A 140,450-nucleotide genomic window follows, 5' to 3' on the forward strand; every position below is an offset into this window, starting at 1 on the left:
AAAAACAGCCTCTACTGTGTGACGTCATGGCCCAGCCTGGGTCAGAGGGGGAGAAGGGAGGAGGTTTGTACATGTTCGAGGATCTTATTTCTGGAGGAGTCCTTCTGGTTCTAGAAGAAATTATCCTTCTCTCTTCCTCTCAAGACCCAGTAATGGAGTTTGAGAGGATAGCTCAGTGCCCAGCATGCCAAAGGCACTGGGTTTAATCCCCAGCACCACCCCTTCAAAAAGACCCAAAAAGGTCTATAATTCCGGTATTTGGGAGGCTAAAAGAGGAGGATTGTAGGTTCTAGGACAGCCTTGGCAATTTAGTAAGACTCGCAGCAACCTAAGACACTGTTTCAAAACAAAAATTTTATAAAAAATAAAAAAAGGACTGAGGGTGTAGTACAAAGGTAGAATGTCCCTGGGTTTAATCCCCAGTACAAACAAACAAACAAACAGACCCAGAAAGCCAGCATACTGATGCAGACCTGTAATCCCAGTACTTGGGAGGCTGAAACAGGAGGATCTGGGTTCCGCAGTCCGCCTCAGCTACTTAGTGAGGCCCTCCACAACTTAGGGAGACCCTGTTCCAAAATAAAGACTGAAAAATAGGACTGAGGGTGTAGCTTGGAGGTAGAATGCCCCTGGGTTCAACCTCCAATACCACACAAAAAGGGGAGCTGAGGGTGTATCCCAGAGGTAGAATGCTCTTGGGTTCAATCTCCAATGCCACTCTAAATAAAAGACCCAGTGAGCCTGCACAGCGGTGTACACCTGTAACCCCAGTACTTGGGAGGTTGAGACAAGAGACTACAGGTTTGAGGCCAGCCTTAGTGAGACCCCTGATAACTTAGTAAGACCCTGTTTCAAAATTTAAAAAATAAAATAGTGCTGGAGTATAGCTCAAAGGTAGAAAAGGGTTCAATCTTCAGCACACACACACACACACACACACACACACACACACACACACCACACATACAAACACACTGGTAAGGAATCAATATTCTAATCTGGAGTGAGAGGGAGGTGATAACTCACATTGGTTAAGACATAGACCTTAGTGGCAAGCCATCCTGAGTTCAGTTACTAGCCCTGACATTACACTCTGCTTGTTTCCCCATTTTATCTATGGAGAAAAATCATTCTGATGTTAAGGTGGTAAAACTTTAAGAATGTCTGACTTGAGCACGGTGATGCATGCCTATAATTCCAGTACTGGGGAGGCTGAGACAGGAGGATTGCAGGTTCAAGACCAGCCTCAGCAACTTAGTGAGACCCTGTTTCCAAATAAAAAATAAAATAGGACTGGGGGCATAGGCCGGGGGTAGAAGGTCCCTGGGAAGCCAGATGTGGCAGCGGACAGTTATAATCTCAGTACTTAGGAGGCTGAGACTGGAGGCTCACAGGTTCGTGGCCAGGCTTAGCTACTTAGTGAGGCCCTTTGCAACTGAGTGAGACCCTGTTTCAAAATAGAGAATAAGCTGGGCATGGTGGCACATGCTTGTAATCCCCGCATTCGGGAGGCTGAGACAGGAGGATCGATCGTGGTCCGCAGACAACCTCAGCTACTTAGTGAGGCCTTCTGCAGCTCAGTGAGACCCTGTTTCTAAGTAAAGAATAAAAAATCGGGCTGGGGGTATAGCTCAGAGGTAGAATGCCCCTGGGTTCCATCCCCAGTACTGCAAAAAAAAAAAAAATAGGGCTGGGGGGCTGGGGGTGTTACTAGGAGGTAGAACCCCCTGGCTCCACACCCAGTACTGCAGAGAGAGAGAGAGAGAGAGAGAGAGAGAGAGAGAGAGAGAGAGAGAGAGAGAGAGAGAGAAGTAGGGCTGGCGCTGCGCATGGTGGCACACGCTTGTAATCCTAGCATTTGGCTGAGAAAGGAGAATCACACTTCATGGCCAGCCTCAGCTACTGTTTGGCCCTCTGCAACTTAGTGAGACCCTGTTTCAAAATAAAGAATAAAAAATAGGGCTGGGGGTGTAACTTGAAGGTAGAATGCCCCTGGGTTCCACCCCATTACCGCAATAAAGTAAGGCTGGGATGTGGCTCAGAGGTAACTCCCCCTCCCCCCCAAAAAATGTTGCAAAGGGACTGGGAGGGGACAGTGGGAGTATTACGTTTTCTGTATTCAGTGGTTCATGGAGCACACTGCTGAGTGCTCTTAGCACATGTGAGTCCCTGAGTTTGTCAACAACACACACACACACACACACACATACCACAGCACACAAAGCACTAGACACATGTGTCAAGGAACACAAAATGCAACACATAGTATTTGGTAAGAGGTAGCTACTATTAAGTCCCCCATAGTTGATGATAAAAATAGCGTAAATTTTTTTCTTTTTACCAACTCAGGAGCCATATTTTTCCCCACCATCATTCTCCCCTGTGAGAGGCAGTGTGGCTCCTTGTGTTGGGTGTACCCCATGCTGGAGGAGGGGAGTGTGTGGGACCCAGGTCCTTGGGCTCTTCCTCCGGCTCTCCCTGCTGCCTGCCTTCCCTCTGAAGAAGCCCGTCACCTCTCCTCTGGTTTGGAAGGACTTCTGGCTTCCCTGACCCTGACCCTCCCCCTCACATCATCTCTTGCTCTATTTTCTATTTTGCAGACAGCTTTGGAGGAGGCCAGCATGTGTGAACCGAGGGCAGGATGCTCCCTTAGCCCTTCCTGGTGGAGGAGGCCCCAGTGTATTTTGCCCCCTCCTCTGTTGTCCGGGATTTGTGTGTGTGTCTTGTGTTGGGGGAGGCTGAAGAGTAGAGATGGCACTCCTTCAAAGGGTTGGCTCCCTTCCTCCCTGCTCCAGTAGGATCCCTGCTCAAGAGGAATCAATCTACACTGAGGCAAGACATCTCAGGACAATATCCAGCTGGACCAGACCCAGATCCTTTTCTTTGAAAGCCCTGGGGGGTAGGGTGGGATGGTGAGCACAGGACTATGGGAACCAGTAAGAGCCTTAAAGACGGTGCATTGGTTGCAAGCCTGTAATTGGTGCGGCATTGCAGGCCTGAAATCCCAGTACCTAAGAGGCTGAGACAGGAGGATTACATTTGCAAGACCAGCCTCATCAACCTAGCAAAATCTGGTTTCAAAATTAAAAATAAAGCCGGGTGTGGTGGCGCACACTTGTAATACCAGCATTAAGGAGACTGAGACTAGAGGATCGTGGTTTGTGGACAGCCTTAGCTACTTAGTGGGGCTCTTTGCAACACAGTGAGACCCTGTTGCAAAATAAAAAATAGGGCAGGGGGTGTAGCTCGGAGGTCAAATGCCCCTGGGTTCCTCCCCAGACCAGAAAAAAAAATGTTTTTTAATAGGGCGGAGGGTGTAGCTCAGAGGAAGAATGAGTTCAATCCTCAGTACCTATTTTCACATAAGAAATAAAATATGGTGTGTGTGTGTGTGTGTGTGTGTGTGTGTGTGTGTGTGTGTGTGTGTCTGGGGACTGACTTCAGGGACATTCTACCTCTGAGCTACACCCTCAGCCCAATTTTATTTCTTATGTGAAAATAGGGTCTCTCTAAGTTGCAGAAGGCATGCTAATTTGCCAAGGCTGGCTTTAAACCTGTGATCCTCATGTCTCAGCCTCCCATGTACTGGGATTACAAGAATGGGCCACCACACCTGGACAAAAAAGTATGTTTTTAATCCCTAGCACCACATATAAAAAAGTGTGTGTGTGTGTGTGTGTGTGTGTGTGTGTGTGTGTGTGTGTATGTGTGTAGAGAGGGGGGGAGGAGGTGAATTGTTTTTGTACTGGGGATTGAACCAGGGGCATTCTACCTCTGAGCTATATCCGCAGCCTTATTTTATTTTTTATTTGGAAACAGGGTCTCACTAGGTTGTTAAGGATCTTATTGAATTGCTGAGGCTGAGCGGAGCATGGTGACTCATGCTTGTAATCCCCACACTTGGGAGGCTGAGACAGGAGGATCACACAGGTTCGAAGCCAGCCTCAGCTACTCAGTGAGGCTCTCAGCAACTTAGTGAGACCCTGTTTCCAAATAAAGTATAAAATAGGTCTGGGAGTATAGCCCGGAGGTAGAAAAGCCCCTGGGTTCCATCCCCAGTACCACACACACACAAAAAAAAAATTTGCTGAGGCTGGCTGTGAACCTATGATCTTCCTGTCTCAGCTTCCAAGCACTGGTATTATAGGTGTGCACCACCACACATGACAAAAAAAGTTTATTAATTTATTTATTTTATTTGTTCATTTATTTATTTATTTTGTGGCACTAGAGATTGAACCCAGAGACATTCTACCTCCAAGCTACACCCTTAGTCTGATTTTTATTTCTTATTTGGAAACAAGGTCTCCCTAGGTTTCTGAGAACCTCGCTAAGTTGCCAAGGCTGATTTGAACCTCTGATCCTCCTGTCTCTTCCTTCCAAATACTGGGATTACAAGTATGCACCACTATGCCCAACTCAAAAATTTTGTTTTTTTTTTTTTGTGGTACTGGGGGTGGAACCCAGGGGCATTTCTACTTCCGGGGTATACTCTCAGATCTATTTTATATTTTATTTGGAAACAGAGTCTCACTAAGTTGCTGAGAGCCTCACTGAATAGCTGAGGCTGGCTTCGAACCTGTGTGATCCTCCTGTCTCAGCCTCTCAAGCGCTGGGATTCCAAGCCTGAGCCACCATGCCTGGCTTTCAAAAGTTTATTTATTTTATTTATATATATATATTTTGGTGGTACTGGGGTTCCTGGAAGCCCTTCTACCTCCGGGCTACACTCCCAGACCTCTTTTTACATTTTACATTTGGAAACAGGGTCTCCTAAGCCAGCGCGCGCGGCTGGCTTCGAACCTGCACGATCCTCCTGTCTCTGCCTCCCAAGCGCGGGAATTACAAGCGTGCGCCACCACGCCCGTCCAAAAGTTTATTTTTAATAGCAGAAATATAAGTGGCCTCAGAAATGGAGGGAAGTGGGTGGGAAACAAAGGCTTTCCACTAAGGGAATCAGCCTCAGTCCCTAATGAAACTCTATGCTTCCTGTTGCTGCAGATCCTGGAACTATATCTCCTATGGCTACTTGCAAAAAGGTGAGGTCTTCAGTCCCGATTCAGCCCCCAAAAGCCCCAAAGAAGACTCAGTTACCAGGATGCCCTCGGGGTATCAATAAAAACATCCAAGCACCAACTGGTTTCGAAAAGTCATACTTGGAGGGCTGAGATGGAGGGTCTTGGGATTGAGGACAGCTTCAGCAAGTAGTGAGGTACTATTCAACCTAGCAAGACCTTGTTTCCAAATAAAATAGGGTTGAGGATATAGCTCAGAGGTGGAATGCCCCTGGGTTCAATCTCCAGTACCACAAAAACAAAAAGAAAGAAAGAGAGCAAGAAGAAAGGAGAGAAAGCTTTCCTTTAGAGGTTTCTATACCACTATGCAAACTTAACTCTAACCCAGGCTTAAAATAATACTTCCTACCATATTATCTATATTTTCCTTCTTCATTCTAAGTCCATTTTACCTATGAGAATATTGAACTTCAGAGATGGAAAATTACCCGCTCAAAGTCTGACATCAAGACAGAGGTAGAACCTGCTTTCAGAATCCTAACTGAAGCCGGGCGTGGTGGCGCACGCTTGTAATCCCAGTACTTGGGAGGCTGAGACAGGAGGATCACAGGTTCGTAGCTAACTTCAGCTACTTAGTGAGGCCCTCCTCAACTTAGTGAGACCCTGTTTCATGCCGGGCATGGTGGCGCACGCTTGTAATCCCCGCGCTTGGGAGGCAGAGACAGGAGGATCGCGCAGGTTCAAAGCCAGCCGCGCGTGCGCTGGCTTAGGAGACCCTGTTTCCAAATAAAAATGTAAAAATAGGTCTGGGAGTGTAGTCCGGAGATAGAAGGGCTTCCAGGAACCCCAGTACCACCAAAAAAATAAAAATAAAAATAAATAAATAAGCTGGGCGTGGTGGAGCACGCTTGTAATCTCGGTGATTGGGAGGCTGAGACAGGAGGATCGCACAGGTTCGAAGCCAGTCTTAGCTACATAGTGAGGCTCTCAGCAACTTAGTGAGACCCTGTTTCCAAATAAAGTATAAAAAATAGATATGGGAGTATAGCTCAGAGGTAGAAAAGCCCCTGTGTTCCACCCTCAGTACCACACACAAAAAAAAGAATAAAAATAGGGTTGGGTGTATAGCTCAGAGGTAGAATGCCCCTGGATTCAATCCCTAGTACTGAAAAAAAAAAAAAAATCTTGACTCTGGCGGGGACCCCAGTCCTAACCCACAAAGGGCTCAAGTGCTTCTGGCCCCTTTCAGAGGAAATGGCTTGTTTTGCCTTCTGCTCCTCCTTGCTCCCTCCTCCCATTTTATGATGCAGAAACCTGCTGTTGATCAAGCTCCCTTTTTGAAAAGGGCAATCCTGGGAAGAAGGGAAGGGACAGATTTGGTCCCCAGCCTGAGTGGCTCTGAGGCTGCTGGCTTTGTCCCCACCATTGCAGAAGTCATGTCACCAGGAGGGCTTTGGGGCCCTGATCGTCACCGTCACCGAGGAGGACAACAGGCTCTGCAGTCATGTTGCAAAAGCCTGAGATCCTGAGATGAAGACTTTAAGAGAGATCATAAAAGAGAATCTTTGGCGGGCAGGAATCAGTAAACTGGGCCGACAGCAGCAGCTGAGTCCAAGGGTCAGAGTCTGGGAGCAATTAGGGAAGTTTGGTGCTGACAGCTGCATGTCTGAGAGTTGAACGTCAGGGCCAAGCCAGCTCCTGGGATCCTGGGCTGCTTCAGACTAGGATGCGGAGGCAGCTGTGCTGTGGCAGAAGGCAGGGTCGCTGGGGTTTCCCAGCAGTGTGACCTTAGACAAGTCACTAAGGGCAGCAGGAAAGGAGAGCAGCCTCCACAGGCATCCTAACCCTCTGCAGTTTAGGGAGGAGGGCAATGTTCAGATTTCACACAGGTAACCTGACAACAAATCTGTCCTTCAAGGCATATAGCTGGGAAGAAAGAAAGCAGAATTAGGAGCCCAGTAGCCACACTTGTAATCCCAGTACTTGGGATGGGAGGCTGAGACAGGGAGACAGGAAGATCACAAGTTTGTGGACAGCCTCAACAAAAAGTGCGACTCTCAGTACCTAGGAAGACCTTGTTTCGAAATAAAAAATAAAATAGGGCTGTCTCTAGGTAGAATGCCCCTGGGTTCAACCCCCAGTAAACACACACACACACACACACACACACACACACACACACACACATACACACACACACTACATTCCCAGGAAGAAGGTGGCTATACTTTTTAGGGCCAAGATTGCAGAGGTGTGTGTGTGTGTGTGTGTGTGTGTGTGTGTGTGTGTGTGTGTGTGTGTTATTGCTAGGCTGATGAATTTCACTGCTGAGGCGATCCTCCTGTCCCAGGTTTGAGGGTCTAGGACCCGGGGTACTTGGACTTCACTTCCCCCCAGTTCACCCCCAAGGCCTTCTCCCCTGTTCCCACTGGGCAGAGCCAACTCCCTTTTCTCCTCCCCGGTTTTGGGTTTTGGCATTCATCAGTGGGTGTTCCCTGGGAAAAGGAACTCTGAGCAGCCAGGCGCGGCTCCAGGCGCCCCTTCCCCCACGGCCCCCGCCTGCCCCAACCCCAGGCCCGGAGCTCCCAGCCCCCTCCTTCTGCAGGCGGGGAGGGCAGCTCGCCCCATCCTTCCAGCGCCCAAAGGAGGGGCGACTAGAACCCGGGAGCGGATGCCGGGACCGCCGAGCGAGTCCCGGGTGCCCCACGGCCAGGCGGGGGACCTGGACCGGCCCCGGGGTTTGGAGGGGAGCTGTCCAGCCGCGCAGGGCGGGGAGCGGCGGCCTCCCCCTGCAGCCGCCGGCCGGGCGGCGCCCCCGCCCCCCACGTGTCCCAGCCCCTCGAGGAAGCGGCGCGGCTTCCTGCGGCCGGGGCCGGGGATATAGGCGCCCCCGCCCGGGTCCGGCGCAGCTCCGCCGGCCTCCTCGCCTCCTCGCCGCGCCATGGCCTCGCTCCGGGCGGACGGCGCTGCGGGCGGCTCGCGGCCCCCCGAGACCCGCGCCCCGCGGCCGGCGGCGCTCCGCCTGCTCCTCCTGCTGCTGGGCGGTGAGCGCGGCGCCCGGGCGGGCGGGAAGCCCGAGGGGAGGGGGCTGCGCGGCCCAGGCCCGGCGGGTCTGTGCGGCTGCGACCGACCTGACCTGCGGAGCAGCCCGGCCCTGCAGACGGCTGCACCTCGGGGGTGGGGGGCGCGGGCCGGCGCTGTCCGCTGGGGAAGCCGGGTGCCGCCGGGCCCCAGCCGAGGGGCGTTGGGGGGGGGGGTCCGGGAGGTCTGGGTAGCCAGGAGGGAGGGGCTTAGGGCCTGGATGCGAGTAGGAAGCAGCTGGTACCAGCCTGCCCCTTCCCGGCACTGCCCTGAGGCATCCCGTGGGAGGACGCCTCTTGCATACTCTTCCAAGGTAGCCTTTGCTCCCGGTTCTCAGCCCCCACCGCCCAAAGCACCAGTGTCCAGCCCCGCCGGCCCATCCTGCTCTCGTCTCTCCCCACAGCTGCCCTGAAGCCCCAGGAGTCCTTGGCCCAACCTTTCCCCACCCAGGACAGCTTGCAGGCAGAAGGTGGGTAGCCAAGGAGGGGAGAGGGTGCCCGAGCCCAGTCGCATTCCCCTGGAGCTCCGCTCAGGGCCCCCCTCTCATCCCACAAAGCCCCCGTCCAGCTTTAAGGTGGCCACCTCACAGGTGGGTGGGCAGACCCCGGAAAAGGTGCATGTGTAAGATGCAAGCGCCTGGATGAAGGCTGGGATGTGAAGAGCCCGTGCACAGAGTTAGGGGCTCTGTTCTCGGCCAGAAGTGGCTAGCGAGGGAGACTCGGGGGGGTTCCCATGTTTGAAGGACAGGAGTACGGCTTCACCTTGGAAGTAGCGGAACCAGAAGATCTGGGGGGAGGGCAGGGATGTAGTCATTGTGCAGCGTCTTTACCCACAGGGAATCTGGTGGACGACTATGCGAGAAATGTCCTACCTTGCTGGATCCATTATAAGAGTTATATGGACTCCATTGAAAAGGACTGGTGTGACTGGACCATGATTAGCAGGTAGGGGCGGTGCGGGACAGTGGCTCAGGCCAGGGACTGGGCCTGCTCCTGGCAGGTGCGCCTTGAGGGGGTGGGGAACATTCTCCTGGGCCCAACCCCTTCCTCACTGGAGTTCTCTGCTGCCCCCAGGCCCTACAGTGCCCTGCAAGACTGCTTGGAACAGAAGGCGGAGGATTTTGGCCTGGGCTTCCCCAACCCCTGGGCAGAGCAGATCTTCTTTGAGACTCACCAGATCCACTTTGCCAACTGCTCCCTGGTGCAGCCCAGCTTCTCGGATCCCCCGGAGGATGTGCTCTTGGCCATGATCATAGCCCCCATCTGCCTCATCCCCTTCCTCGTCACCCTCGTGGTGTGGAGGAGTAAGGACAGCGAGGCCCAGGCCTAGGGTGGCATGAGCGCTCAGCCGCCATCTAACCCTCTCCCCTGCCCCCACCAGGTCTCTCTCCTCCCCACCCTCCCTTCTCCTCTCACCTTGCCCCGCCCCCACCGCATGCAGGTCCGTGGTGAGAGAGAAAGCCAAGTGGACCATGACATAAGTTCTGTAATCTTCAAAATAAAACTTATGTTTTGTACAATGTTCCTTACCCCATCCTAGTGGGGACTGTGTCCTTCCCAAAATCAGTGCCAGACTTGCAGCCGTCATCTCTGGGTAGCAGAGCTGGAAGAATCTAGCTGGCCTCACTATTCTATTCCTCCACCTGCTCCCCACCCCCACAGGAGCCATGCCCCTGTACTTCCCCTCAGGGAGGGGCCTTTCCTGCCCCTATCCAAACCCAGCTCCAGGAAATGTGCAGGAAGAGACTCCCTTCCGGTCTGGACAGCAGCTGGGGGCCTTTGACTGGGGAGGCGAGGGGGGAGGGATAGGAGAAAGCTCTGCTGTGTCTCCTGCAAGAAGAGAGGGAGGCCATCCTGGAACCCTGCTTTCCCCATCCTCCATGCCTCAGTTTACTTCTAGGGCCTGGGAAGAAGAAACCTGACTAGCAACAAGAATCTATCCCTAAGGACCTCAGGATTGAGGCCAAAGGCAGTGGGGGCTCCCCACTCCCCCTCAGGGTCCCTGTTCTTCCTACATTGTCCTGGACCAGGGTGTGGCCTACAGCATGACCGAACACTGCCCCCTGGTGTCCACCAAAGTCAACAACCGGACAATATCTGTGAGCTAGAAGAAGCCCACAGCCGAGGAGGTCCTGGCCTCTGAGAATTGTTGTCTCCATAGGAACCATTAGTTTTTAGCTGGGCCCTTCTATTGGCTTCCTAAAACATCGACACAATACAATACTCCCTAAGGTACCTTTCTACACTGGGCATGGTGGCACATGCCTGTTACCCCACAACTTGGGAGGCTGAGACAGGAGGATCTCAGGTTCGAAGCTACCTTCAGAAATTTAATGAGATGCTCAGCAACCTAAGGAGACTGTTTCCAAGTAAGAAATAAAAGCAGTCTGAGTCGGGCGTGGTGGCACATGCTTGTAATCCCAGCATTCAGGAGGCTGAGACCCAGAGGATCGCGGACAGCCTCAGCTACTTAGTGAGGCCCTCTGCAACTCAGTGAGACCCAGTTTCAAAATAAAGAATAAAAAATAGGGCAGGGAGTGTAGCTCGGAGGTCGAATGCCCCTGGGTTCCATCCCCAGACCTGCAAAATAAATAAATAAATACCAGTCTGAAGGCATAGCTCAAAGGTAGAATGCCTCTGGGTTCAATCCCAAGTACCAATAAATTAAAAGATACCTTTCTACTGTGTATGTGTGTATTTGTGCATGTGTGTGGTTCTTGGGATGGAATCCAGGGACATTCAACCTTCGAGCTACATCCCTAGCCCTATTTATTTATTTATTTATTTATTTATTTATTTATATTTGGAAACAAGGTCTGACAAAGTTGCTGAGAATCTTGCTACATTGCCAGGCTGGCTTTAAACCTATGATATGCCTATCTTGGCCTTCCAAGTACTGGGATTACAGGTATATTCCACCACACTTAACTTTCTAATTATTTTTGTTGTTGTTGTTGTTGTTGTTGTTGTTGTTGTTGTTGTACCGGAGATTGGACCAGGAGCTTTCTACCTCTGAGCTACATGCCCAACCCTATTTTATTTTATTCTTTTGTTTTGAGACAGAGTCTCACTAAGTTGTGGAGGGCCTCAGGAAATTGATGAGGCTGACCACCAACCTGCCATTCATCCTTCTGTCTCAGCCTCCAGAGAACTGGCTACCTTTCTGCTTTCTAGAGACTTACCTTGCCCTTCTCTGCAACTATTTCTGTATATGAATAATGTTCCCTGAACAATAAAGCCCAGTTCTCATCAGGGAACCGTCATCTACCCCCCTCCCTGGGATGTACCTGCAAGGTCACCAAATACACCTACAAAACAACTTTGTTCCTTTTTTTTTTTTTTTTTTTTTTTTTTTTTGCAATACTGGGGTGGAACCCAGGAGCATTCAATCTCCAAGCTATACCCCCAGCCCTATTGTTTTATTCTTTATTTTGAAACAGGGTCTCACTAAGTTGCAGAGGGTCTCACTTAGTAGCTGAGGCTGTCCTCAAACTGTGATCCTCCGGTTTCAGCCTCCCAAATGCCGGGATTACGAGCTTGCGCCACCACACTCGGCTCACAACTTTGTTCTTCATGGAACAAAGTTTGTCTATTCCTTGTGTCAACCTCAGCCCCCACCCCTTTGGGGTACTGGAGATTGAACTCAGAGGCATTCTTCCTCTGAGCTACATGCCCAACTTTATTTTATTTATTTATTTACTTATTTATTTTTGGTGGCACTGAGATTACTGGAAGCCCTTCTACCTCCAGGCTACACTCCCAGACCTATTTTATTTTATTTTTTTAAATTTGGAAACAGGGTCTCTTAAGCCAGCGAGGCTGGCTCCGAACCAGTGCGATCCTCCTGTCTCCGCCTCCCAAGCGCGGGTATTACAAGCATGCACCACCACGCCCAGCTCCCAACTTTATTTTTATTTTATTTATTTATTTTTGTGAAGCTGGGGATTGAACTCAGGAGCATTCTCTGAGCTACACTTCCAGCCTATGTGTTTATTCATTGGTAGTAAGGGAATGAACCTAGGGACATTCTACCTCCAAGCTACACCCCCAGCCCAATTTTATTTATTTGGAAACAGGGTCTCACTAGGTTTCTTTGAGCTGATTTCTGATCCTCCTGTCTCAGCCTCCTATGTACTGGGATTACAAGCCTGTGCCACCATGCCCAGCTTTAGCCTCCGCCTCTCCAGAGACTTTCCTCCTCGTTGAACTATCTGCTTCCCCGAGTACACGTGTACCCATCCCCTGTGACACGCCTGTCTATTCCATAGATACATGCCTGCACTTCCTGGAATGTACCTGTTCATTCTCAGAGACATTTCTCTCAGGGAACATCTGTTTCTCTAGAGACACACCTGTTCCCTAAGGATATTTTGAGCTTTCAGCTGAGACAAATATTTGCTCAGTTTCCATGAATACATCTGTCTTCCCCAAGGATCTATCTATTCCTTTTGCCACGTATTTGCCTTCATTGCATTTTACTGATGTGCATCAGGGGCCTGCTAGCATAAGACACTGTGTGTTGTGTTGAAAAGGTAGGTTAGAGTTTGGTTTCTGGCCTCAGTGGTTCTCATCTAGCAGGGAAGTTGACATTTGGACAAGTAAACAAAGAGAACAGAATGTATGAAAGTCGGGCAAGTGATACAACCCAAAAGTTATCCAAATGCAAAGGAAGGAGGGATGGCATCTGGCTGAAGGTCACAGGCGCGATCACAGGGGGATGGCGGAGAGTGGGCAAATGGCAAGGTGGTAGATGGGGAGCCTTCCCTAGCTGAGAGAGCAGAAAGGGAGAGAGATTTGAAAATATTTGCAATAATCAAGGCTTAAAGAATGATGACAGCCGGGCGTGGTGGCGCACGCTTGTAATCCCCGCACTTGGGAGGCTGAGACAGGAGGATAGCACAGGTTGGAAGCTAGCCTCAGCTACTTAGTGAGGCTCTCAGCAACTTAGTGAGACCCTGTTTCCAAATAAAATATAAAAACACAGGGCTGGGAGTATAGCCCGGAGGTAGAAAGCCTCTGGCTCCACCCCTAGTACCACACACACAAAAAAAAAAGAATGATGACACAGACCAAAGGAGTGTTGAATGGGGAAATAGAAAAAAAAAAAACTGGAGTCAAGAATACTACAAATGGAAGAATATTAGCAGGACTTGGATATGAGGGGGCGAAAGAGGAGAAGTAAGGGTGCCTCAGAGTTTAAACTGTGTTACTGGGGCAATGAGGGCAGTAATGGTTAAAAAAAAAAAAGGGCTATTAGGAGACATTGTTTGAAGAAAAGGTCGTACACTACGAGGTAACAGTAGAACAAACTGTGACATTCCACAAAGAATTACACACCAGTAAAGCTAGGCTTGGTGGTGCACACTTGTCATCTCAGTGGTTGGGAGGCTGAGACAGGAAGATCACAAGTTCAAGGCCAGTCTTCTCAGCTACTTAGTGAGGCCTCCGCAACTTAGTGAGACCCTATTTGAAAATAAAGAATAAAAATAGGGCTGAGGAGTAGCTTGGAGATAGAATGTTCCTCGGTTCAATCCTCAGTACTGCACGCACACAAAAAAGAATTAGATAAGAGTGGTGGTATTGGAAAGAGGTTAGATTTGGAAATATAGATTCTGGAGTCTTCTGCATGGAAATGCAATATGAATCCACAGGAAGGATGCGAGCTCTAATAGAGAAGGTATACTGAAGAGAAGATTGAGGTTTGACTCAGGAAACACTCACCTTTAAAGACCCTTAAAGAATGAGGAGAGCTGCATACAGTGGCACATGCTTGTAATAACGGTACGAGGGAAGCTTGAGAGAGGAGGATTGCAGGTTTGAGGCCAGAGTCACAACTTAGTGAGATCCTGTTTAAAAATAAAAAATAAAATAAATAGGGCTCAGAGGTAGAACAGCCTTGGGTTCAATCCCCAGTTCTCATGGAGGCAAAGAATCCATAGTGATGTTTGAGAAAGCATTATCAATGGAATAGTTCACTCACTTATTCAAAAAATATTTGCTGGTCACTGTGTGGACCACGAGCTGTGCATAATGATAGATGAACTTGAGTGAGGAGAAGATTAGCGATCAGGCAGAAGACTGAAGTGGCGGGGTCAAGGGCGGTACTTTTTTTTTTTTTTTTTTTTGGCACGAGGGATGGAACCCAGGGCCTTTCTACCTCTGAGCTACATTCCCAGCCCCTCTTTATTTTTTATTTTGAAACAGGGCCTCACCAAGTTGCTCAAGCTGATATTAAGCCTGTGATTCTCTTGTCTCAGCCTCCTAGGTACCGGGATTATAGGCCTGTGCGACTATGCCTGGCAGCCAATAATTTTTTTTTTTTTTTTTTTTGTGTGTGTGTGTGTGTGTGTGTGTGTGTGTGTGTGTGTGTGTGTGTGGTATTGGGGATGGAACCCAGGGGGATTCTACCTCTGAGGAGCATTTTTCGGAGGGGCATTCTACATCCAAGCTTTATCCCCAGCCCTATTTTTTTTTTTTTTTTTTTTTTGGTGGTACTGGGGGTGGAACCCAGAGGCTTTCTACCTCCGGGCTATACTCCCAGACCTATTTTATACTTTATTTGGAAACAGGGTCTCGCTAAGTTGCTAAGAGCCTCACTAAGTAGCTGAGGCTGGCTTCAAACCTGCGCGATCCTCCTGTCTCAGCCTCCCAAGCGCGGGGATTACAAGCATGCACCACCATGCCCGGCGCCAGCCCTATTTTTTATGGCACTGGGGATTAAACCCAGGGGCATTCTACTGAGTACATGAGGCTGTCTGCGAACTGTGATCCTCCTGTCTCAGCCTCCAGAATGTTGGGATTACAAGTGTGTGCCACCACTTTCCTGGCTGTTCTTTATTTATTTTTATTTTTTTTGTGGGTCTGGGGATGGAACCCAGGGGCATTCGACCTCCGAGCTACACCCCCTGCCCTAGTTTTTATTCTTTATTTTGAAACTGGGTCTCACTGAGTTGCAGAGGGCCTCACTGAGTAGCTGAGGCTGTCTGCGAACTGCGATCCTCCAGGTTTCAGCCTCCCGAATGCTGAGATTACAAGCGTGCGCCACCACGCCCGGCTGTTCTTTATTTTGAAACAGGATCTCACTGACTTGTATAGGGCCTCACTAAATAGTAGCTGAGACTGTCTGCAAACTGCAATCCTCCTGTCTGAACCTCCCAAATGCTGGGATTACAAGAATGTGCCACCATGCCCGGCTGGCAATACATATTTTTAAATGGGGATGACCTGAACATGTTTTTGTTGTTGTTGCTGTTTTGTTTGTTTGTTTGTTTGTTTGTTTGTTTGTTTGTGGTACTGAGGGTGGAACTCAGGGGCTTTTTCTACCTCCCAGACCTATTTTTTATACTTTATTTGGAATCAAGGTCTCACTAAGTTGCTGAGAGCCTCACTATAAGTAGCCGAGTTTGGCTTCGAACCTGTGCAATCCTCCTGTCTCAGCTTCCCAAGCACTGGTGAGGAGGTAGAAGGGAAGTAGGCAGATAGGGAAGAGGCCTCCGTAGAAAAACTTAATTTCCTGAGGGGCAACGAATACTAATTAACTTCCAAGGCTCCTAAAAGAGACCAGCTCTTCCAAGGTTCAGAGATAAGAATGACCAAAGCTTCACAAAACCATCTGTTTACTAATCAAGAAACCCAGGAGACATCACTGGAGCAAGTCTGACACCCCTACTGAAAGGAGACCCTCAAAGGACATGCAAATACACTATGCAAACTTTAAGAACTGCCTCCCAAACTCCAAGCAATAGAGGACATGCAGAGATATATAAACCCCTAGAGCAGTCACCAGAACGGTTACCTACTCTGGGAACCCCTCCCCGTTGGGGAGCTTTTTCTCTCTCTCGCAGGTCGTGTTAGCTTTGAGAGAAGGTGGGGTGCAATTGAAGGCACTTGGCCTGGGCTACACTTGGGTAGTGACCTGAAGGCCTCCACTGGACATCAAGGCCGACCAGGGCTCCTAGGGGTGACCTGCACCTCTTTTCTGGCAGATCGCGTGGATTCTGGGAGAAAGCAGCTTGCAACTGAAGGCATTTGGCTTGGGATACCCTCAAGTATTGTCCTGAAGGCAGCTGCTGGGCACCAGAGCCCCGACAGCCCTTAGAGGTGTTCTGCCACTTTACCTATTCCTTTCTGGCAGATCGCGTGAACTTTGAGAAAAGCAGCTTGCAACTGAAAGCACTTGGCCCGGCGGGTAGTGACCTGAAGGCAGCTGCTGGACTTCAGAGTTTTGACAGCCCTTAGGGATGTTCGGCCACTTTTCCCTATTCCCTGCTGCTTCCAATAAATCTTTTACTCCCCTTCCTGCAGTCTGCGGGTGTCATTCTACGCTCACCACAGACAAGAATCCGGTAAGGAGCCAGTCGTGGTGGCACACACTTGTAATCCTCGCACTTGGGAGGCAGAGACAGGAGGATCGCTCAGGTTCAAAGCCAGCCGCGCTGGCTTAGGAGACCCTGTTTCCAAATTAAAATATAAAAAAAAAAGGTCTGGGAGTGTAGCCCGGAGGTAGAAGGGTTTCCAGGAACCCCAGTACCACAAAAAAAAAAAAAAAAAAAAAAAAAGAATCTGGTAAGGAAACGCCGAGTTTCTTCTCAAGAAACTCCGTTTCACTGGGATTCCAAGCGTGCACCACCACGGCCAGCTGACCTGAACATGTTTATTGCCTAATGGAGAAGAGCCAGGGGAAAGGGAGACAGAGAGAGATAAGATGGTAGAGAAGTCCTGGAGGAAGTTGGAAAGGAGAGGCATGAAGATATGCTAAAAGGTTGGTTTTGTAAAGGAAAAAGCAAAAGTGGAGAGGAGTGTGTGTGTGTGTGTGCGTGTGTGTGTGCGTGTGCGTGTGCGTGTGTGTGTGTTACTAGGGATGAACCAAGAGACATTCTAACTCTGAGCTATACCCCTTGCACTATTTTATTCTGAAAAAGAGTCTCACTAAAGTTGCAGAGGGCTATGTGTGGTGGCACACTCTTGTACACTTGCACAAGTACTGGGAGATTGAGACCAGAGGATCACAGATTTATGGCCAACCTCAATCACTTAGTGAAGCCCTCCGCAACTTAGTGAGACCCTGTTTAGAAACAAAGAATAAAAGCCGGGCGTGGTGGCCCACACTTGTAATACCAGCATTTGGGAGGCTGAGACAGGAGAATTGGAGTTCATGGACAGCCTCAGGTACTTAGTGAGGCCCTTTGCAACTCAGTGAGACATGTTTCAAAATAAAGAATAAAAAATCAGGCTGGGGGTTTAGGTCAGAAGTAGAATGCTCCTGGGTTCCATCCTCAGTACTGCAAAAATAAATAAATAAAATATCAATAAAGAATTTTTAAAAAGGGCCGGGGGTATAGCTTGGAGGTAGAATGCCCTGGGTTCCAATCCCAGTACTCCAAATAAAATAATAATAATAATAATAATAATATAGGTTTCGGAGGGCCTCACAGGTTTGTTGAGGCTGTCCTGGAACTTGATCCTCTTGTCTCAGCCTCCCAAGTCCTCAGATTACAGGCCTATGCCACCATGCCTGACAGAGAGGAATTTTTGTCTGTATGTGTGGTACTGGGGTTGAACTCGGGACATTCTACCTCTATTTTCTTCTTTATTTTGAAACAGGGTCTCACTAAGTTGTTGAGGCTGGCCGCAAACATGCAATCTTCCTGTCTCAACCTGGTATTATAAGCACGTGCTACCACGCCCAGCTAGAGAGGAATTTTTGAGAGATGAACCCAACATGGTGACAGAGTGAAGGAAAGAGGAGTTCACATGCCTGGCCTCAATCTCATAAAGCATGAGCAAGTGCAAAAGCAATCTGTAGAGAGCAGAGAAACAGGGACAGGTGGAACTTGATGAATGTGAGGAAGATTGAACAGATGCCTTGAGGGTGACAGGAAGTCAATAAAAAAGCAAATAAAGGGTCACTGGGTGGGTAGGGGTTAGCACACATCTGTAATCCCAGTACTCAGGAGTTTGAGACAGTAGGATCACAGGTTCAAGGCCAGACTCAACAACTAAGGGAGATCCGGTTTCAAAATAAAAAGAGCTGGGTGTATAGCTCAGAGGTAGAATGCCCCCGAGTTCAACCCCAGAACCAAAATAAATAAATAGATACATAAACAAACAAACAAACATGTAAATGGTCACTGGGTGCCTTGAGAGCCCAGTGTTGAGATTAGTTATGGAATCCAGGGCTTGGAAATCGTACTACCAAGGGGATTGCAGGAATCCAAGGAATTGTAGAGTCCATGGGCATAGGAATCGAGGAGATTGTGGAATCATGGGGAGTTTAAAGTGTAATTGATGGGAGTGTTGTTTTTGGAGGTACTGGGGATTGAACTAAGGGGCGTTTTACCTCCGAGCTACACCCCCAGCCCTATTTTTATTCTTTATTTTGAAACAGGGTCTAAGTTGCGGAGGGCTTCACTAAGTAGCTGAGGCTGTCCGCGAATCGCCCAAGGACTGGGATTACAAGCGTGCGCCACCACCCCCGGCTGGGAGTGTTAAACGATGCCTAGCACTAAACAAACAAGCATGTCTGGAAATCTGGGTTATATTTGTGTCCTACTAACAAAATGCGCCACAATGGGGAACTCATTACTCTCTTTTGACGTTGAATCAGAAGACTTTCCAGGGAATTTTAGGTCCAGAAAGATAAACCTTTTTGAGGATCGTGGTAGGGGCTTGGCTGGTGACAAGGATCCCTGCCGTCGGGCTGCTAGAGACGTCCGGAACCTTTCTGCTGTGCTTTCTGCCCGGACGTGCAAAAGAGGAGACCGGAAGTCCCTTGTCGGGAGGTTCCGGGTTTCCTGGGCTACTACGATGGCGATGAGTTTCGAGTGGCCGTGGCAGTATCGCTTCCCGCCCTTCTTTACGTGAGGCTTAGACCCTGAGAAGTCCCGCTGTGCCTTCCTTACCCTCCCCGGGGTCCTGGGCTCAGCCCTGATGCTTCATTTGGGAATGGGGAGATAGGATCCGGCCACCACCATCCTCCCTCACTTTCTCATCCAAACGCGACCCCGGGCAAGTGCTGCCTCTCGCGCTCTAATTCTGCGCCCCACTCCCTTCACCCGGCAGGTTACAGCCGAACGTGGACACTCGGCAGAAGCAGCTGGCCGCCTGGTGCTCGCTGGTCCTGTCCTTCTGCCGCCTGCACAAACAGTCCTGCATGACGGTGATGGAAGCGCAGGAGAGCCCGCTCTTCAACAACGTCAAGCTACAGCGTATCCTCCCTCAGGCTCTCCCACAGCCCACACACATGCGCTTCCACACTTGTACACATGCCTAGACTTCACCTCCCCCCTGCCCTTTACCCACTATAGGCAGGTCCCTACCCAAACTGGACTTGGGAAAGAGCAAGACACCATTTTACCCTCTTATCCTAGGCAATCATGAATGCTCAGGTCTTAGGATCTTGCCCAGAGGCCAAGTCTCAAGCTTTTCTTTTTCTTCTCTTTCTTTCTTTCTTTCTTTTTTTCTTTCTTTCTTTTTTTGTACTGGGAATTGAACTAGAGGCATTCTACCTCTGAGCTACACCCCAAGCCTGATGTTCTTATTTGGAAACAGGGTCTCACTAGGTTGCTGAGAACTTCACTAAGTTGCCAAGACCGGCTTATAACCTGCGATCCTCCTGTCTCAGCTTCCCAAGTACCGGGATTACAAGCATGTGCCTGACTCCCAAGCTTTTCATCCTGAGCCCTTTTTATGTATTTGGTATGGGGATTGAGCCCAAGGGTATTCTACCTCTGAGCTATACCCCTAGCCTTATTTATTTATTTATTTATTATTTATTTATTTTTGTGGATCTGGGGATGGAACCTAGGGGCATTTGACCTCTTAGCCACACCCCCTGCCCTGTTTTTTATTCTTTATTTTGAAACAGGGTCTCACTAAGTTGCGGAGGGCCTCACTAAGTAGCTGGGCTGTCTGCAAACCGCAATCCTCCAGTCTCAGCCTCCCGAATGCTGGGATTTACAAGCATGTGCACCACCAGCCTCCCAAGTACTGGGATTATAGGCATGCTGCACCACCACAGTCTTGGTCCTGGTACTACCTTTAATAATTTTCTCCACCCACTCTACTTCACCCAGGAAATGAAGGTCATTTGTTTTTGCTGCCTGATTCATCACTAAAATATCAAGCCTGAAAGAAGGCAAGAGGACAAAGGATGGGGAATGGCAATACCGTTCATTTCTAAAGCTTTTTTTTTTTTTTTTTTTTTTTTTTTGTGGTACTGGGGATGGAACCCAGGGGCATTCTACCTCTGAGCGACACCCGCAGCCCTATTTTTTAGTCTTTTTAGTTTTTGAAACAGGGTCTCACTGATGATGGTTACGAAGGGCCTCGCTAAATAGCTGAGGTTGTCCATCAGCGGTAGTCCTCTGGTCTCAGCCTCCCAAATGCTAGGATTACAAGCCTGCGCTACCACACCTGGCTCTACAGCTCTTTCTTCTAAGAGTTTCTGTTTACCTTCTTCCCCAGAGTATCTAATGCATGAGGCACTGGGTTTGATCCCCAGCACTGGAGGGAAAAAAAAAAAAAAAGCACCAGAATACCCAGGAAATGCCAATTTATATCTTGTTCAGAAATTGCACATAAGCCAGGCGTGGTGGCGCATGTTTGTAATCCCAGCATTCGGGAGGCTGAGACCTGAAGGATCGTGGTTTGTGGACAGCCTCAGCTACTTAGTGAGGCCCTCTGCAACTCAGTGAGACTCGGTTTCAAAATAAAGAATAAAAAATAGGGCAGGGGGTGTAGCTCGGAGGTCAAATGCCCCTGGGTTCCATCCCCAGACCCGCAAAAAAAAAAAAAAAAAAAAAAGGAAAGAAATTGCACCTGTTTTGGGGGAAGAGGAAGAAGGGGTCTAGGTGATTCTCATCCTGGAACTGGCTCAGGATTTTTACCCAACTGAATTAACATATATGCTTTTCCCTTAACCTTAAACCAGGGAAGCTTCCTGTGGAATCAATCCAGATTGTATTAGAGGAACTGAGGAAGAAAGGTGGGTTCAGTTCCCCAGATTTCTTATTTTTCTTTCTACTCAGGTTTTCCTGAGGGCAGATTAGGATAGGTTGTTTTTGTTTTGTTTTGTTTTGTTTTTCCCCCTGTCGAATCACTTTTTTCTGTCTCTTGGCTTGAAGGCCAAAGTGTGCAATACACAGCCCAGTTTCCAGGTCCCCTGCCCCAGTTTGTACACAAAATTGAAATTTTTCTCTCTGTGCCCTTAACCTGAGGAGAAAGGATGCCTTGTAGATAGTCATAATAAAATACTCTTCTGAAAGCAGTCTTTCCACTCTGTCCCAACTCTGGTATTTGCCTCTTTGTCTCTTCTTTAGAGCATGATGGTTTCATAAATATCTGTTTTACAGGGAACCTTGAATGGTTGGATAAGAACAAGTCTAGCTTCCTGATCATGTGGCGGAGGCCAGAAGAATGGGGGAAACTCATTTATCAGTGGGTGAGACCATCCTGCTGCCAAGTCCTAAGCAGTGTCCCCAAAGCAAAGGAGAACTTTATCTGTGCCCAGCTGATAGCTGGTATTCCCAGATCCAGGCTTGGCAAAGTGGGGAGTGGGCAGAAAAAGGAAGTGCAGGTCTTCCAGGCAAATACCCCCAGTGACTTAATTCCTCTGGCCACACAGAACCTCCCTTTCTTTGCCTGTAGGAGGCCAGAGGCTACGCGAGGCTATGTTTGGAGAATGCAGTACTGGGAACCATGAATGCTATTGTTGGCCGGAGCCTCTGGCCACAGGAGATAAATGGGGAAAGGAAGGGAACAAAAAAAAAAAAAAAAAAAAAAAAAAACCTGGGGCCCTTCTCCTACTGTGCCACGTGAATGAGACAATTCTGGGCCAGTGTGGGTGTGGGGACAGAATACTCTTACCCCAGATTCTTAGCTACCACCAGCACCAAATATTCCCAAGGGAGAGAGAAGGAGAGGAAGCATCAACAACCTAAATATAACAAACACACACCGCCCATTCCTGAACAGGAAAACAACCCAACCAAGAGGCCACTCTTCAGACACGTGAAAGCCTGTGGTTGAGTGGTTTAAAATGTGTGTGTACACATATAAATATAGCACCTGTAGGGTTTGTGGTTCTGGGGTCACTCTGCAGGAGTGACAGCCCTGGTTTGGGAATAAGTGCCATTCATTTGGATCTGGCAGCTTGACCATCTCCCAGGAGTCTCTACCTCCCTCCTTCACTGGGGATTGACCTCAGGGGCGCCTGCATGCTAGGCAAGAGCTCTGTCCCTGAGCTGCAGCTTCATCCTTCTTGGTTCTTATTCAGCCTCATTTTCTGCATCCACAGGTTTCCAGGAGTGGCCAGAATAACTCTGTGTTCACCTTGTACGAACTGACCAATGGGGAAGACACAGAAGACGAGGGTAATGCCTTTTCCTTCCTCCAGTTTTGTCATCAAAAACCTCTCTCAAAGCCGGGCGTGGTGGCGCACGCTTGGAATCCCAGCTTTTGGGAGGCTGAGACAGGAAGATTGCGTAGGTTCGAAGCCAGCCTCAGCTACTTAGTGAAGCCCTTTGCAACTCAGTGAAACCCTGTTTCAAAATAAAAAATAAAAAATAGGGCTTGGAGGTATTGCTCAGAGGCAGAATGCCCCTGGGTTCCATCCCCAGTACCACACACACAAAAAAAAAAAAAAAAAAAAGAAAGAAAGAAAGAAAGAAAGAAAGAAAGAAAGAAAAGAAACCTTTGTCATCTGAGCGTAATGGCACACACTTGTAATCCCAGTACTTGGGAGGCTGAGACAGGAGGATGGTAGGTTTGAAGACAGCCTCAGTAATGTAGTGAGACTCTGCAACCTAGTGAGACCTTGTTTCAAAACAAAAAGTAAAAAGGGCTGAGATATAACTCAGAGGTAGAATGCTCCTGAGTTCAATCCATGGTACAAAAAATTTAAAAATAAATAAATAATTAAATAGAGAAAAGGAAAGAGAAATAGCTTTTCTCCAATTCGAGTTTGATATTCAGACTTAATATTTCTCTGCCTCTTAAGTTCCATAATACAGAAGTTCTTAACCGATATCCAGAGATTTCATAAACCTCCTGAATTTACACACAGAAAAACCCTAATTTTGTTTGTGTGGGTTTATATGCATTTTTCTAGGGCTAGAGCTCACATCATAAGATTTTTAAGGGCATGTGTGACCCATGAAAAGTTAAGAATTCCTGCTGGAGATGCCAACTGAGGAGCCAGCGCGGGGGATTAGCCTGAAATCTCATTCCTTGCTGACTCAGGCTCTCTTTCACCCTTTATTCTTATAGAGGGCTCAAGACTTGTGGGCGTCAGCTGAAGAGATTGGGCCAACACCCCCAGCCCCACCCCCAGCCCATTTAAATACTTTGGGTTTTGACCAGGCGAGGATTTGTATACTCTTTGATTTTTACATAGTGTAAACACGTTCTTAGCTCTTTCTCTCTGGCTCCTTATTCTGATCCCCAGGATCACCAACAGTCCCTGCTGGGGTAGCGGGAGTGCCTCCCTTTCTGCCAGGCCCTGGCTGCCCCAGCAGAGTTTACAGCTCTTGGCCGTGCCCCCTCGCCCTGCAGGCCTCTGCTTGCTACCCCCGCCATCACCTTATGACTTCAGTGTTGTAGCCTGGCTCAGTCCACCACTCAGGCTGGGCAAAGCTGGAGGCTTCCTCAGATTGCCAGCTCCCTGACTCCAGCAGGGGCCCTCGCGGGGGGTGCGGTGAGCAAGCCTGTCCCGGCTTGCCTGCTGCTTCTCGCATCTCCCTGCAGTCTCCTGCCATATCTCCAGATACTCACCCCTGGTCCTAGCTCCATCCCTTTCTACTTGAAAGAACAGGTATCAGTGCTGGACTTTTAGGTCTCCTGGATAGGGCTGCTGGCTGTACTTTGTTAGGATAGGTCCTCCGACACTGTGCAAATGTGCGTTCAGGGTCAGTGTCCGTGACAGGAACCCTGACCTCCCTAGGGCCGGTTGTCGGGTCCTTTTTTGTGGCCTAAAAGCAAGTGTTGTCACTTATGTGCATCAGACAGTGTGGGAGCAAGGGGAGGGAGGGCTGTGGGGGCTGAGGCTACAGGAGACCTAGGGGGGGAAATAAGCCTGAACTCATTGCATGCTGACGCAGGCTTGCTTACTTGCTTGCTTTTATTATTATTATGGTGTGTGTGTGTGTGTGTGTGTGTGTGTGTGTGTGTGTGTGTGTGTGTTACTGGGGATGGAACCCAGGGGCATTCTACCTCCGAACTACATCCTCAGCACTATTTTTTATTCTTTATTTTGAAGCAGGGTCTCACTGAGTTGAAAAGGCCTCACTAGCTGGGCATGGTGGCGCACGCTTATAATCCCAGCATTTGGGAGGCTGAGACCGGAGGATCGCGGTTCGCGGACAGCCTCAGCTACTGAGTGAGGCCTGCCACAACTTAGTGAGACCCTGTTTCAAAATAAAGAATAAAAAAAATTGGGCAGGGGGTGTAGGTCAGAGGTCAAATGCTTCTGGGTTCCATCCCCAGACCTGCAAAAAAAAAAAGGTGGCCTTACTGAGTAGCTGAGGCTGTCCGTGAACCGCAATCTTCCTGTGTCAGCCTCCCAAATGCTGGGATTACAAGTGTGTGCCACCATGCCTGGTTATTTATTTATTTATTTATTTATTTATTTATTTATTTATTTGGTGGTACTGGGGTTCCTGGAAGCCCTTCTACCTCTGGGCTACACTCCCAGACCTATTTTTTTATACTTTTTTATTTGGAAACAGGGTCTCTTAAGCCAGTGCGGCTGGCTTCGAACTTGCACGATCCTCCTGTCTTCGCCTCCCAAGTGCGGGGATTACAAGCGTGCGCCACCACATGTGGCAGGTTGTTTTTTTTTTTTTTCCTTTGGTGGCATTGGGGTTCCTGGAAGCCCTTCTACCTCCAGGCTACACTCCCAGACATTTTTTTTTTTTTTTTAATTTGGAAACAGGGTCTCTTAAGCCAGCGAGGCTGGCTTTGAACCAGCGCGATCCTCCTGTCTCCGCCTCCCAAGCGCGGGGATTACAAGCGTTCGCCACCACACCCAGCTCTGGTTATTTTTTATTTTTAAAAAGGGTCTTACTAAGTTGCAGAGTGTCTCACTAAGTAGCTGAGGCTGGCCATGTCCCAAGCGCGGGGATTACAAGCGTTCGCCACCACACCCAGCTCTGGTTATTTTTTATTTTTAAACAGGGTCTTACTAAGTTGCAGAGTGTCTCACTAAGTAGCTGAGGCTGGCCATGAACCTTCGATCTTCCTGTCTCAGTCTCCCAAATCCTGGGATTACAAGCGTGAACCACCACACCTGGCTTGACTCGGGCTTTCTTGCACTCTTACTCCTAAGGAGTGCCGAGGAAGTGTGGGTGGGCAGCTGCAGCAGTATAGATGGCATATGAGTGCCCTGGCTCTGGAGGTCTCAGCTTCCTGCTCAGCTGTGCTCCCCAGTCCACTAAGGAGTGGAGTGTCCCTAATTGCCCATCTCTTCCTGTCCAGAATTTCATGGGCTGGATGAGGCAACCCTACTCCGGGCCCTGCAGGCCCTACAACAGGAGCACAAGGCTGAGATCATCACCGTCAGCGATGGCCGAGGTGTCAAGTTCTTCTAGCAGAGACCTGTCTTTCTTCTCTTACCTCCCACCCCTCCGGGGCTTTCAAAAGGAGACAGCCCTAGTGTCACCACAGACTGGATCTGTGATTCCACCAGACACAAAAGGGCTCCAGTTCTGAAAGCTGGGACCCAGGGATGGGTAGCTTACTTACTCCATATGTCTGTCCCTGGGCTAGACGGAGTCCAAGGTGTCAGGGAGAAAAGATGTGCTTCTTCTTGCCCTACCTCCTTTCCCATCCTAGACTGTCCCTGAGCCAGGGTCTGTAAACCTGACACTTGTGTTCATACATGTACACACACACACACAAACACACTCACACACACACCTTCTCTCTCCTCCCCCCTTAGCTGCTCTTGCCCCCCTTCTCAGGCTGGTGCTGGTCCTTCCTAGGGGATGGGGACGCCCTGGCTGCAGGCAGCCTTCCAGGCACTATGAAGACAGGCCCAGGAATGGGCCCGGCAGTGAGAGGTGGGGCCAACACTGATTTATGATATTAAAATCTCAATTCCCACTGCCTGCATGTTGTTGCTTCTGGGATGGGGTTGGGAGGGCTGTGATGTGTTCCACCTGAGTGAGTTCCAGTCAGCCAAGGGAAAAGGAGAGAAGGCGGTGGCCTTTGTAAAGGAAAAGGGCCTCTGGATCCAGCAGGCAGCGCGGCCTGTGGTTTTACATCTGCCGGGTGGGCTGTGTGGAGGAGTGCTGATGGAACACAGCTTGGGGACAGACTGAGCCCTGCATTGGAGGCGCATAAAGGCTCCCCCTTCCCTCGTCCCTGAAAGTTCTGGACTACACTGAAGCCCCTCCCTCCACTCATCTGGTCTGGGTGGGGTAGTTGTGGCCAAGGGAGCTGGGGGGGGGGTAAACCGGATGTGGACTTTGGTTTATTAGAGACTTTGTCAAACAGAAGGGGGAGGAAGCAAAAACAGCCATTCTGGGTAGCACCAAAGTTACTACAGGGGTTGGGTGATGGAGCCCCTCTATCCAACCTTGGCCGTCGCCTGGTGACTGAACTCCTGATTTAAGGAAGAGCCCTGCCCTGGAGTGCACAAGCCCATCCTTTTGCAGGCCAGACGGATCCCTGAGTTGGAGAAAACCTTACCTTTCCACTGACCTCTCCTTCTGCCTGGGGCTATACTCCAGCTGATTAGGACGGACAGAGCTGCCTTATCTGGGGTGTGCAGGCGGCCAGTGGCCTCCCCTAACCATCCCACACACACTGGGGCCCGGGAACCGCGGTCAAGTTTCCTTTCCCGGTCCCGGAGTCGTCGTCCTGCCTCCCCCGCCCCCTTACCGCGCGCTCCAAACAGGTTTGCGCACTTAGTGCGGGCGGACACACGGCCGCCCCACACTCAGCTCCGGGAGGGAACCCGGCCGAAGGCGGGGGGCGGGCGCGCGGCTCTGCAGGCGGAGGCAGGGGCCACACACCCGCTCCGCGCCGCCTGGCCGGGCGCGCCTGGGAGGGGGCGGCCCTGGGGGGTAAGGCCGGGGGCGGGGCCGGGGCGGGGCGGGGCGGCGAGCGGGGACTGGGGCCCCAGCCTTCTGCCCCGGCGCCGCGCACCCCGCGGGTCCGCTGTCCGACCTCCTCTCCCGCCGCCCGGCCCTCCGCCCCGCCGCGCCGGCCTTCCCCCATGCTGGCACCCCAGGCCGCGGAGACCGCCGTCCCCATGTCCCAGACCGAGGCCGACCTGGCTCTGCGGCCCCTGCAGCCCCCCGCCCCCGCGGGGCCGCCGCGCCCCGGGCCGCCGCCGCGCCGAGTGCGCCGCTTCTCGGGCAAGGCTGAGCCCCGGCCGCGCTCCTCGCGGTGCAGCCGCCGCAGCTCAGTCGACCTGGGGCTGCTGAGCTCCTGGTCCCAGCCGGCCTCGCCCGTCCTGGAACCTCCCGATCCTCCCGACTCGGCAGGTCCCGGCCCCGCCGGGAGCCCGCCGCCCAGCGCCGGAGAGCCCCCCGAGGGCACGTGGGCCGGGGCGGCCCCCGTGAGCGCCGCGGAGTCGGCGCGCTCCGAGCCCGCGGGACCCGCGGGGGGCTCGGGGCCCCGGGAGCCGCCGAGGGTCCCTGACGCCGCGGCCCGGGAGCGGCAGCGGGAGCAGGAAGAAAAGGAGGACACGGAGACCCAGGCTGTGGCGACGTCCCCGGACGGACGATACCTCAAGTTTGACATTGAGATCGGACGGGGCTCCTTCAAGACGGTGTATCGAGGGCTAGACACCGACACCACCGTGGAGGTGGCCTGGTGTGAGCTGCAGGTGCGGCTGGGCGCCCCCTCCGCGGCACCTCGGGATGGGACCTTTCGGAGGTCTGGGATGGGGGACCAGGGGACAGCATCCAGGGAAGGATGTATTTTGCCTATCACACCCTGACACCTCCTTCTCTTGCCAGGACTCTGGCTGGGCTCAGAAGGAGAAACTGAGGCAGGTGGCAATTAGTGGCTCCCCTACCGGCACTGGACATTCTCACTTTAAAATCTGCATACCAATCCCTGAGAGTTAGAAAATAGAATGAGAAACTGGGTTCAGATCCGGAGGGTGGAGGGCTGACCCTACCGCTCTCCTGTCCTGAGTCCTCCTATTTCTTACCCCTAAGTCCTGAGACTTTCATTTGTGACCCCAGTCTTCTCCCTTCCTCGCCCTCTGCAAACCCAGAGACTAGGTGCTGGCCGCCAGGAGCTGGGCCAGGGTCCTCTCCACCTCCAGAAGGACTTAGAGTGGTTGTGGCAGAATAGGGCCCTCCCAGGCTGCTTCTGGAACAGTCAAACTTCTGGACTTCTCCGCAGCTGCGGGGAGAGGGGGCAGCGGGGCGGACAGGAAGCGCTGGCTGGTCCGGCTTCTCATCCCTCTTCCTACCTGGGTTCTTTCTTACTAGACCCAGAGGCGCTGAGCCCTTGGACTTGAGGCGGATGTTGGTTGGCAGAACCTTCCTCCAGCCCCATCACTCCCACTCTGTATATGGATGGGGAGAACCCAGTCACTGTGGCCAGGAAGCTTCAGATTCAGATTAGGGGACTGAGACTGGAGGAAGGTTCCCTCCACTTTAGCCCTGGCACCGGACTCACCCCTTGCGCCTGCCAGTGCCGCGCCCCAGACTCTAGGCCAGGCCAGGAGAGCAGGCCAAACGGGGGTAGGGGGGGGCGGGAGATGGGGGCGGGGCAGCCACGGGGGAGGGGGCGGTCTCCTGGCGCCCAGTCTGGATCCTTTCTTTCTCTGTACCTCCCTCTGCAGCTTCTGCCTTCTGTCTGGATCTAGCAGTTCCTAGTTTCTGAGACCAACCCCTTGCCGGCCTCAATTCCCTGCATGCGGTTTGCCCGCCGCCCGCCTGTTGCCTGCCCGCTGCCAGCCCCCTGACACCCCCTCCCATGCCACGGCCTGCCTGGGCGGCCACAAAGGCGCTATTGAGCTCAGGTCTCCCGGAGCGGGCTACATAAAGGCGCTTGTGTACAGCTGGGGGTCCAGAGGGCTGCCCCAGGTCTAGGAGGGGTGTGTCCTGGAGCACCTAGGGGATCTGCTAGGAGGTCGGGGTACGCTGCTTGTAGGGCGAGCAGCGGCTCACGATCACGACCCCATCTCCTGCTCCAGTCCTGGAGGTCTCGGCCTGACCTTCACCTCATCCCCACCCCGCAGACTCGGAAGCTGTCTCGAGCTGAGCGGCAGCGCTTCTCAGAAGAGGTAGAGATGCTCAAGGGGCTGCAGCACCCCAACATCGTCCGCTTCTACGACTCATGGAAGTCGGTGCTGAGGGGCCAGGTTTGCATCGTGCTGGTCACGGAACTCATGACCTCGGGCACGCTCAAGACGTGAGCTCTGGCCTGGGCGGGAGGGAGAAGGTGGGCTGTCTTCCTCCTGCTTCCTGAACTTCTCCCAGGCTGCTCCAACTGTCCTCATCCAGGTCTAAAACCAGGCTCACCATCTCCCACCCAGCTGACCTATATTCCTACCTGGTGAATGGCAAGTTCTCCCAGCACTCTCCTCTCAACACGCGGGAGTCTGTCTAAGTCGCTCTGCCCACCTCCTGTCCGGTCTGCTTAACATCGCCCCACTAGGATTTCCCGCCCCCTCCTGGCTACCTCCTCACTGGGCCCTGCTGTGGCCCCTTAAAGGGCCTTCCCCAGCTCTGCCCTCCAAGCTGCCCTGTCTTCCTCCGCTGAAGAATCCCAGCCATAAATCTGCCTTTATGACTCCCTCCTTAAACCGCCTTCAAGGTTTCCCACGGCCCTAGGGATAAAGTCCACACTGGCGAAATCTACTCACAAAGTCCTTATGAGCCAAGCCTCTTCTTCAGACTAAATTTCAAACAAACCCAGTGACTCCTGCCCCCCCCCACCAGTCCTGTGTCTGTGCCTCTGATCACCGCATCCTATCGGCCTGGAAAGTCTCCATCCTTCCCCTTTTCACCCTTGAACTTCCTCTCCCTCACGACACTAAAGTAATTTCCTCTGGGAAGCCTCCCCCATGCTTGGAATAGTTAGTCATCCCTCCCCACAGCACCTTGGCGGCGGCTTTCCCTCTCTGAATGTACGGACAGATCCATCTTGTAATCTCTTGTCCATCTACCACACCTCCCGACTCAGTTTCTCCCGAGGGCCTGGCCGGGACCTACGGGAGAGGGTGCAGACGCGGGCAGAGCGGGAGGAGGGCGTCCCGCCGCCCCCCTCCCCGCCGCCCGCGACCCTGGTCTGCGCCCTCCCCTAGGTACCTGAGGCGGTTCCGCGAGATGAAGCCGCGAGTCCTCCAGCGCTGGAGCCGCCAGATCCTGCGGGGACTCCATTTCCTACACTCGCGGGTGCCCCCTATCCTACATCGGGACCTCAAGTGCGACAACGTCTTCATCACGGGCCCCACGGGCTCCGTCAAGATCGGGGATCTGGGCCTGGCCACCCTCAAGCGCGCCTCCTTTGCCAAAAGTGTAATTGGTGCGTCCCTCCAGGGGGGGTCCTTGCCGTTTCCACCGCGGCCCTGCCCCGTGGCAGAAGAGAACCGGGAAGCCATAGGGAAGCTGAGGAGACCTATGGCACACGGGCGTGCTCACACACACACACACACACGCACACGCACGCACGCACTGTTAGGCAGGGGTCGGGCTCTTGCGCCCTTGACCTCGCGGGGTCGCCCCGGGATACCTGGCCCTTGCTGTGCTCAAGCGGAGGGGCGAGGCCAGAGGGGCGTTGTAGCGGCCATCACGATCCCTGCGGTGGGTCCTGCAGGAACCCCGGAGTTCATGGCCCCTGAGATGTACGAGGAGAAGTACGACGAGGCGGTGGACGTGTACGCGTTCGGCATGTGCATGCTGGAGATGGCCACCTCGGAGTATCCATACTCGGAGTGCCAAAACGCTGCGCAAATCTACCGCAAGGTCACCTCGGTGAGAGGGGTGCGGTTAGGGGGAGCGAGGATTCCAGGCGCTGCCCCGCTTTCCTGCCCCAGCTGGCCTGTGGTCAGTGTCCTTTCCCTTCCTGAAGACGGGCTGGACAAAAACGTCCTGGTGACACTGAAGGATACTGGGTGCACACATGCCACCTCTCCGTACCAGCTCTTTAGGAGAGCTGTACAGTTCCCAAGAGGTCACCGAGGATTTCGCATGCAGTCTCTCATCCGATCCTTCTAGTTAACCTGTGGGGCAAAAGTATTGCCCCGAGCTTACAGTCAGCCCGGAGTTCTGTTCAAGGTCACGCTGTCAATACGTGGGAGAACTAGGGTTTAAGATCCAATCTTCCAGCTGGGCGTGGTGGCGCACGCTTGTAATCCCAGCATTTGGGAGGCTGAGACAGGAGGATCGTGGTTCGTGGACAGCCTTAGCTACTACTTAGTGAGGCCCTTTGCAAAGAAGAAAAAGAAAAAGAAAAAAAAAAACAGGGCTAGGAGTGTAGCTCGGAAGTCGAATGCCCCTGAGTTCCATCCCCAGTACCCCTCCCCCCCCCAAAAAAAAATGTTCCAGTAGCAAATCCCCCAGCCGCAGTGGTGGTAACGGTGTCCGGCTGGGGCGAGTCCAGGGGACGGCCGACTTCTTCACGCGACTCTTCCCACAGGGCACCAAACCCAACAGCTTCTACAAGGTGAAGATGCCCGAGGTGAAGGAGATCATCGAAGGCTGCATCCGCACGGATAAGAACGAGAGGTAGGGCGCCCCCGGGCGGGGGGAGCCGGGCGGAGAAGCGGCGCGGGCGGCCGCGGGCTGCGCTCACCCCGAGGTCCCCCAGGTTCACCATCCAGGATCTCCTGGCCCACGCCTTCTTCCGCGAGGAGCGCGGCGTGCACGTGGAGCTGGCGGAGGAGGACGACGGCCAGAAGCCGGGCCTCAAGCTCTGGCTGCGCATGGAGGACGCGCGGCGCGGGGGGCGCCCGCGGGACAATCAGGCCATCGAGTTCCTGTTCCAGTTGGGTCGGGACGCAGCGGAGGAGGTGGCGCAGGAGATGGTGAGCCCAGGACAGCCCTGCTGTGGCCGAGCCAGAGAAGGGCTTGTGGGTGCAGGGCGGGGCCTGGGCGGTGGGCCTCTCCACCGCGGTGGCATCTGTTGGAGGTGTCTCCTACCTCTCCTGCTCCAAGTCACCTACAAACCCATCCAGTGCTCCTTTACCCTGAAATTCCTTTTCCACTCTTTATTTATTATCCCCCTCCTCTGCCATGTTCCTTTACTCTATACTCAGAACCATGTTCCTTTATACTCAGAACCATGGATTTCAGGAAGGCTTCCCCTCTAGAGTCTAAATTAAGTGCCTCTTTCCATACCACCTAGTCTCGGGCTAGAACCACTCGTAGCTTGGATTTTCTATGGGGATCCATCCCCGGCTTTCACCTCCACTAGACTCTACACTCCTTGAGGGCAGAGACGGGGTATTATTAGTCTTACTGGTTTTTCTGTCCCCGGCGGGTACATAACAGGAGACGGGAGCTCCCTCAGCCCATGCCCCTGCATGGCTTAAACACGTTCACCTGCGTTTGATCATTGCCATCCAGGATGCCTGCAGAGGAATTTATTCCAAGTTTGCATGACAAATGGAAGCTCAAAGAGGTTGAGTCTCTTCTCCATGGCCCCAAGTAAATCAGTGGCGGATCTGGATTCAAGCTCAGGTGGTTCTGATTTGCAGTCAGATCACCCTGACCTGTTTCCTTTACTCTCTCGCCAAAGCTGGTGGTTGAAATGAGTGAGGAGGAAGGAGGAAGTGGGTAGAGATGCTGGAGGGAGGGGAGAGTCACGAGTGCAGGCAGAAGATCCAGGGCAGAAACTTGGGGGCTGGTTTAGGAGGACCTAGCAGGGGAAGGGAGGAAGCAGGGGATCCTCAGTAGAGAAATGGCGTTGTAGCTGGGTGTGGTGGCGCACACTTGTAATCCCAGTACTTGGGAGGCTGAGATGGGAGGATCGCAGTTCACCTCAGCCACTTAGAGCTGCCCTCCGCAACTTAGTGAGACCCCGAGACTGTTTGAAAGTATAAGAGCAGGCCTCCACAGTACAGCCCAACCTGGCCTGGGACCAATCCTGATCCATGACTTATAAGGAATTTTTTTCTTTTTCTTTCTCTCTCTCTCTTCTTCTCTCTCTCTCTCTCTCTCTCTCTCTCTCTCTCTCTCTCTTAACTGGGGAGTGAACCCAGGGGCATACTACCTTCAAACTATCCCCACAGCCCTTTATTATTATTTTTTTAAGTTTTGAAACTGAGCCAGGTATAGTGGTGCACACTTGTAACCCCAGCATTTGGGAGGCCGACACAGGAGGATCGCGGTTCGTGGACAGACTCAGCTACTTTACAACTCAGTGAGACCCTGTTTCAAAATAAAGAATAAAAAATAAGGCTAGGGGTGTAGCTCGGAGGTAGAATGCCCCTGGGTTCCATCCCCAGTACCCCCCCCCACACACACACACACTCACAAAATGAAACTGTGTCTTCTAAGTTGCTGAGACTGGTCTCAAACCTTCGATTGTGTTCTCCCAGCCTCTCAAGTGCTGGGATTACAGTCATGTGCCACTGTGCCCAGCTACAAGGGGTTCATGACCCTGGCACTATCAACATAGATTTGAAGACTGTCTTTTGCATTATAGGATGTTAAAGAAACCTCTGGCTTCTACTCACTAGATTCAGTAGCACCCACCCTTTAGTTAAAACAACTAAAAGTGTTTCTAGATATTGCCCCAGCCCCCTCACTGAGAATCGCTGACTTACTGTATAATCGTGAACTGGCCACTATCAGCATCTCTAAAATGGACTGATAAGACCCATCTCACAATACTGTTGAAAGGATTTCATGATGACAGTGTTAAAGAACTCTCTCTCACACACACACACACACACACACACACACACACACACACACACACACGATATCCTGATGGATCTTTCAGGGAATCCCAAGCTGTCTTCCTCATCCTCCTGACTCCAGGTGGCCCTGGGCTTGGTCTGTGAAGCTGACTACCAGCCAGTGGCCCGTGCGGTGCGTGAACGGGTTGCTGCCATCCAGAGAAAGCGTGAGAAGCTGCGGAAAGCTAGGGAATTGGAGGCCCTCCCGCCTGAGCCAGGACCTCTGCCAGCGACGGTTCCCATGACCCCCGGTGCCCCCGGTGCCTTCCCCCCTGAGCCTGAGGAGCCAGAGGCAGACCAGCATCAGTCTTTCCTCTTCCGCCATGCTAGCTACTCATCTACCACCTGTGAGTCACCTCTGACCTGGGGACCTCATGCCAGGACCCCGGGCCTCTGCTTCCTGCCCAGAAGCCCAGCCCAGCAGCACTGCCACTTGCCCTGCCTCCCACCCCTGGGGAAGAATTGTCCACAGCCCCCTCTTGCTCAGACAGGACCCTCCTTGGCCACTACTCCCCTTTATTCTTTGACCCCCTCCCTCCCCCACCAGCGGATTGCGAGACTGACGGCTACCTCAGCTCCTCCGGCTTCCTGGATGCCTCAGACCCCGCCCTTCAGCCCCCTGGGGGGGTGCCATCCAGCCCCGATGAATCCCATCTCCGCCTGCCCTCGGTGAGAGGGGGTCACATGGGGGCCCCCAGGCATTCCAATCTTCTGACCTGTCTCCCTCCTGGTGAAACCCAGCCCCCTAACCTGTGCCCGTGTCCCGGGAAATCTACCACTCTGGTCCCTATCGTCCCCAAGTCCGTCTCCCTAGTGTCCTCCCGGCGCCCTTGCCACCATCTCCCTGGACCCCAACAGCGATCTCCCCCTGACTCCATGAACTCTTATCCTGTTTCAGGCTTTTGCCTTGTCCATTCCACGTTCTGGGCCGGGCAGCGACTTTTCCCCTGGGGACAGGTATGTTCTGGTCTGAGTTGGGGTGCCAGGGTGATACCTCTGGAGCTCTGGAATCTCAGGGTCCCATTTAGACATGCCTATCTCCTTTCTCTTTTCCAGCTATGCCTCAGACGCAGCATCAGGCCTCAGCGACGTGGGAGAGAGGATGGGCCAGATGAGGAAAGCCCCAGGGAGGAACCTCCGGCGCAGAGCCCGATCCCGGCTCCGGGTCACTAGTGTAAGGAAGGGGCACAGATGAAGAATACCCCACAGGCCCAGGAGGGGACTGCCAGGGGATGGGAGCAGTCAGCCAGAAAAGGGACTAGCAGCCTATGCCCGGTCCCCGTGAGGGAGCCAGTCTAGTTTCTAGTGCCAGGCTTTGGGAGTAGCGTCTCCTCTCGGAGTCCAACATGGCCACTGTCGCTGGGCTGGAGTAGGGTGGAGGCACCTGATGAGGACAGAGGCACTAACCCCCTCCCCTCCACTGGCTTTGAATCCCAAGGTCTCAGACCAGAACGACAGAGTGGTTGAGTGCCAGCTACAGACCCACAACAGCAAGATGGTGACCTTCAGGTTTGATCTGGATGGGGACAGCCCAGAAGAGATCGCAGCCGCCATGGTGAGGGGGAGGGAGATGAGGACAGAGTGTATGGATGTGGACCAGAGTCTCCCACCTGATGGGTGCGAGGACCCAGACCCCCTGATGCTACAGCAAGGGCTTGTACAACACCGGTGGGCACTCAGCACAAGGACACCAGAGACGTCTCAGCATTTGTTTGGGAAAGATTTCTGTTTATCCAGTTAGGTTTGACTCCTCAGCAGAACAATTTGAGATTAACAGAGATGCCATACACAAGTACTGCGTGTAGAGTGCATGCTAGACCGGAGCCTGCGGCTGTGATTAAAGGCTGGGCTGGGGCAGCAGGGGAGCAGGAGAGGCTCAGGGTCTTGGCAGATGGGGAAGAAAGGCAGCGAAGGGTGGAAGGGGAGTTAGAAGGATCACAAGTTTTGTTTTGTTTTTTTTGGTGGTACTTGGGGTGGAACCTAGAGGCTTTCTACTTCCGGGCTATACTCCCAGACCTATTTTATATTTTATTTGGAAACAGGGTCTCACTAAGTTGCCAAGAACCTCACTAAGTAGCTGAGGCTGGCTTCGAACCTGCGCGATCCTCCTGTCTCAGCCTCCCAAGTGCGGGGATTACAAGCGTGCGCCACCACTCCCGGCTCGAAGGATCACAAGTTTGAGACCAGCCTCAGCAACTTAGTGAGGCCCTCAGCAACTTAGTGAGACTCTATTTCAAATAAAAATAAAATAAGGCTAGGCTTGATAGTGCATGCCTGTAATTTCAGTACTTAAGAGGCTAAAATAGGAGGACCCTAGGTCAAAGTCAGCTTCAGCAGCTTAAAGATGCTCTCAGCAACTTAGCAAGTTTTTATTTACAAATAAGTAAAATAGGGCAAATCCCAGTATTTGAAAGGCTGAGACAGGAAGATTGCAGGCTTGAAGCCAGCCTCAGCAGCTTAGTGAGGCTTTCAGCAATTTAGTGAGAACCTGTTTCCAAATAAAATATAAAAAATAGGTCTGGGGATATAGCCTGGAGGTAGAAGGCCTGGGTTCCATCCTAAGTACCACAAAATAAATAAATAAAAATAAAATAGGGTGCCAGGCATGGTTGTACACACTTGTAATCCCAGTATTTGGAAGGCTGAGACAGGAGGATCACAGGTTCATGGCCAGCCTCAGCTATTTAATGAGGCCCTCTGCAACTTAGTGAGACCTTGTTTCAAAGTAAAGGGAAAAAATAGGGCTGGGGATGTAGCTCAGAGGTAGAATGCCCCTAGGTTCAATCACCAGTGCCACAGGGGAAAAAAAAAAAAAACTAAATAAAATAGGGCTCGGGGTGTGGCTCAGAGGTAGAATGCTTAGGAGTGAGTGCAGCCCAGAGGCAGACTGCCCCTGGATTCAATTCCTAGTACTGGGGGGAAAAAAGTGATGAGGCCAGGCGTGATGGCGCATGCTTGTAATCCTAGTACTTGGGAGGCTGAGACAGGAGGATCTCAGTTCACAAACAGCCTTAGCTATTTAGTGAGGCCTTCTGCAACTTAGACCCTGTTTCAAAATAAAGAATATAAAATCGGGCTGGGGGTATAGCTCAGAGGTAGGTTCCATCCCCAGTAATGCAAAAAAAAAAAAAAAAAAGTGATGAGGATAGGTTTTAAGATCATTCTGAACCAGGCGTGGTGGCACACGGTTGTAATCCCAGCATTTGGGAAGCTAAAACAGGAGGATTGTGGTTCGCAAACAGCGAACTTACTTAGTGAGGCTCTTTGCAACTCAGTGAGACCCTGTTTCAAAATAAAGAATAAAAATAGAGAGAGAGTTGGGAATATCACTCAGGGGTAGAATGCCCATGGGTCCCATCCCTAATACTGAAAAAAAAAAAAAAAAGTTATTCTGCCATGGGGTATGGAGGGGATTTGGGATTTGGGCTAGGGAATCTAGCTGGGAAGTAAACTCAGAAAAGAATGGATTATAGGGAGAGGGAAAGAAGGGGTAAATCTGAGGGTTATTTCAGGAAAATAAGTTGCCTAGTAATCCAGTGACGTGTTGGCGTAGTGCAGTGCAGGGAACAGATGCCCAATCAATATTTGCTGAGTTGATAAGCTAGGCAGTGAGGGAGAAGGGATGCCAAGGGCGTCTTGGCTTGGAGGAACCTAGAGGAGTCGGCCACCCAAGGAGAGAGGAAGCTGGAAATGAAAACAGGCTTTTTTTTTTTTTTTTTTTTTTTTTTTTTTTTACAGTACTGGGGATGGAATTCAGGAGCATTCTACCTCCAAGCTACACCCCCAGCCCTATTTTTATTATTTTTATTATTTTTATTTTTTGGTGGTACTGGGGTTCCTGGAAGCCCTTCTACCTCCAGGCTACACTCCCAGGCCTATTTTTACATTTTTATTTGGAAACAGGGTCTCCTAAGCCAGCTCACACGGCTGGCTTTGAACCTGCGCGATCCTCCTGTCTCTGCCTCCCAAGTGCGGGGATTACAAGTGTGTGCCACCATGCCCGGCTCCTAGCCCTATTTTTAATTCTTTGTTTTGAAACAGGGTCTCACTGAGTTGCAAAAAGACCTCACTAGATAGCTGAGGCTGTCTGTGAACTGCAGTCCTCCTGTCTCAGCCTCCCCAATGCTGGGATTACAAGCGTGCACCACCATGCCCGGCTTTAAAAAAAGCTTTTTTTTTTTTTTTTTATAGGTATCCTAAGTAGCTTGTGTGACAGCCAAGACAAGGTCCTCCTTAGCAATGGGTTCAAATGGGGCAAGACTAGAGAGAGGTGTGTCTGGGACTCATGAGTATAGAGTCGAGGAGAGTGAAGAAAGGCCTGCCAAGGCAGAGGTGTAGGGTGCACCTGTTCTAGAATGGGAAGGGGAGTCCTAGGTTATTGAGGGACAGTGAGATGGAGCCAGAGAGAGAGAACAATAGCAAAAACTGAGTGAGGAAGCCGGGCGTGGTGGCGCACCCTTATAATCCCAGCATTTGGGAGGCTGAGACAGGGGGATCGCGGTTCCTGCACAGCTTCAGCTACTTAGTGAGGCCCTCTGCAACTTAGTGAGACCCTGTCTCAATGTAAAGTAGAAAAAATAGGGCTGGGGGTGTAGCTTGGAGGTAGAATGTCCCTGAGTTCAATCTCCAGTACTGAAGAAAAAAAAAAAAAAAAAAACACCAAAAAAGCCCAGCGTGGTGGCGCACACTTGTAATCCCCGCGCTTGGGAGGCTGAGACAGGAGGATTGCATAAGTTCAAAGCCAGCCTCGGCTACTTAGTGAGACCCTGTTTCCAAATAAAATATAAAATAGGTCTGAGAGTATAGCCCTGAGGTAGAAAGCCTCTGGGTTCCACCCCCAGTACCACAAAAAAAAAAAAAAAAAAACCAACAAAAAACAAAAAACAAAATAAAAGGGAGCTAGGAGTTTCAAGGAGTGGCATAGGGTGAGGCAGGACCACGCTGGCTTTTGTTAGGAGAAGGTCTGTGTGGGAAACTGCTTGCAGCAGGGAAGGGCTGTGGACACCAGCCTCAGGGCTGATGGAGAGAAGGGAATGGGAGAAGAGTCAGGGACTCTCTAAGGCAGTTCCTTCGTCACACCATTAACCTTGTGTCCAGGATTTGGGGGGGGAAAAATAGTCGCTTCTAGAATCTCCCTTCCAGGGTCCTCCCAAGAAGCTGGTGCCACCTGCTCAGGGGTCTGTCTGTCACCCTGGGGATCGTCTTACCAGGCTTCAGTGTTCACTCAGAGCCTACCTCTCCTGAAGCCAGGGTCCCTCTCCTTTATTCTCTGTACCACCCCACTGCTCTACAGCGGAGCTCCCCTGAGATTTGGGATCTGGTCTTATTGCTTTCACCCCAAATTCTTTTTTTTTTCCTTTGGTAAAGGGATGGAACCCAGGGGCATTCTACCTCCAAGTATAACCCCACCCCTATTTTTTATTCTTTATTTTGAAACAGGGTCTCACTAAGTTGCAGAGGGCTTTACTAAGTAGCTGAGGCTGGCCATGAACCAGGATCCTCCTGTCTCAGCCTCCCGAATGCTGGGATTACAAAGGTACGCCATTATGCCATTATGCCTGGCTCCAAAATCTTTTTGTTTTTATAGTACTTAGGATCAAACTCAGGGGCATTCTACCTCCAAGCTCCACCCCAAACCAGTTTTATATATTATTTATTTATTTACTTATTTGTTGTAGTATTTGGGATAGAACCCTGGTGCATTCTACCTCCTAGCTACACCCCAGCCCTATTTTTTATTCTTTAATTTGAAACAAAGTCTCACTAAGTTGTGGGGAGCCTCACTAAACCTCGATCCTCCTGTCTCAGTCTCCCAAATACTGGGATTACAAGTATGCACTACCACGCCCAACTCTTATTTTTTATTTTGAAACAGGGTCTCACTAAATTGCAGAGGGCCTCTCGAGGTTGGCCAGGAACCTACAATCCTCCTGTCTCAGCCTCCTAGTACTGGACTTACAAGTGGTGCCACTAAGCCTGGCTTTTATTTTTTTTATTTTGACGCAGGATACCATGTGCTGGCCTCAAACCTGTGATCCTCTTGTCTTGGCCTCCTCAGTACTAGGATTATAGGCATTTGCCACCACAGCCAGCTTCATCCCCATCAGTAGTAGCTATTTGTGGTTATTTAGTAAGGTCCAAATTATGAAGCTTGGCTTTTGAAATTCACAGCCCATCCAGGCAGGGTGTCATTCCTGTAATTCCAGTTCTTGAGAAGCTCAGACAGTAGGATCACAGGTTCGAAGCCAGCCTTAGCAACTTGGCAAGACCCTGTTTCAAAATAAAAAATAAAAAGGGCTTTGGGCATAGCTTGGAGGTCTAATGTTTCTGGGTTCAGTCCTTTGTGACACATGCACACACACACACACACACACACATATGCACACACACACACACACACATGCACACACACACACGCAAAAGAAATTCATCTCCCACTCAGCTATATTTGAGTCTTCATTATTTTTTTATTTTTATTTTTTGGTACTAGGGACTAAACACAGGAGCATTCTAAGACAAACCTATACCCCAGCCCTATTTTATTTTTTATTTTGAAACAGGGTCTCACAAAGTTGCTAAAAGCTATTATGTCTGATCTTCCTGTCTCAGCCACCACACCCAGCTGAGTTCTTTTCTTTCTTTCTTTCTTTCTTTCTTTCTTTCTTTCTTTCTTTCTTTCATTCTTTCTTTCTTTCTTCTTTCTTTCTTGTGGTACTGGGGTTCCTGGAAGCCCTTCTACGTCCGGGCTACACTCCCAGACCTATTTTCATATTTTCATTTGGAAACAGGGTCTCTTATGCCAGCAAGGCTGGCTCCCAGCCAGCGCGATCCTCCCGTCTCCGCCTCCCAAGCGCGGGGATTACAAGCGTGCGGCGCCACGCCCGGCGAGTTCTTACTATTTCAAGAATGGGCCATACCTTTCATGCCTTAAAGCTGTTTCACTGTTCTCTCTGCATAAACTATCGCCTCTTCCTGATGAGCAGCATAGAACAAATGAAAGGGTAGGCGTGCGTGTGTGTTACTGGAGCTTGAACCCAGGGGAGTCCTACCTCTGAGTCATACCACTAACCCTTTTTATTTTTATTTTTAAATGTTAAGGGTCTTGCTGGGCGTGGTGGCGCACGCTTGTAATCCCCGCATCCACGCTCGGGAGGCTGAGACAGGAGGATCGCACGGGTTCGAAGCCAGCCTCAGCTACTGAGTGAGGCTCTCAGCAACTTAGTGAGACCCTGTTTCCAAATAAGGTATAAAATAAGTCTGGGAGTATAGCCCGGAAGTAAAAGGCCCCTGGGTTCCACCCTCAGTACCACACATACACACAATAAATAAATAAATAAATAAATAAATAAATAAATGCTAAGGGTCTTGAAATAAGGTCTAAATTGCTGAGTCTGGCCTCAAACCTGTGATACTTCCATCTCAGCCTTCCAAGTACTGGGACCACAGGTGTGTGCGCGCCATTGTACCCAACCCCTAGCCCGTTTTTTTTTTGTTGTTTTTTTTTTTTCAAGTCAGGGTCTCATAAAATTGCCGAGGCTGGCTTTGACTTTGCAGTGCTCCTGCCTTAGCCTTCGTGGTAACTGGGATTTCAAGCATTAACCATTCGGCTTGGCAAAAGGGGCTTTTGTGTAATACTTAACTTCAGATTTCCCCTCTGTTGAAGTACAGTAGATTTAGACAAGCTTCTTTCCCCCTCCTATCCCCCTCTCCCTCTCCCCCACCCCCTCTCTCTATATAATCCTTTTTCTTTGTTTTTGTTTTGTTTTGTGCTGGATATCTAACCTAGGGCCTTATTTTGTACTGAGCTACTCCCCCAGCCTTTTTTTTTCTTTCTTTTCTTTCTTTTTTCTTTTTTCTTTTTTTGGTGGTACTGGGGTTCCTGGAAACCCTTCTACCTCTGGGCTACACTCCCAGACCTATTTTTATACTTTTAAAATTTGGAAACAGGGTCTTTTAAGCCAGCGCGACTGGCTTCGAACCTGCGCGATCCTCCTGTCTCTGCCTCCCAAGCGCGGGGATTACAAGCGTGCGCCACCACGCCTGGGTTTAAATTTCTTTTTTGAAACAAGATCTCGCTAGGTTGATGAGAGTCTCACTACTTGCTGAGGCTGTCCTCAAACCTGTGATCCTCTGGTCTCAGCCTTCCAAGTGATATTACAAGCATATGCCACCATGCCCAGCTCACCTAGGGCCTTATGCCTGCTGGGCAAGTGCTGTGCCACTGAGCTGCATCCTCAACTCAGCTCTTGGGTAAGGTTTTTTTTTGTGTGTGTGGTACTGGGGATAGAAGTCAGGGTATTCTACCTCTGAGTAACACCCCCAGCCTTTTTTTAATTCTTTTTTTTTTTTTTTTTTTTTGAAACAAGGTCTCACTGAGTTGCAAAAGGCCTCACTAAGTAGCTGAGGCTGGCTGCGAACCAGGATCCCCTTGTCTCAGCCTCCCAAATGCTGGGATTACAAGCATGTGCCACCACGCCCCGCTGGTAAGTTTCTTAACCTCTCTGAGTCTCGGTTGCTCACTGGGTGATATAATACTTGTTCTGAAAAATGTTCTGAGCCAGGTATGGTGGTGCATGCTTGTAATCCCAGTATATGGGAGGCTGAAACAGGAGGATCACAGGTTCATGGACAGCCTCAGCTAGTGAGGCCCTCTACAACTTAGTAAGTCCTTGTTTCAAATTAAGAATAAAAAAGTGGGGCTGGGGGTGAAATTTGGAGGTTGAATGCCCCTGGGTTCCATCCCCAGTACCACAAAAAATAAAATAAAATAACAATAAATAAAATAACAATATATAAAATTAAAATAGGGATGGGGTATAGCTTGGAGGTAGAATGGCTCTGAGTTCAATCCTCAGTACCCCCCAAAAATAACACTTTTTTGGGGGGTGATTTATTATAAACACTTATTTACTTATTTTGTGGTACTAGGGATTGAACCCCGGGGTATTACCTACCTCTGAGCTACACTCCTAGCCCTATTTTATTTATTTATTTATTTATTTATTTATTTATTTATTTATTTATTTATTTGGTGGTACTGGGGTTCCTGGAAGCCCTTCTACCTCTGGGCTACACTCTCAGACCTATTTTTTATATATATTTTTTTATTTGGAAACAGGGTCTCTTAAAGCCAGCATGGCTGGCTTCGAACCTGCGCGATCCTCCTGTCTCTGCCTCCCAAGTGCGGGGATTACCAGCGTGCGCCACCACACCCAGCCTGGCCCTATTTTTTTTATTCTTTATTTTTAAACAGGGTCTCACTGAGTTGCAAAGGGCCTCACTAAGTAGCTGAGGCTGTCCGCGAACCATGATCCTCCGGTCTCAGCCTCTCAAATATGCTGGGATTTCAAGTGTAAGCCACCATCCCTGGCTTGACAATATTTATTTTTTATTGTGGTTAAAAAAATCACAACATAAATCTGGACATGGTGGCCAACGCTTGTAATCCCGGTGCTTGGGAGGCTGAAGCAGGAAAATTATGAGTTCGCGGCCAGCCTCAGCTACTTAGTGAAGGCCCTGCAATTTAGTGAGACCCTGTTTCAAAATAAAGAATGGAGTCGAGCGTAGTGGTGCACGCTTGTAATCCCAGCATATGGGAGGCTGAGACAGGAGGATCGTGGTTCTCAAACACCCTCAACTACTTAGTGAGGCCCTTTGCAACTAAGACCCTGTTTAAAAATAAAGAATAAAAACTAGGGTTGGGGGTTGTAGCTAGGAGGTATAATGTCCCCAAGTTCCATCCCCCAATGCCTCAAAAAATAAAAATAAAATAAAAATAAAAAATGGGGCTGAGGGTGTGGCTTGGAGGTAGAATGCCCCTAGGTTTAATCCTCAGTACAGTAAAAAAAACAAACAAGCCCCACAACATAGCCAGGTATGGTGGCACATGCCTGTAATCCCAGTACTTGGGAGGCGGAGACAGGAGGATCGCAGGATTGAGGCCAGCCTCAGCAATTCAGTGAGACCCTGTTTCAAAATAAAAAATAAAATAGGGCTGAGGATGTTGCTCAAAGATAGACTGCCCCTGAATTCAATCCCCAGTAATTCTCTCAAATCCCACAACATAATATACATAAATTTACCATTTTAACAATTTTAAGTGTAAAGATTAGTCATGTTTAATATATTCAGATTGTTATGAAACAGATCTCCAGGCAGACATGGTGGCGCACGCTTGTAATCCCAGTACTTGGGAGGCTGAGACAGGAGGATTGCACAGGTTTGAAGCCAGCCTCAGTTTAGGGAGGCTCTTAGCAACCTAGTGAGACCCTGTTTCCAAATAAAATATAAAATAGGCCTGAGAGTGTAGCTTGAAGGTAGAAAGCCTCTAGGTTCCATCCCCAGCACACACACACACACACACACACACACACACACACACACACACACAAACGTATTTCCAGAATTTATTCACATTGCAAATCTGTATATATTTGTTTTGTTTTTGTTTTTTTTGGTGGTACTGGGTGTGGAACCCAGAGGCTTTCTACCTCCAGGCTATACTCCCAGACCTTTTTTCTTTTAATATTTTATTTAGAAACAGGGTCTCACTAAGTTGCTGAGAGCCTCACTAAGTAGCTGAGGCTGGCTTCGAACCTGTGCGATCCTCCTGTCTCAGCCTCCCAAACGCGGGGATTACAAGCGTGCGCCACCACGCCCGGCTTATTTGGTTTTGTTTTTGTGGTACTGGGAATTAAATCCAGGGGTATTCTACCTCCCAGCTATACCCCAAGCCTGACTTTTTTATTCTTCTTCTTCTTTTTTTTTTTTTTTTTTTTTTTTTTTTTTTTTTTTTTTTTTTTTGGTGGTACTGGGGTTCCTGGAAACCCTTCTACCTCCGGGCTACACTCCCAAATCTATTTTATATTTTTATTTGGAAACAGGGTCTCTTAAACCAGCACGGCTGGCTTCGAACCAGCGCGATCCTCCTGTCTCTGCCTCCCAAGCGCAGGGATTACAAGCGTGCGCCACCACGCCCATCTATTCTTTTTTTTTTTTTCATTTTTATTTATTTTTATTTATTTTGCCGGTCTGGGGATGGAACCCAGGGGCATTTGACCTCTGAGCTATACCCTTCCCCTATTTTTTATCTTTATTTTGAAATAGAGTCTCACTAAATTACGGAGGGCCTCACTAAATAGCTGAGGCTTTCTGTGAACCACAATCCTCCCGTCTCAGCCTCCGGAATGCTGAGATTACAAGCGTGCACCACCACGCCTGGCTTATTCTATTTATTTATTTATTTATTTATTTATTTATTTATTTTGGTGGTGCTGGGGTTCCTGGAAACCCTTCTACCTCTGGCCTACACTCCAGACCTATTTTATACTTTTCTATTTGGAAACAGGGTCTCTTAAGCCAGCACGGCTGGCTTCAAACCTGCGCAATCCTCCTGTCTCCGCCTCCCAAGCACGGGGATTTTAAGCATGCGTCCGGCGTTATTCTTTATTTTTAAGCAGGGTCTCATAAATTGCAGAGGGCCTCACTAAAATAGCGGGGGCTGGCTTCGAACTTGTGATCCTGTCTCAGCTTCCCAAGTGCTGGGATTACAAGTCCCCACCACCACGCCTGGCTTTGCAAATCTGTATATATAAAACACAAACACACATACACACACACACACACACACACACACACCTAGATCCATAAAATAATAGTCCCTTCCCAGCCCCAGAGTAGTATTTCTATCTGTAGTCACTATAGGTGAGGCTCATCAGTGCCTTATGTATGAAGGCTGACTATGTTTTTCCTCCACTAGATTTTTGGTTTTGTTAAGACTAGGACCTTGTTGGGTGTGGTGGCATTCGTGTGCAATCCTGCATTTGAGAGGCTGAGACAGGAGGAGTACAGATGCCAGGCTGCCTCAGCAACTCAGTGAGACCCCGTTTCAAAATACTAAATAACAGCCGGGCGTGGTGGCGCACGCTTGTAATCCCAGCATTTGGGAGGCTGAGACAGGAGGACCACAGGTTCGTGGGCCAGTCTTAGCAACTTAGGCACTCTGCAACTTTGTGAGACTCTGGGCTTAGGAAGCTGAGACAGGAGGATCACAGGTTTGTGGCCAGCTTCAGCTACTTAGCGAGGCCCTCTGCAACTAAGTGAGACCCTGTTTTATTTTATTTTTATTTTTATTTTTTGGTGGTACTGGGGGTAGAACCCAGAGGCTTCCTACCTCCGGGATATACTCCCAGACCTATTTTATATTTTATTTGGAAACAGGGTCTTACTAGTTGCTGAGAGCCTCACTAAGTAGCTGAGGCTGGCTTCGAACCTGTGCGATCCTCCTGTCTCAGCCTCCCAAGCGCGGGGATTACAAGCGTGGGCCACCACGCCTGGCATAAATAATAGGAGATATTTATAGGTATGGTACTAGGGGTGGAACTCAGAGGCTTTCTACCTCCGGACTATAATCCCAGACCTATTTTTTTATATATATATTTTATTTGGAAACAGGGTCTCACTAAGTTGCCGAGAGCCTCACTAAGTAGCTGGGGCTGGCTTTGAACCTGTGCGATCCTCCTGTCTCAGCCTCCCAAGAGCGGGGATTACAAGCGTGCGCCACCACGCCCGGCTGAGACCCTGTTTTAAAATAAAGAATAAAAATAGGGCTGGGGCAGCCAGACATGGTGGCACACGCTTGTAATCCCAGCATTTGGGAGGCTGAGACAGGAGGATTGTGGTTCGTGGACAGCCTTAGCTACGTAGTGAGGCCCTTTACAACTCAGTGAGACCCTGCTTTAAAATAAAGAATAAAAAATAGGGCTGAGAGTGTAGCTCAGAGGCAGAATGCCCCTGGGTTCCAGCCCCAGTACCGCAAAAAAAAAAAAAAAAAATTGGACTGGGGCTGGGGGTGTAGCTCAGAGGTAGAATGCTCTTGGGTTCAATCCCCAGTACCAGAAAAAAAAAAAAAAATAGGGCTAGGGGGTTTATCGTACAGGTAGAATGTCTCTGGGTTCAATCCCCAGTACCTCCCTTCCAAAAAAAGTGTTTATGGAGTTGAATGTGGCATTTACATTTATTACCTTATTTCTACTTAACTTTGTCGTGCATGTGTGCATGTGAACCCGTGTGGTATACTTTATAAACCCTGGCAGGGCAGGATTTGTACAAAAGCATTCAACAGTGAAAGAACTCAGGTCCTGGTTGTCAATAGACCTGGCTTCGAGTCCATTGACCTTGGGCAGCCTGAACTGAACCATTTTAAGCATTGAAATTTAGATTGAATTTAGGGCATCTTTACTCTAAAACGAAGTTGTTAATACTGACTCTAGAAGTTACTGGTGTTAAATGTCATCACATATATAAAGCGTCTGGTATACACTTTACACTTCTCCCGTGAACATTAGCTTCTTCTAAGCTGTATTTCTCCTTATACCACACAGTGTTTGGCGCACAATAGACTAGTAAATATTTGTCGTAGGTTGGTAGTTGGCAGAAGCAGCAGTGGGAATGGTTGTATTTTATTATTTTATTGTGGTACTGCGGATTGAACCCAAGGACATTCTACCTCCGAGCTACACCCCCAGCCCTATATTATTTTTTATTTGGAAACAAGGCTTCACTGAGTTGCTGAACCTGCAATCTTCCTCTCACCCTCCCAAGTACTGGGATTACAGGCATGTGCCACTATGCCCAGCTTGAAGAGTGTTGTTTTTTGTTTTTGTTATTGTTTTTTCTTGGTACCGGGGATTGAACCAGGGGCATTCTACCTCTGAGTTACACACCCAGCCCTGTTTTATTTGTTTGTTTGTTTATTTATTTATTTATATTTTTTTTAGTTCTAGGGCCTGAACCAGGGCTTCACGCATGTTAGGCAGACAAACACTGTACCACTGAACTATATTCCCAGCCCCTTTTTTTTTTTTTTTTTTTGGTGGTACTGGGATGGAACCCAGGGGCTTTCTACCTCTGGGCTACACTCCCAGACCTACTTTATATTTTATTTGGAAACAGGGTCTCACTAAGTTGCTGAGAGCCTCACTAAGTAGCTGAGGCTGGCTTCGAACATGTGCGATCCTCCTGTCTCAGCCTCCCAAGTACTGGGATTACAAGCCTGCGCCACCACGCCCGGCTTATTATTTTTTATTTTGAAATGGTCTTTCTAAGTTGCTTAGGGTCTTGCTAAATTGCTGAGATTGGCTTTGAACCTGCAATCTTTCTGTCTCAAGCCTCCCAAGTACTAGGATTACAGGCATGTACCACCATGCCTGGCTCAAATGGTGGTTTTTTTTAAAGACCTGGAGCAAGAAGCAGGAATGAATGAGATAAATGAGCACCCTTCCATCCTGTTGACCCTTGCCAGGTGTATAATGAGTTCATTCTGCCCTCCGAGCGAGACGGATTTCTGAGTCGGATTCGAGAGATTATCCGGCGAGTGGAGACACTGTTGAAGAGAGATACAAGCCCTGCAGAGGCTACTGAAGACGTCCGAAAGTCCCAGGTCAGGCCCTTCTGGACATCTCTAGGAAAAATGGACTCTCTGCTCCAGGGCTCATTACTCTTTGCCCTCAAGAGTCCCTTTGGATCAACCCCTCTCCACCCCTGGGGTCTTAAACAGTGGCTCTTACCTGACTTGAAAATATGATGAAAACTATGGATTCTTGTTCTAGAAAAAAAAAATGTGTCAAATGCATACTTTTTCTTACTACTCATTATTTTGAAACAATTTCAGTGTTTCAGAAAGAAGTTGCAAGAATTGTAGAGAGAACTCCTATCCTTTGCCCAGATTTGCCAGTTATTAGTGTTTTGCGACATTAGCTGTATCATTTTTTCTTTCCCTCTACCCTGTCTGTAACATATTTATATATTTTTTCGTTTATTTACTTATTTATATGGTATTGGGGATTGAACTCAGAGGCAGTCTACCTCCGAGCTACTCCCCCCTAACCGTATTTTTTCATTTTGAAACAGGTTCTCTGTAGGTTACTGAGAGTCTTGCTAAATTGCTGAAGCTGGGATCCTGCGATCTTCCTGTCTCAGCCTCCCAAATACTGGGTTTACAGGCCTGGGCCACCATTCCCTGCTTTATTTTTTATTTTGAAACAAGGTCTCACTAAGTTGCTGAGGGACTTGATAAACTGCTTAAGGTTGTTCTCTAACCTGCAATCCTCCTGTCTCAGCCTCTCAAGTACTGGGTGTATACCACCACCCTCGGCTTTATATAATTTTCTTCTGAATCACTTGGAAGTAAATTGTAGAATTCATGCTCTTTTACTCCTGAATATTTCAGCACATGTATGTGTTTGTGTGTGGGGGGGTGCTGGGGTTGAACCCAGGGGTATTCTATCTTCGAGCTATATCTGCAGCTCTTTTGTTTGTTTTTTGGTAGTACTGGGGTCCCTGGAAGCCCTACTACCTCCGGGCTACACTCCCAGACCTATTTTATACTTTTTTATTTTCAGAAACAGGTCAGTCTTCGGAGACTGAGACTTTTTTATTTTCAGAAACCTGCACGATCCTCCTGTCTCCGCCTCCCAAGCGTGGGGATTATAAGCGTGCGCCACCAGGCCCAGCTCTTTTGTTTGTTTTGAAACAGCATCTTGCTAGGTTGCGGCAAGTCTTATTAAGTTGCTGAGGCTGGCCTCAAATCTGCGATCTTCCTGTCTCATCTTCCCGAGTACTGGAATTATAGGCATGTACCACCACACCTGGCTAGCACATACACCTGTGAATTCTTTGAAACTCATGTCTGGCCGGGCATGGTGGTGCACGCTTGAAATCCCAGTGCTTGGGAGACTGAGGCAGGAGGAGCACAGGTTGGAAGCCAGCCTTAGCTACTTAAGTGAGGCTATGAGCAACTTAGTGAGACCCTGTTTCCAAAAAATATATAAAAATAGGTCTAGGGGGTATAACCTGGAGGTAGAAAGCCCCTGAGTTCCATCCTTAGTACTACCAAAAAAAAAAAAAAAAAGAAAGAAAGAAAGAAAGAAAGAAAGAAACTCATGTCTGGACTCATAGGTCCTTGATTAATAATCTCAGTCTGGAACTTTACATGTGAGACTCAGCTTTCTCTGCTGTGACTTGGGACCCTTTTTCCCCTTCAGGAGGAGACAGCACCACTGCCTGCCCTCCTGGGCCCTCTCCCAGACCCGTCCAGTGGTATGTACTGAGTTCTGTCCATGCTCATCCCAGCCCTCAGTTGCTTCTGGGATGGATATGGGACATGGGGGACTGGACTCTCAACATTCCTTCATCCCCAGCAGAGCCCCAGAGCAGCACCTCCCTGGAACAGAGGACCTGGGCAGCCTTCTCCACCTCCCCATCTTCTCCTGGAACCCCCCTGTCTCCTGGAACCCCATTTTCCCCTGGAACCCCCATCTTCCCAAGCCCCCTCTTCCCCATCACTTTTCCCCCATGTCATTCCAGCCCCTTCCCCTTTTCCCAGGTCTCTTCCGCTGCTTTTCCATATCCCCCCAGTTCTCCACTTCCATTCTCTCCCAGTGCGTCCCAGGTTCCAATTCTGTCCCCTCCATTCTCCCCGAGTTCTCTCCCCTCCAGTTCTCCACCCCCATTGTCTCCCAGCTGTTCCCAAGTGGCCCTCAGCCCCCCTTCTTTTCCTCTCTCCCCCTCCCCTCCTCCGCTTCCCTCCACTACAGCAGCCCCAGCCCCTCTCCTGTCTCTGGCCAGTGCCTTCTCTCTCGCAGTGATGACAGTGGCCCAGTCCCTGCTGTCCCCTTCCCCTGGACTCCTTTCCCAGGCTCCTCCAGCTCCTCCTGGCCCCCTGCCTGGCCTGCCCCCTCCTCTTCCCCTTGCTCCTTGTGTCCAGGAGAGCCCTTCACCCCAGACAGCCCAAGTGGAGGGTGAGGTGAGTCAGAAATCCAAGGGATGATTAGGGGGACTCTATTTGGGCTCATTTCCCTCCTAATGAACCCCATTTTGTAGGCCCTCTCAAATCCTGCTCGGCCACTCCTGGGTGAAGCCAGACTGGCACCCATCTCTGAAGGTGAAACCCATGATCACTGACCTTCCCCTGCCCACGACTCCCAACCTACTTTATATTCTGTCAGATGTCTCTCCCTCCCCTCATGCCTCCCTACTGTTTCCCTGCAGAGGGAAAGCCCCAGCTAGTCGGGCGTTTCCAAGTAACTTCATCTAAGGAACCAGCTGAGCCTCTTGCCCTGCAACCAACACCCCCAGCTCCCTCCAGTTCTCTAAAGCTTCCAACTCCTCAGCTGACCTCAGAGAGCTCGGACACAGAGGAGAGTGCTGGCAGCGGGCCAGAGACCAGGGAGGCTCTGGCTGAGAGCGACCAGGCGGCTGAGGGCCTGGGGGCTGGAGCTGAAGAAGGGGACGATGGAAAGGAACCCCGAGTTGGGGGCAGCTCCCCGCCCCTGGGCCATCCCAGCCCGGTGTGGATGAACTACTCCTACAGCAGCCTGTGTCTGAGCAGCGAGGAGTCTGAGAGCAGTGGGGAGGATGAGGAGTTCTGGGCTGAGCTGCAGAGTCTCCGGCAGAAGTGAGTCTGGGGAGGATGGCGGAGCCCAGGTGGACTTGGGAGAGCAACGTGTGGCCAACCTCTCATGCCCGTGGTGCGTCTTCAGGCACCTGTCAGAGGTGGAGGCATTACAGACACTACAGAAAAAGGAAATTGAAGACTTGTACACTCGGCTTGGGAAGCAGCCCCCACCGGGCGTCGTGGCCCCAGCTGCTATGCTGTCCAGCCGCCAGCGCCGCCTCTCCAAGGGCAGCTTCCCCACCTCCCGCCGCAACAGCCTGCAGCGCTCAGAGCCCCCGGGGCCTGGTGAGACCGCAGCCTTCAGCTTCCGTCTTTCCCGAGTCCCTTCCCTCACAGCTCAAGTCTTCTTCCAGGCGCTGGGGGTCTGCCTCTTGGTTTGGGGGAACTAGCCCTCCTCCCTGCTACCCCTTCCCTTACCTAGTGCTCTCCCTCCCCATCCTGCTCCCAGGCATCATGCGAAGGAACTCCCTGAGCGGCAGCAGCACCGGCTCCCAGGAGCAGCGGGCAAGCAAGGGGGTGACATTCGCCGGGGATGTTGTCAGGATGGTGAGGGCGGGCCCTCCAAGGGAGGGACAGCGAGCCCAGGGAAACTGGCCGCAGCTTCTCCTTCCTCCCACCTTGGACGTTTCTTCAGTGCTTTTCTTTTTCCCTCCAGTGAATTCAGAACAGAAGCTCTGTGTATCCCCTACACTGGGGCCCACCATGGCGCTTGTGCCCTCAGAATATGATACTTTTCTGACCACCCTGACTCAGCAAGGAAGACCCCAGCACTGAGGGGGTAAAGGCCAGGAGGGCACGGAGAGTGCAGCTGTATCGAAGTGAAAAGTCAAACATGTGAGAACTGCTGCTGTGTGGACTTGTCAGATCTACAGCCTACCATCTTTATCTCCACCCCCTCTGCAGCCAAGGGTCAGCCACTAAGCAATCCCACGCAAGCCAAATGCTTCTAGAGGGCCTGCTCCCAGCTGGGAGAGTGTAGGGGGTGCGCTCACACCAAAATCAGCAGCAGACAATAAAACATGCTGGAAATAAGGACTGTGAATCCATATCCGTCATGCCTCAGGAACTGGGGGCAAAGCCTTGTGCACTGAGGCATGGGAGGATTAACAAGGGAATCTCCTTTCACAATGGGAGGCAGGGTGGAAGCTGCTCAGCTGTCAGGACAGGAGCAAACTGTAAGGTCAATGATCCACCCTAGGCCTGTACAGGCAGGCACCAACCAAAGTTAAAAGAATGAAGGCTCAGCCAGACGAGGTGTGGTGCATGCTAATCCCAGCATTCGGGAGGCTGAGATGGGGGGATCACGGTTCGCGGACAGCCTCAGCTACTTAGTGAGGCCCTCTGCAACTCAGTGAGACCCAAAATAAAGAATAAAAAATTGGGCAGGGAGTGTAGCTCAGAGGTCAAATGCCTCTGGGTTCCATCTCAAGATCAGCAAAAAAAAAAAAAAAAAAAGAATGAAGGGTTTTGCCACTACAGTGCAGGCCTGTAATCCCAGTACTTGGGAGGTTGAGACAGAGGGATCACAGGTTTGAGCCCAATTCCAGCAACTTAAGACCCTCAGCAACCTAGCAAGATCCTGTTTCAAAATATAAAGGATTGGGGGCAAGGCTAGAAATGGTGGCGCACACTTCTAATCCCAGCATTCAGGAGGCTGAGACCAGAGGATCATGGTTCTTGGACAGCCTCAGCTTAGGCTTTTTGCAACTCTGTGAGACCCTGTTTCAAAATAAAGAATAAAAATAGGGCTAAGTATGTAGCTTAGAGGTACAATGCCCCTGGATTCCATCCCCAGTACCACAAAAAATAAAAGAATAAATAAGGCTGAGGGTATAACTTGGAGGTAGAATGCCTCTGGGTTCCATCCCTAGTACCACACACACACACACACACATACATAAAAAGGTGGGGGTTGTGACTTGCAGGTAGAATGTCCTTGGGTTCAATCTCCAGTACCACCACCAAAATAAAAAAATAAAAAAAATAAAGGTTACTTGTCTCATCCTTCATCCATCTATCTAGGGATGGGAAAAGTCAAGAGTTAAGAGTGTGTTCTTGAGGGTAGAGGACAAAAGAGTGACCTTCCTTCCCTTAAGACCTGGTTCAGTCTCGAACAGCCCAGTGATCGCTCCCTTAAATCAGGTGGAAAGATCTCACGGAAAAAGTAATTCTAGTTAAACATTTACAGCTCCCTGGGGCAATGCCACCACCGCAGCTACTGCCACTGGAGCTTTGCAGCATGAAGAGCAATGCTTCTCTCAGCCCCCACACACCCACTTGGCTCCAGGAGAAATGACTCATTTTTATTATCCTTAACCCTACCTTTTCCAACACTGCTAGGCTCCAAAATTGCAGAGAACTACCCCACCCATCCCTTTAACAGTTGGGCCCCTGGCAGGTGAAGGGGGCTAGACCAAAAAAAAAAAAAAAAAAAAAGTTTGAGAAAGGCCAAGGTCACATCCTCTCAAACAAGGAAACAAGATGGGTTCATCGCTGTGCCCAGTGCATATGAAATGGGCAGTGCTCCATTGATAGTGGCCAAATGCACTGCCTCTGACTTCTTAGGTTCAATCATGGTCCAAAGTTGGTAAGTAGGCCAGTGATGCTGTGAGCAGACGACAATTTCTTACAGGGACGTGGGGCATCAGCCCCATGTAAAGTAGCTCCAGCAGGTTGGAGATGGGCAGTGTCCATCCAATTCAGGATCCCGATGCCCTTTCAAGAGCTCGGGCTCGGGCAGCTTTGGCCTCGTCTTCCAGCTCATCAAGGAAACGCTCCTGGGACACCGAGTAGAAGGTGTAGCCATCTGGGGAGGTAGGTTCAGGAAATCACTTGGAATATGGACCTTCCCTTTTCCTACCACCCTTGTTATTCTCCCAGTCAATGATTCCGGGGTCTCACCCTCTGCTCTTTTTGAACCCTGACTTCAACTCCGTTATTATTACCAAATCATATTTTAAAAGCACCTTAGAAATAACAAGGTATTTGGATGAGACAAGGGTTGGATGAAATGGGGTATTAACTCTATTTTATCGAAATATTCAACCCTTGGCTCCACTCTCCCACCCGCTTATGTTCCCCGGTCCCCAAATGCGGTACAGTCCGGATGGATACAAATAGCTAACACCAGGGCCCCGATGCCCAGGCCGGTCACTATGTTCCGGGTCCGCCGCTGCGGCAGCGTCTTCTGCCACTGGGCAAATTGCACCTGCCGCATGAACTGTAGTTGTGCGGGAGTCAGTTTCTCCCGAGTCGGGTCGATGCGTTGAGCGAAGGGGGCTTCTCCATTCTTAGCGTGCGCAGGGTCACCAGCACCCGGCGCCGCCATGTTGCCGCTCCGCCCTCCGCCGTCCCGGGCGCGGGGCTTGCTGGGCGGAGTAGTCCTTGGCTGCCGCAGGGAACGCCGGGATTTGTAGTCCACAGGCCCTCTCCGGGCTGGAGCCGCAGCTGTGGGCCCCGGGGAAGGGCGGGGGAGTCGGGAAGCGGCCTTGCCTTCTGATTGGCTGAGGGGCCCGTGGCCTTTGGAACGGGAAAAACGGTGGCGAGTTCGAGGCTGTGGTGGGACTTGGGCTTTCCTCAGCCTCGAGGCGAGGCAGACTCGTTGGAAGGAGACCAGAAACCCGGGGTGTGGCGGAAGGCTCCGTAGAAAAGCTAAGGGGCCGGTGTATGGACCAGTGGATTGTCCGTGTGTCCCCAAAGGCGACTGAATATGGACGGACCTGAAAGGCCAAGATTGGCCCCCCTCCGGGACTTCGAGTTTGGAGCCGTTGCCACGGAAACCATCGAAGACGCCCTGCTCCACTTGGCCCAGCAGAACGAGCAGGCCGTGCTGAGGGCCGCGGGCTGCCTGGGCAGCTTCAGGGAGACCCGGATCGTGGGTGTGGACCGCTAGGGCCGCCTCTGGGGCGCTGGCCTCGAGATTCCGCTTAGTTTGCTTACTCAAATACTTTTTCCCGGCCTGGGGGCGCACGCTTGTAATCCCACCGCGGGAGGGTCGCACAGGTTCGAAGCCAGCCTCGGCTCCTTAGTGCGCTCAGCAATTTAGTGAGACCGTATATCCAGTAAAATATAAAATAGGTCTGGGAGTGTAGCCCGGATGTAGAAAAGCCCCTGGGTTCCACCCCCAGTACCACACCAAAAAAAAAAAAAAAAATTTTTTTTTTTTTGTTAGTACCTGCTTCCTGCCAGGTGTTGAGGCTATAGTAATGGACAAGATGCACCTCCCTACCCTTCCTTTCTTCAACATGGTAGAGGACATAGACACTGCCTGCGATGGAAAGATAAAATTAGAGGTGTCCTTGCTCTCACCGTCTACTTGGTTTTTTGAGACTAGGACAAAGCCCAGCGTGATGGTGCACGCTTGTAATCGCAGCATTTGGGAGGCTGAGGCAGAGGACTGAGGTTCTGATTGAGCTACTGAGTGAGGCCCTTTGCAACACAGTGAGACCCTCTGTTTCAAAATAAAGAATAAAAAATAGGGCTGGGGGCGGAGCCCAGAGGAAGAATGCCCCTGGGTTCCATCCCCAATACCAAAAAATAAAAAATAAAAATAAAAATAGTAGGACAAATATGCAAATAACTACATCCAAGTATGGTTAGAAAAAGATATAAGAGAGAGATAAAACCATCTTTTATGGAGTTTGAAAGGAGGGATGCGTGATAGGAAGAATTAAGTAGTGGTTTGGGCATTGTGCCATTTGGGGCAGACCTGGAAGGAAGGGTGACATTTAGTTTGGTGATGATGGAAGAGGGGACAGCCGTTCTACCAAAATGGGAGATCATGAGTAGAGCTGTGGAGGCTCAGGGTAGTGCAGCATAGCCTACACTGGCCGGAGCATACGAGTGAAATTAAGTGAAATTAAGACCAAAGGTGCAGTTGGGGGACATTTCGTGTGGAAGTTTCAATGTCACAGGAAGAATTTATACTTGGTGTAGTAGGAAAATAAGACATGGAAGATTTTAAGTAATGAAGTAATACGACTTTTTTTTTTTTTGGTACTGGGAATTAAACTCTGGGGCAGTCTACCTCTGAGCTACACCTCCAGCCCTATGTATGTATGTATGTATGTATGTATGTATGTATGTATGTATTTAATTTATTCATTTGTGGCACTGGGGATGGAACCCAGGGGCATTCTACCTCCAAGCTACACCCTCAGACCTATTTAGGGCCTCACTAAGTAGTTGAGGCTAGCCATGAACCTGTATGAACAGGTATGCCCCACCACGCCCAGTTTAGAATGGGATGAAAGGATGGGTTTGGCCAGTGCTGGTGGCACACACTTGTAATCTCAGTACTTGAGAGGCTGAGACAGGAGGATTGCAGTTACAAGGCCAGCCTCAACTACTTAGTGAGGTCCTCCACAGTTTAGTGAGACCCTGTTTCAAAATGAAGAATAAAAAATAGGACTGGGTGTGTAGCTCAAAGGTAAAATGTTCTTGGATTCAATCCCCAGTCCATAATAATAAATAAATAAATAACTTGACTAGAGTGAGATGGGCGGTGGGCACACGAGAAAAACTTGTGCTACTAGGCTAGGTAACAGGGCATAGGGAAGGAAAAGGGAGGATGAATTAAAAACATTTTAGAAGCCAGATGTGGTGAGACACTTTCAAAATAAAGAATAAAAAATAGGACAGGGGGTGTAGCTAGGAGGTCTAATGCCCTCTTCAAGGCCCAGACCTGCAAACAAACAAACAAACAAACAAACAACAACAAAAAACTAGAATCTGGGCGTGGTGGCACACACCTATAATCCCAGTACCTGGGAGGCTGAGACAGGAGGATCATAGGTTTGAGGCCAGCCTCAGCAATTTAGTGAGAACCCCCTTCAAAATAAAAAATAAAAAAAATAGGAGCTGGGCATGGTGGTACATGCTTGTTATTCTAGTACTTGGAAGGCTGAGACAGGATCGAAAATTTGTGGCCAGCCTCAGCTACTTAGGCCCTCCACAACGTATTGATACCCTGTTTCCAAATAAAGAATGAAAGCTGGGCATGATGGCGCACACTTATAATCCCAGTACTTGGGAGGGCGATTCAAGAGGATTAGAGTTCGCGGCCAACAGTTTGCGACCAGCCTCAGCTACTTAGTGAGGCCTTCTGCCACTTAATGAGACCCTGTTTCCAAATAAAGTCTAAAAAATAGGACTGGGATGTAGCTCAGAAGTAGAATGCCCCTGGGTTCTATTCCCAGTATCACAAAAATAAAAAGAAACAAAGAATGAGCCAGGCATGGTGGCATACGTTTGTAATCTGCAGGAATGTGGGTTGCAAAAAGGCCATGATATTTAACAATCTACATATTTGCCAACTTTCAAGATAATCATTTCTACAAGCTGGAGAAGGTAGAAGCCAAAATTGCTGGTTCAATCCTCAGTACCACAAAAATAGAGCTGGGGGTGTAGCTTGGAGGTAGAATATTCCTAGGTTCAATCTCACTACCACTTGCAGGAATGCTCACACGCACGGGCGCGCATGCACACACACACACACAGACACACACACACATACCACACACACACACACACACACACACACACACACACACACACACAAGCCCGTCAGGGGCTGAGGGCGTAGCCACGGGGTAGAGTGCTTTCCTAGCATTTTTCAGGCCCTCGGGCCTCTCTCTCCCCCTTCCCTAACCATACACACAAAGTAGGTCAGAACTGGAGATAAAGCTTATCTTCATAATAATATTGTTGAAACTGTGGCAGAAGAGGAGCTCCTAGAAGAAAAAAGAGAGAGAGAGAAGGAGGTCAAGGACAATTTCTTGGGAAACATTTTATGTTCGGGGAATTGGAAAGGAAGAAGAATTATGAAGAAAATAAAAGTAGTTATTGGGGAGATAGGGACAGAGTCAAGGGTTTATGAAAATGAGAGTTTCCAGAAGGATGATGGTCAGCAGTTCCAGACGCTTAGGGGATATCTGCAGGATTGTGGGTTGCAAAAAGGCCATGATATTAAGCCAGGCGTGGTGGCGCACGCTTGTAATCCCCGCGCTTGGGAGGCTGAGACAGGAGGATCACACAGGTTCGAAGCCAGCCGCGCTGGCTTAAGAGAACCTGTCTCCAAATAAAATATAAAATAGGTCTGGGAGTATAGCCCAGAGGTAGAGGGCCCCTGGGTTCCATCCCCAGTACCACACACACACACACACACACACACACACACACACACACAAAAGGCCATGATATTTAACAATCTACACATTTGCCAACTTTCAAGAGAATCATTTCTGTGAGTTGGGGAAGGTAGAAGCCGAAATTGCTGGAAGTTAAGGACTGATGAAATGGAAGCAGCAGGTGTGCAAGCCAAGCTTTCAACAGATTCCTCAGTGATGGGGAGGAGAGAGATGGAGCTTTAGCTTAAGAGAGAGGAGAGGGTCTTTTATGTAATAGTAGATCTGAGTATGTTTGTAATCAGAGAAGGTGGAGCCAGTAGTGAGGGAGAGGTGTAACCATCACCCATTCCTAAGTCAAACTCTTTTTGGAAACTGTGAGACCGTGTTTCGAACAAACAAAATGGCTAGGAGCGTAGCTGAGAGGTAGAATGCTCCTGGATTCAGTCTCCAGTACCACAAAATAGTAAAGTAAGTAAATAATTAGAAAGTAGAAAGAAATGCCCAGGAGGTAATTCAGACCAAAACCCAAACAAATAATTGTATGTGTGTGTGTGTGTAATTGTATGTGTGTGTGTGTGTGTGTGAGAGAGAGAGAGAGAGAGAGAGAGAGAGAGAGAGAGAGAGAGAGAGAGAATATGAGAATTTGTTTTAGTACTGGGGATAGAACCCAGGGGCATTCTATCTCCGAGCTACATGTCCAGCCCATTTTCTTTCTTTCTTTCTTTCTTTCTTTCTTTCTTTCTTTCTTTCTTTCTTTCTTTCTTTCTTTCTTCCTTTCTTTAGCAATAATGGGATTGAACCCAGGGGCATTCTACCTTCAAGTTACACAACCCAGCTCTATTTTATTTTTTTTGGTGGTACTGGGGTTCCTGGAAGCCCGTCTATCTCCGGGCTACACTCCCAGACCTATTTTATTTTTGGAAACAGGGTCTCCTAAGCCAGCGCAGATGGCTGCGCGATCTTCCTGTCTCTGCCTCCCAAGCGCGGGGATTACAAGCGTGCGCCACCACACCCGGCCTCTATTTTATTTTTAATCTTCATTTGGAACTAGGGTCTCACTGAGTTGCAAAGGGCCTAAGTAGCTGAGGCTGTCTAAGAACTGTGATCCTCCTGTCTCAGCCTTCCGAATACTGGGTTACAAGCATGTGCCACCACGCCCAGCCAGCCCAGCCCTTTTGATTTTTTTGAAGCAGGTTCTTGCTGAGTTAGTGAGGGTCTCCCTAAATTGCTGAGGTTGGCCTTGAAAGCTGTGATTCTCCTGTCTTAGCTTCTTAAGAACTGGGATTGCAGGCATGCACTATCACACCCAGTTTTGTCTTTTTTAGTTTTATTAATTTTATTCTGGTTTTTTTTTTTTTTTGGTACTGGGCATTGAACCCTGGGGCATGGGGCATTCTACCTCCAACCTACACCTGCAGACCTATTTTATTTTTTATTTTGAAACGGTTTCACAAGTTGCTGAGGCTGGCCATGAGCCTATGATCCTCCTGTCTTAGCTTCCCAAGTACTGGGATTAAAGCATGCATCACCAAGCTCGGCTAGTTATTTTTATTTTTTATTTTGAAACAGCATTTGGCTAAGTTGCTGAAGGTCTTGTTAAATTACTGAGGCTGGCCTCAAAACCCTGTGATCCTCCTATTTTAGCCTTCTAAGTACTGAGATTACAGGCATGTGCCACCATACCCAGCTATGTCTTTACATTCTTAAAAAAGTTTTTCTTCTACGAGAGTCAAATTTCCTCTAAAGACAAATGATAATTTGACTATATGTATACAAGTTAAGCACACTTAATCTGAAAATCTGCAATGGTTCGAGTCAGATATTATACTCAAAATGTTTTGGATTTTGGAACATTTCAGATTTCAGATATTTCAGATTAGGGACGCACATATTTCAAAATCTAAAAAGTCCTAAAATCTGAAACACTCTGGTCCCAAGCATTTCAGATAAGGGATGCTCAAACTGTAATTCTCTGCTGATCACCACTCAAAGTTCTTAAGTCTGAAGGAGCTTTCTTTGTTGAGAACTGATATTTACCCTTGTTTTTACCCTCTAATATTGCTAGCTAAATAGAATTCTATCTGGGGCTATTCTTTCAAAGAGAAACAGAAGCGGGCTAAAATCTTGCCAAGGTATCTTGCCCCTCCTGCCGTCCCAGTGATTCCTTCCCCCTCTATTGGACAATGTTCCCTGATTTAGGAAATGTTTCTTCAAAATAAGCCACTCCACAGTAACAAACTCGCTCCTGGGGAGCGGCTCGGCCGCCATAGATTTCCTCAACACACTGGCAGTGGAGTGGAGAGGTGGTGTCCAGCTGTAAGGTGAATTGTGTTTGTGCAGCGATGGGAGCTCTCCAGAGGGTGGTTACTAAACAAACAGTGTCATAAAGACCATCGAAGCTCCAGGAGGGACTTTTCTGTTCCTGCCAACATTCCACTGAAAGCAGAATATAGGGGTCAGGGTTTTGATTCATCCAAGAATCTTCCCTGAAGCTGGGGGTTCCCAGCATGGTGCAGAGACCAGCTAGATCAGCTGGTATGTTTGTGTGTCAGTGGCCAAGCCTTTTATCAGCTCCGAGCCAGGAGAGGCTTCAGGGTCACGGAGGGGCTTGTTAAGCCCTTAACTCTGACCCTGAGTCAGCCTCCTTTCTGTGCCTCTGATCCGCCTTATTGGCACAAAGGAAACTAAGCTCAGCTTTGGTTGTTTCAGTCTCATCTTTCACACCTCCTGACCCTCTTCTCTGAGCCCCGTCATGGCTTTTACACAACACCAAGGGTTCACAGAATGGTTTTGGTTGCATCTTGTGAATTAGGCTCTTCTTTCCTGTGAATTAGGCTCTTCTTTCCTGTTTTGGCAGAGTTTGTTTTTCTCCTGTCTGAACAATGGTGCTTGGAGAAATCCGTGAGCTACCAGGCTGTAGAAATCCTCGAAAGGTAAAGCCCTGGACATAGGCCTTTGTAAGTGGTACTTCTCAGAAGGGCTAATGTATCTGAATCTTTATTTATTTATTTTTTTTGGAACTGAGGGTTGAACCTAAACGCATTCTACCCCCAAGCTAGGCCCTCAGCCTGATTTTATTTATTTGAAAACAGGGTCTCCCTAGGTTTCTGAGACCCTCGCTATGTTGCTGAGGCTGGCTTTGAACCTGCAATCCTCCTGTCTCAGCCTCCCAAGTACTGAGATTACAAGCATGCGCCACCACACCTGCTTACCTGGATTTTTTTTTTTTTTTTTTTTTTTTTGCGGGTCTGGGGGTGGAACCCAGGGGCATTTGACCTCCAAGCTACACCCCCTGCCCTATTTTTTATTCTTTATTTTGAAACAGGGTCTCACTGAGTTGCAGAGGGCCTCACTAAACAACTGAGGCTGTCCGCGAACCGCGATCCTCCCGTCTCAGCCTTCCAGGTACTGTGATTACAAGCGTGCGCCACCACGCCTGGCCTTGAATTTTTATTTTCTTAAAACAGGGTCTTGCTGAGAGTCTTGCTAATTTGCTGAGGCTGGCCTCAAACCCAATATTCTCCTATCTCAGCCTCCCAGGTATTGGGATTACAGGCATGAACCACTATGCCTGGCTCACCCTCTCTTTTACTTGCAAATATAAATTTTTTAGCCAGCATTTAGTACCTGAGAGGATAAAATGTGGCACAGTTTTAAGCACAAGCTCCTCCTAGTTTGTTTAGGTGTGGATTGTTTACTTTCCCTTTCCCTTCCTAATAGGTTTATGGTCAAGCAGGCAGAGAACATCTGCAGGCAAGCCACGATCCAGCCGAAAGATAACGAGAAGACAGAGTCTCAGCATTGGAGGGCTCTCAAAGAGCAGCTTTTCAACAAGTTTATCCTTCGTCTGGTGTCCTGTGTTCAGCTGGCCAGCAAGCTTTCCTTCCACTATAAAGTAAGGACCTGGGGGCGCCTGTGTGCATCTGAGTGCTAGAAAGAAACCTGCTCATCGGAGGTGATTGTGAGAAACCTCCTAGGTTAGGTGATACTACGCATGCGGAAATTCCAGTGTAATTATGCTTCCTAAGCATACCTCCTACACACACACACACACACACACACACACACACACACACACGCACACACACGTTATTAAATAACCTGAGGTTCTGTTCCCAAAGTATAATTGCTGGACAGATGCCATCATTCATACAGGTCACCTTTCCTCCCCTTAGATTCAAGGACAGTTTGCATAAGATGCCCGAGTTTCCAACAGCCTATCAACATCAAAGGCAAACTATTACATTTTATTTTATTTTTACTTTCTTGGCGGGTCTGGGGATGGAACCCAGGGGTATTCTACCTCCGAGCTACACCCCCTGCCCTATTTTTTATTTTTTATTTTGAAACTGGGTCTCACTAAGTTGCAGAGGGCCCCACTAAGTAGCTGAGGCTGTCCTCGAATCGCGATCTTGATCCTCCGGTCTCAGCCTCCCGAATGCTGAGATTACAAGCATGCGCCACCACGCTCGGTTTAAACTACTACATTTTAAAAGGATAAAATGTTGCCACATCATTACCAATGCTTGTAAGGTAAAATATCATTTATTCAGCAAACATTTATTGTGTTTCTCTGTGGCCAGACGCTGCACTAGCTAGGTACAATGGCTCCAACAGTAAAGAGATTGTCTGTGCTCTCAAGGAATTTATTATCTAACGAGAAGAGACACACATGCAAACAGGGTGAAAAGGCGCTGCGATGAGCATAAACAGAGAGCGCCAAACGCTCCTATGAGGCACCTATCAGCCTTGGGGAGTCCAGAAAGTGTATCCAGAGAGAAGGACTTCTTGAGGTGGGAGTGAGTGGCAGATGGGTCCTCAGGGAAGAGGGAGGAGAGTTAGGGGGGACAGGGAGAGAGCAGGGAGGAAGGGAGATCCAGGTACAGGACGCAGCAGCATGTGCAGTGCTTGGAGAGGAGGGAGAGCTCAGGATCTGCAAACTGCAAGTAACTCGGCAAGTACAAGCATGGAGTGCAAGGAGCAATGCCACGAGGGAAGGTTGGCAGCGAAGGCTGGAGTGTGAAGCACTTTGTACACTCTGCCAAGATACACGACCTTATCCTGACATCCTTCTCTCCCTCCCCCTCTTTTGTTTTTCTTTGCTCAGATAATCAGCAACATTACAGTCTTGAATTTCCTCCAGGGTCTAGGATATCTATACACTAAAGAAGAACTATTGGAGTCAGAGCTTGATGTTTTGAAGTCCCTCAACTTCCAAATAAATCTGCCCACTCCTCTGGCATATGTGGAGATGCTCCTTGAGGTTTTAGGTACTGTACTGTGTCCGGGAACACGGGTTGGAGACTTCCACAGAAGGGAAAAAAAGAAGCTCTACTACTGAGCTGCATCCTCAGGCCCTGGTTGTGCCTCTGGGTGACTGAGGACTGAAGAAAAGGTGTTCACTGTAGCTCTTATTAAGGAAAATAGATCAGAGGTCTCAGAAAATGGTTTCTACTTGAACTTATTGGACACTTTTTTGTGTGGCGTTGGGGATAGAACCCAGGGTCATTCTACCTCTGAGCTGCCCCCCAGCCTGATTTTTTATTCTTTATTTTGAAATAGGGTCTAAGTTGCAGAGGGCCTCACAAGTAGCTAAGGCTGGTGGCGAACATGTGATCCTCCTATCTCAGCCTCGCAAGTACTGGGATTACAAGTGTGTGCCTTCACGCACGCTTGGTACTGGCACTTTTCTTTTTTTTGCGGGGGTTTGTGCTGGGGCTGGAACCCAGGGGCATTCTAGCTTTGAGCTACACCCTCAGCCTTAATTTTTGTTTTTTGTTTTTGTTGTTGTTGTTTTGTTTTGTTTATAAACAGGGTCTCACTAAATTGCAAATGGCCTAAGTTGCTGAGGCTGGCTGTGAACCTATGATCCTCCTGTTTTAGACTCCCAAGTACTGGGATTACAAGTGTGTGCCACCACACCCAGCTTTGGCACTTTCTTATTGTTGGATAAAGGATTGGTTTTATAGAGATATAAGAACAACTATACTATAATTATGTATATACTACATATATACATATATATATACATATATATAATTATTAAGCTTTCTCTACCTGTCCCTTTGTCCTTTAAAATTGACCTGCTGAGCCAGGCATGGTGGCGCACACTTGCAATCCCAGCATTTGGGAGGCTGAGACAGGAGGATCGCGATTCGTGGACAGCCTCAAAGGCCCTTTGCAACTCAGTAAGACCCTGTTTCGAAATAAAGAAAAAATAGGGCTGGGGGTATAACTTGGAGGTAGAATGCCCCTGGGTTCCATCCCTAGTTCCTCCCCCCAAAAAATAAAAAATAAAATAAATAAAATAAAATTGATCTGCTTATAGTAGAAAAGAGCAACTATACTGGGCATGGTGGTGCATGCCTGTCAATCCAGGATTTAGGAGGCGGAGGCAGGAGGCTTGCGGGCTTGAGAGCAGTCTCAGCAACCTAGGAAGACTGGTTCAAAATAAAAAATAAAAGCCAGGTATGGTGGCACATGTTTGTAATCCCAGTATTTGGAAGGTTGAGACAGGAGGATTATAAATTTGAGGCCAGCTTTGGCAATTTAGGAAGACTCTCAGCAACTTAGGGAGACCCTTTTTTGTGTGTGGTACTGGGGATTGAACCCGGGGGCATTCTACCTCCAAGGTACACTCCTAGCCCTACTTTTTATTCTTTATTTTTTATTTTTAAATTTTTTTTGGTAGTACTGGGGATGGAACCCTTCTACCTCCAGGCTACACTCCCAGACCTATTTTTATATTTTTTATTTGGAAACAGGGTCTCTTAAGCCAGAGAGGCTGGCTTTGAACCTGCGCGATCCTCCTGTTTGTGCCTCCCAAGCACGGGGATTACAAGCGTGCGCCACCACGCCTGGCTTCAGCCCTATTTTTAAAATTTTGAAACAGGGTTTCATTAGTTGCAGAGGGCCTCCCTAGGTAGCTGAGGCTGGCTGTGAACCTGTGATAAATCCTCCTGTCTCAGCCTTTGAAGTACTGGAATTACAAACGTGTGCCACACCTGGCTACCAGACTCTGTTTCAAAAGAAATTTGTTTTGGTACTGGGGGTGAAACCCAGGGGCATTCTACCTCTGAGCTACACGCCAGCCCTACTTTTTATTCTCTTTTTTTTGTGTGTGTGGTGGTACTGGGGTTCCTAGAAGCCCTTCTACCTCCGGGCTACACTCCCAGACCTATTTTATATATATTATTTTTTTAAATTCGGAAACAGGGACTCTTAAGCCAGCAGGGCTGGCTTCGAACCAGCACGATCCTTGTCTCCGCCTCCCAAGCGCAGGGATTACAAGCGTGCGCTACCATACCCAGCTCGCTCCTCCTTTCTTTCTTTCTTTCTTTCTTTCTTTCTTTCTTTCTTTTTTTGCGGGTCTGGAGATGGAACCCAGGGGCATTTGACCTCCGAGCTATACCCCCTGCCCTATTTTTTATTTATTTTGAAACACAGTCTCACTGAGTTGCAAAGGGCCTCACTAAGTAGCTGAGGCTGTCCGCGAACCGTGATCCTCCAGGTCTCAGCCTCCCAAATGCTGGGATTACAAGCGTGTGCCACCACGCCCGGGTCTATTCTTTATTTTTGAAACAGAGTCTCACTGAGTTGCAAAAGGCCTCACTAAGTAGCTGAGGCTGTCCGTGAACTGTGATCCTCCTGTCTCAGCCTCCCAAATGCTGGGATTACAAGCGTGCACCACCACACTTGGCTGTTTCAAAATTTAAAGAAATGAAAAAAAAATGGGCTGGGAGTATAGTTCAAAGGTAGAGTGCCCCTGGATTCAATCTCCAGCACCAAAATAAAAAATAAAAATAAAATGAAAATAAAAAGAGCTGGAGGTATAGCTCAGAAGTAGAATGTCCCTAGGTTCAATCTCTAGTACCAAAAAAGAGTAAAGAGCAACCAGGAGAACATTAGCAGCCAAACAGCTTTATGTCATAAAACAAAAGTAAAGGCGGGCGTGGTGGCACCTGTCTGTAATCCCACTACTTGGGAGGCTGAGACAGGAGGATCACAGGTTCAAAGCCAACCTCAGCAACTTGGTGAGGCTCTCAACAACTTAGTGAGCTCCTGTTTCAAAATAAAAAAATAAAATGGGGCTAGGGGTGTAACTCAGGGGTAGAATGCCCCTGGGTTCAACCCCCAGCAACACACACACACACATTTGTGGTAAGAGATCATCTGCTTGAAGCTCCCTCCATGCCCATATCCCATCTAGGATACAATGGCTGTTTGGTCCCAGTCACCCAGCTGCATGCAACCTGCCTGACTCTCCTTGACCTGGTCTACCTTCTGCATGAGCCCATATATGAAAGCCTGCTGAGGGCTTCAATTGAGAACTCCACACCTAGTCAGCTGCAAGGGTAAGCGACTCCTGTACGGCAGGCTCCTTCTAGGAACAGGGAGTAGGAGACAGAGCTCAAGAATGTGGGAAAGGAGTTACCTTAGCAAGGCATCCTACACAGGCTACCTGGTTTTCATTAACTCATGTTTCTTGGATGCAGATGGCTGAGCCCAATCAGAAAAGCTCTAAAGGCTTTTACTTTTAGATTTAAATAACTTCAAGTAATTAACACACTTTCTTTCCTATTTTTTTTTTTGAGCTGTTTATAATTTGACATTATTTGACTCCTTGAGGGGAAAAAAGGCAGTCACAGGGTTGCAACTTGGACAAAAGTATTTGATTACTGTAAAGTCAGATTGGTCAAAAGCCTCACAGATTCATTTGTTAGAGAGACAGATGGGACAACAAAAGGCCTCCAAGCCTTTCAGACGCGAGGCTCATGTTTAATCCCAGCTGAGTTGGGGGCGGGTAGCGGAGCAAGTCAATTAGCTATGACTCCTGACCATTTCCTTCCATATGGAAACCCCAGATGACCAAGATGAACAATTCACAAAATTCTATGACCCTGGATTTGGAAGATCAAGTTTCTTCCTAGATCCAAATTAATGTCTTTAATCCCTCAGGGAAAAATTTATTTCGGTCAAGGAGGACTTCATGCTGTTGGCAGCAGGAATCATTGCAGCAAGTGCTTTCATTCAAAACCATGAGTGTTGGAGCCAGGTACGCAGCACTGAGCGGGCAGCTGATAGAAAGCGTTTCCCTGTCAGTTAATAGAAAACCACAGAAGACACATGTCAAGACCCAAGGTTAGGAAGATTAAACAGAAGTAAGAGCGGAAAACTAGGACAGGACTGAAATATCTTCCCCAGTTTTCCTCTTACAAAATCAGGAAGAGGCCCAAGTTTAACTCATTTATTTCCTCTTATGATTATGACCCACTATTATATTAAAATCCAATAAGTATATATTCCCCAAAGAGAAAATGTTAAGGCCCAAATGCCCCTTTATATTTCATAAAACTTATCTCCAGCAGCAGGCTATGTCTAGCAGAAGGTTTCTGAGACAACACTGTCAGGGCAGAGTACTCTAATGTAACTTGGCCATTGGCAAACATAAGAATCTGGATTTTACCTTCCCTGTAAATTCAAAGAAATGAAGTTTACACTTGGCTTGAGAGAGTATTCTAAGCAGTGTGTGTGTACATGTCATTCTAAAACATGTTGAGATTACTTAGTAATACAAAGTCTGTGTCTATTTCTGAAGGTTGTGGGGCATTTGCAGAGCATCACGGGCTTTGCCTCGGAGAGCATCGCTGAGTTCTCTTACGCAATCCTGACTCACAGCGTGGGAGCCAGCACTCCAGAGCGACAGCAGCCTGTTCCTCCCCACCTGGCGGCCAGACTCTGAGGACTGCGGCTTCCTCCAACACATGAGCAGCTGAATCCAACTATAAGCAGCTTTCCATCACTGCACACACCTCCCCTTGCTTACTCTCATACTCAGGGTACAAAGGTTCCAGTCTCTCTCTCTTTTTTGTTGTTGTTGTTACTGGGAATTAAACCGAGGCACACGACTTCTGTGCTACACCCCCAGCCCTTTATTTTTTATTTTGAGGCAGAGTCTTACTAAGTGGCGCAGGCTGGCATTGAACTTCTCATCCTGTCTCAGCCTCCTAAATACTGGGATTATAGGCATGTGCGACCTTGCCAGCTTGTCCTTTTTGAACTGTATTTTGTATCCCAATATGTGTGTGTGTATTTGTACTAAGAATTCAACCCAAAACCTTGGATATGCTAAGCAAGTACTCTGCTGTTGAGCTGTAATTCTGGCCCTTTTTTGTTTTTGTTTTGTGGTACTGACGATTGAACCCCAGCCCTATTTTATTTTTAATTTGAAACAGGGTCTAGGTAGGTTGATGAGAGTCTCACTATTTGCTGAGACTGTCCTTGAACCTGTGACTCTCCTGTTTCAGCCTCCCAAGTACTGGGATTACAGGTGTGCGCCACTATGTCCATCTTTATTTTCATTTTGAGACAAAGTCTTGCTAATTTTTCCGGCTGGCCTCAAATCTGGTGATCATTTTGCTTCAGCCTCCCGAGTAGCCTGGCTTAGATGTGTACCACCATTCCTGGCTGGTATTATTGTAATTTATTATTATTGCACATTTTTCTCCATCAGAGAGAGCTGAGATAGAAAACTTTTTTTTTCTTTTGGTCAAACCAAAGAACTAGGAGGAGATATATTTATTGAAGATGGATTTTTGCTTAACAAATTATGACAAATTATGGCTTTTTTTTGTGTGTGTGGTACTGGGGATGGAACCCAGGGGCATTCTACCTCCGAGTGACACCCCCAGACCTATTTTTTCTATTTTTTATTCTTTATTTTTGGAAACAGGGTCTCACTGAGTTGCAAAGGGCCTCACTTATTTAAGGCTTTTAACATAACTTCATTAATAGGGAGCATCAGACATAGAAATTAGTATTAACCAGTATAAAAAACAGACTAAATGTGTAACCTTGTCTGAGCATCAAGGAAATAGCCTGTATTTCCCTTTCTTTAACATCTCTGATCTATTATTAAGATCTGCACAAAAAGGGCAGAGAATAGCTACAATTTTCATTAATTTTTTTAAACTAAAACCAAACCATCTCTAAGCATGTTTCAAAAGAATTACCACATACCTGCACTTGAACTTGGTTCTCCCAGAATATAAAGTACTTTATTTTAGTTAAAGAAAAACCCAACAGTGCACCTCTTTGCAGTTATTAGACTGTAGCAAATCTTTTATTACAAATAATTAAATTTCTCCATAATGTCTCAAACAGTATCAAACACCATTTTGTAACTCTAACACAGAGCAAAATAGACATTCAGCACTAGAACCAAGTGGGAAGAAGCGTCAGGTTCCAGGCTTCTGACCACATCACACGGTGACCAGGCAGAGCCCAGGTCACGTTCCCACCTATCCAACTGTGTTTCAAACATCCCATTGTCTCAGTGGAGACAAAAGCTTGAATTTCATTTTTTAAGTGCAGGAAGTTGAAAGAGATAAAATCCAGTGAAAACACATCAATCTCAATTCAACTCAGTTAAAAAAAAAAAAAAGCTAACTTAAATTAGTTGTTTTCCTGGAGAGAGAAAAAAGAAGGAATGGGGTTAGGAGTCAAAACTGTAACAAAGGCGAGTAGCTATACATGGCATGTTGGAGCTCCAGAAATTGTCATATGATATTTTAAAATAAAGTGGTTTTTATGGATTTTGTCTCTTGGTATTGTAAACATGTGCTGTTTATTATTACCCAAATTTAAAACTTTTTTTTTTTCAAACAAAACAAAATTTAAAGCCTTTAAGGCAAACAAGCCCCTAAAGAAAGTCATTTGTTGTAAAACTGTGAGGATACCCAAGCAAGACCCCACTTAAGATTCGTCAGCATGAACTTGAGAGCTTTTGTCCACTGTTCCTCAGAGTTAAACTGGGTTTTGATGGAATAGGAGCCGCCGCTGCCGCCCGTGTCTTCAATCTTGCCTTTCTCCACATCCATCCTGCAGGAGGACAGAGCAGAGCTCATTAGTAACTGAGACCAGAGCTGAGTCAGTTCAGGCAAATGGACAGGGACTTGATCATGGGACCATTCGCGTCACTTTATCTAATAAAAAGAACTCTTGGCGAAGAACGGTAGTGTATTTTGGATTTGCTTAAAAGCCAAAGATCAAGAAGGCTGTCACAAGAGCCTCATTGTCATTGTGAAGTACAGGGACAGGACACACACCCAAACACACGAGAAGCCAGGAGCACGGGGTGAGCGAGTGCTACAGTACCCAGCACTGTTTTCCTAGGCATCCCTGACCTCACTGGGGGCGAAGGAGGCAGAAGAAAATAAATGCTTTGTTTCCGGGTGATAGGAGTGGCTCGACCTTACTCTGGTGAACTAGGACTTCCATCTATGACTAGGTTCCTGCAAAATAGGACCAAAAGCATTCCTGTGTATTTCCAAAGGTTTCAGGGAAAAACCGTTCTGAAATTGGAGAGCAGGCTTGAACTCTGGGCCAAGAAAATCTCCAAAACCACCTGAGGCAACATTCTTTTACTCCAGGGACCAGGTGATGTGTGGAACTCTGTCCTGCGTGCAGCGCTGGCTCAGTCTTGCCCGTCAGCGTCCTGTGATGCTGCACCATGTTTGTTTCCCACCATTTCCACAGCTTTCCCTCCGTTCTTACTGTTCAATTTGGTCCTTCTACAAGTTCATTCGGTGTTGGGGGATACTGACCTATAAGGAAGGCAAAACCGTGTCTCGCCTTTCTCCACTTCTTCTTTGAATTGCTGCACACAGTCCAGGAAAGCCACCATTGCGTGGTCAAACTTGTTGTCCCAGAAAAACCGCAGCCCCCCAGAACAATATAACGGCAGCTCCTATCCAAGAAGAAAAAACAGGCCAAAGGAAACACTTGGGCGTGGCACCAAGATGGGCTACTAGAGATTGCTCCCAGTCCTATCAGTCTCCGGAATCAAGTATCGGGGCTAGGCTCTACCTTTCATTACTTTCAATGGATGCGACGAACAACACACCGAGAACCGTTTCCCCTCCCAGTGGAAATGTACTAAACCTCCACCTCAGTTAAGCTTGGCCCCTCCCAGCGCACAGGCCATCCTCCGATCTGCCCACACCCCTTTTCAACAGGTATAAGAGATCAATTTTTCTGTATAAGTACTAATGAGCTAAGCCCAAATAAGAACTTGGCTCTATGAACTATCTCAGTCTAAGAAAAACCGAATAAAGCCAATATCAAAATGAAACCATTTTGTTAGGAGGAATAGTAACCCTGTAATCCAGTGAAAATGGGGTCTCCCAGAGTACCTTAGATTTGTCTGTCAGAGACTCCAGATATGAATGATTTCCATAAGGAACAAGTCGGTACCTAAAATTGAGATGCAGACGGAAATGGATACAGGACTCCTAAAGAACATAGGGAAGTTGTAGCCGGGCGTGGTGGCGCACGCTTGTAATCCCAGCATTCGGGAGGCTGGAACAGGAGGACCCAGGTTCAAGGACAGCCTCAGCTACTTATGCCCTTTGCAACTCAGTGAGACCCTATTTCAGAATAAAGAATAAAAAATAGGGCTGGGGGTGTAGCTCGGAGGTAGAACGCCCCTGGCTTCCATCACCAGTACTATACACATACGCACAAAAAGAGCCAGGCATGTTGGTACATGTCTGTAACCCTATCTACTCAGGAGGCCAAAGCAGGAGGATCACAAGTAGGAGGTCATACTGGGAAATTCAGTGAGACTCTGTGTTAAAATAAAATAAAAAAGGCTAGGAGCCAGGCGTGGTAGCGCACACTTGTAATTCAGCATTTGGGAAGCTGAGACAGGATTGCAGTTTGCAGACAGCCTCAGCTACTTAGTGAGGTCTTCTGCAACTTAGTGAGACCTTGTTTCAAAATAAAGAATAAAAAAATAGGGCTGGGGGCATAGCTCAGAGGTAAAATGCCCCTGGGTTCCATCCCCAGTACTGCCAAAAAAGAAAAAAAAAAAGGCTGGGAAGCCAGGCATGGTAGTACATGCCTGTAATCCCAGTACTTGGGAGGCTGAGACAGGAGGATTGCAGTAGCTTGGAGGTAGAATTTGGGTTCAAAATCTCCAGTATAAAAAAAAAAAAAAAAAAAAAAAAGGCTGGGAAATCAAGCATGGTTGTATACACCTGTAATTCTAGTACTTGGGAAGTTAAGACAAGAGGATTGCAGGTTCAAAGCTAGAGTGTGATAACAACCCTGTTTCAAAAAAAAAGGGCTGGTGGTGTAGCTCAGTAGGAGAATGCCCCTGGGTTCAATCCTCAGTATGCACACCAAAAAAAAAAAAAAAAAAAAAGAAAAAAAAAAAAAAAAGAAAAGAAAAGAAAAAGAAGAAAAGAAAAAGGGCTGGAGATATAGCTCAGAGACAGAGCGTTTGCCTCGCCTTGCCTGAGAATCCAGCTTCAATCCCAGTACTGCAAAACAACAACAATCAACAAAAAACCCTAAAATTCTCGAGCGGTACTAAAGTTGTAGGCACTGCAGACTGGGGACCCCTGCTACAGTCATGTGGCTTGACGACTGCTCCATCGTGGGAAGAGCCTGTGATAAAAGAAAAACCACATGTAGACAGACCCTCTGTCCACAGAAAATGTTTAGTCTGCTGGCAGCAAGGGCTCTTCCCATAGTGGAGAGGAGCAGCAGATGGAAGACACAGATTCTGCCGGTCACACCACAGCTGTGCACGTGGCACATGCGTGGACTCTCGTGGGAGGCTGAGACAGGAGGATCGCAGGTGTGAATCCAGCCTCCGCAACTTAGTGAGACTCAGCAACCTAGCAAGACCCATTTCAAAGTAAAAAAGTAAAATAGGGCTAGGGGATATAGCTTGGAGGTAGAATGTCCCTGGGTTCAATCTCTAGTACCACGGGGGGTGGGGGGAGGACACACCAGACCCCAAAGAGCTGTGTTTCTTACCTCTGAAATTTCAGACCCATCTTATTGGCCAGGGCGTGAAGCAGCAAGACTGTCTGGCCCCAAGCAGCATTAATCTCATTCCACTCCACAGGAACACTAGGCAGGCGCCCCAGTCTGAAGTTGTTAATCGTGCCAAACTGTCCACTGTGCCTAGAGAGGGAGATGGAAGGGTGGAAACATAATGGGGTTACTAAAGCCTTTTTGAGATTTCCTAGCACACACTGCTCTCTTTCAGATCCATATATCCAAACTCCCCTTGGTATCTTAAACTCACACCCCAAACCTGAGTCTCACATCCTCCCTGATGCTGGGATGCCAGAGGAGGTACCTGGTGTCCTTGAAGGTCCCTCTCAGCTCTGTCGGTTCTGCCTCCTAAGTCTCCCTGAGTCTGCCTACCCTCCAACTCAACACGACTATTCCTGTTTAGATTCCTACCAACAAATCTCCTTAACCTACTCCTCCCAAGTCATTTCTCACACTGTCTCACATTGTAGGTAGCTATCTTTCACAAATAAAAATGGTATTTTTAACCAGGCATGGTGGTGTACTCTCATAATAGCATACTTGGAAGGCTGAGACAGGAGGATCACAGGTTTGAGGCCCTTCTTTCCTTTCTCCTTTTCTTTTTTCTTTTTTTTTGTGGTTTTAGGGGTGGAACCCAGGGGCTTTCTACCTCCGGGCTACAACCCCAGGCTATTTTTATAATTTATTTGAAAACAGGGTCTCACTAAGTTGCTGAGAGCCTCACTAAGTAGCTGAGGCTGGCTTCGGACCTGTGCGATGCTCCTGTCTCAGCCTCTCAAGTACTGGGATTAGAAGCGTGTGCCACCACGCCGGCTTTTTTTTTTTTTTTTTTTTTTTTTTTTTTTTGTGGTACTGGGTATGGAACCCAAGGGCATTCTACCTCCAAGCTACACCGCCAGTCCTATTTTTTTATTCTTTTATTTTGAAATAGGATCTCACTGAATTGCAAAGGGCCTCACTAAGTAGCTGAGGCTGTCCACAAACAGAGATCCTCCTGTCTCAGCCTCCCAAATGCTGGGATTACCACCATGTGCTACCACGCCCAACTGAGACTCTATTACAAAATAAAGAATAAAGCCAAGCGTGGTGGCGCATGCTTGTAATCCCAGCATTTGGGAAACTGAGACAGGAGGATCTTGGTTTGCAGACAGCCTCAGCTACTTAGTGAGGCCCTTTGCAACTCAGATCCTGTTTCAAAATAAAGAATAAAAAAATAGACATAGGGCTAAGAGTGTAGCTCGAAGATAGAGTGCCCCTGGGTTCCATCCCCAGTACCTCCAAAAAAAAAAAAAGGACTCGGGGTGTAGCTCGGAGCTCAGTACTAGCATGCCCCTGGGTTCAATCCCCAGTACAAAAAAAAAAAAAAAAAAAAAAAAAAAAAAAAGGAATAATGTAATGTCACTTCCCTGCCTAAAATGCTTCAATTACTCCCTTTGCCTTTTGGATCAAATCCAAACCCTCTAACGAAGCCTAAAGATCCTCTAGGAACTAGTAACTCTCCAGTTCCCTATCTGGTCATTTCCTCTTTGAACTCAGTCTTCAGGCACAATAAGCTCTTTCTAGTTCTCTGAATTCACCACGCCCTCGTTCCTGTTTTTTTTCCCGTGATATTCTCTCTGCCAGGACCAACTCCCCCTCTGTAGACATGTACTTCACCTCTTAGCTTTCCTGTCAACCTCGAGGGAGAATTCCCATGCACGCTCTCCAGACTTGGTAAAGTACCCCACGTGTGCCACAGCACCCTGCGTTAACCCTTATTACACTTGCCTGTTACAAACTCATCCCTTCCACCAGGTTGGAAGTAACCTTTAGTTAAGTAACCTAAAGGTATACTATGTACTGTCTACTGTGGGGTTCTTGGGGCTTGGTATAATATCTATCACACAACAGACACTCAACTGTTACCATATAAGTGGATAAAAAGATGAAATAAATTAATACATGAATGGCTAGGCGTAGTGGTGCACACTTGTAATCCCAGTACTTAGAAGGCTGAGACAGGAGGGTCATGGTTCGCGGACAGCCTCGGCTACTTAGTGAGGCCCTGTGCAACTCAGTGAGACCTTGTTTCAGAATAAAGAATAAAAAATAGGTCTGGGGGTATAGCTTGGAGGTAAAATGCTCCTGGGTTCCACCCCCAGTTCTAAAAAAAAAAAATAATAATAATAATACATTAATGATCTTGAGAATAAGAAATTAGCACGAGGCAGCTAACCAGGTTTTCACATGGCTGGAGGGCTCAGACCTTCCCCTTTCTCTGGATATCACCAAGCTCTAGAAACCCAAGTCCTTGGTTATGCCTATCTCATGACACGAAATGGCAGAAACCAGTTGGGTGTGATGGTGCACACTTGTAATTCGAGTGCTTGGGAAACTGAGACAGGTTTGAGAACAGCTTCAGCAAGTAGTGAGACTCTCATCAACCTAGCAAGACTCTGTTTCGAACTAAATATAAAAAATAAGCTGGGCGTGGTGGCGCATGCTTGTAATCCCAGCATTCGGGAGGCTGAGACAGGAGGATCTGGGTTCATGGACAGCCTCAGGTACTTAGTGAGTCCCTTTGCAACTCAGTGAGACGCTATTTCAAAATAAAGAATAAAAAATAGGGCTGGGCTGGGGGCGTAGCTCGGAGGTAGGATGCCCCTGGGTTCCATCCCCAGTACCACAAAATAAATAAATAAATAAATAAATAAAATAAAATAAAAATAAAAAATAGCGCTGGGGATTCACCTTGGGGGTAGAATGACCGTGGTTCAATTCCCAGCACCACAGAAAATAATTAATTAATTAATTAAAAAAAAGAAAGAAAGAAAGAACGGAAACCCAGCAGGGTGAAGACGACCTCCAGTCCATCTTGCAGGGGAAGCGGACACCCCGGCTTAGCAGTCAACAGCTGCAGTCTGGATCTGCAGTGCTCCCCAGACCCCCCTCGGCCTGCCGCCCTCAGTACCAGATGTGGAAGGTGGCATTAAAGACGTTGGTCTTCTTCAGCTTGTCCAGCTGCATCTGGGCACAGCGCATCTGGTTTTCTACACTCTTCAGCTCATCATCCAGTTCCAGCTGTTGCCGTTTAAATTCACTGTACTCTCTCTGATACCTGTGAGTAGCCAAGGGGGCCGTGGAAGGCTATGAGTCTGGGGGCCAGTTTATCTCCCACCACACCTCTGAATGACTTCCTCTAGCGATTGTCGTTATATCTAGTTTCAGTATTTTTTTATATCTGGCATAGATCCCACTCAGAGGGACATCTAGGCCTTAGCTGTTTTGCCTGGGAGGGACAAAAATGTCTCACATTCCAGCTGCTCATATTAGAAGAAATGAAAAAAGGACTCTTTTGAACACACACACAAAAAAAACTTGCATTTGTTGTCTTTTTCAGAAGTGAGGTAAATGGGTTAAAACTGGTTTCTTCCATGAACTGGCCTCCAAAACTTTATTTCTATACACTATCATCCTTTAAGTAGTTTTAGTGTACACATTTCCAGAAAGACCTGTCATGTCTTCATGGCTATTTTTCTCTCTCGTCCTTTTCCTTAATTTAATGTGGACTCTGTGCCTCCTCTACTAGAAAGAGGATTCTCTCAGATCAAAAACATCCATGAAGCCAGGCGTGGTGGCGCACACTTGTAATCCCAGTACTTGGGAGGCTGAGACAAGAGGATGGCAAGCTCATGGTCAGTCTCAGCAACTTAGTGAGATCCTGTTTCCAAATAAAAAATAAAATAAAATAGGCCGGGCGTGGTGGCACACGCTTGTAATCCCCATGCTTGGGAGGCGGAGACAGGAGGATCACGAAGGTTCGAAGCCAGCCATGCTGGCTTAAGAGACCCTGTTTCCAAATAAAAATATAAAATAGGTCTGGGAGTGTAGCCCATTTCTGGGAACCCCAGTACCACCAAAAAAATAAATAAATAAATAAAGTAGAAAAAATAAAATAAAATAGGATTGGGGGTATAGCTCAGAGGTAGAATGCCTCTGGGTTCAATCCCAGTACCACCAAAAGATATCCATGAAGAAAAAAGAATATCCATGAGCTGGGTGTGGCAGTGCAACCTATAATTCCAGCAACTCAGGAGTGTGTGGTACTAGGGATTGAACCCAGGGGCACTCTACTTCCAAGCTACACACCCTAACCCAATTTTACTTTATTTTATTGTTTTAAAGTAGGGTTTCACTAGGTTGCTGAGAATCTCATTATTCACTGAAGCTGTCCTTGAATTTGTGATCCTCCTATCTCAGCCTCCCAAGTACTAGGATTACAGGTGTGTGCCACCATGCCCACAGGGCACAGAAGAATGGAAAGTCTGAGGCCAGCCTTGGCAACTTTGTGAGACTGTCTCACAATAATTTTTTTTTTTTTTTTGGTAGTACTGGGGTGGAACCCAGGGGCTTTCTACCTCCAGGCTACACTCCCAGACCTATTTTATATTTTATTTGGAAACAGGGTCTCACTAAGTTGCTGAGAGCCTCACTAAGTAGCTGAGGCTGGCTTCAAACCTGTGTGATCCTCCTGTCTCAGCCTCCCAAGCACTGGGATTACAAGCGAGCGCCACCACACCCGGCAAAATAAAATTTTAAAAAGGATTGAGAGTATAGTTCAGTGGTAGAGTGCTTGCCCAGCCTATGTGAGGCCCTGCATTCAATGCTCAATACGACCCAAAAAAAAAAAAAAAAAATCTGCAAAATTTTCAAGCTGTGAGAAAACAGATGTAGGCTAACACGCGCATCTTTCCAGATGATGGCTGCAAAGCAGCTGACTTATTCAAACGGGCCTGTTCCTCCAGTACAGAGCCAAGAATGCAACTCTGCTGCTGGGACTCTCCAAACCACACCCTTTTTTCACTGGGTCAGGCTGACTCTTCCTTCATCACCCTCCCGACCATCCTCTAGCTAAGAGCCTGGAAGCAGCAGGCAGGATGTGGAGCAGACGCGCTGCCAGGGGACAGCAGACTATGGTCTACCAGCTAGTCAGCACGGAAGACAGAAGAGCAGGGCGAGCACTCACTGAGCTTCCTCCTGGTCCAGCCTCTCCGCCTCAGCCTGAACCTTCTCCAGATTCTCTGCCACCACCTTGCGGTTCTTTTCCACATCTTCCAGCTCCTGGATCAGCCTCTCCTCCTCCAACGCCAGCTCCTTCAGCTCCCTCTGAAGCTGCTCGCTGTCGTCCTCCTTCATTTGCTCTAGCATCTCCAGACAGCATCTGCGAGGACACGGGGGGGGAGGGGAGCACTCACCAGAGAAGCCTGTCGCTCCGTGTGCCCAGCGGAGCAGAGCTCCCGGGTGAGGCCCGGCAGGCTCCCGGGCCTCCGCCGCTGGGCCTCGAGGCACTCACTTGTAGTTCTGACACTCGTTTTCAGTGACGTTGAGCTGAGTGTCCAGCTGGTCTAAGAGTGTGTCTGTGCACTCCTCACACAGCGGGTGATCCACATCAGTCTGGCCTGACATGATGTCAAAAAGGTCCCCAGTGACCTGGAAGCGTGGGAGGGTCAGGGCCGCGCCGCCCCTGCGCTACCGCCCGGCCACCCTGCTGCCGCCGAGCCTGCTGCCCGCCGTGGGGACGGGGCCGACTTGCCTTCAGTCTTCGGCTAAGGTTCTCCATGGTGCCGCCGTCGGATGCCTCCCCGATCAAAGTGAAGCTGTTAGCGCTTTCTGTCGACATCATCCTGCAGACAGCCCCCCGCCCACGGCCACGTGAGGGGGCAGAGAGGCCTCCTCCACCTACTGTGCTGCCAGTGGCAGAGACTCAAGCACCGGCGGAGGGGCCTCAAGGCGCGTCCCCACGCCTAGCCTGACCTCCCGAGGGCACCTCTCCCAAGGGAAGGCCACGCTGGTCTTCCACAGGGGTACTTAGCACGAGGTTGGCCTGGATGGACTAAGGAGGGAGAGGGGGGCATCAAAAATTGATAAATGCATCTCTAGTGAAGGACAATCAAGAATGATTTCCCCCCTATTATCTGCCTCACCAGCAACCTTTACCTGCTGTGTCAGTGAGAACTAAGGACCTGAACATCTCACATTTGCTACTTTAAAACTTCTTGAAAGCCACTCTCTCTTCCTAGTCAATCACCCCCTCAGCATCTCTCAATTGTCATCACTCGAGCTCCTGTTCACTCCAGTGTGAATGGCTACACACAGCCTAGTCAGGGCTAGACAAGGCTCAAAGGAGTGCGTCTTTTCTAAAGAGACAGAGGCTAGGTGATCACTCAGCTACAGCGCCTGGCTCAGGCCACAGTTCCTGATTTCAATGAAAATTCTACTGGCCTTTGGCAAGAAACAGGGGGCTGAGGAGTAGTAGGCACCTGGCTGGGGGGATGAATCTTCGAGAGACGCCATCCTGGCGAGTTTCAATAAATGGCTCCTGGGAAAGAAATATGTGGGTGTTAGAAATTTGGCAGCTTAGGGGTGTCATCTATTTCCCAACTAGCCTCAGAATTATTTCGCTTTGCCGGGAGTGGTGGTACATGTTTGTAATCCCAGCATTTGGGAGGCTGAGACAGGAGGATCGCGGTTGGTGGACAGCCTCAGCTACTTAGCGAGGCCCTTTGCAACTCAGTGAGACCCTGTCTCAAAATAAAAAATAAAAACTAGGGCTGGGAGTTTAGCTCGGAGGTAGAATGCCCCTGGGATCCATCACCAGTACCGTCCCAAAAAATAAAAACAAAAATTAATAATTTGGCTTTACCCTTGATTGAGAGCCACAAGACTTTATAAACTACAGAGACTTAAGAATGGGTATTAACGAGACAATCCTTATATCCTTATATATATGACTAAGAGAGGACCTATGGTACAGATAAACCCCAAGTCCCCTTTTTTTTTTCAGTACTGAGGATGGAACCCGGGGGCATTCTACCTCCGAACTACACCCCCAGTATCCCAGCTCTGTCACTGTTTGGGGAGGGAAAATCTCAGGTATGTACTCGAAACCATCCCACACACTGCTGCTCCACAGGACGGAGCCCCAAGGGCAAACAGGCGCTGCTGACTTGACCACGATCCCGTCCTTGGCTGCCTACCCTTTCCACCTCACATCCTTAGCTCCTATTAGACTCTCCTGGCATCCCCTCCCAAACAAATCATGTGCACTTAAAAAAAAAAAGTCTAGCCAAGCATGGCAGCGCACGTCTGTAATCTCAGTACTTAGGAGGCGGAGACAAGAGTTGAGGGATAGCCTCAGCAAGTAGTGAGACTCTCCTCAACCTACGAAGACTCTGTTTCAAAATAAAAATCAACAGCTGAGTGTGGTGGCTCACTCTTGTAATCCCAGCATTTGGGAGGCTGAGATAGGAGGGCTGCGCAGGTTCAAAGCCAGCCTCAGCTACTTAGTGAGGCCCTTTGCAATTAAGAGACCCTGTTTCAAAATAAAGAATAAAAATTAGGGCTGGGGTTGTCACTCAGAAGTAGAATGCCCCTGGCCGAGTGTGGTGGCGCACGCTTGTAATCCCTGCACTTGGGAGGTGGAGACAGGAGGATCGCGCAGGTTCAGCCAGCCATGCTGGCTTAGGAGACCGTTTCCAAATTAAAAAAAAAAAAAAAAAAAAAAAAGGTCTGGGAGCGTAGCCAGGAGGTAGAAGGGCTTCCAGGAACCCAAGTACCACCAAAAAAGAAGTAGAATGCCCCTGGGTTCCATCCTCAGTACCATGATAAATAAATAAACAAATAAATAAAATAGGGCTGGGGGTATAGTTTGGAGGTAGAATGGCCCATGGGCTCAATCCCTAGTAACACACACACAAAATATCTTATGACATCTATCTTTGGCAATGCAAATGATCACCGACATTATCAGAGTTTAAAAATTACATGTTTTCTACTGGGCGTTGTGGTGCACACTTGTAATCCCAGTACTTGGGAGGCTGAGACAGGAGGATTGCAAGTTTGCAGCCAGTCTCGGATACATAATGAGGCCCTCTGCAACTTAGTGAGACCCTGTTTCAAAAATAAAGAATAGCTGGGCATGGTGGCACACGCTTGCAATCCCAGCATTTGGGAGGCTAAGATAGGAGGATCATGGTTCACAGAGAGCCTCAGCTACTTAGTGAGGCCCTCTGCAATTCAGTGAGACCATGTTTCAAAATAAAATCGGGCTGGCTAAGGATGGAACCCAGGGGCATTATATAATAACAGCTGGGCATGGTGGTGCATGCTTGTGAATGCAGGTTCACAGCCAGCCTCAGCTACTTAGTGAGGCCCTATTTCAAGATAAAATAGGTTAAGCCAGGCGTGGTGGTGCACACTTGTAATCCCCGTGCTTGGGAGGCTGAGAGAGGAGGATTGCACAGGTTTGAAGCCAGCCTTAGCTACTTAGTGAGGCTTTCAGCAACTTAGTGAGACCTTGTTTCCAAATAAAATATAAAATAGGTCTGGGAGTTTAGCCTGGAGGTAGAAAGCCTCTGGATTCCACCCCCAGTACCACCAAAAAGAAAAGATAAAATAGGTTTTCAGATGTAGCTTACAGGTAGAATGCCCCTAGGTTTAACCCCATGTCTCACACACACACACACACACACACACACACACCCCTGGGATATCTAGGGGTACCAAATCTCTCACCTCACATCTTCACTGTTTGAAGCAGATAGGGGACAGGGCACTTTTATTACCTCTCCTGAGTTAGCCTCTTCCTCCTGGGTCTCTCCTGGCTTCGCCTGGGTTGTGGCAAGTAATGGAGCTAAGGGCAAGGAAAATTCTGAGTCAGAAACAGCTTTATCAAAACAGGGGAGATTATGGAAGTATGGGGAAAGAACTGAAATATCCTCATTACCACCCCCAACCTCAATTTTTCTTAAAAAGAATCTATGTTCTTTCCCCATCTCCGGATTAAATCAGATTAAGGAAGTGTTAAAAATTTTAAAGCAGTTTTTTTTTTTTTTGGTGGTACTAGGGTTCCTGGAAACCCTTCTACCTCCGGGCTACACTCCCAGACCTATTTTTATAATTTTTTATTTGGAAACAGGGAGGGTCTCCCAAGCCAGCGCAGCTGGCTTTGAAACTGCGCGATCTCCTGTCTCCGCATCCCAAGCGCAGGGATTATAAGCGTGAGCCATCACGCCTGGCGATTATTTTTTTTATCCTGGGATTGAACCCAGAGGTATTCTACCTCCAAGCTACAGTCCCAGCCCAATTTTATTTTTTATTTGGAAACAAGGTCTCACTAGGTTGCTGAGAGCCTAAGTTGCCATGGCTGGCTTTGAACTTGTGATTCTCCTGTCTCAGCCTCCCAAGTACTGGGATTAAAAGCATGGGCTACCATGCCCTGCTCAAAGGCATAAATTTTTATGCCCTTCAAGGGGTATTTTAATGATATTTATTTATTTATTTATTTGCAGTATTGAGGATGGAACCCAGGGGGCATTCTACCTTCAAGCTGCACCCCCAGGCCTATTTTTTATTCTTTAGAGGCCTTCATTAAGAAGCTGAGGCTAGGCCGGGCGTGGTGGCGCACGCTTGTAATCCCCGCACTTGGGAGGCAGAGACAGGAAGATCGTACAGGTTCGAAGCCAACCATGCGCGCTGGCTTAGGAGACCCTGTTTCCAAATAAAAATGTAAACATAGGTCTGGGAGTGTAGCCCGGAGGTAGAAGGGCTTCCAGGAACCCCAGTACCACCAAAAAAAAAAAAAAAAAAAAAAAAAAAAAAGAAGAAGCTGAGGCTAGCTGGGCATGGCGGTGCACGCTTGTAATTCCTGCACTTGGGAGGTGGAGACAGAAGGATCGCGCAGGTTCGAAGCCAGCCATGCTGGCTTAAGAGACCCTGTTTCCAAATAAATAAGTATAAAAACTAGGTCTGGGAGGGTAGCCTGGAGGTAGAAGGGTTTCCAGGAACCCCAGTACCACCAAAAAAAAAAAAAAAAAAAAAAAGCTGAGGCTGTCCATGAACCACAATCCTCCTGTCTCAGCCTCTCGAATACTGGGATTGATTACAGGCGTGCATCACCACGCCCAGCTTATTTTAATTATTTTTAAAAGAGTCCTTAGCTGTGCATGGTGGTGCACACTTGTAATCCCGGTATTCTACTTGTAATCCCAGCATTCAGGAGGCTGAAACCCATGGATCATAATTGGTGGACAGCCTCAGCTACTTAGCGAGGCCCTTCACAATTCAATGAAACCCCGTTTCAAAAATAAAAAGATGAGCACATGCTCATCACATGTGGTGGCACATGCTTGTAATCTCAGCATTTGGGAGGCTAAGACAGGAGGATCACAGGTTTGTGGCCAGCCTCAGCTACTTAGTGAGGCCCTATACAACTTAGTAAGACCTTATTTCAAAATAAAGAATAAAAAATATGGCTGGGAGTGTATCTTGAAGGTAGAATGCCTCTGGGTTCCATCCCCAGTACCAAACAAACAAACAAACAAACAAAAATAGAGTTGAGGGTGTAGCTCGGAGGTACAATGCCCCTGGGTTCCATCTCCAGTACTGAAAAAAAAAAAAAAGCCCTATTTTTCAGAGACACAGAAATATTTAGCTCTTATATGTCATGAATATGCTTCAAGACAATTCAGGGTGGGGAAGAGTGAATGGGACTACAGATAAAACATGATTAAATATGCACTGATAAGTTTTGAAACTAGGTGACGAGGACATAGGGATTCATTATATACTTCAAAATTTTCCATCACAAAAGTCCCCATGCCCTTTCCCCTAGAATATAACTAGGAAGGAACATGTAGTAATATTCTGGGAAGATGAAACCTTTCCATATAGTAATGATAAGGGCCACATGAGTGTATCCACTTGTCAAAAATGAATGGCTAATACATACTCAATGGACTCCTACTTAGCCATAAAAAAAGTTAAATCCTGTCATTGGTGACAACATGAATGAATTAAAGGGCATTATGCTTAGTGATTAGGCCAAGCACAGGAAAAACAAAAACAAAAAACAAAAAACTACATGACCTCACTCATCTGTGGATTCTAAGAAAATCTGACCTCACAGGAGTTAAGATTAGAATGGTGGTGTAAGAGGCTATGGAGAGAGGCGGGGATGCAGGTGGAGGAGACAGAGAAACACTGGTCAACAGGTACTGAGTTACTGTTAGAAATAAATTCCGGTGTTCTACTGCACCATGCACTAAATATAGACAGCAGTAACATAATGTACTATGTATCTAAAAAAAGCTAGGAAAACGATTTTGGGTGTTTTCACTACAAGGAAATTATAAATGTTAGAGTAAGATATGTTTACCTTGACTTGACCATTATACAATATATATATATATATATATATATATATGTATTGAAACATAAAGTGGTATACCATAAATATATAAATTAAAAGATGCACAGCTAGCTGTGCCTGGTGGTGCACACTTGTAATCCCAGTACTTGGGCAGCCGAGATAGGAGGACTGCAGATTCTAGGCCAACCTCAGCAATTTAGTGAACCAGCGAGACCCTGTTTTAAAACAAAAAATAAGGGCTAGAAATATAGCTCAGAATTAGAATGCCACTGGGTTCAATCACCAGTTTCAAAAAACAAACAAACAAACAAAAAAAAAACCGAGAGAGAGAGAGAGAGAGAGAGAGAGAGAGAGAGAGAGAGAGAGAGAGAGAGAGGAAGAAATACAACAAAGATTTGTACATTTCTTTCATGGTGTGAGGTATTGGAGATTGAAACTTGAAAAAATTTAAAAAAAAAGAAGGTAAAGGGAGATAAAGTGAGGTGCAGATTAACTTAAGAATGGCAGAAGGAGCCAGACGTGGTGACACACGCTTGTAATCCCAGCATTTGGGAGGCTGAGACCAGAGAATCACGGTTCGTGGACAGCCTCAGCTACTTAGGAAGCCCTCCACAACTCAGTGAGACCCTGTTTCAAAATAAAGAATAAAAAACAGGGCAGGGGGTGTAGCTCAGAGGTCGAATGCCCCTGGGTTCCATCCTCAGACCTGAAAAAAAAAAAAAGAAAGAAAGCAAGCAGAAGGAGCCAGTGCTATAGCACATGCATGCAGTCCTAGCTATTTAGGACGCTGAAGGAGGAGAATCCCAAGTTTGAGTTCAGCCTGAGCAAGTAGCAAGTCCCTGTCTCAAAATAAGAAAAAAGCCAGGCATGGTGGCACCTGCATATAATCCTAGTACTTGGGAGACTGAATAGGAGGATCACAGGTTCAAAGCCTGCCTGAGTAACGCTCTAAAGCAATTTAGCAAGACTGTTTCTAAGTAAAATATAAAAGGGGCTGGGATGTAGCTTGGAGGTAGAATGCCCCAGTTTAATACCTAATACCACAATAAGTAAATAAATATATATACATTAAAGCCAGGTGTGGTAGCACACACTTGTAATCCCAGGATTTGGGAGGCTGAGACAGGAGGATCGCAGTTAGTGGACAGCCTCAGCTACTTAGATGCCCTTTGGAACTCAATGAGACCCTGTTTCAAAATAAAGAATAAAAATATAGGGCTGGGGGTGCAGTTTAGAGGTAGAATGTTCCTGGGTTTCATCCCCAGTACCACACACACACACACACACAAAAAAAAAAAAAAAAAAAAGCCAGAGAGAGAATAAAAAATAGCACTGGGTATATAGCTTGGAGGTAGAATGCCCCGGGTTCTATCCCCAGTACCACAAAAAATTAAAATTAAAATTAAAATTAAAATTAAAAAATAAAATCAAGCTGGGTGTGGTGGGACAGGCTTGTTATCCCAGTACTTGGGAGGCTGAGACAGGAGAATGGCAGGTTCAAGGCCAACCTCACCTACTTAGTAAGGTGCTCACCAACTTAGTGACTCTGTTTTAAAATAAAGAATAAAAAAAAAAAAAATGGGCTGTGATTGTAACTCAAAGGTGGAATGCCCCCTGGGCTCAATTCCCAGTACCACACAAAAAAAATAAAAATAAAAATAAAAATAAAAATAAAAACCAGCCAGGCAGTATATAGCTCAGAGATAGAATGCCCTGGTTCAATTCCCAGTATTACAAAAATTAAAAATTAAAAATAAAATAAATGACTAAGATGTAGCTCAGTGGTAGACATTTGCTTTGCATGGGGAGGCTCTGGGTTCAATCCCCATTGCAGGAAAAAAAAAAAAAAATGGAGGCAGAAAGTAATTGAGCCAGGTGTGGTGGAACATGCCTATAATCCCAGTAACTGATAGGAATAGACAGGAGGATCACAGGTTCACAATCAGCCTCAGCAACAGAGGCTCTCAGCGACCTAGCAAGACCATTTAAAAAACAAAACAGAACCAGGGGAGGGGGTACCCTGGGGTACATAGCGCCCCTAGTATCACAAAAAAGGAAATAATAAAGTAACTAATTGTTGAAGCTGGTGATAACAATATAACAGAGATTATGCTATTTCCTTGACTGCATATGTTTGAAATTTTCCATAACAAAAGTTAAAAATCTATATTAGAGTTTATTTCACTCAGTAAAGAGATACCACATTATTAATAATAACCAGTTAATACTAGCTAATATAAATTAATAAGTATTACTTCCCCAGCATATCTTTAAGTACTTATATGCTTTGTTATATACTTGGTTCTTAATTACCTTATGAGGCAGTTTTACATTTTAAAGGTAAAGAAACCAAGGCTTAGAAAAATGGAGTAATTTGCAAAAAAAATCATTCCATGCATGACAGGATTTATGGCGCAGCAGCGGACTCCAGGCCCGTGAGTTTAAACGGCCTAATCAGTTTTCTCTAATTTCATCTCACTTTTTGGGACTTTTTCACTTACCAGCTTGTGGACTTCGATCAGTCACTTAACCTCTGAGCCTCAATTCCTCACCTGTAGAATGATGTAATGATGACACCTCTCCAGAGGGACTAAGCTGCAGGAACTAAGCTCAGTAATGCACGCAATGCACTTGATAAACGGTAAATCCTTAACAAGTGCCTTTTTGGGGGCATTATTATTCTTTATTTTTTCATATTTTATTTATACGTGGAACATACTGAAAATGGTATACATTTAGATTGTGCTTGGTGCCCTCTTTCTCCCCTTCTCCTCCCCTCCCAACAATGACTGTTCAGGTTGACTGTGCTATATTCATACTTTTACACATATTCAGATGTAGCTCCTCCATTAATCACCCTCAGCCTTCTTCCTCTATCCTTCCATTCTAGCTTTGCTGAGATTTCCCCTCCATTATCTGGAGTCCCTCTGGTATCCCCAATGGTCCCTAGTTTGGGCATATTAGAGAAAACACATGTCCCTTCTCTTTCTGTGCTTGGCTGATCTCACTTAACATAATGTTCTCCAGATCTTTCCATCTTCTTGCGAATGCTATGATTTTATTCTTCTTTATAGCTGAATAGAATTCCACTGTATTTCCCATAATTTGCAACCCATTCATCTGTTGATGGAGACCTAGGTTGGTTCCATATTTTGTCTATTGTGAATTGTGCTGCTATGACCATGGTTATGCATATGTTACTGTAGTTCTCTGATTTCAACCCCTTCGGAAAGATACCCAGGAGTGGTATAGCTGGATCATATGGTGGATCTATTCCCAGTTTTCTAAGGTATCTCCACACCGATCTCCATAGCGGCTGAACTAGTTTGCACTCCCACCAACAGTGTAAAAGAGTTCCTCTTTCCCCACATCCTCGCCAGCATAACAAATGCCTATTGTATATACACATATCTCGCTGACCTGTGAGCTCCTGGATGGTGACACGGTCCAAGATCTTGAAGCTCGTGTCGAGTTTCAGGGGCTGGCTGCAGCGCTGGCACACGAAGCTCACCTGCATGGTGCTGCTGGAGGTCTTAGACCCTTCCATTCCTGCGGCGGTGGAAAGGAGGCGATGTTAGGCACCCTTGAACCTCCAGCCCGGGGCTACCCCCTGCCTTGCTGGCAGTGGTGAAGCGGGAAAATCCTGGCCCGCGCTGTTCCTCGAAGAGCGTTATGCCAAGCCGACCTGCTTCCAGGGTGCCCGGCAAAGACAGTTTAGAGGCCAGGGTCAGGGAAGAGGCTGCAATAGTTTGTTACGGTTCACAGGACTCTTTCTAAGGTCCCATTCTGCTCCCAGCGCTCTTCACCTCGGGACTCCGGAGCCTGCCACCCAGGCCTGCTCTACCGCGGGGGCACGGTAGTCTCGGGTCCGGCTCGGAGAGAGGCCTCCAGAGCTGCCATCGCCCAGTCTTCGGCTACTTCCCGGTCCTCCGGTGGAGGACTTCCGCCCGGGACCGGATGTGACGGCTAGGCAAAAGACGCCTCGGTGGTCGGTCTCGGTCGGCCGGCTTACCCATCCCGCGGCGACCCCTAGCCGGTGACCTGGGAAGAGCAGCAGGCGTCGGCGGGTGTGCCTTGTTTTGTTTAGTGACTTTTTTTTTTTCTTTCAGTACTTGGATTAAACCCAGGGCCTTATACACGCTAGGCAGCTGTTCTACCACTGAGCCACATCCCCAGCATTTGTTTTGTTTTGGTTTTAATGAAAGAGTCTAAATTAATGAAGCTGTTGCTAAATTGCTGAGACTGCCCTCAAACCTGCGATTGTCCTAGCTCAGCCTCCCAAGTACTGGGATTACAAGCATGCGTCACCATGCTTGGCTTTTTTTTTTTTTCTTTTTTTTTTTTTTTTTCGGTACTGGGGATGAAATCCAGGGGCATTCTACCTCCGAGCAACACCCCCAGCCCTATTTTTTATTCTTTATTTTGAAACAGGGTCTCACTGAGTTGCAAAGGGCCTCACTAAGTAGTAGCTGAGGCTGTCCGTGAACCGCCATCCTTCCTGTCTCAGCCTCCCAAATGCTGGGATTACAAGCGTGTGGCACCACGCCCGGCTTTGGCTTATTTTTTATTTTGAAACAGGGTCTCGCTAAGTTGTGGAAGGTCTCCCTAAATTGCTGAGGCTGGACACAAACTTGAGATCATCTTGTCTCAGCCTCCTAAGTACTAGGATTACAATCGTGCACCACCAAGCCCAGCTGGATTCATGTTTTCCTTTCTACTGCGTATATACCTACAAGTGAAATTGCTGGATAATATGATAATTCTATGTTTAACTTTTTTGTGTGTGTGGTACTGGGGATGGAACACGGGGCAGTCTACCTCCAAACTATACACCCAGCCCTATTTTTTTTATTCTTTATTTTGAAACAGGGTCTCACTGAGTTGCAAAGTGCCTCACTAAGTAGCTGAGGCTGTCTACCAACCACGATCTTGCTGTTTCAGCTTCCCAAATGCTGGGGTTACAAGCGTGTGCTGCCACCATGCCCGGCTTGTGTTTAACTTTTTGAGAAACTACAAGAGTGTCTTTCAATATGAGTGCAATATTTTCCATTTCCATCAAGTAGTGTTTCAAGGTTCCAATTTATCCACATCTTTGTCAACGCTTGTTTTCTTTCTTCTTATTATAATCATTGGGGGCTTGTTTTTGTTGTTATTTTGAGGACTGAACCCACGGATTCATGCATGCTAGGCACATACTTTATTGCTGACTATACCTCTCAACTTACATCCTGCTTCTCAAATTTAACATTTCCCATGTTGCTCCCACAGTTTTTGTCCTGAGCGTCCTCGTGGCTGTATTATATTACTACATGTATGCCACCTTTATGTATTTCCTTATTGCTGGAGTTTTCCACTGTTCCCAGTTTTGGTGATTACAAGAATGCCACAACAAAGAGCTTAAAATACACCCTCAAGCCAGACATGGTGACACACGCTTATAATCCCAGTGCTTGGGAGGCTGAGACAAGAGGATCACAGGTTTGCAGCCAGGCTCAGCTACTTAGTAAGACCCACTTGGACTCAGTGAGACCCTGTTTCAAAATAAAGAATAAGAAAATAGGGTTGGGGTGTAGCTAGGAGGTAGAATGCCACTGCATTCAATCTCCAGTACCACAAATAATAATAATCCCCTCAAAATTAGGAATACTGAATTAAGAATATGGCTATTTCATATCTTTTGACTAGCATTTGCAATTGTTTTCAAGGTGATTGCTCATAATTATACTCTGCCTCAGTAACGTATGATGCCTTGACCAGTTTGTGCAAAAAATGGCACTTCCCTGTTATTTTAATTGGTATTGATTACTAGCAAGGCTTAAGTATTTCCAACAATAGTTCCTCATACAAATTAAGTGTTTGCATCCTTTGTTTATCCTATTTTATGTTTGGTTTTGTACCCAGGAGACTTCTACCTCTGAGCTATACCTCTAGTCCTATTTTATTTTTCGTTTTGAATCAGTCTCATTAAAGTGGTGAGGATCTGGCCACATTACTGAGGCTGGCCTTGAACCTGCAATCCTCCTGTATCAGCCTCCCAAATACTGAGATTACAGGTGTGCACCACCACACCCAGCTATGTCATTGAACTCTTAAATGTTTTTCTCAAAATTCTGAATCAATTTTCATGGGTAATTAGTTTAGCTAATTATTTTCCAGATATGCAAAAATCTTTAACTTTTTTTGGTGATACTGGGCATTGAACGGAGGAGCATTCTATCTCCAAGCTATACCCACATCGCTGTTTTTAAATTATTTCTTTATTGATTTATGAATGAGGAAATTTATTAACCCAGTATACTTTGTTCTAATGCTTTTTGTTGGCAACTTCCGCCTGTCCGGCTGTTCTGTCCAGATCTGTGTGCCTGAGGTGTCAGCTTAGGCTTGGGTTCCATCCCCAGTACCACAAAAAATAAAAGAAATGAGAAAAAAATAAAATTTTGATATTTTTTATATTAGTAACATGTTGAATAATATAGTCATATAGGCGTTCTACCCAAACCCTTTATATTTTGATACTGGGTCTCATTAAACTACCAGGCATGAGCCCTACGATCCTGATCCTCCTGTTTAGGGATTTGTAATTCCAAATATTGAGATTACAGTAATGCACCACTGTGTCCAACTACAGCACTGTTTTAGAGGTTAGGAGGTCTGCTATATGGTCCAGGATTTACTGGAAACACCATGTTTCCTTGGACCATCCTTGCTATGCTCTGGGCATCAATTTGCCGATCAGGTAGTTGATCTCTAAAGCCTGGGAGTTTTTAATAAATAAATGGCGGAGACTGATACCAGGAAAGCCTGGTACAACGCAACGTGTTTTGCTCAGCCTTAGCCTAAACGCCTAAGCCTTGATCGTGGTAGGAAGCGCGAAAATCGTAGACTAGACCCCAAGAACTCAGGACCGGGACGCCGGCTTCCTCGCGCCGACGTCACTGGGGCGCGACGGCGTCGTCGTCCGGGCGGCGCCGGTTCCGAAGTCCCTTAGGTGATGGCGAGTTCCGGGCCAACCGAGGGTCAAACAGTGCTGAGCGTCCCGGAGACTCGGTTCTCGGCAGCCCTCCAGCCTTCACGTCCTCTTACCGCGCCAGCAGCACCCGGCACAGGAAGCGGAACGCGCCTCGCCCCTCCGGCGGCGCCCGCAGCCGGCCCCGCGCGGCTGCGCAGAGCACGTGCACAGCCTCGCAGGAGTCCCGGCGATTGGCTGTGACGTAACTTCCGGCGTGAGCGGCGAAAGCCGGGAGGGCAAGCGAGAGGGAGAGCAGGCAGCAGGCAGCGGCGGGCGGACGCAGGGCCGGCACGGAGGGAGGCAAAGAGCGAGCAGGGAGAGAGCCAGCCAGGGCGGCCGGGTCCCGAGGGCAGCTGGGATTCCTCAGGTCCCTCAGGCCCCCACCCCGGAGCCCACAGCGTCTCCGGTCTCCAGCGGAGCGGACACGGCCCGGCCCGGCCATGGCCTCGTTGCTGAAGGTGGATCAGGAAGTGAAGCTCAAGGTAGCGGCACTGCCCCGGCACTTCCCGCCCCGCGCTTCGAATCCCCCGCAGCCTGACCGGATTCCCCTTCCCCGCGGCGTCTTTGTCTCCCCGGGGACACCAGCTCTGAGCTTCCGCTGTGCTCAGCCCAGCCCCCTCACTGCTGGAGACTGCACTGGGGCAGAGGAGACTATAGGGTGGCTTTCGGCACCGTGTTTGGTGATGGAGAGACCTCCACGGGCACGTGTTGGACTCCGTGTCCTAGGCCAGTAACAGCTGGAAGTCCCCCAGCCCAGCAACGGCCCCGCCCCCGGCACTGCCACCGACCCTGCCCTTGGAGGCTGCACTGGCTCGTATCGTAGGTCAGGCCTGGGTGGGAGTTGGTGCGTTTGTGAGCTCACATCCACCTGTATTCCTGTTTTTTGCCTACATACCAAATTCAGACAGCTTAGACAAGGGGAGGGAGGGAGGGAGGGAGAAAGAGAGAGGAGACAGACGGGTGCTGCCCTCAAGCCCCGACTTCCCTCTCCTGAGATGGAGAAATGGATCCTCAAAAAAATGAAGTATTTGCAATCTGGGGGTCTCTCACCTTCTCACTACAATTTCAGGGTGAGGGAAAGAGAGCTGGGTTTGATATTCCTCATCCTGCCCTTACCTCTCTTGCGAGGTACTGAATTGCTCTTTTTGTTAATTTTAGGTTGATTCTTTCAGGGAGCGGATCACAAGTGAGGTGAGTGAAATAAATAGAAAAAATGAATGTTGGTTAACAGTTGGGGAGATTCCCACAGAGGAGATACCTGTAAATAGAGACCTTCCTACAGTTATTAATTCAGGTGTATTTCCCTCTCATCTAGGCAGAAGACTTGGTGGCTAATTTTTTTCCAAAGAAGTTGTTAGAACTTGATAGTTTTTTGAAGGTGAGCGTCCTTCTTTTCTTTCCTTAAATATTCCTCCACCTTTTTACTTTTTATTCTAGTCTTTCTGACATTGTTTTGATTCTGTTGTGTTTTTATGCTGTAAAGCACTCTCATTTCTTGCCCTTTAAGTGAAATACTTATTTGTTCAGCGTGAAATGACTAGTTTTTTTTGGGGGGGGGGGTCGGTATCTTCCTTTCAGGAACCAATCCTAAACATCCATGACCTAACTCAGATCCACTCAGACATGAATCTCCCAGTCCCTGACCCCATTCTTCTCACTAATAGCCACGATGGACTGGATGGTGTAAGTATCTTATATTTATCTTTGTGTTTCTAAGCCGTAGATTCTCAGTCCTCTATTTCTTTGTAAGTTTGCAGATTACAGAGAGGACAGGGAGATTTAGATGTGGGCATTAGGACTCTGGGTATTATAGGAATGATGACTTCAGTATACTTTTAACCCATGATATTAACCCTTCATATTTATTTATAACATGAGGTGGATATGTTATTGCCATCTCAGTGTTAAAGTGAATTTGAAATAGGACTAAACTAGCTGCAGGTTCCCCCAGGTTATCTGGCTTTTCCTATGGCTCTGAACAAGACTTTCTTACCTCTTTTTAATGTCTTGAGTCTTGGGGTGGGTTGAGACTTGCTGTATAACTTCAGGCCCTATCTTTGTTGTGCATATTTAGCATCTAGTTCTTATCAGTCAAGTCTGCATTCTACTATAATACCAATGAAACTGCATGTTCTTTCATTACTGTCTTAAGAGCTTGCATGTGTCAAAGGCAGGAACTGTCTTATTTGTCTTTGTATCCTCAGCCCCTAGCATTGTTCCTGGTAAACAGCAGGTGCTAATTAACATTTTTCTTGATTGAACATTATGCTTATTTGTGGAACCAGCAGATATGTACATATTCTTTTAATTATCCTCACCCTGTCTTTGTTAGTTTCTTTTTCCTGTTCTTTTTAGTTTCTTCCCCATCTGCTTTTTTCCCCCTTGGTACTGGAGATTGAACCCAAGGGCATTCTACTTCCAAGCTACAACCCCTGCCCAATTTATTTTTATTTTTATTTTGAAACAGGGTCTCACCAGGTTGATGAGAGTCTCACTACTTGCAGAGGCTGTCCTCACACCTGTGATTCTCTTGTCTCAGTCTCCCAAGTACTGGGATTACAGGTGTGTGTCACCATTCTCAGCTTCCCCAACTGCTTAAGTTTTGTTGTCCCAATTAGAGTGTAAGTTGCTTTGTGGTAAGAATCTTTTCTTAAAGCCTTGTGTGTACTTGGGAAATTATGCAGGAATAAAACCTCGGGTTAGCCAGGCATGGTGGCTCATGCTTGTAATCCCAGCATTTGAGAGGCTGAGATAGGATGATCCGGGTTCACGGCCAGCCTCAGCTACTTAGTGAGGCTCTCTGCAACTTAGTGAGACCCTGTTTCAAAAAATAAAGAATGAAGCCAGGTGTGGTGGCACACGCTTGTAATCTCAGCATTTGAGAGGTGAAGACCAGAGGATCACGGTTTGTGGATGGCTTCAGCTACTTAGTGAGGCCCTTTGCAACTTAGTGAGACCCTGTTTCAAAAGATAAAAAAAAGAGTAAAATATAGGACCAGGGGTGTAGCTTGGAGGTAGAATGCCCCTGGGTTCCATCCCCAGCATTGCAAAACAAAAAAAAGAATAAAAAAATAGGGCTGGGGGTGTAGCTTGGAGGTAGAATGTCCCTGGCATTCATCCCCAGTACCACCAAAAAAAAAAAAAAAAAAACCACCTCAGGGGTTAAGGAAGAGATGTAATTTGCTTAAATGGTATCTTGTAATGGGCACCTATGAAGGCAGGCTAATTCTTGCCTTTTGTATCCTCAGCCAACATATAAGAAGCGAAGATTGGATGAGTGTGAAGAGGCCTTCCAAGGTAAAAGCTGTCCCCACCCCACCCATCTCATCCTACCTAGTGACTAGTGCCCCGAGAAGTAGGGTGGATCTGTTGTTCTCAGGCCAGGAAACAAGATCTGGTTTTGTTCCTCAGTGTTACCATTAAGAGGTCCTCTAAACATAGCCCTCTAAACCTATTCCAGTAAACACAGTGTTTGGTTTATTGTAGATCACCAAGAGAAAGCAACTAAAGGTTGAGACTGTGCATCTCAGATTTTTTTATAAAATTCCGCTTCCAAGCCGGGCATGATGACACATGCTTGTAATCCCAGTACTTGGGAGGCTGGGACAGGAGGATCGCAAGTTCGAGTACAACCTTAGCAAGTAGTGAGACCCTCAGCAATCTAGTTGAACCCTCTTTCTTTCAAAATAAAAAAAGTGAAGAGCCAGACATGGTGGCGCATGTTTGTAATCCCCGCACTTGGGAGGCGGAGACAGGAGGATCGAGCAGGTTCGAATAGCCACGCTGGCTTAAGAGACCTGTTTCAAAAATATAAAATAAGTCTGGGAGTGTAGCCCAGAGGTAGAAGGGCTTCCAGGAACCCCAGTACCACCAAAAAATTAAATAAAAAAATAAATAAAAATAAAAAACAGGACTGGTAGAATGCCCCTGGGTTTAATCCCTATACCCCAAAAAGAAACCCACTTCCATGTTCGTGTGGGGGGGGTATATGTGGGTGTGGAGGGGTGGTACTGGACACTGAACCCAGGGACGTTTTACCTCCGAGCTATATCCTCAGCCTTATTTTATATTCTTAATTTTTGAAACAGGATCTCACTAAGTTGCAGAGGGCCTTATTAAGTAGCTGAGGCTGGCTACGAACCTGTGATCTTGCTGTCTCAGCCTCCCAAGTACTGGGATTACAAGTATGTGCTACCATGCCTGGCTTTTTTTCTTTTTTAATAGTAGTTGTTGTTGCATATATTTATTTAATGTTCTTATTCTTAAGTTTTGGCATATAGTCGGTATTCATTTATTGATCTCTCTTCCCCCCCCCCCCTTTATTTTGGTGGTATTGAGGATTGAACCTAGGGCTATTCTACTTCTGAGCTATAACTCCCAACCTTTATTTTTTATTTTGAAACAAGGTCTCACTAAATTGCTGAGGGCCTTGCTAATATGTTGAGGCTGGCCTCGAATCTTCGATCCGCCTATCTCAGCCTCCCAAGTATTGGGATTGCAGGCATGCACCACCATGGCCGGCTCTCTTCAGTTCTGATAGTGGTGTCATGGTTAGGATTGTGACAGATGAAAGGCCAAGGTCATAGCATCTCATGGGACTTGGGAAGAAGAGAAAAAGGCGAAGGATGCTGTGGCCTTTCCCCTGCCCTAATTACTTGACCTTCACACTCCTCCCAGGAACCAAGGTGTTTGTGATGCCCAATGGGATGCTAAAAAGCAACCAGCAGCTGGTGGACATTATTGAGAAAGTGAAACCTGAGATCCGGCTGCTGATCGAGAAATGTAACACGGTGAGGCAGGGGCTAGTGACCTGTGGACTGACCTTAAGTAGCTCCACTTGGACTGTGAATGTTGGTGGACGAGGGGCTGGAGGCATGGTGTCAGGGCTGGCAAGTTAGGTATCTTAACTTCTGTAGCCCTGTCATCTAGCCCTAGCGATGTGAATTGTGTATGTCATGGCTTTAGCAGAAAAGGCCAAGGTCCTCATATATATGTGTTTTGGTCCTCTCAACCTCCAGGTCAAAATGTGGGTACAGCTCCTGATTCCCAGGATAGAAGATGGGAACAACTTTGGAGTGTCCATTCAGGTAATGTGTTTATATTATAAACTGGGGAGAAAGGTTTGGAAGATCTCTAATCTTCCCTGCTTTATTTGTTTTCCTTTCTCTTTGGGGACCACTGCAGGGTGCTTGTGGAAGTGTTTTTTTGTTTTGTTTTCTTTTCAGTACTGGGGATGGAACCCAGTGGTGTTCTACCTCCATGCTATACCCCCAGCTCATTTTTTTGTTGTTTTTTTTTTTTCTTTCAGCACTGCGGATGGAACCTAGGGCATTGTACCTCTGAGCTACACCCTTAGCCCTATTTTTTAGTCTTGATATTTGAAACAGGGTCTCACTGAGTTGCGAAGGGCTGTATTAAGTAGCTAAGGTTGTCCATTAATCACGATCCTCCAATCTCTGCCTCCCGAATGCTGGGATTACAAGCATGCGCCATCACGCCCAGCCCCGGTTGTTTTATTCTTTATTTTGAAACAGGGTCTCACCAAGTTGCAGAGGGCCTTACTAAGTAGCTGAAGCTGGCCATGAACCTGCAATCCTCCTATCTTAGCCTCCCAAGTACTGGGATCACCAGCCTGTGTTACCATGCCCAGCTAGAAGTGGCTTTTGACTCACCTATTTTTCCCCCTCAGGAGGAGACAGTTGCAGAACTAAGAACTGTTGAGAGTGAAGCCGCATCTTATCTGGACCAGATTTCTAGGTAGGGCTACTTGGGCTTTGTCCGATAATTGGGAGTGGTGAGGTGATAGGTACTGTCCAGGCTCTCCTGCAGCTGTCTCCTCTTATCTCTCCTTCCAGATATTATATTACAAGAGCCAAATTGGTTTCTAAAATAGCTAAATATCCCCATGTGGTAAGTAGGGGTTTTGTGGACTGAGGGTGGAGGTGGCAGGATGGGGAGGAGTGACCTTACTGGGAATGAGCTGTCTGACAGTTGGGCCTTTTCCTCTGCCTCCCTTTAACAGGAAGACTATCGCCGCACCGTGACAGAGATTGATGAGAAAGAATACATCAGCCTTCGGCTCATCATATCAGAGCTGAGGAATCAATATGTGAGTAGCCTTGCTCCTTGCCCACAGTTGCCCTGGCTTTTCTTACTTCTGGTGATAATTTTCTTAAAACTCTCGGGGGATTGGAGGTAAAATGAGTAGAACAGCTGTGTGTTGTGGCACATGCCTGTAATCCCAGCTATTCAGGAGGCTGAGGCAGGAAGATTGAGAGTTCAAGACCAGCCCGGGCAACCTCATCTCAAAAGAAAATTGTAGAACAAATTCTGCTTGTAAGCATGTGTTGAGAAGTGTGACATCAATGAGGGGTCTAGTTGGGTATCTCTTTTCTATCTGGGCAGGGTACGTGTATGAAATAGAATATCACGGTTATATGGGAGTCTTAGAGTCAAAAGACTTAGTTTTGTGACCCAACTTCACCTATAATGTGTGACTTCACTTTTTGTTTTTTGGTTTTTTTGGCACTGAGGATTGAACCCGGGGACATTCTACCTCTACACTATACATACCCCTCACCCTATTTTTTATACTTTATTTTTAAATAGTCTCCCTAAGTTGTAGAGGACCTCACTAAGTAGCTGGAGGAGATCCAAAAACCTGTGGTCCTCCTGTCTCAGCTTCCCAAGTTCTGGAATTACAAGCATGTGCCATCACGCCCAGTTACACCTGGCTTTTGTTTGTTTTTTGGTTTTAGTGGTACAGGAGAAAAAACCCAAGGGCATTCTGCCTCTGAGCTACACCTCCAGCCCTAATTTTTTTTTTTTTTTTTTTTTTTTTTGGTGGTACTTGGGGTGGAACCCAGAGGCTTTCTACCTCCAGGCTATACTCCCAGACCCATTTTATATTTTATTTGGAAACAGGGTCTCACTGAGTTGCTGAGAGCCTCACTAAGTAGCTGAGGCTGGCTTCGAACCTGCGTGATCCTCCTGTTTCAGCCTCCCAAGCGCGGGGATTACAAGCGTGCGCCACCACGCCCGGCTTTTTTTTTTTTTTTTTTTTTTTTTAATTTTTTTGTTTGGAAACAGGGTCCCATTAAGTTGCAGAGGGCCTCACAAGGTTACTGAGGCTGGCCGCAAACCCGTGATCCTCCTTTCTCAGCCTCCCAAATATTGGGATTACTGGCATGTGCCACCACGCCTGGTTTATAAACAGTGTGTGGCTTTGACCTTTCTTCAAGTTCAACTTCAGTTTCCCATCTCTACCACGGAACTTAAGGCTATGCAAGGTCTTAGGGTCAAAAGACATGAGTTTTGTGACCCTACTCCACCTATAATGTGTGACTTTGACCCCAAAGTCACAACTTCATTTTTTCATCTCAAAAATGGCACTTATGGCCAGACTATAGCACTGGGATTAAGCCTGTAACCCCCGTACTTGGGAGGCCGAGACAGGAGGATCATAGGTTCAAGGTCAGCCTCAGCAACTTAGTAAGGCCATTTCAAAATAAAACAGAAGTAGAGCTGGGGTATAGCTCAGAGGTAGAACACCTCTGGTTTCTTCCCCACTACCACAAAAAATAAGTAAATAAGCCAATGTAGTGGCACACGTTAGTAATCCCAGTACTTGGCAGGCTCAGATCAGAGGGTCATAGGTTTGCAGCCAGCCTCAGTAACTTGTGAGATCTTCTAGTACTTAGTGAGATCCTTCAAAATAAAGAGTAAAATAGGGCTGGAAGTGTAGCTCAGAAGTAGATTGTCCCTGGGTTCAGTCCTTGGTACCAATACATACATGCATAAAACGGGACTTAGACTACCATTTACTGCATGCTTGTGTGTGTGTGTGTGTGTGTGTGTGTGTGTGTGTGTGTGTGTGTGTTTTTACTGGGGGTTGAACCCAGGGGCATTTTACCTCTGAGCTACACCCCAACCCTATTTTTTTATTTTGAAACAGGCTTTCACTAAGTAGCTGAGGCTGACTGCAAACTTGCTATCCTCTGGTCTAAGCCTCTCAAGTACTGAGATTACAAGTGTGTGCTACTGTGCCTGTCTGCATATGTGTTTTTGTGTACCTATGTGACTGGGGGTTGAGCCCAAGGGTATTCTACCACCGAGCTGCACCTCCAGCCCTATTTTTTAATTTTTATTTTGGTGGTACTGGGGGTGAACCCGGAGGCTTTCTACCTCCAGGCTATACCCCTAGACCTTTTTTTTTTTTTTAATATATATATATATATTTTATTTGGAAACAGGGTCTCACTAAGTTGCTGAGAGCCTCACTAAGTAGCTGAGGCTGGCTTTGAACCCGTGTGATCCTCCTGTCTCAGCCTCCCAAGCGCGGGGATTACAAGTGTGCGCCATCATGCCCGGCTATTTTTTGATTTTTGTTTTGAAACAGAGTCTCACTAGATTGATGAGTCTCACTATTTGCTGAGGCTGTTCCCAAAAATGTGATCCTCTTGTCTCAGCCTCCCAAATATTAGGATTACACCACCACGCCTGGCTGCTTTTTTTTAAAATAAGTGAAATATTAAAATAAAGGTTGTATTGCATTTGTCCATACGATGAGTGTTCAATAGCTGTTAGTTGTTAGACACTTGTGGTAATACCCAGTTATCCTTGGTTCAGGGGTGTAAGAGAGGCAGGATATCTTAAACAGGGCAGGTGAGGAGTTGGGATGAGGTGCATGATTGCTTGGGGATCTGTGGAGGGGTCTTGTTTTCTTGATGAGGGTAGAAGTTGACAGATAATGTGATTCTCTGATCCCTTTTCTCCCAGGTCACTCTACATGACATGATTCTGAAAAATATTGAGAAGATCAAACGGCCCCGGAGCAGCAATGCAGAGACACTGTACTGAGGCCGGGGCCGGGGCCAGGGGACTCTGTGAGTCTGGCTCAAGACCGACATTGCCTTGGTTTGTTACATGACTATCGTGATGGGGAAACTGGCTGGAAATAGTAATCACACCTCTCTGTTTTTAGTTAGAGTAATGAAACTCTCATCTAGTTCTGTGACGTGTTTACCTCTTTTTTCAGGCCTCAGGAACTCTTCTGTCTCCTTCCCTAATACCCCTCACCCAGCCTGTCCTAATTTCTGGAGAATTCCAGGTTCATGTGTGCAGGATTTTGGCACGAGAATGTTTGTGTTTTCTCTCTCTGCCTTTCTCTCTCCTGTGTCTTAGGCTTTGTGTTCTCTTCCACTGGATGATTAGTTGGTTAGAAGCTGAGGGAACTATAGGGAAAATGTTAGGTGTTTTTAGGAACTGGGGCACAGGGTGGACACCATCCTCTCCTGTCGTAAGTCTCCTGCCTCTGGGACATTGGATCCTCTCTCCCGCAGTTGCTCTGGTGATGCCATAGGGGTCTCTATCTACCTAGATCTCACCTTGAACCTGCTCATGACAACACCTTAGGCCTTTAGCCAGGTCCTTAGCTCCTTCAGATGTTTTTACAACGGGGGTCTTCACATGCACATGGCGTACACATGTACACACACACACACACAGAGACTTACACCCATGCCTTCCTACTCCATTACCCAACATACCCCTCCCTGTTCCCGTCACACACACCCCTCTCAGGAGGCGATAGTGGTCTTAGTCATCACATCCCCAAGCAGAAGTCCTGAGACCGTCCTTCCTCCTGATGATAGCCACTTGGTGCCCAGGGTGAGTTGGAGAACTGCGAGCCGCTGCAGAGGCTGGGAAGGCCGCTCTGGAGCTCGCTCCTCTCCGGTGGGACGCAAAGGCTGGTCCTCGGGCGCATAGTTGCCTTTTCCTAGGCCAGTTGTTCTTCGGGGTGGGGTGTCTGCAATGTGAGGTCCAGATGCTGCTGCTCCTGTTGGGCTTTCCCTTTGGGAAATATTTCTCTTATTTATAGTATTGTGCTTCCAGGGAAAGCAGTCATTTGTATGTATATGTGTGTGTTGTGTACACATGCACATATATACATACGTGTGTCGGTGTAAATATGCTGGACAAGTCAAAACCATAGAAGAGTTGCCTCCTCTCTCCTGAATCTTTTGGAGATTTCCTTTGTTGTTAAACAGCTTTTGTGTTAACCCCCACTTGCCTCCAGCTTTTATATTCTACTGAGAGTTGATAGCTGTGGTCAGGCTGCCGGTGACTTTTATTTTTTCCTGTCTCTGTCGTCTTCCAATCGTACTTCCACCTGGAATGCATAATTTTCACTCCCAGTATTGAGTAGAAGAGGAGTCGGGATGCTGTCTTCCCATGAACAGTGCTCAGTAACAAACCAATTGCATTTTAGTTGGGCAGTGCCCCTACCTACCTTCCAGCTAAATCCTCTGCCCTTCTGCTGTGTTTTTTTTTTCGTTTTTTTTTTTTCCTTTTTGTTCAATTGTTCTGACCCTCCTCACCCTACCACCCTTGGATCGTAATGTAAAATTCTTTTACCATGTCAAGAAATTATTAAAAAATACAGGTACTTTGACCTCTTTGTAAAGCTACAGACCCTGGTGCCATGCTCTGGTGGCAAGGGGCATACTGGTATGTGCATGCACATTGGACACCCAGCTCCACAGACACCTCCAGCCACCCCGTCGCATGTCCTTTTGCCATCTAAGCTGCCACTTTTCTCTGGAAGAGTGGAAAGACTGAGGCTTCTGCCCACCAAGAGGGAAGGGTGGGCCTTTCATCTGTTTGAATTAGGTGAAAGTTAGCTCTTCCCAAACCTTAGTTGCCTTCTGTCTCACAAGATCCCAGTTTCTTCCTTCCCCTGATGATACCATGAGCTGCCAGTAGAGGCTGCTGTAGTTCCATGTGGGGAATGACCTGGTCAAGTCATGCCCTGCCCAGTCATTTCCTTTACCTTATACTAATTCTCCTCTTTTAGTAATGTTTTAAATTTTTTTTTCCCCTTGAGGAGGCTCCTGGTGTTGGTTTTTAAATTATGTTGAGAGCTGCCAAGGACTCTTATCTCCTTCTGAAATAAAATTTCTTCAACTTCCACCTTGCTAATAGCCTTCTAGTTTCCAGTGATCCCCTCATCGTCTCTGTAAAGCAATGGAGGCACATCATCTCTGTTCTCTTTCAAAGATTAGAACCAATGGCTAGCAATTTTTGACTGTACCTGTGTTAGGTTGTTAAGCACTTAATCTGCATGATCACATTTAATCTTTAAGACACTGTAGGGTAGGCTTTTTAAAATTTTTTTCTTTTCAGTACTGGATGTTGAACCCAGGAGCATTGTACCTCTGAGCTAAAACCCCAGCCCTATTTTTTATTCTTTATTTTTTTAAACAGAGTCTCACTAAGTTGTGGCAGGGCTCGCCTAAGTAGCTGAGGTTGGCTACAACCCCTTGATCCTCCTGTCTCAGCCTCCCAAGTACTGGGATTACAAGCGTGCACCAGCCTGGCTCTTTTTAGGGTAGTTTTATGCTGTCTTTATAAGTGACTCGGGATAAGTATCTCCCCTAAGGTCACATAACTTAGAAAGCTGGGATCGCTGAACAAATATGTGTGCTAAGCTAAGGCCCTCAGCCTCTCCTTTCTCATTGACTAGATAGAAAATTCTTGATTCTAAGAGGTATGCCATTAGGACACAGGCAGGACGGAGTGCATACTGCTGAACTGGGCAGTGGATCCTCGAGCTATGGGGGTATAGTGCCTGCTAGGAGAGTTTTAAAAAAGAAAGGAAAAAGGAATGGTTTAGTGCCTGCCTGTAGCGTGCAGGACTGGATTAGGCATCAGATTTGTGTTCTTCCTCAGATCTGCTCTTGAGTGGAAGCTGAAGTTCAGTGTTATTAGTCTAGATGCCCTTTCATGTGGTCTAAATGCTGGAAATCAGTAGTTGGCATTGACTGCTACTAGGAGTTGAGGGACCGAGGAAGAGGCCAGAGGAAAACACTCTGTAATTCAAGGTCAGAAATTTCCTGTCCAACCCACAGGGTGGAGTTTTTCTGTTTCTACTCATTGAATATAAACCCTGACTTGATGTCAGGACTGGAGGAGCGGCTCGTGGGACTCTGAATTTAGCTCTCAACATTCACCATGAATTCCAAGGTGGTCCTGGTGGTCTTGGTGGTGCCCCTTGTCACCATCATTGCTCTGGCCTGTGTCTTGCTGACCAGGCAAGATGGTTCCAGCCAGCCTGCTCGTTGCCCCTCCGTATCTCCCAGTGCCCAGCCCTGGACACACCCTGGCCACAGCCAGCTGTTTGCAGACCTGAGCCCAGAGGAGCTGACAGCTGTGATGAGCTTTCTGACCCAGCAGCTGGGACCAGGGCTGGTGGATGCAGCCCATGCTCGCCCCTCAGACAACTGTGTCTTCTCCGTGGAGCTGCAGCTACCCTCCAAGGCTGCGGCCCTGGCCCACCTGGACGGAGGGGGCCCCCCACCTGCGCGGGAGGCGCTGGCCATTGTCTTCTTTGGCAGACAGCCCCAGCCCAACGTGAGTGAGCTGGTGGTGGGGCCACTGCCTCGCCCCTCCTACGTCCGGGATGTGACCGTGGAGCATCATGGGGGCCCGGTGCCCTATCACCGACGTCCCATACTAGGAGCTGAGTTTGCACAGATGTGGAAGCATTTGAAAGAGGTGGAGCTTCCCAAAGCACCCATCTTCCTGGCTACTGTGTTGAACTACAATGGCTCGACTTTGGCACCTTTGGGTGCCACCCCTAGTGGCTTACGCTCAGGCGACCGGGCTACCTGGATAGCCCTCTACCATAACGTCTCAGGTCTTGGTATTTTTCTCCATCCTGTGGGTCTGGAGCTGCTGCTGGATCACAGAGCCCTGGACACTGCCCGCTGGGCTGTCCAGCAGGTCTTCTACCTTGGGCACTACTATGCAGACTTGGGCCAGTTGGAAAGGGAGTTTAAGGCTGGCCAGATAGAAGTGGTTCAAGTCCCTGTACCCAAATCAAATGGGCCTTCATCCCTGAGGTTCCAGGTTAGCCCGGGCCCTCTTCCCCCTCTTCAGTTCTCACCCCAAGGTCCCCAGTACAATGTACAAGGGAACTTGGTGGCATCCCCCCTCTGGACATTTACTTTTGGCCATGGGGTTTTCAGTGGCATGAGGATCTTTGATGTTCGGTTCAAGGGTGAGAGAGTGGCCTATGAAGTCAGTGTCCAGGAGTGTCTGACTGTGTATGGTGCCGATTCACCCAAGACAATGATGACCCGATACTTGGATAGCAGCTACGGACTTGGCCGTAACAGCCGAGGCTTGGTGCGGGGTGTGGACTGTCCCTATCAAGCCACAATGGTGGACATCCACGTATTAGCGGGCAGAGGGACAGTCCAGCTGCTCCCAGGGGCCGTGTGTGTGTTTGAGGAGACCCAAGGACTACCCCTTCGAAGACACCACAACTACATTGAGACCCATTTTTATGGTGGTTTGGCCAGCTCAGCCCTTGTGGTCAGGTCTGTGTCGTCTGTAGGCAACTATGACTACATCTGGGACTTTGTGTTTTACCCCAATGGGGCTCTTGAAGGGCGGGTCCACGCCACCGGCTTTATCAACACAGCTTTCCTGAATGGAGGAGCAGAGAGCCTCCTGTTTGGGAACCGTGTGGGGGAGCGAGTGCTGGGGGCGGTGCACACACATGCCTTCCACTTCAAGCTGGACCTGGATGTGGCAGGTGAGTGTTCAGGGCATGAGAACTGAGGGTTGGGGCTGGGGCAGAGGGAAGGGGATCACTGGGATCAAACTGGTCTCTGAAAGGCAAGAGGAGTTTGCTCTAACCCAATAGGGACTGAGGCAGAAGAGAACAAGGGCCAGCAGTGTATTTAGCTAGTCAGTCTGCTTCTGGGCTGAGGACTTGTTGCTCTTGACCACTTCTTTCAAGGATAGAAAACAAACATCAAGTCACAGACTTGGACCCAGAAATAAAATCATAAATCCACCAGACCTTCCACATTTTACAGCTGAGGAAGCTGAGGGCAGGGGGAAGTGACTGCCCAGGTGTACTGCAGTGCAGCTAGGCATATTGGTAAAATATTTTATCCTCTTCAGTAGAGATGATGTGGGCCCTGCCTGCATACAGGCTGACGGGGAGGGAGGACTCAGAAAATAACATAATAAATATGGTCGTGTTAACTAATAACCCTGACATAATTGGACTATGACTCTCCCAGCTGGAACTTTCTCTTCAGCAATTTTGGCTTTAAGGAGCCAGTTTTGGGAAGCCGAATCAGGTGGCGTTTATCCGGGAGCTAGTGCGAACAGCCCAGACGGGGCCTGGGGGCCAGGGCTGCAGCTGGCAGAGGTGCCAGCTCCAGTGGAGCCACCCTGTGCCAGGAGCCTTCTGTTCTCGTAGGTCATGCTCAAAGGTGCTAACAGCCTTGACCCACAGGGATATGGGTGAAACAATTCCAGGGAGCTCCCAAACAAGTGAAAAATACAAATCTGCTCACTTCTCAAAATGACTGGATCCAAAACAAGCTCTTGAGCTGGGAGGAGTAGGCAGGGTCTGTGGAAGGGGCTTGGGTTTTCCCATCTTTAAGATAAGTTCCTTTGGGGAGAAGGGGCTGGGGAGGGACTGAGGGCAAAACCCCAGGCATTCTATCTCTGAGCTAAGCCCTTAGCCTTATTTTTTAATCTTGAAGCAGTCTGACTAGGTTGCAGAGGGCCTCGCTGAATTGCTGAGGCTGGCCTTGAACCTACGATCCTGTCTCAGCCTTCTATACTGGGATTACAGGTGTGCCACTGCACCCAGCATAAATCCCTTTGAAAGTTACAGGAATGCTGCCAGTCAGCTGCACCGATTCTTCCATTTACTGAACACAGCCATAAAACAGCATTGTTTATGCCAAATATAGAGAGAAAGTAAGAATCTGAAAAGTAAATTGGTCCAACTGGGAAGCCAATGCTATCCTATGATGATAGAAATGTTTTAATATCTGTGTTGTAGCTCTATATGAGAGCCTATACCATATGTATCTCTGGCATGTTGCCATATGAACACTTTAAATGAAACTAATGTTACTTGGGAGGCTGAGACAGAAGGATCATGGGTTTTAGGCCAGCATGTAGCGCCTTAGGAAGACGCTGTTTCTTTGAGGCATGGGAGGATTAAACCCAGGGGCATTCTATCTCTGAGCTACATCCCAGTCCTGATTTGTTTTGTTTTGTTAGTGGTACTGGGGGTAGAACCCCAGGGACCTTCTACCTTTGTGCTATACTCCCAGACCTATTTTATATTTTTTATTTGGAAACAGGGTCTCACTAAGTTACTGAGAGCCTCACTAAGTAGCTGAGGCTGGCTTTGAACCTGTGCGATCCTCCTTTCTCAGCCTCCCAAGTGCGGGGATTACAGGCGTGTGCCACCATGCCCGGCCTGTTTTTAATTTTTATTTTGTTATTTTTCTTTTTGCGGGTCTGGGGATGGAACCCAGGGGCATTCGACCTCTGAGCTACACCCCCTGCCCTATTTCTTATTCTTTACTTTGAATCAGGGTCTCACTAAGTTATGGAGGGCCTCACTAAGTAGCTGAGGCTGTCTGGGAACCAAGATATGATCCTCCAGTCTCAGCCTCCTGAATGCTGGATTACAGGTGTGCGCCACCACGCCTGGCCTTTTTTTAAAAAGTATTATTATTTGTGTGTGTGTAGAACTCAGAGGCATTTGACCTCTGAGCTATGCCCCCTGCCATATTTCTTAATTTTTACTTTGACTCAGGGGCTCACTAAGTTATGGAGGGCCTCACTAAGTAGCTGAGGCTGTCTGCGAACCAAGATCCTATCCTCCAGTCTCAGCCTCCGGAATGCTGAGATTACAAGTGTGCACCACCACACCCAGGTCCCAGTCCTGTTTTTTGTTTGTTTTTGAAACAATCTTGCTACATTGCCAAAAGCCTCACTGAGTTGCTGAGGCTGACTTCAAACCTGCAATCCTCCTGTCTCAGCCTCCTGAGTTACAGGTATAAGCCACCATGCCCAGCTAACCCTGTTCAATATAAAAGGAAAAAAAAGCTGTGTGTGGAGCTCAGTGATAGAACACCACGGGTTCAATCCCCAGTACTATAATAAACATCCATAAATGAGTAGAGTGACTAAGGAACAGAATATTTATTTATTTATTTATTTATTTATTTATTTATTTATTATGCAGTACTAGGGATGGAACCCAGGGGCATTCTACCTCTGAGCTACACCCCAGCCCTATTTTTATTCTTTATTTTGAAATAGGGTCTCCACTGAATTGCAAAGGGCCTCACTAAGTAGCTGAGGCAGTCCATGAACCTCCATTCTGTCTCAGCCTTCCAAATACTGGGTTACAAGTGTGTGCCACCATGCTCGACTCTGAATCTTTGATTTAAATAGCCATGTGTGATCAGTGGCTATCCCATAGGCCATGTTAGAAGATGGACTGGCAAGCACCCAGACCACCTGGCCCAAGGTGCTCTGATAGTTTGGCTGTGGAAGCCAGTGCTGCAGGCAATACGGAAGACAAGGCTTGTCTGAACAGTTTACCTCGTGTGGAACTCCTCTCCCTCCCTTCACCTTGGCAGGGCTGAAAAACTGGGCAGTAGCTGAAGACGTGGTGTTTAAGCCTGTGGCGGCCCCCTGGAGCCCAGAGCACCATCTGCAGCGCCCACAGCTGACCCGGCAGGTCCTGAGGAGGGAGGACTCGGCAGCATTTTCCTGGGGGAGCCCCCTTCCCCGCTACGTCTACCTGGCCAGCAACCAGACTAATGCATGGGGTCACCAGCGTGGGTACCGAATCCAGCTCCGCAGCCCCCCTGGCATACACGTTCCCCTGGAGAGTGACATGGAGAGGGCCCTCAGCTGGGGGAGGTGAGGTGGCCCCGGGCAGTGGGTGGGAGGGGAGGACCGGCCCCAGCTCACAGGTGGGCCTGACCTCACATCCCAGTAGATACCGGTGGGGTGGGTGTCACAGAATGTGATCCAGAGGACTTCTGGAGCAGGAAAGGGTCTTGAGGTTTTCCAACACCACCTTCCTACAACAATTTCTGGTCAGATACCAGCTTGTGGTGACTCAGAGGAAGGAGAAGGAGTCGCAGAGCAGCAGCATCTATTACCAGAATGACATCTGGACACCCACTATGGCCTTCGCTGACTTCATCAACAACGAAACCCTCTTAGGAGAGGTTGGTAGCTCCGGGGGCAGGGGCTCCTCCATGCTGGCATCTTGGCTGCCCAGCCTCTGGCCATAGGTTGGAGGGAATGGTTTCCAGATCTCAGATTGAGGGCCAAGCAGTTCTCTGATGACCATCCCTCCTGGGGTGGGAGGAGCCTTGGGACTCCCCCCCAACCCCAGCTGCTCAGGTGGTCACCAGCATGCTGTGTAGGCACCATGCGGGGCAGAGCAGAAGCCAGGCTGAGGCTGCAGGTTGGGGACTGACTGGAGGGGAGATTCCTTGGGTCTGGCCTTGCAGTCCTCCAGTTCTTCCTTCTTCCTGCAGGATCTGGTGGCTTGGGTTACAGCCAGCTTCTTGCACATTCCCCAAGCTGAGGATGTCCCCAATACAGTGACTGTGGGCAACAGAGTTGGCTTCTTGCTCCAGCCTTATAACTTCTTTGACGAGGACCCCTCCATCTTCTCCCCTGGCAGTGTCTACTTTGAGAGGGGCCAGGATGCTGGGCTCTGCAGCGTCAATCCTGTGGCCTGTACCCCTCACCTGGCAGCGTGTGTCCCGGACCTTCCCCTTTTTTCTTACACAGGTCTTTAAGCCTGAGGGTGTGGTAGGACGCTGGGCGGAACACGTGTTCTTTCCTCTCAGTACCCCTTCTGGTTCTCTGTTTTTATCACACCTGCTCTCCAACCCCCACACGAAATCTCCATGTAGCCTCTGGCTGCTAATTCTTACTTTCTGCTCATTTTTATAAATGATACATTATAGAATGCATCATTTATAAAAATGATCCTTAAATATTCAAGCCAAAACATCACCAGTCTTACCACTCAGAACGAGCTGGTGTTGACATTACACCAGGCACCTCCTTATGCATGCATGTGCATCCAAGAGGAATGGCTGTTATGTGTAATTCATAATAAAGTCTTACAAGAATTTCACTTGAGTTCTGCTTGACTTTTTAAGTATCTAGAGTCCTCTGGGGATATTGAGGACTCTAGCCAAGGAAATTAGCAACGGAGGAGAGAGGGTGAGGGGGGTAGATATGGCCAAGGAATGTCGCTCGGAAGCTGAAGGGGCTGGAGGTGAGGGTTTCCTTGGAAGAACAATCGCTCCCTGTTACAGAAAAGAACTTCTGGCCCTGAGGCAGAGCTGGGTTGAGAAGGGGTGCGGTGGGGGTGGGGCCTGGGCCGACCCAGCTCTGCTGCTTCCTTTCCCTCTCCCAACCCCAGCTTTCCCCAACTCCAACCCTGACCCAGAGAACACTGACAGATTTGGAGCCTGGAGGACAAAGCCTTGTAAGGTCTGTGGAAATTGCTGCAGCCTGATCAGACCCACCCCCACCCCCAGCCCTGTCCCGCCCCTCCCCCGGCCCCACCCCGCCTGCCTCCGGCCCACAATCAGCTCCAGGGTCAGACTACCAGGAACCAGAGCCAGAGCCCCGGAGCCCCCTGGTCCCACAGCTAAGACAGCCCCTCTCACCCTGGCCTGAGAACCCAGCACTACACTGGCAGTATCCTGCCCTACCTCAAGGCACAATGAACCAGAAAACCACCCTGGTGCTCCTTGCTCTGGCCGTCATTACAATCTTTGCCTTGGTTTGCGTCCTGCTAGCCGGCAGGGGTGGAGATGGGGGTGAAACTAGCCAGCCTGCTCGTTGCCCCTCCGTATCTCCCAGTGCCCAGCCCTGGACACACCCTGGCCACAGCCAGCTGTTTGCAGACCTGAGCCCAGAGGAGCTGACAGCTGTGATGAGCTTTCTGACCCAGCAGCTGGGACCAGGGCTGGTGGATGCAGCCCATGCTCGCCCCTCAGACAACTGTGTCTTCTCCGTGGAGCTGCAGCTACCCTCCAAGGCTGCGGCCCTGGCCCACCTGGACAGAGGGGGCCCCCCACCTGCGCGGGAGGCGCTGGCCATCGTCTTCTTTGGCGGACAGCCCCAGCCCAACGTGAGTGAGCTGGTGGTGGGGCCGCTGCCTCGCCCCTCCTACATGCGGGATGTGACCGTGGAGCGCTACGGGAGCCCCCTGCCCTACCACCGGCGCCCCGTGTTGTTGCAAGAGTACCTGGATATGGACCAGCTGATCTTCGACAGAGAGCTGCCCCAGGCCGCTGGGCTTCTCCACCACTGCTGCTTCTACAAACGCCAGAGAAGAAACCTGGTGACGATGACCACGGCTCCCCGCGGTCTACAGTCTGGGGACCGGGCCACCTGGTTGGGCGTCTACTACAACCTCTCAGGGGCAGGGTTTTACCTGCACCCTGTGGGGCTGGAGCTACTGGTAGACCACAAGGCCCTGGACCCTGCCCTGTGGGCCATCCGGAAGGTGTTCTACCAAGGCCGCTACTACGAGAGTCTGGCCCAGCTGGAGGACCAGTTTGAGGCTGGCCTGGTGAATGTGGTGCTGATTCCAAACAATGGCACAGGTGGGTCCTGGTCCTTGAAGTCTCCTGTACCCCCAGGTGCGCCTCCCCCCCTGCAGTTCTATCCCCAGGGCCCCCGCTTCAGTGTCCAGGGGAGCCAAGTGACATCTTCCTTGTGGACTTTCTCCTTTGGCCTTGGAGCTTACAGTGGCCCGAGGCTCTTTGACATCCGCTTCCAAGGGGAGAGAGTGGCCTATGAAGTCAGCGTCCAGGAGGCTTTGGCCATCTACGGTGGAAACTCCCCAGCGGCAATGTTGACCCGCTACATAGACGGCAGTTTTGGCATTGGCAAGTACTCCACGCCACTGACCCGCGGGGTGGACTGCCCCTACCTGGCCACCTATGTAGACTGGCACTTCCTCTTGGAGTCCCAGGCCCCCAAGACACTACGCGATGCCTTTTGTGTGTTTGAACAGAACCAGGGCCTCCCCCTGCGGCGACACCACTCAGATTTCTACTCCCACTATTATGGCGGTCTTGCAGAGACGGTGCTGGTCTTCAGATCTGTGTCCATCTTGCTCAACTATGACTATTTGTGGGATATGATCTTCCACCCCAATGGGGCCATAGAAGTCAAATTCCATGCCACGGGCTATATCAGCTCAGCGTTCTTCTTCGGGGCTGCCCAAAATTATGGGAACCGAGTTGGAAAGCACACTCTGGGCACGGTCCACACCCACAGTGCCCACTTCAAGGTGGATCTGGATGTGGCAGGTAAGACATCATGATAGGGTAAGGGTTCTGCAAAAGGGACTGAAGGATCCTTCCTTCCTTCCTTCCTTCCTTCCTTCCTTCCTTCCTTCCTCCCTCCCTTCCTTCCTTTTCTTCCTTTTTACCTTTCTTCTTTCCTTCACTTCTTTTTGTGGTTCTGGCAGTTGAACCCAGGGACATTCTACCTCTGAGCTACACCCTCAGCTCCATTTTTATTTTTTGGAATAGGGTCTTGCTACGTTGCCGAGGCTGTCCTTGAACCTGCGATCCATCTGTCTCAGTCTCCCAAGCACTGGGAATACAGGTGTGCACCATGACACCTGGCTTGACTGAAGTGTTCTTTTTAGTTTTATGTAGGTTATTCAGGAAAGAAAGATTTGGATTTTCATGGTTCCCGTTAAGCTAGATGGGAAAGAGCTGTTAAATTTTCTTTGGACCTTAGGTTACTAGCTGGGTGCATAGCTGCCAGCCTCCCTCCATGTGCCTCACTAGAAAATCTTGGGAAATGGCTACCCTCAGGCAGGAGGCAGGATGAGGGTTAGCAGGGTCCCTGTTACCCTCTTATCTCATTTGCATGTATGTGGTCTCTGCTCCAGAACAACCTAGGTTATATATTTCCTTGAGAGATAGATCCTCCTACCCCCCTCCCCCGATTTTCTATTTCTTTCTCTGGACAATTAATTATAGTATGGGCGGGGGGTAGAATGGATACTGTGGGAAATACCAAACATTGTCTGGAGTTGGTCACAGAGCCAGCTGGTCCGGGAGCCAAGAATCCATGATGTCTTAAAGTTATTATCTTTTAATTTAATTTATTTTTATTTTTATTTTTTGGTGCTGGAGATTGAACCCAGAAGCGTTCTACCTCCGAGCTACACTCTAAGCCCTATTTTTTTTTAATTCTTTATTTTGAAACAGAGTCTCACTGAGTTGCAGAGGGCCTCAATAAGTAGCTGAGGCTGTCCTCCTGTGTCAGCCTCCCAAACGGTAGGATTACAAGTATGCACCCCCATGCCTGGCTTGTCTTTTCATTTCATTTTATTTATTTATTTTTGGTACTGGATATTGAACCCAGAAGCATTCTACCTCCCAGCCCTATTTTAATTTTATTTTTTGAAACAGAGTCTCACTGGGTTGATGAGAGTCTCACTACTTGCTGAGGCTGTCCTCTAACCTGTGATCCTCCTGTTTTAGCCTCCCACATACTGGGATTACAGGTGTGTTCCCCACCCTCAGCATTGTTGTTCTTTTTTTTTTTTTTTTTTGTGGTACTGGGGTTCCTAGAAACCCTTCTACCTCTGGGCTACACTCCCAGACCTATTTTTATATTTTTATTTGGAAACAGGGTCTCGTAAGCCAGCGAGCCTGGCTTTGAACCTGCATGATCCTCCTGTCTCCGCCTCCCAAGTGTGGGGATTACAAGCGTGCGCCGCCACACCCAGCGAGCTTTGTTGTTCTTGTCATTATTGTTTGTGTGATACTGGAGTTTGAACCCAGGAGCATTCTGCTTCTGAGTTACACCTCTAGCCCTTTTTATTTTGAAATCGGGTCTTGCTAAGTTGCTGAGGCTAGCCTCAAACCTGAGATTCAGCCTCTCAAGTACTAGGGTTACAGACGTGCCCCACTGAGCCTGGCTTCATATCAGATCTATTCTGTTCTGTGATACCAGAATCTTCTCTGGGTCACACTGCCACCCCCTGTAGGTGTCAGCCCTCTCTCTGTAGCCTCCACTCTCCATACTCTCAGATCCAAGATCACTGTGTCCACCCACCCACGTGCCCTGCGCACTCAGCTCCCACCCTCTCCGACATCTGCATGACAGTGTCTGCAAAACAACCTGCAAGGCCCCTCTCAGCGGCTCCACCCGCCCTGCAGGTCCTGTGCTCTGCGCAGCTGCACCCACATCCTCCGGGTCCCTGGGCTCCTGACCCCATAGCTTGCGGTCTGGCTTCCTGGTTTGGGCTTAGGCTTTGCCGCTGCTTAGGATGGCCCTCCATGTCATCTTTGTTGGTAACAGCCTTTAAGGCCAGGCTGAAAAGTCGCCCCGGCAAGGACCCTATCCCTGCCCACACCAGGGCCCTGTAACCCTGGCCCTGCTTTGCTCACACTGCAGGCCCGACAGTGGTTCCCCTCTGCGTCCCCATAGAGTACAGGCTAAAGACGGCGCTTCATTCACCTGGTCCCTGGGGCAGAAACAGTCCTCTACACTAAAGGATGTGGAAGGATAGAACAAAATCCTTGAAGAAATACTTTAACTTAGAGGTCAATAGCTTTGGCTGAAGGATTGGGGATATCTGGGGAGAGGGAAAGGGATCAGAGGATGAAACCGGGTAGAGGTAAAGTCCAGAGAGCCAAGGACACTACGCGACCACCTCTCTCCTCACCCCTACCCTGCACAGGACTGCAGAACTGGGTCTGGGCCGAGGACATGGCCTTTGTCCCCACGACTGTGCCCTGGAGCCCTGAGCACCAGCTGCCAAGGCTGCAGGTGACCCGAAAGCAGCTGGAGACAGAGGAGCAGGCCGCCTTTCCCCTGGGAGGGGCCGTCCCCCGCTACCTGTACTTGGCCAGCAATCACAGCAACACGTGGGGTCACCCGCGGGGCTACCGCATCCAGGTGCTCAGCTTTGCCGGGGAGCCACTGCCGCAGAACAGCTCCATGGAGAGGGCCGTCAGCTGGGGCAGGTGAGCGCGGGCTGTCTGAAAGGCTGGAGTTGCCCCGAGTGGGAAGGGAGCGTTGCAGGGACACTTAGAGACTATATTCTTGTGAGTGTGTCCTTTTTTGTACTTTGTGTGTGTGTGTGTGTGTGTGTGTGTGTGTGTGTGTGTGTGTGTGGTACTGGGGGTGGAACCCAGAGGCTTTTTTCCTCTGGGCTACGCTCCCAGACCTATTTTCTATTTTATTTGGATACCGGGTCTCACTAAATTGCTGAGGCTGGCTTTAAACCTGTGCTATCCTCCTGTCTCAGCCTCCCAAGTGCTGGGATTATAAGCATGCGCCACCATGCCCGGCTTCCTAGCCCAATTTTTTATTCTTTATTTTGAAATAGGGTCTCATTTAGTTGCAAAGGGCCTCACTAAATAGCTGAGGCTGTTCGCAAACCGCAATCCTCCTGTCTCAGCCTCCCAAATGCCGGGATTACAAGCGTGCACCACCACTCCCAGCTCTGTACTTTATTTTGAAATAGAGTCTCACTAAGTTGCAGAGGGCCTCACTAACTAGCTGAGGCTGGTTGCAAACCTGTGATCCTCCTGCCTCAGCCTCCCAAGTACTGGGATTACAAGTGTGTGCCACCACGCTTAGGAGTAGGGATTGTATTTAAGGCAAGGTGAGATCTCAGTACTTGGAGGGCTAAAGCCAAGGAGCAGGAACTCTTTTCTGCTTTGAATGGGAGAGGGGGAGTGTTATGAAATGGCAGGGGCACAAACTGGAGGAGGTGACCCTTCAAGATGGCTTCAGGGATCCTGGAGCCCTGAGCGGCCATGTGAATGGGAGGCGGAAGCTGAAGTCTGAGGACTCAGCTCTCTCCCATCATAATCAGGCAGCGGGCTGGGGTTAGTAACCATGGAGGCCTGACCAGTGGCCCCCTAGGTACCAGTTGGCCGTGACCCGGCGGAAAGAGGAGGAGCCCAGTAGCACCAGCATCTTTAACCAAAACGACCCGTGGGCCCCCACTGTGGATTTCTCTGATTTCATCAACAACGAGACCATTGCTGGAGAGGTGAGCCGACAGGGAAGGGCCACGGGAACCAGGAGGGGTGCAAAGATGAGCCACCTCTTCTCTTGGAGGGCTCCCTGGAAACCGTCTGGTCTTCACAGGGCGGGCTGGCTTCTGCCCACAACCCTTTAATAGCTCAGATCATTATTTCCGAAGGATCTTCCTGAGCCAGGAAGTCATATGTAGATACTGGGCGCTGTCCTTCACACCTTAGAGCCTTTGAATCTGTGGACTGAGTCCTTTTCAAGTCCCAGGACTCAAGGAGGGCTGGAAATGACCAGGCCAGACCATAGTTCCTGAGCCCAGAGCTTCTCCCGTTCTTGCCTTGACCATTGAAGAGGGACTTTCTCCATGTTCGTCGCTTCTGCTCCCAAGCCCTGACCTTCCCTCTTCCATCCTTCTTTCCTGAGTTAAAGTTTGGAGACCTTCAGAGAGTTAGGGAGAGAGACACAGAAGTAACCTTCTTGGTGTCACCCCCAGAGTGGGTAGGCAAGGGCAACGGGATGGGAAAGGTCAGAGATGGGGCAGGCCAGGTGCCCAGAGGCAGGTGTCCTCGGTACAAAATGGACTCTACGTGCTTTGACTTCTAGCCCAGGAGGGGAAAATGTGTGAGGGCTCAAGACCCATGAACTGGCGAGCTGAGGCCTCCCCTGCAAGGCCACTGAGAGGGCAGAGCGTGTCCCTGACAACGCCTGACCGCACCATCCTTTCTTCTCCCTGCTAGGACTTGGTGGCCTGGGTGACAGCTGGGTTTCTGCACATCCCACATGCAGAAGACATTCCCAACACGGTGACGGTGGCAAACGGGGCGGGCTTCTTCCTCCGGCCCTACAACTTCTTTGACGAGGACCCCTCCTTCTACTCTGCTGACTCCGTCTACTTCCGGGGGGACCAGGATGCCGGGGCCTGCGAGCTCAACCCCCTGGCTTGCCTGCCCCAGGCGGCCACCTGTGCCCCCGAGCTCCCTGCCTTCTCCCACGGGGGCTTCTCTCACCGCTAGGAGGTCCTGGAATGGGCCACGTGGCCGGACCCCAGGGCCAGGCTGCGGAGGGCGGGCAGCCTGGTTGCCTCTTCTTCCTGCCCCTGAGGTTGCTCCCAGGTCCCTCTGCTCCCCTGTCCTGCCTTGCCCTCCGCGTCCTGCCAGGGGCTTCCTGAGCCCGGGCTGCCTGACTCAGGGACACTCGGCTTTATGAGCCCAGCGGTGCTGAGTTCCAGCCGGGGAGGAGAGGAGTGGCCGGGCCTGGGGCTGCAGTGACAGCTATACTTTTCTCCCTCTTTGCTTTCTGCCTTTCCATAATACTTTTAGGCTATCTCTGAGGATTTTGCAATGGGGACGATGGGAAAATTCCCTAGAGACCCTGGGGTAGCGTTCCCATCAGTCCTGCTGTCCACAGGTGAGCAGAAGGGACCCATGTGGCCTTGTACCTGAGTGCTTTCCTTCTCTCCTTCCTTCCTCCTCTCTACTGCCGCCTTCTCCTTTCTTGGGGACTTTTCTCCAAGTCCTGAAGGGATGTCCCTCTGTCCTACCCCTGGTATTCCCCAGTCCTCGCAGTCTCACAGATGCAAATGGGACACCTCATTGGAGAGGATGACCCCTGTCTGTCCCCTGTCTGTTACCTACCAAGAGTAAGAGCTGCCCCAGCCCAGCCCTGGGGCAGAACGTGTTTCTGGACAGCTCTCTCTGCCCCAGGACTGCTCCCTCTGTAGACCATTTTAGCATTGCAGGTGTTTTGGGGGACCCATGATAATGAAGAATGGTCATTTGTCCCAGGGCTGTGTGTGGCCAATGGCTTCTGTACCAAGGGGGAGACCAAGGGTGAGTACCAAAGGTGAGAAACAGAAAACCCTGGGACTCCACCCTCAGGCCAGAGCTGCCCAATCACATGCAGGCATGCAAATGAGCTGGGGCCTCTGTGTGTGTGTGTGTGGGGGGGCTGCTCCAGAGCTTCTACACTGCTTGAGGCTTCTGGGGTCTGTACTGGGTAGGGATGGGTCCAAAGAAATACCAAGCGATTAGAACAGCAGAGACATTCTTCCCTAGGGCATTGGTCAGATCAATTCCGATGCATCCTTACAATGCAAGACGATATAGCTAAAAAGTAATTATATGTCTTTATATACTATTTGGGAATAACCTTAAACTGAAATAGACAAGGTGGAAGCTGGGTGTTGTGTTGATAACTTGTAATCCCAGTACTTGGGAGGCTGAGACAGAGGATTGCAGGTTTGATTCCAGCCTCAGCTACTTTGTGGGGCCCTCTGCAACTTAGTGAGACCTTGTTTCAAAGTAAAGAATAAAAAATAGGACTAGAGGTATAACTCAGAGGTAGAATGCCCCTGGGTTCAATCCCTAGTACTGCGGACAGAAGAAGAAGGAGAAGGAGAAGGAGAAGGAGAAGAAGAAGAAGGAGAAGGAGAAGGAGAAGGAGAAGGAGAAGGAGAAGGAAAAGGAGAAGGAGAAGGAGAAGGAGGAGAAGGAGAAGGAGAAGAAGGAGAAGAAGAGGAGGAGGAGGAGGAGGAGGAGGAGGAGGAGGAGGAGGAGGAGGAGGAGGAGGAAGAAATAGACAAGGTGCAGAAATGTGTATAGTGTACTTCCCATTTGTGTTTTAGAAAGGAGGAAAATATAAATACATATTCATTTATCTATGTGTATTTAGGAAAATGGGTAACACTGATTACCTCTGGGGAGGGGAAAGGATGAGGTAGGGGACTTGGAATTGTATGCCAATCTGTAAATTTTGAATTTTGAATCATGTGATTGTTTTACCTAGGCAAAACAAATAATAAATGGACCCAATAAAAACAGACTTCAAAAAAATTTTTTTTAGCTGTCTTACTTTTGGGGAACAGATCGATGGAGGGAGAAGAATATGGGTAAAGGGGCAAGCCCAGTTCTCAAGTGCTGGAGACCCAGAAAAGTGGGTGTAGCATTGAGTACCTTCTTTGCCTTTTCTTATTCCTGGATCTCTGAGGAAATGTTAAACCTTAGTCAACCACCTACCCCTGCCTCTCTGTCTCTTGGAAGAGGGAACATTAAGAAACAATGGGGCCTGGTGTGGTGGCGCAAGCTTGTAATCCCCGCTTGAGAGGCGGAGACAGGAGGATCGATCAGGTTCGAAGCCAGCCGCACTGGTTTAAGAGACCATTTCCAAATAAAAAGTATAAAATAGGTCTGGGAGTGTAGCGGGAAGGTAGATGGGCTTCCAGGAACCCCAGTACCACCAAAAAAAGAAAAGAAGAAAAAGAAACAATGGAAGCTGGGCATGGTGGCACACGCTTTTAATCCCAGCATTCAGGAGGCTGAGACCTGAGGATTGCTCCTTGGTGAGGCCCTTTGTAACCCAGTGAGACCTCTTTCAAAATAAAGAATAAAAAATGGGGCTGAGGGTGTAGCTTGGAGGTCGAATGCCCCTGGGTTCCATCCCCAGTACTGCAAAAAACAAAACAAACAAACAAAAAAAACAACAAAAAAAAAAACCCCCAAAAAAAACATGGGGAAGGGGGACTTCTGCTCACTGGAAGCCCAGGTCAGGCCAGGCAAAGAGCCAGAAACAGCTCAGGAGGCTGTTCCGTTTGTGAGCAGAGGGAGACCATGTCCTGGGAGCTCGGGCACTGCAGAAGCTTCTGCTGCCTCTGTCCTCTTCCCACTCCCCATATGAGATGCTGGCGACTCTCACCAAACCCTTACTTGACCTTTCCTGGAAACACACGTCAGGACAAAGACACAAGAGCCATTTTTTTTTTTATTACTGGGGGAGGATGGGGACTGAGGATTGATCTCAGGGGCATTCTACCTCCAAGCTACACCCCCAGACCTAATTTTTATTCTTTATATTGAAACAGGGTCTCACTAAGTTGCAGAGGGATTCTAAGTAGCTGAGGCTGGCCACGAACCTGAGATCCTCCTGTCTCAGCCTCCCAAGTACTGGGATTATAAGCATGTGCCACCACACCTGGCTCTTGTTTATTTTTTATTTTGAAATGCAGTCTCACTAAGTTGCTGAGGGTCTGGTAAGTTGTTGAGGCTGGCCTCAGACCTGTGATCCTACTGTCTCAGCCTCCAAAGTACTGAGATTACAAACCTGCACCAATCTGCCCAACTTTTTTATTTTGAAAGAGAATCTGCTAAGTTGCTGAGGCTGGCATCAAACCAGCAGTCTTCCTGTCTCAGCCTCCCAAATACTGGAATTATAGAAGTGCTCCACTACACCAACTAAGAATTCCTTTTTTTTAAAAAAAAAAAAAAAGGGAGAATTATATTCCACTGTTTACATGTACTATATTGTGGGTTTATCTACTCACGTTCCCTTATTCTTTATTTTATTTATTTATTTTTTGGTACTGGGGATGGAATCCAGGGGCATTCTATTTCCAAGCTACACCCCTACCCTATTTTTTATTCTTTATTTTGAAACAGGGTCTCACTAAGTTGTGGAGGGCCGCACTAAGTAGCTGAGGCTGTCTGCAAACCACGATCTTCCATTCTTAGTCTCCCAAATGCGGGCATTACAATCGTGCGCCACCATGCCTGGCTTTCATATTTTTTATTCTTTATTTTGAAACAAGGTCTCACTGAGTTGCAAATAGCCTCACTAAGTAGCTGAGGCTGTCCACGAACCATGATCCTCCTGTCTCAGCCTCCCGAATGCTGGGATTACAAGCGTGCTCCACCATGCCAAGCTTAGTCTCTTTATTTTTTGAAACAGGGTCTCACTGAGTTGTGAAGGACCTTGCTAAACAGCTGAGGCTGTTTGCAAACCCTGATCCTCTGGTCTCTGCCTTCCAAATGCTGGGATTGCAAGCATGTACCACCACACCAGGCTTCTTTATACTTTTTTTTTTTTTTGGTGGTACTGGGGTTCCTGGAAGCCCTGCTACCTCTGGGCTACACTCCCAGACCTATTTTTACATTTTTATTTGGAAACAGGGTCTCTTAAGCCAGCGCGCGCAGCTGGCTTCGAACCTGCGCGATCCTCCTGTCTCTGCCTCCCAAGCGCGGGGATTACAAGCGTGCGCCACCACGCCCGGCTTCTCTATACTTTTATTAGTTAAAATTCTCCATAAGAGTCATCTCTCCTTTTCCTTTTCTATTCTTTTTTTTTTCTAGAGGCCTACACTCCCAGCCCTATTTTATTTATTTGAAAACAGAATCTTGCAAAGTTGTTGACAGTCTCACTAAGCTGTTGAGGCTGATCTCAAACCTGATCCTCCTGTCTCAGCCTCCCAAATGCTGGGATTACAGGTGTGCGTCACCACACCCAGCTCTCCTTTTTCATTAATTTATATATCCAACTGTCCATTCATAGTTATATGGACTCAAGTTTATGTATTGTAATCTAAGGATTATAAGTGTTATTTTTTTTTTAATTTTTTGCAGGTCTGGGAATGGAACCCAGAGGCATTCGACCTCTGAGCTACACCCCCTGCCCTATTTTTTATTCTTTATTTTGAAACCGGGTCTCACTGAGTTGCAGAGGGCCTCACTAAGTAATAGCTGAGGCTGCCTGCGAACTGCAATCCTCCAGGTCTCAGCCTCCCGAATGCTGGGATTACAAGCATGTGCCACCACGCCCGGCTAAGTGTCATTTCTTTTGTTCCTTATGTTGCTGACTTTGGCCATTGGAAGGTCCTTGAGGTTGGTCCCGATGTCCTTTGATGTATCTCCTTTCTTGAGCACCTCCTTACTTTCTGACACCACAAAGCACTGCAATTTTGTATGGCATTTTCCCTTGCTCCAGTCCTAAAATCAATCACTTCTTCAAAAAGCACTGGTTTCATTGTGAAATGATTTTTAGAAACCATGATCTTAGCACTAGGGGTGCTTGTTATTACTGGGATGTCATTGCTTTTAGGTCCAGTGAGTGGACTTAAAAAAGTTAGGTATGATCCAGGCGTGGTGGCGCACGCTTGTAAATCCCTGCACTTGAGAGGCTGAGACAGGAGGACCACACAGGTTCGAAGCCAGCCTCAGCTACTGAGTGAGGCTCTCAGCAACTTAGTGAGACCCTGTTTCCAAATAAAATAGAAAATAAGTCTGGGAGTATAGCCTGGAGGTAGAAAAGCCCCTGGGTTCCACCCCCAGTGCCACACACACACATAAAAAAGTTAGGTATGTTGGGCTGGGGATGTAGCTCAGTGGCATTTTTCCAGCATGTGCCAAACCCTGGGTTCAATCCCCAGTACCACCAATAAATAAATAAATAAATAAATAAATAAATAAATGTAAAGAAAATAAAATTTAAAATATACATATTTGTCGTCTTTATCTCTGTAACTAAATGATGATGATGGAATTATAGGAGTGTGTGTGTGTGTGTGTGTGTGTGTGTGTGTGTGTGTGTGGTACTGGGGATTGAGCCCAGGGGCATTCTACCTCAGAGATACATTCCTATCTCTTTTTATGTTATCATTTGTAAACAGAGTCTCACTAAGTTGCTGACAGCCTCACTAAATTACTGAGAGTGGCTTCAAACCTGTGACCCACCTGTCTCAGCCTCCCAAGTACTGGGATTACAAGCATGTGCCACCATGACTGGGTACCATGACACTTTTTTTTTGTTTTTTGCAGTACTAGGAATGGAATCTTGGGGCATTCTACCTCTGAGCTACACCCATAGCCCTATTTATTATTCTTTATTTTGAAACAGGGTCTCACTGAGTTGCAAAGGGCCTCACTAAGTAGCTGAGGCTGTCCGCGAACCCAGATCCTCCTGTCTCAGCTTCTCAAGTACTGGGATTACAAGTGTGCGCCCCTACGCCTGACTATTTTTATTTTTTATTTTGAAAAGGGGTCTCAATGTGTTGAGGAAGTCCTCACTAAGTTGCTGAGGCTGGCTGTGAACCTGTGATCCTCCCAGGTACTGGGATTACAAGAATGTGCCACCGTACCTGGCTAGGTTTATTGAATCAGGCTCTGATTTCCCTTGGTCTCTAGAAAGTACAGAGGGAGCTACCAGAATGTTTTGCTTTATTGCTTTGTTCTCAGATCATTTAACTCCTAATACGGGCCCTAGTTACATTCCAATAAAATCATTCAAAACTCCAAATGGCAGGATACAGTGGCACACACCTGTAATTATTATACTTGGGAGGCTGAGACAGGAGGATTGCAGGTTCAAGAACAGGCTCAGCAACTTAGGGAAACCCTGTTTCAAAATAAAAAGGGTGGCGCCAGGCGTGGTGGCGCACTCTTGCAATCCCAGTACTTGGGAGGCTGAGACAGGAAGATCACAGGTTCATGGCCAGCCTCTGCTATGTAGTGAGGCCCTAAGCAATTCAGTGAGACCCTGTTTCAAAATAAAGAATAAAATAAAGCTGCGGGTGTAGCTCAGAGGTAGAACGTCCCTGGGTTCTATTCCCAGTACCATAAAAAAGTGGGAGTGTACTCAGAGGTAGAATGTCCCTGGGTTCAGTTCCCAGTACCAAAAAAACAAGACAAAACTCAAAACGTTCAGGAAATAAATTATGCTTCTGGCCCCACTCCTTGCCATGTTCCAAACTATAGGAGATACTTACTGCCAAGCCCCAGGACGGTGCAGGCCAGGGCACAGTTTCCTTCCCTTTGGCCTCCACATCTGCAGTTCATATATTGTGGGATTGCTCAATACTGGCTTCCTCCGCATGCTAATGTGTGGGCAATGTAAAGTTACACTAAGACGCTGGTCCTGCTAGGTGCGGTGGCGCATGCCTGTAATTCTGGTACTTGAGAGGCAGACAGGAGTCTCATGGGTTTGAGGACAGCTTCAGCAACCTAACAAGACCCTGCTTCAGAACAAAAAATAAAAAGGGATGGGGGTGTAGCTTGGAGATACAATGTTCAATTTTCAGTACCACGAAACAAACAAATAAATAAATAAAAGATCCTGATCCCAGCACTGCCATAATTCTAACTGTGTGCCCTTGTTAACCAACCAAGGAACATTATTCAAATTCTTTAAGCCTCAGTTATCTCATTTATAGATGGAAACAAATATAGTTCCTCCTTCATAAGAAAAATAGAAGCAGTGGGATGCGGTGGTGCACACCTGTAATCCTTGAGAAGGATCATTTGAGGCAGGAGGATTGTAGGTTCAAGGACAACCTAAGCAAGTCGTGAAACTCTCAACAACCTGATGAGACTTTGTTTTAAAATAAAATAAAAATAAAATGAAATAAATAAAATGAGCAGGGATATAGCTTGGAAACAGAAACCTTCAGGGTTTAATTTCCAGTACCAAAAAAAAAAAAAAAAAAAAAAAAAAAAAGCCGGGTGTGGTGGTGCATGCCTGTAATCCCAGAATTCGGGAGGCTGAGAATGCTACTCAGCTACTTCGTGAGGTCCTTTGCAACTCAGTGAGACTCTGTTTCAAAATAAAAATAAAAAATAGGGCTGGGGAATACCCCTGCTTTCCATCCCCAGTACCACAAATAATAATAACAATAATAATATTAATAATAATATTATTATTTATATTATTTATATAATAATAATAATTATTGTTGTTATTATTATTGTTGTTGTTATTATTATTATAGCAGCTATATATTTAAAGCACTGAGGCCCCTGCATGCATGAATCTCTAAGTGTGAGCCTTATTTTTAAGATAAGGCAGAGCAGGCGATGTCATAGGGCCTGGGTTGTGAGCAACAGTCTCCCTTTTAGGTCAGAAAGAATTACACCCTGAGCATTGCCCACTGGGTAAACTACCCTCCTTTCAGACCCTTAGAGAGAGAAGGTTGGCAGGGCCCAGTCACAAAGCATCTGGAATCGTTGCTAGAGATAAAATAAGTGAGAGAGACTTCCTCCACAGCTCTGGACTAGGGATGTCCTGAGTAGATGGAAGGGAATCAGGGGCACATGAGTCCTGGGCCGCTCTTTGGCCTCAGGCTGAAGCCAGGTAAGGGGCCAGGCGGCTGCATGAGCAGCCCTCCCCACACGGGCCTGGAGAGCTGGGTCTGGGCCGAGGACATGGCCTTTGTCCCCACGACTGTGCCCTGGAGCCCTGAGCATCAGCTGCAGAAGCTGCAAGTGACCCGAGAGCAGCTGGCCAGCAATCACAGCAACACGTGGGGTCACCCACGGGGTGGGACATGGAGAGGCTGTCAGCGGGGGGAGGTGGGCGCGGGCTGTCCAGAGGGCTGAGGGAAGTGGGCTGAACAGCAGGCCTGCTCCCACGGGGACCCTGCACCCGTCCTCTTAGGGACCTTTAGCTTTCAAAATGAAGCCTCCTGCGCCGGGCGTGGTGGCGCACGCTTGTAATCCCCGCGCTTGGGAGGCGGAGACAGGAGGATCGCGCAGGTTCGAAGCCAGCTGCGCTGGCGTAAGAGACCCTGTTTCAAAAATATAAAATAGAGCCGGGCGTGGTGGCGCACGCTTGTAATCCCAGCATTCGGGAGGCTGAGACCTGGAGGATCGCGGTTCGTGGACAGCCTCAGCTACTTAGTGAGGCCCTCTGCAACTCAGTGAGACCCGGTTTCAAAATAAAGAATAAAAAATAGGGCAGGGGGTATAGCTCGGGGGTCAAAAGCCCCTGGGTTCCATCCCCAGACCCGCAATAAATAAATAAATAAATAAAATAAATAAAATAAAATAGGTCTGGGAGTGTAGCCCAGAGGTAGAAGGGCTTCCAGGAACCCCAGTACCACCAAAAAAAAAAAAAAAAAAAAAAAAAAGAAGAAGCATCCTGGATGGATGGCACCCTGAGAGAGCTAGGCTGTGGCTAGACGGGTGTTTACTATGCCAGTACTGGGAATGACCTAGGAAGATTTGGGAAAGCTTTGATTATTAATATATTTCAAAAGAAAATAATTGGTATATTTCAAAATAGTTGTGTTAAAATGGAGACAGACATGGATAAAGAAAGGACTTGTTTTCTGCCTAAAAAGATAGCTATTCCAATGTAAACCAACCTAGCTCAAAGTAATCAACAAGTCAATAGAGGAGAGCTAGCTTCCTCTTTCTAAAGACAAGTCTACATGATGATCTAGGGGGGATGGGGCAGGGTTTGACCTTGCCCTCCATGAGAGGAGACACCTCACCACACCTTGCTAGGGGAGGTACCTTACAGGGACGTTCACTCTGTCAGAGTCACGCAAACAAGATGGAGGTCATGGGTATAAAAGTCTGGTCCACGTGTAAGCCCTTTGGTGTACTCGAGTCATCCCCTCATGCCATCTTGGCATGGGGCTGTATTTCTATTTTCTGTATTTCTATCTTTTTAATAAACTTCTTTAAATCTTCAGCAGCTGTCCAAGCGATGAATACTTAGCTTAGGACAAGAATCCACGGTTTTTCTGTTTATCTGTCTGTGTGGTGGTGGTGGTGGGGGGATTACTTCTACACACACACACACACACACACACACACACACACACACCACGCACACATTTCACCCCGCAACATTTACTATACAGTTCTTACAGCTTTTCTCTGTGATTTTGTTGGGGGAGTGCTAGGGATGAAACGCAGATGCCCTGTTCGAGCTATTCCCTCAGTGTTTTTTTTTTTTTTTTTTTTTTTCTATTTTATTGTTTTGAGCAGTCTTATTAGGTTACTGAGAGCCTCGCTAAATTGCTCAGGCTGGTGTTGAACCTGTGATCCTCCGGCCTCAGCCTCCCAAGTACAGGGATGACTGGTGTGCACCTCCATGCCTGTATTTCTGTGTGTTTTTGTACCAGTATTGGGAAATGGCTTCTAAATGTATTAATGTACCGAAAATGGCTTTAAAATATTGAATGTGCCAATATTGGGAACTAAGTGGGAAAAAAAAATTCGGTATTAGGAAGCTAGAAGCTTCAAGGAAAGGGCTGCAGACCTTCAGGTAACCAGGGTGATTAGCAAGAGAATAAAGGAAGCCCAAAGCCTAGGGATTTTACATTTCTTCATGTGTGTGTGTGTGTGTGTGTGTGTGTGTGTGTGTTGCTGGGGATGGAACCCAGGGGCTTCCTACCTCGGGCTATACTCCCAGACCTATTTTGTATTTTATTTGGAAACAGGGTCTCACTAAGTTGCCGAGAGCCTCACTAAGTAGCTGAGGCTGGCTTCGAACCCGTGCGATCCTCCTGTCTCAGCCTCCCAAGTGTGGGGATTACAAGCGTGTGCCACCACGTCAGGATTTTACATTTCTAAGAGAAGTGAACTTCCTCAAGGATGTGGGGAAATGCCATGAGCCTCCAAGAGATTCCAGACTCTGATATCAACTAACATATTTTGGAGTGTAACAAAAGGCGTGGGGTCTGTGCTGGAGACAGGGCAGGTCTACAGGGAGGAATCTCCACATCAAAAGACCTGCCCCGGAAAAAGGGCAGATCTAGTCTGATTAGAAGATGACTGATATAAAATACTCTGTATCCAGACTTCTTCAGTGACTTCTTTTCAAGTTATCCCCCTATACTATCTCTGGCATAGGGCTTTATTAATATATATATTTATATATTTACATATAAATATATTTATAATATATATTTATATATTATATATATAAATTTATATATGAGATTTATATATATAAATATGAGATATATATAAATTTATATATATGAGATTTATATATAAGTATGTATTTATACATATATATATATATATATATTTTTTTTTTTTTTTTTTGCGGGTCTGGGAATGGAACCCAGGGGCATTCGACCTCTGAGCTACATCCCCTGCCCTATTTTTTATTCTTTATTTTGAAACAGGGTCTCTCTGAGTTGCACAGGGCCTCACTAAGTAGCTGAGGCTGTCTGTGAACCGTGATCCCCCAGTCTCAGCCTCCCGAATGTTGAGATTACAAGCGTGCGCCACCACGCCCAGTTTATTAATCTATATTCTATCTTTCCTTCTTTGTAATAATAAAGTGGCTTAAGCTTGGGAGTTCGGACTAGAGTTTTCTATACCTAGTTCAGAACCAGAACCCGTCTCTACATCTCTCTCAATGGAACAGTTCCAGGAGCCCAGCAGGGTCCCCAGAACACTTCCACCACCGTAACAGTTCCCTGCACCGTAACATGTTTTTGTATGTTTTTTGGCACTGGGGATTAAACCCAGAGGCATCTGTCTCCAAGCTCTACTCCTAGCCCTTTATTTATATTTTGCTTTGAAACAGGATCTCACTAGGTTGTGGAGAGTCTCCCTAAGTTGCTGAGGTTGTCTCGAACCTGTGATCCTCCTGTCTCAGCCTCCCAGTACTGGGATTACAGGTCTGTGCGACTATGCCCGGCTTTCTGTAAGTTTTAAGTGTTCGCAACAAAGGTTGGAAGAAAAACAAACAGTGAAAGGATTCCAGTAGATGACATACTCCCTAAAATCCAGGCACTTGGGATACTAAAGTTGACCTAGGTTGGGCGTGGTGGTGCATGTTTGTAATTGCAGCATTTTGGAGGCTGAGACAGGAGGATGGTGGTTCGAGGACAGCCTCAGCTACTGCTTAGTGAGCCCCTTTGCAATTCAGTGAGACCCTGTTTCAAAATAAAGAATAAAAAAACGGGGCAGGGAGTATAGCTCAGAGGTAGAATGCCCCTGGGTTCCATCCTCAGTACTGCAAAAAATAAAAAATAAAAATAAATAAATGGACCTAGGCTCAGAACCAGGCCAGGTCCACACATGCGGATCCAAGCCCCAGGCTCAGCATCCAGCTATGCTCTGGAAGGATAACTGAGGGACATTCCTGCCTGACGTCTGAATGTGGCCAGGTGCTGTTTGAGGCATAGGATAGCGAGCTAACCCAGGAACTCTCCCGGGTGAGGTGGGATGAACAGGAATTGCGGAGACGATGATAACCAGACTTGACACCCCAGACCTGCCCGCTTCCTGCCCGCTTTGTGACTCCTCTTCACTGTAGCTTCAGGTCTTGCCGTATAATCAGATTCACCTGCAGTCATGCACCTGCAGTCATGCACGGGCTGTGCCACAGGGGAAGGAGGAGGAGCCCAGCGGTGACTGGCGTGACCCTTGGGCACCCATTGTGAACTTTACTGACTTAATAATGAGACTCTTGTAGGCCAGGTCAGTTGAATGGGAGGGAGGGAACGAGTGAGGGGGGCAGGAATAAGGTACTTCGTCCCTCCTCAGCCAGATATTTTTTTGGAGGGGGTACTGGGGATTGAACCAAGGAGCATTCTACCCCAGCCCTATCTTCTCTATTTTATTTATTTATTTATTTATTTATTTATTTATTTATTTATTTATTGCAGTACTGGGACATTCTACCACTAAGCTACACCCCCAGCCCTATTTAAAAAAATTTTTTTTTTACTAGTTTCAAAATTAGCTAACTTTAGTTAGGGGAAATAGAGTGGTTTTATTCTTGCATGGAATTTTTAATGTGTGGAAAGGGTTAATCTAATCAAAGGGATAGTTTAGGCTATCAAATTTTTGTTTCTTGGTACCAAATCTACTTTGTGACCAGAGCTGGCCTTTTTTTTTTTTTTTTTTTTTTTTTTTTTTTTTTTGTGGTACTGAGGTTCCTGGAAGCCCTTCTACCTCTGGACTACACTCCCAGACCTATTTTTTAAAATTTTATTTGGAGATAGGGTCTCTTAAACCAGAGCAGCTGGCTTCGAACCTGCGTGATCCTCCTGTCTCCGCTTCCCAAGCGCAGGGATTACAAGCGTGTGCCACCACGCCCAGCCTTATTTTTTTATTTTTTATTTTGAAACAGGGTCTCATTTGAGTTGCAAAGGGCCTCTCACTAAGTAGCTGAGGCTGGCCGTGAACCCCGATCCTCCTGTCTCAGCCTCCCAAAGGCTGGGATTAAAAAAAATTTTTTTTTAAAACAGGATCTCACTAAGTTGCTGACACTGGCCTGGCCTCAAACTTGCAATCCTCCTATCGTAGCCCCCCAAGTACTAGGATTACAGGCAGGTGCCATAGCTCCCAGTGCCCAGGTAGATTTGTAAGGGGTCATAATTTCACATTTTCCCGAGAAATTAAGGGAGGGTGAGCTGGTGAGCTGAGGCCTCCCCTGCAAGGCCACTGAGAGGGCAGAGCGTGTCCCTGACAACGCCTGACCGCACCATCCTTTCTTCTCCCTGCTAGGACTTGGTGGCCTGGGTGACAGCTGGGTTTCTGCACATCCCACATGCAGAAGACATTCCCAACACGATGACGGTGGCAAACGGGGCGGGCTTCTTCCTCCGGCCCTACAACTTCTTTGACGAGGACCCCTCCTTCTACTCTGCTGACTCCGTCTACTTCCGGGGGGACCAGGATGCCGGGGCCTGCGAGCTCAACCCCCTGGCTTGCCTGCCCCAGGCGGCCACCTGTGCCCCCGAGCTCCCTGCCTTCTCCCACGGGGGCTTCTCTCACCGCTAGGAGGTCCTGGAATGGGCCACGTGGCCGGACCCCAGGGCCAGGCTGCGGAGGGCGGGCAGCCTGGTTGCCTCTTCTTCCTGCCCCTGAGGTTGCTCCCAGGTCCCTCTGCTCCCCTGTCCTGCCTTGCCCTCCGCGTCCTGCCAGGGGCTTCCTGAGCCCGGGCTGCCTGACTCAGGGACACTCGGCTTTATGAGCCCAGCGGTGCTGAGTTCCAGCCGGGGAGGAGAGGAGTGGCCGGGCCTGGGGCTGCAGTGACAGCTATACTTTTCTCCCTCTTTGCTTTCTGCCTTTCCATAATACTTTTAGGCTATCTCTGAGGATTTTGCAATGGGGACGATGGGAAAATTCCCTAGAGACCCTGGGGTAGCGTTCCCATCAGTCCTGCTGTCCACAGGTGAGCAGAAGGGACCCATGTGGCCTTGTACCTGAGTGCTTTCCTTCTCTCCTTCCTTCCTCCTCTCTACTGCCGCCTTCTCCTTTCTTGGGGACTTTTCTCCAAGTCCTGAAGGGATGTCCCTCTGTCCTACCCCTGGTATTCCCCAGTCCTCGCAGTCTCACAGATGCAAATGGGACACCTCATTGGAGAGGATGACCCCTGTCTGTCCCCTGTCTGTTACCTACCAAGAGTAAGAGCTGCCCCAGCCCAGCCCTGGGGCAGAACGTGTTTCTGGACAGCTCTCTCTGCCCCAGGACTGCTCCCTCTGTAGACCATTTTAGCATTGCAGGTGTTTTGGGGGACCCATGATAATGAAGAATGGTCATTTGTCCCAGGGCTGTGTGTGGCCAATGGCTTCTGTACCAAGGGGGAGACCAAGGGTGAGTACCAAAGGTGAGAAACAGAAAACCCTGGGACTCCACCCTCAGGCCAGAGCTGCCCAATCACATGCAGGCATGCAAATGAGCTGGGGCCTCTGTGTGTGTGTGTGTGGGGGGGCTGCTCCAGAGCTTCTACACTGCTTGAGGCTTCTGGGGTCTGTACTGGGTAGGGATGGGTCCAAAGAAATACCAAGCGATTAGAACAGCAGAGACATTCTTCCCTAGGGCATTGGTCAGATCAATTCCGATGCATCCTTACAATGCAAGACGATATAGCTAAAAAGTAATTATATGTCTTTATATACTATTTGGGAATAACCTTAAACTGAAATAGACAAGGTGGAAGCTGGGTGTTGTGTTGATAACTTGTAATCCCAGTACTTGGGAGGCTGAGACAGAGGATTGCAGGTTTGATTCCAGCCTCAGCTACTTTGTGGGGCCCTCTGCAACTTAGTGAGACCTTGTTTCAAAGTAAAGAATAAAAAATAGGACTAGAGGTATAACTCAGAGGTAGAATGCCCCTGGGTTCAATCCCTAGTACTGCGGACAGAAGAAGAAGGAGAAGGAGAAGGAGAAGGAGAAGAAGAAGAAGGAGAAGGAGAAGGAGAAGGAGAAGGAGAAGGAGAAGGAAAAGGAGAAGGAGAAGGAGAAGGAGGAGAAGGAGAAGGAGAAGAAGGAGAAGAAGAAGGAGAAGAAGGAGAAGAAGAGGAGGAGGAGGAGGAGGAGGAGGAGGAGGAGGAGGAGGAGGAGGAGGAGGAGGAGGAGGAGGAAGAAATAGACAAGGTGCAGAAATGTGTATAGTGTACTTCCCATTTGTGTTTTAGAAAGGAGGAAAATATAAATACATATTCATTTATCTATGTGTATTTAGGAAAATGGGTAACACTGATTACCTCTGGGGAGGGGAAAGGATGAGGTAGGGGACTTGGAATTGTATGCCAATCTGTAAATTTTGAATTTTGAATCATGTGATTGTTTTACCTAGGCAAAACAAATAATAAATGGACCCAATAAAAACAGACTTCAAAAAAATTTTTTTTAGCTGTCTTACTTTTGGGGAACAGATCGATGGAGGGAGAAGAATATGGGTAAAGGGGCAAGCCCAGTTCTCAAGTGCTGGAGACCCAGAAAAGTGGGTGTAGCATTGAGTACCTTCTTTGCCTTTTCTTATTCCTGGATCTCTGAGGAAATGTTAAACCTTAGTCAACCACCTACCCCTGCCTCTCTGTCTCTTGGAAGAGGGAACATTAAGAAACAATGGGGCCTGGTGTGGTGGCGCAAGCTTGTAATCCCCGCTTGAGAGGCGGAGACAGGAGGATCGATCAGGTTCGAAGCCAGCCGCACTGGTTTAAGAGACCATTTCCAAATAAAAAGTATAAAATAGGTCTGGGAGTGTAGCGGGAAGGTAGATGGGCTTCCAGGAACCCCAGTACCACCAAAAAAAGAAAAGAAGAAAAAGAAACAATGGAAGCTGGGCATGGTGGCACACGCTTTTAATCCCAGCATTCAGGAGGCTGAGACCTGAGGATTGCTCCTTGGTGAGGCCCTTTGTAACCCAGTGAGACCTCTTTCAAAATAAAGAATAAAAAATGGGGCTGAGGGTGTAGCTTGGAGGTCGAATGCCCCTGGGTTCCATCCCCAGTACTGCAAAAAACAAAACAAACAAACAAAAAAAACAACAAAAAAAAAAACCCCCAAAAAAAACATGGGGAAGGGGGACTTCTGCTCACTGGAAGCCCAGGTCAGGCCAGGCAAAGAGCCAGAAACAGCTCAGGAGGCTGTTCCGTTTGTGAGCAGAGGGAGACCATGTCCTGGGAGCTCGGGCACTGCAGAAGCTTCTGCTGCCTCTGTCCTCTTCCCACTCCCCATATGAGATGCTGGCGACTCTCACCAAACCCTTACTTGACCTTTCCTGGAAACACACGTCAGGACAAAGACACAAGAGCCATTTTTTTTTTTATTACTGGGGGAGGATGGGGACTGAGGATTGATCTCAGGGGCATTCTACCTCCAAGCTACACCCCCAGACCTAATTTTTATTCTTTATATTGAAACAGGGTCTCACTAAGTTGCAGAGGGATTCTAAGTAGCTGAGGCTGGCCACGAACCTGAGATCCTCCTGTCTCAGCCTCCCAAGTACTGGGATTATAAGCATGTGCCACCACACCTGGCTCTTGTTTATTTTTTATTTTGAAATGCAGTCTCACTAAGTTGCTGAGGGTCTGGTAAGTTGTTGAGGCTGGCCTCAGACCTGTGATCCTACTGTCTCAGCCTCCAAAGTACTGAGATTACAAACCTGCACCAATCTGCCCAACTTTTTTATTTTGAAAGAGAATCTGCTAAGTTGCTGAGGCTGGCATCAAACCAGCAGTCTTCCTGTCTCAGCCTCCCAAATACTGGAATTATAGAAGTGCTCCACTACACCAACTAAGAATTCCTTTTTTTTAAAAAAAAAAAAAAAGGGAGAATTATATTCCACTGTTTACATGTACTATATTGTGGGTTTATCTACTCACGTTCCCTTATTCTTTATTTTATTTATTTATTTTTTGGTACTGGGGATGGAATCCAGGGGCATTCTATTTCCAAGCTACACCCCTACCCTATTTTTTATTCTTTATTTTGAAACAGGGTCTCACTAAGTTGTGGAGGGCCGCACTAAGTAGCTGAGGCTGTCTGCAAACCACGATCTTCCATTCTTAGTCTCCCAAATGCGGGCATTACAATCGTGCGCCACCATGCCTGGCTTTCATATTTTTTATTCTTTATTTTGAAACAAGGTCTCACTGAGTTGCAAATAGCCTCACTAAGTAGCTGAGGCTGTCCACGAACCATGATCCTCCTGTCTCAGCCTCCCGAATGCTGGGATTACAAGCGTGCTCCACCATGCCAAGCTTAGTCTCTTTATTTTTTGAAACAGGGTCTCACTGAGTTGTGAAGGACCTTGCTAAACAGCTGAGGCTGTTTGCAAACCCTGATCCTCTGGTCTCTGCCTTCCAAATGCTGGGATTGCAAGCATGTACCACCACACCAGGCTTCTTTATACTTTTTTTTTTTTTTGGTGGTACTGGGGTTCCTGGAAGCCCTGCTACCTCTGGGCTACACTCCCAGACCTATTTTTACATTTTTATTTGGAAACAGGGTCTCTTAAGCCAGCGCGCGCAGCTGGCTTCGAACCTGCGCGATCCTCCTGTCTCTGCCTCCCAAGCGCGGGGATTACAAGCGTGCGCCACCACGCCCGGCTTCTCTATACTTTTATTAGTTAAAATTCTCCATAAGAGTCATCTCTCCTTTTCCTTTTCTATTCTTTTTTTTTTCTAGAGGCCTACACTCCCAGCCCTATTTTATTTATTTGAAAACAGAATCTTGCAAAGTTGTTGACAGTCTCACTAAGCTGTTGAGGCTGATCTCAAACCTGATCCTCCTGTCTCAGCCTCCCAAATGCTGGGATTACAGGTGTGCGTCACCACACCCAGCTCTCCTTTTTCATTAATTTATATATCCAACTGTCCATTCATAGTTATATGGACTCAAGTTTATGTATTGTAATCTAAGGATTATAAGTGTTATTTTTTTTTTAATTTTTTGCAGGTCTGGGAATGGAACCCAGAGGCATTCGACCTCTGAGCTACACCCCCTGCCCTATTTTTTATTCTTTATTTTGAAACCGGGTCTCACTGAGTTGCAGAGGGCCTCACTAAGTAATAGCTGAGGCTGCCTGCGAACTGCAATCCTCCAGGTCTCAGCCTCCCGAATGCTGGGATTACAAGCATGTGCCACCACGCCCGGCTAAGTGTCATTTCTTTTGTTCCTTATGTTGCTGACTTTGGCCATTGGAAGGTCCTTGAGGTTGGTCCCGATGTCCTTTGATGTATCTCCTTTCTTGAGCACCTCCTTACTTTCTGACACCACAAAGCACTGCAATTTTGTATGGCATTTTCCCTTGCTCCAGTCCTAAAATCAATCACTTCTTCAAAAAGCACTGGTTTCATTGTGAAATGATTTTTAGAAACCATGATCTTAGCACTAGGGGTGCTTGTTATTACTGGGATGTCATTGCTTTTAGGTCCAGTGAGTGGACTTAAAAAAGTTAGGTATGATCCAGGCGTGGTGGCGCACGCTTGTAAATCCCTGCACTTGAGAGGCTGAGACAGGAGGACCACACAGGTTCGAAGCCAGCCTCAGCTACTGAGTGAGGCTCTCAGCAACTTAGTGAGACCCTGTTTCCAAATAAAATAGAAAATAAGTCTGGGAGTATAGCCTGGAGGTAGAAAAGCCCCTGGGTTCCACCCCCAGTGCCACACACACACATAAAAAAGTTAGGTATGTTGGGCTGGGGATGTAGCTCAGTGGCATTTTTCCAGCATGTGCCAAACCCTGGGTTCAATCCCCAGTACCACCAATAAATAAATAAATAAATAAATAAATAAATAAATGTAAAGAAAATAAAATTTAAAATATACATATTTGTCGTCTTTATCTCTGTAACTAAATGATGATGATGGAATTATAGGAGTGTGTGTGTGTGTGTGTGTGTGTGTGTGTGTGTGTGTGTGGTACTGGGGATTGAGCCCAGGGGCATTCTACCTCAGAGATACATTCCTATCTCTTTTTATGTTATCATTTGTAAACAGAGTCTCACTAAGTTGCTGACAGCCTCACTAAATTACTGAGAGTGGCTTCAAACCTGTGACCCACCTGTCTCAGCCTCCCAAGTACTGGGATTACAAGCATGTGCCACCATGACTGGGTACCATGACACTTTTTTTTTGTTTTTTGCAGTACTAGGAATGGAATCTTGGGGCATTCTACCTCTGAGCTACACCCATAGCCCTATTTATTATTCTTTATTTTGAAACAGGGTCTCACTGAGTTGCAAAGGGCCTCACTAAGTAGCTGAGGCTGTCCGCGAACCCAGATCCTCCTGTCTCAGCTTCTCAAGTACTGGGATTACAAGTGTGCGCCCCTACGCCTGACTATTTTTATTTTTTATTTTGAAAAGGGGTCTCAATGTGTTGAGGAAGTCCTCACTAAGTTGCTGAGGCTGGCTGTGAACCTGTGATCCTCCCAGGTACTGGGATTACAAGAATGTGCCACCGTACCTGGCTAGGTTTATTGAATCAGGCTCTGATTTCCCTTGGTCTCTAGAAAGTACAGAGGGAGCTACCAGAATGTTTTGCTTTATTGCTTTGTTCTCAGATCATTTAACTCCTAATACGGGCCCTAGTTACATTCCAATAAAATCATTCAAAACTCCAAATGGCAGGATACAGTGGCACACACCTGTAATTATTATACTTGGGAGGCTGAGACAGGAGGATTGCAGGTTCAAGAACAGGCTCAGCAACTTAGGGAAACCCTGTTTCAAAATAAAAAGGGTGGCGCCAGGCGTGGTGGCGCACTCTTGCAATCCCAGTACTTGGGAGGCTGAGACAGGAAGATCACAGGTTCATGGCCAGCCTCTGCTATGTAGTGAGGCCCTAAGCAATTCAGTGAGACCCTGTTTCAAAATAAAGAATAAAATAAAGCTGCGGGTGTAGCTCAGAGGTAGAACGTCCCTGGGTTCTATTCCCAGTACCATAAAAAAGTGGGAGTGTACTCAGAGGTAGAATGTCCCTGGGTTCAGTTCCCAGTACCAAAAAAACAAGACAAAACTCAAAACGTTCAGGAAATAAATTATGCTTCTGGCCCCACTCCTTGCCATGTTCCAAACTATAGGAGATACTTACTGCCAAGCCCCAGGACGGTGCAGGCCAGGGCACAGTTTCCTTCCCTTTGGCCTCCACATCTGCAGTTCATATATTGTGGGATTGCTCAATACTGGCTTCCTCCGCATGCTAATGTGTGGGCAATGTAAAGTTACACTAAGACGCTGGTCCTGCTAGGTGCGGTGGCGCATGCCTGTAATTCTGGTACTTGAGAGGCAGACAGGAGTCTCATGGGTTTGAGGACAGCTTCAGCAACCTAACAAGACCCTGCTTCAGAACAAAAAATAAAAAGGGATGGGGGTGTAGCTTGGAGATACAATGTTCAATTTTCAGTACCACGAAACAAACAAATAAATAAATAAAAGATCCTGATCCCAGCACTGCCATAATTCTAACTGTGTGCCCTTGTTAACCAACCAAGGAACATTATTCAAATTCTTTAAGCCTCAGTTATCTCATTTATAGATGGAAACAAATATAGTTCCTCCTTCATAAGAAAAATAGAAGCAGTGGGATGCGGTGGTGCACACCTGTAATCCTTGAGAAGGATCATTTGAGGCAGGAGGATTGTAGGTTCAAGGACAACCTAAGCAAGTCGTGAAACTCTCAACAACCTGATGAGACTTTGTTTTAAAATAAAATAAAAATAAAATGAAATAAATAAAATGAGCAGGGATATAGCTTGGAAACAGAAACCTTCAGGGTTTAATTTCCAGTACCAAAAAAAAAAAAAAAAAAAAAAAAAAAAAGCCGGGTGTGGTGGTGCATGCCTGTAATCCCAGAATTCGGGAGGCTGAGAATGCTACTCAGCTACTTCGTGAGGTCCTTTGCAACTCAGTGAGACTCTGTTTCAAAATAAAAATAAAAAATAGGGCTGGGGAATACCCCTGCTTTCCATCCCCAGTACCACAAATAATAATAACAATAATAATATTAATAATAATATTATTATTTATATTATTTATATAATAATAATAATTATTGTTGTTATTATTATTGTTGTTGTTATTATTATTATAGCAGCTATATATTTAAAGCACTGAGGCCCCTGCATGCATGAATCTCTAAGTGTGAGCCTTATTTTTAAGATAAGGCAGAGCAGGCGATGTCATAGGGCCTGGGTTGTGAGCAACAGTCTCCCTTTTAGGTCAGAAAGAATTACACCCTGAGCATTGCCCACTGGGTAAACTACCCTCCTTTCAGACCCTTAGAGAGAGAAGGTTGGCAGGGCCCAGTCACAAAGCATCTGGAATCGTTGCTAGAGATAAAATAAGTGAGAGAGACTTCCTCCACAGCTCTGGACTAGGGATGTCCTGAGTAGATGGAAGGGAATCAGGGGCACATGAGTCCTGGGCCGCTCTTTGGCCTCAGGCTGAAGCCAGGTAAGGGGCCAGGCGGCTGCATGAGCAGCCCTCCCCACACGGGCCTGGAGAGCTGGGTCTGGGCCGAGGACATGGCCTTTGTCCCCACGACTGTGCCCTGGAGCCCTGAGCATCAGCTGCAGAAGCTGCAAGTGACCCGAGAGCAGCTGGCCAGCAATCACAGCAACACGTGGGGTCACCCACGGGGTGGGACATGGAGAGGCTGTCAGCGGGGGGAGGTGGGCGCGGGCTGTCCAGAGGGCTGAGGGAAGTGGGCTGAACAGCAGGCCTGCTCCCACGGGGACCCTGCACCCGTCCTCTTAGGGACCTTTAGCTTTCAAAATGAAGCCTCCTGCGCCGGGCGTGGTGGCGCACGCTTGTAATCCCCGCGCTTGGGAGGCGGAGACAGGAGGATCGCGCAGGTTCGAAGCCAGCTGCGCTGGCGTAAGAGACCCTGTTTCAAAAATATAAAATAGAGCCGGGCGTGGTGGCGCACGCTTGTAATCCCAGCATTCGGGAGGCTGAGACCTGGAGGATCGCGGTTCGTGGACAGCCTCAGCTACTTAGTGAGGCCCTCTGCAACTCAGTGAGACCCGGTTTCAAAATAAAGAATAAAAAATAGGGCAGGGGGTATAGCTCGGGGGTCAAAAGCCCCTGGGTTCCATCCCCAGACCCGCAATAAATAAATAAATAAATAAAATAAATAAAATAAAATAGGTCTGGGAGTGTAGCCCAGAGGTAGAAGGGCTTCCAGGAACCCCAGTACCACCAAAAAAAAAAAAAAAAAAAAAAAAAAGAAGAAGCATCCTGGATGGATGGCACCCTGAGAGAGCTAGGCTGTGGCTAGACGGGTGTTTACTATGCCAGTACTGGGAATGACCTAGGAAGATTTGGGAAAGCTTTGATTATTAATATATTTCAAAAGAAAATAATTGGTATATTTCAAAATAGTTGTGTTAAAATGGAGACAGACATGGATAAAGAAAGGACTTGTTTTCTGCCTAAAAAGATAGCTATTCCAATGTAAACCAACCTAGCTCAAAGTAATCAACAAGTCAATAGAGGAGAGCTAGCTTCCTCTTTCTAAAGACAAGTCTACATGATGATCTAGGGGGGATGGGGCAGGGTTTGACCTTGCCCTCCATGAGAGGAGACACCTCACCACACCTTGCTAGGGGAGGTACCTTACAGGGACGTTCACTCTGTCAGAGTCACGCAAACAAGATGGAGGTCATGGGTATAAAAGTCTGGTCCACGTGTAAGCCCTTTGGTGTACTCGAGTCATCCCCTCATGCCATCTTGGCATGGGGCTGTATTTCTATTTTCTGTATTTCTATCTTTTTAATAAACTTCTTTAAATCTTCAGCAGCTGTCCAAGCGATGAATACTTAGCTTAGGACAAGAATCCACGGTTTTTCTGTTTATCTGTCTGTGTGGTGGTGGTGGTGGGGGGATTACTTCTACACACACACACACACACACACACACACACACACACACCACGCACACATTTCACCCCGCAACATTTACTATACAGTTCTTACAGCTTTTCTCTGTGATTTTGTTGGGGGAGTGCTAGGGATGAAACGCAGATGCCCTGTTCGAGCTATTCCCTCAGTGTTTTTTTTTTTTTTTTTTTTTTTCTATTTTATTGTTTTGAGCAGTCTTATTAGGTTACTGAGAGCCTCGCTAAATTGCTCAGGCTGGTGTTGAACCTGTGATCCTCCGGCCTCAGCCTCCCAAGTACAGGGATGACTGGTGTGCACCTCCATGCCTGTATTTCTGTGTGTTTTTGTACCAGTATTGGGAAATGGCTTCTAAATGTATTAATGTACCGAAAATGGCTTTAAAATATTGAATGTGCCAATATTGGGAACTAAGTGGGAAAAAAAAATTCGGTATTAGGAAGCTAGAAGCTTCAAGGAAAGGGCTGCAGACCTTCAGGTAACCAGGGTGATTAGCAAGAGAATAAAGGAAGCCCAAAGCCTAGGGATTTTACATTTCTTCATGTGTGTGTGTGTGTGTGTGTGTGTGTGTGTGTGTTGCTGGGGATGGAACCCAGGGGCTTCCTACCTCGGGCTATACTCCCAGACCTATTTTGTATTTTATTTGGAAACAGGGTCTCACTAAGTTGCCGAGAGCCTCACTAAGTAGCTGAGGCTGGCTTCGAACCCGTGCGATCCTCCTGTCTCAGCCTCCCAAGTGTGGGGATTACAAGCGTGTGCCACCACGTCAGGATTTTACATTTCTAAGAGAAGTGAACTTCCTCAAGGATGTGGGGAAATGCCATGAGCCTCCAAGAGATTCCAGACTCTGATATCAACTAACATATTTTGGAGTGTAACAAAAGGCGTGGGGTCTGTGCTGGAGACAGGGCAGGTCTACAGGGAGGAATCTCCACATCAAAAGACCTGCCCCGGAAAAAGGGCAGATCTAGTCTGATTAGAAGATGACTGATATAAAATACTCTGTATCCAGACTTCTTCAGTGACTTCTTTTCAAGTTATCCCCCTATACTATCTCTGGCATAGGGCTTTATTAATATATATATTTATATATTTACATATAAATATATTTATAATATATATTTATATATTATATATATAAATTTATATATGAGATTTATATATATAAATATGAGATATATATAAATTTATATATATGAGATTTATATATAAGTATGTATTTATACATATATATATATATATATTTTTTTTTTTTTTTTTTTGCGGGTCTGGGAATGGAACCCAGGGGCATTCGACCTCTGAGCTACATCCCC

General features: G+C 48.1%; 10 protein-coding genes across 16 annotated transcripts; 8 read left to right on the plus strand and 2 right to left on the minus strand.

Annotated features, from left to right (window-relative positions):
- Positions 1 to 7,956: 7,956 nt before the first annotated feature.
- RAMP2 (receptor activity modifying protein 2) lies at positions 7,957 to 9,515 on the plus strand (the record flags this gene model as incomplete). The annotated part of the gene is made up of 4 exons (XM_080712613.1): positions 7,957 to 8,059; positions 8,500 to 8,565; positions 8,932 to 9,040; positions 9,170 to 9,515. 4 exons carry the CDS (start codon positions 7,957 to 7,959, stop codon positions 9,423 to 9,425), a joined length of 534 nt encoding a protein of 177 aa, XP_080568739.1. The 3' UTR covers positions 9,426 to 9,515.
- A 9,317-nt stretch (positions 9,516 to 18,832) lies between these two features.
- Positions 18,833 to 25,680, plus strand: VPS25 (vacuolar protein sorting 25 homolog; the record flags this gene model as incomplete). 2 transcript variants are annotated; one of them, XM_080713316.1, is made up of 6 exons in its annotated part: positions 18,833 to 18,954; positions 19,157 to 19,302; positions 21,027 to 21,080; positions 21,448 to 21,536; positions 22,392 to 22,467; positions 25,568 to 25,680. In XM_080713316.1, the coding sequence occupies 6 exons, from the start codon at positions 18,902 to 18,904 to the stop codon at positions 25,678 to 25,680; spliced, it is 531 nt and encodes a 176-aa protein (XP_080569442.1). The 2 variants fall into 2 exon arrangements, with proteins under 2 accessions (XP_080569442.1, XP_080569441.1); XM_080713315.1 differs by having other exon boundaries at positions 18,902 to 18,954; positions 21,003 to 21,080.
- Positions 25,681 to 27,311: 1,631 nt separating this feature from the next.
- WNK4 (WNK lysine deficient protein kinase 4) lies at positions 27,312 to 52,159 on the plus strand (the record flags this gene model as incomplete). The annotated part of the gene is given in 21 exon segments (XM_080714071.1): positions 27,312 to 27,926; positions 29,298 to 29,470; positions 30,366 to 30,586; positions 30,878 to 31,035; positions 31,700 to 31,788; positions 31,871 to 32,087; positions 34,048 to 34,312; positions 34,513 to 34,634; positions 34,864 to 34,922; positions 35,022 to 35,139; positions 35,404 to 35,520; positions 48,268 to 48,405; positions 50,009 to 50,063; positions 50,165 to 50,769; positions 50,847 to 50,907; positions 51,015 to 51,420; positions 51,506 to 51,705; positions 51,842 to 51,847; positions 51,850 to 51,936; positions 52,076 to 52,115; positions 52,117 to 52,159. Coding segments are annotated over 21 exon segments (3,795 nt in total).
- A 1,960-nt stretch (positions 52,160 to 54,119) lies between these two features.
- On the minus strand, positions 54,120 to 54,748 carry COA3 (cytochrome c oxidase assembly factor 3; the record flags this gene model as incomplete). The annotated part of the gene is made up of 2 exons (XM_080713417.1): positions 54,120 to 54,226; positions 54,535 to 54,748. 2 exons carry the CDS (start codon positions 54,746 to 54,748, stop codon positions 54,120 to 54,122), a joined length of 321 nt encoding a protein of 106 aa, XP_080569543.1.
- Positions 54,749 to 55,129: 381 nt separating this feature from the next.
- CNTD1 (cyclin N-terminal domain containing 1) lies at positions 55,130 to 68,289 on the plus strand (the record flags this gene model as incomplete). Its single annotated transcript, XM_080712720.1, has 7 exons — positions 55,130 to 55,298; positions 61,405 to 61,480; positions 62,268 to 62,442; positions 63,655 to 63,817; positions 66,757 to 66,901; positions 67,506 to 67,602; positions 68,146 to 68,289. 7 exons carry the CDS (start codon positions 55,130 to 55,132, stop codon positions 68,287 to 68,289), a joined length of 969 nt encoding a protein of 322 aa, XP_080568846.1.
- Positions 68,290 to 70,258: 1,969 nt separating this feature from the next.
- BECN1 (beclin 1) lies at positions 70,259 to 88,132 on the minus strand (the record flags this gene model as incomplete). Of its 5 annotated transcripts, none has more annotated exons than XM_080713634.1 (11): positions 70,259 to 70,427; positions 71,153 to 71,295; positions 71,741 to 71,801; positions 73,374 to 73,523; positions 76,348 to 76,494; positions 78,403 to 78,597; positions 78,730 to 78,866; positions 78,970 to 79,060; positions 79,697 to 79,755; positions 82,001 to 82,068; positions 88,006 to 88,132. In XM_080713634.1, the coding sequence occupies 11 exons, from the start codon at positions 88,130 to 88,132 to the stop codon at positions 70,259 to 70,261; spliced, it is 1,347 nt and encodes a 448-aa protein (XP_080569760.1). The 5 variants fall into 5 exon arrangements, with proteins under 5 accessions (XP_080569760.1, XP_080569759.1, XP_080569763.1 ...); XM_080713633.1 differs by having other exon boundaries at positions 79,655 to 79,755; XM_080713635.1 differs by lacking the exon at positions 71,153 to 71,295 and having other exon boundaries at positions 70,401 to 70,427.
- A 3,698-nt stretch (positions 88,133 to 91,830) lies between these two features.
- Positions 91,831 to 100,453, plus strand: PSME3 (proteasome activator subunit 3; the record flags this gene model as incomplete). Of its 2 annotated transcripts, none has more annotated exons than XM_080712329.1 (11): positions 91,831 to 92,076; positions 92,753 to 92,785; positions 92,910 to 92,972; positions 93,173 to 93,277; positions 94,843 to 94,891; positions 96,272 to 96,384; positions 96,613 to 96,681; positions 97,284 to 97,351; positions 97,450 to 97,504; positions 97,617 to 97,703; positions 100,373 to 100,453. In XM_080712329.1, the coding sequence occupies 11 exons, from the start codon at positions 92,035 to 92,037 to the stop codon at positions 100,451 to 100,453; spliced, it is 765 nt and encodes a 254-aa protein (XP_080568455.1). The 2 variants fall into 2 exon arrangements, with proteins under 2 accessions (XP_080568455.1, XP_080568454.1); XM_080712328.1 differs by lacking the exon at positions 91,831 to 92,076 and adding an exon at positions 92,590 to 92,664.
- Positions 100,454 to 103,606: 3,153 nt separating this feature from the next.
- Positions 103,607 to 109,248, plus strand: AOC2 (amine oxidase copper containing 2; the record flags this gene model as incomplete). Its single annotated transcript, XM_080712531.1, has 4 exons — positions 103,607 to 105,194; positions 108,067 to 108,352; positions 108,537 to 108,666; positions 108,982 to 109,248. The coding sequence occupies 4 exons, from the start codon at positions 103,607 to 103,609 to the stop codon at positions 109,246 to 109,248; spliced, it is 2,271 nt and encodes a 756-aa protein (XP_080568657.1).
- A 941-nt stretch (positions 109,249 to 110,189) lies between these two features.
- On the plus strand, positions 110,190 to 116,505 carry AOC3 (amine oxidase copper containing 3; the record flags this gene model as incomplete). Its single annotated transcript, XM_080714072.1, has 4 exons — positions 110,190 to 111,789; positions 114,186 to 114,471; positions 115,379 to 115,508; positions 116,230 to 116,505. The coding sequence occupies 4 exons, from the start codon at positions 110,190 to 110,192 to the stop codon at positions 116,503 to 116,505; spliced, it is 2,292 nt and encodes a 763-aa protein (XP_080570198.1).
- Positions 116,506 to 124,452: 7,947 nt separating this feature from the next.
- Positions 124,453 to 129,786, plus strand: LOC308275722 (amine oxidase [copper-containing] 3-like; the record flags this gene model as incomplete). Its single annotated transcript, XM_080714073.1, has 2 exons — positions 124,453 to 124,599; positions 129,511 to 129,786. 2 exons carry the CDS (start codon positions 124,453 to 124,455, stop codon positions 129,784 to 129,786), a joined length of 423 nt encoding a protein of 140 aa, XP_080570199.1.
- Positions 129,787 to 140,450: the final 10,664 nt, after the last annotated feature.

This window comes from Muscardinus avellanarius (assembly GCF_963383645.1).
Source record: "Muscardinus avellanarius genome assembly, chromosome: 16".
Classification (NCBI taxonomy): Eukaryota; Metazoa; Chordata; class Mammalia; order Rodentia; family Gliridae; genus Muscardinus; species Muscardinus avellanarius.